Source organism: Capra hircus, chromosome 15 (assembly GCF_001704415.2).
Source record: "Capra hircus breed San Clemente chromosome 15, ASM170441v1, whole genome shotgun sequence".
NCBI classification, from domain to species: domain Eukaryota; kingdom Metazoa; phylum Chordata; class Mammalia; order Artiodactyla; family Bovidae; genus Capra; species Capra hircus.
The window spans coordinates 1594379-1738557 of NC_030822.1; the positions used below are offsets into that span (position 1 = coordinate 1594379).

The 144179-nt window shown below is 40.6% G+C and overlaps 3 protein-coding genes and 6 pseudogenes across 3 annotated transcripts; 7 read left to right on the top strand and 2 right to left on the bottom strand.

Annotated features, from left to right (window-relative positions):
- On the top strand, positions 6292-7236 carry LOC102189331 (olfactory receptor 5B12-like). Its single transcript, XM_005690324.2, has one exon. The coding sequence runs from the start codon at positions 6292-6294 to the stop codon at positions 7234-7236; it is 945 nt and encodes a 314-aa protein (XP_005690381.2).
- On the top strand, positions 29516-30460 carry LOC102174679 (annotated as a pseudogene).
- Positions 39262-46517, bottom strand: LOC102189056 (annotated as a pseudogene).
- LOC102188787 (olfactory receptor 5B12-like) lies at positions 56337-57290 on the top strand. The gene has a single exon (XM_013969946.2). The coding sequence runs from the start codon at positions 56337-56339 to the stop codon at positions 57288-57290; it is 954 nt and encodes a 317-aa protein (XP_013825400.2).
- Positions 80698-81660, top strand: LOC106501746 (annotated as a pseudogene).
- On the top strand, positions 93242-94197 carry LOC108637594 (annotated as a pseudogene).
- LOC106501736 lies at positions 106405-107354 on the top strand (annotated as a pseudogene).
- On the bottom strand, positions 112889-113834 carry LOC102188520 (annotated as a pseudogene).
- LOC102188241 (olfactory receptor 5B2-like) lies at positions 130391-131374 on the top strand. The gene has a single exon (XM_018058865.1). The coding sequence runs from the start codon at positions 130391-130393 to the stop codon at positions 131372-131374; it is 984 nt and encodes a 327-aa protein (XP_017914354.1).

Genomic DNA, 144179 nt, shown 5'->3' on the forward strand with positions numbered 1-144179 from the left:
TACTGGGGCTTTTAAAACTCACAGGCTGTTGGGAGTAACTTTAAATATGATGGGTTCTCCTTGAGAAATAGGATATGACTTGGTACACAATGATACAGATTCCTAATTAGTGAGAATAAAATGTACTCCAATCTGAAACTAATTGCCAATCCCAATGGCTTTTCCTTTATCTAGGACAAAGGTTGAATTATTCTTACCAGTTGTCCATGCTTTTCCTACAACCCATACCAGTCATTCCACCTGATCATTTTGTTTTGTTTTTACATTCATTAATCTATTTTAGTTGTCCTCCTGATAATTTTGACATTTGAGATGAGCATTTTTGTTTGTTTGCATTTGTTTTTGAATTTTATTCTGTGACAGACACTGAAAACAGACTTCCAAGGAACATGTCTTGCTTACTATGGGCAATCCCTCTGGCTTATTTAGATTCTGACAACTTCTTTGACAACTTGAATCTTTACCATAGCTTTTCACTTTGTGTAGTTTTTCCTATGTACATTTATTCATCCTTTATGTATTAGCTGAGATATTGATTCTCCTGAGAGAACATTCTGGCCTGTCAATTTAAGGTAGATTTTTATCTATTTATAATTTCATATCCTTCTTTGTGAGTTTGTTTCATGTTCATCTTCTCCAGTAAACCATATGGGACTAAGCACATGTTTCTTTTGCTTGGATATGAACACCCAAGTCTAGGACTATGGTTAAACTCATTTGGGACCAATACACAGTTGAATGAATGCTAATTCTAACCAATAGTTCAAATGTTTCAGATGAAATAAGGCATGAAATTCTTTCTGGGATTCATTTGGCTTAATGGCAACCTCTCTCCCTAGCCTCCCATGTTTATGTCAATACTGGGCCCTAGAAATAAAGATGTAACTTGATGTTAGCATGGTCATAGAGAATTAATACACATTATGTTAATACACTTATGACCTCCCTCAATAAGCAGAGCTGGATTCCTACAGACACATCCATTACCTGTTCTCCAGTAGTGAGATTAGGGCCTATTGTTGTCCTCATGGGGGCTTTGTCCCCTGAGAAGTCCATGAGTTTATAACTTTCTCTCTCTCTTCCAGTTTCCAATAACTCCATTTGGCCTTATATTATAGGTAACAGACCAAGTGCTAGAGCCCCTTGACCATCCATTCATTTAAATGATTGTCAATACTTGTCTAACAGACATGATGGCCTTACCCAAACCAAGACGTACCGGGAGCCTGCAATACTGACCAGGGCAAATGATCCTGACTTTGTGATGATCCCCATTTTCAGGACACTACAAGGATTCTCTTTTCTCATAAAGCAGTAGTCGTTCAGGGAGGGTGTTGTTTGGGGCTGCCTTTCTAATATCTCCATTTTCTAGGTGAATATATAGTGGCTTAAAGAAATTAAGTGATTTATTTATTAAGAAGAAGAAGAAAGATCAGCAGCTCTTACTGTGCAAGTCATGTTAACTACTTTTCTGCCATTCAGTAGTTTTTTGTTTTTGTTTTTTTTTTCAAAATCTCTGTTTACTGTGAAGAACTTTTTCCTTTGGTCAAAGACTCAGAACATTTCAGTAGAATGTTTCTTTTCTTTTATGGACTGAATTTCTGATTTGAGACTCATATGTGAAAGTGTTGAATTTGCCTGTTCATTGTCCAGGGAGCCAGGTAAGCATCCAATTAAATCTGCAATCTGTATAAATTTTTCAGGGCAGAGGGAACCAGGAAAATACATCAAGGCACCTGTTTCCATCTCTATGTATTCATAACTGAATACTGAACATTTTGAATGGAATGTTACTATGTGTCTGTAATTTTTAAATAAGAGACTGTGTCACCAACACCATAGAAATTCTTAAGGAGGATATGCATTTATCTTGTTAAAACAAATAAAAGAAACAAGAGGGTCCTGAGTCTCTGCCTCCCCATGCTTGACTTTGTAGAATTTAAACAAGTTGTTAAACCTTTCTCATTTTTAAAATGTCCTCTTTTGGGGTATGGTAATTGGTAATTTTAGCTCCATTGGCTAATTCCAATGTCTTTGCATCTCAACTGGAAAATTGATTAAAATCTGGAGAGCACGTGACAGTATTTATGAAAAGAGCAGGGATAGAGAGTGATAAATGCGGGGCGTTCAGGCTAACAAACCCGTAGTAAAAATGCACTGAAAGAAAAGGAGTAAAAATCACATCAGAAAGAAGAATGTACAGGAATGAGGAAACCTGGATTGCAGTTTCATTCTTTTTTAAAAAATGTTTGTTTGTTTATTTCACGGCACCAGGTCTTAGTTGTAGCACAAGGATCTTTAACCTTCCTTGCTGCATGTGAACTTTTGTTTGCAGCATGTGGGATCTAATTCCCCAACCAGGAATCAAACCTGGGCCCCCTGCATTGAAAGTGCAGAATCTTAGCCAGTAGATCACTAGGGAAGTCCCCCAGTTATCGTCTGAAGCTTTGCTGGCATTAGGCACCCAGACTTATTAACTATTGGATATATTGCCTGGTGAACTAGACTGTAAATTAGATCATGGCACCATCCCACTGACCTGAGGGACAGAAATGATGCTCTCTCCTTGGGAATAAAGAATAAGAATATATCATAATAATGATCATTATATATAACTGTCTTCATCTTATACACTTTCTGATGGAATATATATATATATATATATATTTATGTCATTGTAAACCTTGGAATTAGGACACAACTGGATATACTGAAAGCACTTACTTAGTACTTGGAGAGAGAATAAATGTTGGCTGAATAACTGAACAAACTTCAGCACTCTGTGTGGCGTATTAATTGAGGTTACTCAAAACTTATGTAACTTTTAGGTGTAGAAGTATTTATTTTTTTAATCTTTCTTTCTGGAGAGAGAGGAGAGGAATTTGTGTGGATATAGTCCATATCACTTGGCTGGGATTCTGAAAGATAGTGTATTAAGCAAATTGCCACTAGCTAATTGTATGTTTGATTCCCAAAGCTAAGCTTTTACCTCCTGCATTGCCTGTGAATGATGAACTCAGTAAATCATCTCACTCATGAATAAGCCAATATAATAAGCAATTTTTTGTGCCAAGTGCTGGGATAGAGAGTTTAGATTACATACAAAATATTAGGAGAATATGTTTTAGTGATCAAGATCTCAGGCTTTGACATGACTTCAAATACCAGCTCTGCTACTTGCTAGTTTTATGGACTTCAGTGTGTAATTCCTTGTCAGCAAGCTTCAGTTTCCCCATATGTGAAATGGGAATAATATCTCCCAAGATTGGGAGATGATTCAATGTAGATATGCACAATGTAATATGGTGTCCAGAAAATAGAAAGCAGTCAGTAGTTTTAACTCTCATAGTTTAATTCACTAAGTTTCTTTACTTATACAGTATAGATGATCTGTATTGTGGATGCAACTTAAATTAGGATAAAGCAAATATGAGTAACAAAGTGATCAAAGGCGCTCCATAGGTTATAACGGAAAGGCACTGTCTAGAGAGGAGGAGTTGCTGAAGACTTCATGGGAGTTTTGAAACCCCTGTTATTCTTTGAAGAATAAATTTGAATTGTAATTGAGGGCACATAGCTTCTTGTGCACTTTTTAATTACGTCCTGAATACCCAATATATGCTGATCCAATCCATAAAAATCCTTAAAGAAAGACTGCTAAAAGGTCAATACATGAGTCAAAGATTTTTATAATTCTTATCTTAACGTTATTACAAGAATGTGCCTGAAACTATTTTGTCTCCCTTGTAAGAAAATACCTAATTAAGACACACTCCTTCACATTATTGAGAAGAGAAATGGTAAAAAAATAAAATGAAATGTTTCCAGTATATTCTTCCTCCTCTGATTTATGGACATCTAACATATGGGCTTCCTTTGTAGCTCAGTTGGTACAGTAGCTCAGTACAGGGGACCTGGGTTCGATCCCTGGGTTGGGAAGATCCCTTGGAGAAGGAAATGGCAACCCACTCCAGTATTCTTACCTGGAAAATCCCATGGACAGTTGGGCATGACTGAGTGACTAACATTACTTAACTACTTAATATATGAGTATTGACTTAGGTAAACAATAAACAAGAGGGTATCTTCTCTAGATAATAATGCCTTCCCGTGACCTCCCTAACACCCACAGCAGCGTCAGGAGGCTTCCGTCAAGACCTTCACCCTCCCTTTTCACCCCACAGGCTCATAGGCTGGTCATCATCGCCTACTTTGAGACGATTCCCTTTATCAGTGTGTCACTCACCAAGAAACTAGCCCAACAGCCATTCTTGCCCAACTCCTGAAATCACTCTACTGTTCCTTCTGGAATTTATAGTTATCAGCATAACCAGTATACACCTAACTTCTCCCCTGGAAGTTCCCTCAACCTACTTGCCCAACTGAAAACTGTGTCCAGGGACAGGACTTCCCTAGCACTCATCTCAGTGGTGACAATTTTTCCTTCTTCCTCTGAGAGCTGTATTGCTCCATGATCTTAACTTTGTAACATTAGCATAGCCTGATTTTTTGTCCTCCAATCTCTTTCCTTAAGTGATGTCATTTAGTTTTGTGGATTTCATGTAATATGAGAAGGTTAAACCATAGCATTTGCCAATATACTTTGATTTAATAAAATCTGATGCAACAAGTCCAATTGTTTATGCAACCCTTCTAAGTTAGATGGGTTAAATCTCAAACTCACCATGACTAATCTGAAATCATCTTTCTTGTTCTTTCTCAAACATCTGCTTCTTCTACACCATTCCCTCTAGGACTGTTCAAAAAACAGGAATCAACACTGTTCCCTCTAATGTCCTCCACTGAATATACCAGGAAATCCAGCAAGCTCTGTTTTTGAAATCACACTGATAACTAGATTATTTTCACTACTTCGTTCATTATCACCTTGCTCCAAGCTGTCATTAACTTCTGCATAGATTAATGAGGTTAATGCACAGAAAAATGAAATGGGAGAAAACATAGTACCCCACACTTCATGCTTGAATGGAAGTTTTCCTTAACCTCACTGACGTTTTGGGTCCCTAGACAGATTCTGTCACTATCTTCTAACAGTAAGAATATCTATATTGATTGAATCTGGTTAAGTGCCAGATGGTATTCTTTATTCCATTTTACAGGAGAAACCTAGGCTCAGACACCCCAGTTAATACACAAGATGACTCAGAAAATAAATCGATTCTTACTTGGCATAGCTGCACTGTTCACGACTTGAGTGAAAGAGGGTTATTATTTGAAAGAGTGGAGGAAAGTATGGACAGAATATAAAAGTGAAAGGATTTGGAGAAAGAAGACAGATGAATGAGTGAGCATATAGGATGTTTGATTTCAGAGTTATCTGGAATTTCTCGATTACCACATTCACTCCTGTAATCAATGCATAGACCAATAACTCTGTCCTAGTCATAATGTGTATGGCAACCCATTCCAGTATTTTTGCCTGGAGAATCCCCATGGATAGAGGAGCCTGGTGGGCTACAGTCCATGGGGTTGCAAAATGTCAGACTTGACTGCGTGACTAAGCACAGTCATAACGTGTAAAAGCTTACAACGCCAGTTTGCATGATCACTTGTCTGTTGATGAGTTCAAGGGGAAAATGATGGCCAAGTGATATTAAGCAATACCCGGTCATCTCATGCAAGGTGAAGATAGAATTTGCACTCAGATATTCTTAGTCTGGACTTACACTTTAAACTTTTGCTCTCTGATGTCTTTATTCTTTATAGAGGAGTTTCTACAGTATCCCACTCTGTGGGAATTACTCATTCTATGTACCCTATTACCTGTGAGACTACTGAAGTCTTGAACATGATATATTAAAATTTGTATTACTAGAATAAAATACTGCTCTTGATACACCAGTGGTAACTGCAATGAAATGAATTGAATTAATTACAGTGATCTATTTTATTGCATGAATATTCTGTTTGAAAATCTGAATGGAAGGATAGCAAATCTAATTTTAATTAATTTATTTACTTTTCTTTTTTGGCCATGCCATGTGGAATATGAGCTCTTCATTCCCAACCAGGGATCAAATCCACACCATCTCACTGGAAGCATGGAGTCTTAACCACTGAACCACCAGGGAACTCCCCTAACAAATTTCATTTTTAACAGATCTCTGCAGTGATTTTGCATAAGTCTCTCTGTTCTTATGCCCATGTTAAATTCAGAAAATTTGGATATAAAGCATAACTTGAATGCAATTATGGTTCTGAGCTCAGTTACTACCTGAAGCCTCTTTTCTCATTGATATAGTGCATTTTCATACTGCATAAATAACGCCCATGGAGAACAGTACAGTCGTGACTGAGTTCATTCTTGCTGGGATAACTGATGACCCACAACTACAGATTCCACTCTTTCTAGTGTTCACGCTCATCTACCTCCTCACTCTGGTTGGGAACCTGGGGGTGATCACGCTGATCCTGCTGGACTCTCGTCTCCACACTCCCATGTACGTCTTCCTCAGCCACCTCTCCCTGATGGACTTTGGTTACTCCACAGCCATCACTCCCAAAGTGATGGCTGGCTTCCTCGTGGGAGACAAGGCCATTTCCTACAATGCTTGTGCCACTCAGCTTTTCTGTTTTGTTGGCTTTCTTGTTGTGGAAACTTTTCTCTTGGCTTCAATGGCCTATGACCGTCATGCAGCAGTGTGCAAGCCACTCCATTACAGCAACATCATGACAGCAAGGGTGTGTGCCTGGATGGTCATGGGATGCTATGCCTTTGGCTTTCTCGAGGCCTCCATGCACACGTGGAACACATTCAGTCTCCCTTTCTGCAGATCCAATGTGGTTGATCACTTTTTCTGTGATGTTACTCCAGTCCTGGCTCTCTCATGCTCAGACAGCAGCAGAAGTGAGATGGTGTTTTTTATTCTGGCAGGATTCAATATCATCTTTACCATTATGGTCATCCTGGTCTCCTATCTGTTTATCTTTGTCACCATTCTGAGGGTGCGCTCATCTGAAGGACATCAGAAGGGCTTTTCCACCTGTGCTTCCCACCTCACTTCCATCTCCATCTTCTATGGGGCAGGCGCCTTCATGTACCTACAGCCCGGCTCCCGCCATTCCATGAGCACAGACAAAATGGCGTCTGTGTTCTATGCCATAGTCATTCCCATGGTGAATCCGCTGATCTATAGCCTGAGGAACAAAGAGGTCAAGAGAGCCTTAAAAAAGGCTGTGGGGACCTTGAGAATGAGCTTATGGTTGCTGGGGTGAGGGGAATGAGGGGGAAGAAATAATTAGGGAGTTTGGAATGAAGATGCACACACACTGCTGTATTTAAAATGGATAAAGGGCCTACTGTAGGGCACATGGAACTCTGCTCAATGTTATGCAGCAGTCTGGATGGAAGGGGAGCTTGAGGGAGAGTGGATATATGTTTATGTATGGCTGAGTCCCTTCGCTGTTTATCTGAAACTATCACAACATTGTTAATCAGCTATCCCAATACAAAATAAAAAGGTAACAAATAAAATAGGACCTAAAAATGGCTGTGGGGAAAGCAAAATCTTCAATAAAACATATATTTTAATTATGTATGTACAACAGTATGGTTTCATACAGGTCATATCAAGCTAGGGAAAATATTGACTTGTTATGTCAACAATAATAAAAATGTTTTTACATCCTTTCTCAAGTTCTTTTTAAGTCTAGGAAGCAAATGTGTTGACAAAATGAGATTTCAGGAATAATAACATTGGGAGAATCAATCATGAACCTATAATTCATATTTTTAAATTTCCATTTTAATTACTTTTATTGTATATTTGTTTCCATGATCATCCACACTTTCATAAGCACATTTATGCTCACCTGCATATTTAAGTACATGCTCACATGTACCTTATTCATGCAAATCACATGTAACTCACACACCTATGTGTGGACAGAAAAATGAATTCAAGAGACAAATGGGATTCACCTTTTTTTAATATTATAATTCAAAGCCATGATTTTGGTGTCTGATAACACATTCTTAAATATAAACATATATACTTTTAAATAGAAATAGTCATTTTCCATGTCATTTTATTTTATTTTATGTTTTAAAATAAATTTATTTATTTTAATTGGAGGTTAATTACTTTCCAATATTGTGTTGGTTTTGCCACACATCAACATGAATCTGCCATGGGTGTACACATTTTCCCCATCCTGAACCCCCCTCCCTCCTCCCTCCCCATACCATCCCTCTGGGTTGTCTCAATGCACCAGCCCCAAGCATTCAGTATCATGCATCGAACCTGGACTGGCTATTCATTTCATATATGATATTATACATGTTTCAATGCCATTCTCTTAAATCATCCCACCCTTGCCCTCTCCCACAGAGTCCAAAAGACTGCTCTATACATCTGTGTCTCTTTTGCTGTCTGGCATACAGGGTTATCACTACCATTTTCTAAATTCCATATATATGCATTAGTATACTGTATTGGTGTTTTTCTTTCTGGCTTACTTCACTCTGTATAATAGGCTCCAGCTTCATCCACCTCATTAGAACTGATTCAAATGTATTCTTTTTAATGGCTGAGTAATACTCCATAGTGTATATGTACCACAGCTTTCTTATCCATTCATCTGCTGATGGACATCTAGGTTGCTTCTGTGTCCTGACTATTATAAACAGTGCTGCAATGAACATTGGGGTACACGTGTCTCTTTCAATTATTATTTCCTCGGTGTGTGTGCCCAGAAGTGGGATTTCTGGGTCATAAGGCAGTCCTATTTCCAGTTTTTTAAGAAATCACACTGTTTTCCATAGTGGGTAACTAGTTTGCATTCCCACCAACAGTGTAAGAGGGTTCCCTTTTCTCCACACCCTCTCCAGCATTTATTGCTTGTAGAGTTTTGGATCACAGCCATTCTGACTAGCATGAAATGGTACCTCACTGTGGTTTTGATTTGCATTTCTCTGATAATGAGTGATGTTGAGCATCTTTTCATGTGTTTGTTAGCCATCTGTATGTCTTCTTTGGAGAAATGTCTATTTAGTTCTTTGGCCCATTTTTTGATTGGGTCGTTTATTTTTCTGGAATTGAGCTGCAGAAGTTGCTTGTATATTTTTGAGATTAGTTGTTTGTCAGTTGCTTCATTTGCTATTATTTTCTCCCATTCTGAACGCTGTCTTTTCACCTTGCTTATAGTTTCCTTTCTTGTGCAGAAGCTTTTAAGTTTAATTAGGTCCCATTTGTTTATTTTTGCTTTTATTTCCAATATTCTGGGAGGTGGGTCATAGAAGATCCTGCTGTGATGTACATTGGAGAGGGTTTTGCCTATGTTCTCCTCTAGGAGTTTTATAGTTTCTAGTCTTACGTTTAGATCTTTAATCCAATCTGGGTTTATTTTTGTGTGTGGTGTTAAAAAGTGTTCTAGTTTCATTCTTTTACAAGTGGTTGACCAGTTTTCCCAGCACCACTTGTTGAAGAGATTGTCTTTAATCCATTGTATATTCTTGCCTCCTTTGTCAAACATAAGGTGTCCATAGGTGCGTGGATTTATCTCTGGGCTTTCTATTTGTTCCATTGATCTATATTTCTGTCTTTGTGCCAGTACCATAGTGTCTTGATGACTGTGGCATTGTAGTAGAGCCTGAAGTCAGGCAGGTTGATTCCTTCAGTTCCATTCTTCTTTCTCAAGATTGCTTTGGCAATTCGAGGTTTTTTGTATTTCCATACAAATAGTGAAATTATTTGTTCTAGCTCTGTGAAAAATACCGTTGGTAGCTTGATAGGGATTACATTGAACCTATAAATTGCTTTGGGTAGTATACTCATTTTCACTATATTGATTCTTCCGATCCATGAACATGGTATATTTCTCCATCTATTAGTGTCCTCTTTGATTTCTTTCACCAGTGTTTTATAGTTTTCTATATACAGGTCTTTAGTTTCTTTCAGTTCAGTTCAGTTCAGTCGCTCAATCGTGTTCGACTCCTTGCGACCCCATGAATCACAGCACGCCAGGCCTCCCTGTCCATCACCAATCCCCGGAATTCACTCAGATCCATGTCCATTGAGTCAGTGATGCCATCCAGCCATCTCTTCCTCTGTCGTCCCCTTCTCCTCCTGCCCCCAATCCCTCCCAGCATCACAGTCTTTTCCAATGAGTCAGTTCTTCGCATGAGGTGGCCAAAGTACTGGAGCTTCAGCTTTAGCATCATCCCTTCCAAAGAAATCCCAGGGTTGATCTCCTTTAGGGTGGACTGGTTGAATCTCCTTGCAGTCCAAGGGACTCTCAAGAGTCTTCTCCAACCCCACAGTTCAAAAGCATCAATTCTTCAGTGCTCAGCCTTCTTCACAGTCCAACTCTCACATCCATACATGACCACTGGAAAAACCATAGCCTTAACTAGACGGACCTTTGTTGGCAAAGTAATGTCTCTGCTTTTGAATATGTTATATAGGTTGGTCATAACTTTACTTCCAAGGAGTAAGCATCTTTTAATTTAAGTAGATATATTCCTAAGTATTTTATTCTTTTCGTTGCAATGGTGAATGGAATTGTTTCCTAAATTTCTCTTTCTACTTTCTCATTATTCGTGTATAGGAATGCAAGGGATTTCTGTGTGTTGATTTTATATCCTGCAACTTTATTATGTTCATTGATTAGCTCTAGTAATTTTCTGGTGGAGTCTTTAGGGTTTTCTATGTAGAGGATCATGTCATCTGCAAACAGTGAGAGTTTTACATCTTCTTTTTCAATTTGGATTCCTTTTATTTCTTTTTCTGCTCTGATTGCTGTGGCCAAAACTTCCAAAACTATTTGAATGGTAGTGGTGAAAATGGGCACCCTTGTCTTGTTCCTGACTTTAGGGAAAATGCTTTCAAATTTTCACCATTGAGGATAATGTTTGCTGTGGGTTTGTCTAGATAGCTTTTATTATTTTGAGGTATGTTCCTTCTATTCCTGCTTTCTGGAGAGTTTTTATCATAAATGGATGTTGGATTTTGTCAAAGGCTTTCTCTGTGTCTATTGAGATAATCATATGGCTTTTATTTTTCAGTTTGTTAATGTGGTGAATTATCTGGGTCGTGAAGATCTTTTTTGTACAGTTCTTCCATGTATTCTTGCCACCTCTTCTTAATATCTTCTGCTTCTGTTAGGTCCATACCATTTCTGTCCTTTATCGAGCCCATCTTTGCATGAAATGTTTCCTTGGTATCTCTAATTTTCTTGAAGAGATCTCTAGTCTTTCCCATTCTGCTGTTTTCCTCTATTTCTTTGCATTGATCGCTGAAGAAGGCTTTCTTATCTCTTCTTGCTATTCTCTGGAACTCTGCATTCAGATGCTTATATCTTTCCTTTTCTCCTTTGCTTTTCACCTCTCTTCTTTTCACAGCTATTTGTAAGGCCTCCCCAGACAGCCATTTTGCTTTTTTGCATTTCTTTTCCATTGGGATGGTCTTGATCCCTGTCTCCTGTACAATGTCACGAACCTGATTCCATAGTTCATCAGGCACTCTATCTTTCAGATCTAGGCCCTTAAATCTATTTCTCACTTCCACTGTATAATCAGAAGGGATTTGATTTAGGTCATACCTGAATGGTCTAGCGGTTTTCCCTACTTTCTTCAATCTGAGTCTGAATTTGACAATGAGGAGTTCATGATCTGAGCCACAGTCAGCTCTGGTCTTGTTTTTGTTGACTGTATAGAGCTTCTCCATCTTTGGCTGCAAAGAATATAATCAATCTGATTTTGGTGTTGACCATCTGGTGATGTCCATGTGTATAGTCTTCTCTTGTGTTGTTGGAAGAGGGTGTTTGCTATGACCAGTACATTTTCTTGGCAAAACTCGATTAGTCTTTGCCCTGCTTCATTCCGCACTCCAAGGCCAAGTTTGCCTGTTACTCCAGGTGTTTCTTGACTTCCTACTTTTGCATTCCAATTGTGGAAAATTCTGAAAGAGATGAGAATACCAGACCACCTAACCTGCCTCTTGAGAAATCTGTATGCAGGTCAGGAAGCAACAGTTAGAACTGGACATGGAACAACAGACTGATTCCAAATAGGAAAAGGAGTACGTCAAGGCTGTATATTGTCACCCTGCTTATTTAATTTCTATGCAGAGTATATCATGAGAAATGCTGGACTGGAAGAAACACAAGGTCGAATCAAGATTGCAGGGAGAAATATCAATAACCTCAGATATGCAGATGACACCACCCTTATGGCTGAAAGTGTAGAGGAGCTAAAAAGCCTCTTGATTAAAGTGAAAAAGGAGAGTGAAAAAGTTGGCTTAAAGCTCAACATTCAGAAAATGAAGATCATGGCATCTGGTCCCATCACTCCATGGGAAATAGATGGGGAAACAGTGGAAACAGTGTCAGACTTTAATTTTGGGGGCTCCAAAATCACTGCAGATGGTGACTGCAGCCATGAAATTAAAAGACGCTTACTCCTTGGAAGAAAAGTTATGACCAACCTAGATAGCATATTGAAAAGCAGAGACATTACTTTGCTGACTAAGGTCCGCCTAGTCAAGGCTATGGTTTTTCCTGTGGTCATGTATGGATGTGAGAGTTGGACTGTGAAGAAGGCTGAGCGCCAAAGAATTGATGCTTTTGAACTGTGGGGTTGGAGAAGACTCTTGAGAGTCCCTTGGACTGCAAGGAGATCCAACCAGGCCATTCTGAAGGAGATCAACCCTGGGATTTCTTTGGAAGGAATGATGCTAAAGCTGAAGCTCCAGTACTTTGGCCACCTCATGCGAAGAGTTGACTCATTGGAAAAGACTGTGATGCTGGGAGGGATTGGGGGCAGGAGGAGAAGGGGATGACAGAGGATGAGATGGCTGGATGGCATCGTGGACTCGATGGACGTGAGTCTGAGTGAACTCCGGGAGATGGTGATGGACAGGGAGGCCTGGCGTGCTGAGATTCATGGGGTCGCAAGGAGTCGGACACGACTGAGTGGCTGAACTGAACTGAACTAAATGTGGTGAATTACATTGATTGATTTGTGGATACTGAAAAATCCTTGCATTCCTGGGATAAAGCCCACTTGGTCATGGTGTATGATCTTTTTAATGTGTTGTTGGATTTTGATTGCTAGAATTTTGTTGAGGATTTTTGCATCTGTGTTCATCAGTGGTATTGGCCTGTAGTTTTCTTTTTTTGTGACATCTTTGTCAGGTTTTGGTATTAGGGTGATGGTGGCCTCATAGAATGAGTTTGGAAGTTTACCTTCCTCTGCAATTTTCTGGAAGAGTTTGAGTAGGATAGGTGTTAGCTCTTCTCTAAATTTTTGGTAGAATTCAGCTGTGAAGCCATCTGGACCTGGGCTTTTGTTTACTAGAAGATTTCTGATTACAGTTTCAATTTCTGTGCTTGTGATGGGTCTGTTAATATTTTCTATTTCTTCCAGGTTCAGCTTCGGAAAGTTGTACTTTTCTAACAGTTTGTCCATTTCTTCCACGTTGTCCATTTTGTTGGCATATAATTGCTGATAGTAGTCTCTTATGACCCTTTGTATTTTGATACTATTTCATTTAAATAATTAATGTTCATGCCAATCATCCTTGCTATAGGTTATTACTGAGTGCTTTTATTTTATTCTTTGTTCAACAATAGTAAACGTCATCAAATGGGCATCTTTATCTCAATTTTCATCTTTATCAACTCATTACCCAGAGTAATATCTTCATGTGATAATTTTAATGAAAAAAAGCATTGCAGAGTATAAGACAAGGGAGATAGTAATGCAAGCATATTTTAATTTACTGAAGTAAAAATAACATTTAGTTTTACAATCAGACTTGACCCGTTGTCTTCAGATGCTCGTCTCAGGACACATTTTATGCTTCTTCCTGCCCATATACAGTCAGGGCACCAACTGACAGATCACCATTCAGGCTCAAAGTAGAAGCTGCTGTGATTGTCCTTATGAACCTCTAAGAATAACATAGGCTAGCTTTAAAAATTTTATTTTTTATTTTTTTTCTTATTTCTTGGTGTGCTGGGTCTCCGCTGCTCTATAAGTCTCTCTACTTGTGTTGCATGGGCAGATCGTGGGCTCTGGGCACGTGGGCTTCAGTAGTGACAGCCTGTGGGCTCGGTCGTTGCCATTTCCGAGCTCTGGGGCACATGGGCTTACTTGTCCTGGGGCTGGAATCGTCAGACCAGGAATCAAATTCATGTCTCCCGAATTAGCAGGCAGATTCTTTACCACTGAGCCAAGAGGGAAACCTTAGCCTAGCTTTTAAATTGGGAATATTAGACCACAGATATGATAATAGTTACAAAGATAGCTCTTAAAATGAAAATAGTACCCATTCAAATGATTCTAAAAAGGATTTCTTTGACTTATCAATTCTCTATGTATTGTTTTCTACTGTGAATATTTCTTTCCATGCTAAATGATTTAGAATACATATCAGTTCAGTTCAGTTCAGTTGCTCAGTCATGTCCGACTCTTTGCGACCCCATGAATTACAGCACGCCAGGCCTCCCTGTCCATCACCATCTCCCAGAGTTCACTCAGACTCATATCCATCGAGTCCGTGATGCCATCCAGCCATCTCATCCTCTGTCATCCCCTTCTCCTCCTGCCACCAATCCCTCCCAGCATCAGAGTCTTTTCCAATGAGTCAACTCTTCGCATGAGGTGGCCAAAGTACCGGAGCTTCAGCTTTAGCATCATTCCTTCCAAAGAAATCCCAGGGTTGATCTCCTTCAGAATGGCCTGGTTGGATCTCCTTGCAGTCCAAGGGACTCTCAACAGTCTTCTCCAACACCACAGTTCAAAAGCATCAATTCTTTGGTGCTCAGCTTTCTTCACAGTCCAACTCTCACATCCATACATGACCACAGGAAAAACCATAGCCTTGACTAGACTGACCTTAGTCAGCAAAGTAATGTCTCTGCTTTTGAATATACTATCTAGGTTGGTCATAACTTTACTTCCAAGGAGTAAGTGTCTTTTAATTTCATGGCTGTAGTCACCATCTGCAGTGATTTTGGAGCCCCTAAAATTAAAGTCTGACACTGTTTTCACTGTTTCCCCATCTATTTCCCATGAAGTGATGGGACCAGATGCCACGGTCTTCGTTTTCTGAATGTTGAGCTTTAAGCCAACTTTTTCGCTCTCCTCTTTCACTTTCATCAAGAGGATTTTTAGTTCCTCTTCACTTTCTGCCATAAGGGCGGTATCATCTGCATATCTGAAGTTATTGATATTTCTCCCGGCAATCTTGATTCCAGCTTCTGTTTCTTCCAGTCCAGCATTTCTCATGATGTACTCTGCATAGAAGTTAAATAAGCAGGGTGACAATATACAGCCTTGACGTACTCCTTTTCCTATTTGGAATCAGTCTGTTGTTCCATGTCCAGTTCTAACTGTTGCTTCCTGACCTGCATACAGATTTCTCAAGAGGCAGCTCAGGTGGTCTGGTAGTCCCATCTCTTTCAGAATTTTCCACAGTTTATTGTGATCTACACAGTCAAAGGCTTCGGCATAGTCAATAAAGCAGAAGTAGATGTTTTTCTGGAACTCTCTTGCTTTTTCCATGATCCTGCAGATGTTGGCAATTTGATCTCTGGTTCCTCTGCCTTTTCTAAAACCAGCTTGAACATGAGGGAGTTCATGGTTCACGTATTGTTGAAGCCTGGCTTGGAGAATTTTGAGCATTACTTTACTAGCATGTGAGATGAGTGCAATTGTGTGGTAGTTTGAGCATTCTTTGGCATTCCCTTTCTTTGGGATTGGAATGAAAACTGACCTTTTCCAGTCCTGTGGCCACTGCTGAGTTTTCCAAACTTGCTGGCATATTGAGTGCAGCACTTTCACAGCATCATCTTTCAGGATTTGAAATATCTCAACTGGAATTCCATCACCTCCACCAGCTTTGTTCATAGTGATGAAAATATATATTTATTTTAAAACAGTGGACCCATACATGGGAAGAATGAAATATGTATGCTTTCATGTTATGTCTCGAATCTAGTATTGAGGGCTCCTGTGGTTTGACTTGACATGCCAGCATGTCCTGTCAAGGAATGACAGAGATAGTCAAGTGTATATCCCTCAGAACCAAATAGACATCAGTTCAGTCCCTGGGTCAGGAAAATCCCCTGTAGAAGGGAATGGCTACCCACTCCAGTATAATTACCTGTATAATTCCATGGACAGAGGAGCCTGGCAAGTCACAGTCCAAAGGGTCACAAAGAGTCAGAATTGACTGAATGACTAATACACACACACACACACACACACACAGAGACAGACAGACACACGCACACACACACACACAGAGACAGACAGACACACGCACACACACACACACACACACAGACAGACACACACATGCACACACACACACAGACACACACACAGAGACAGACACACACACACATGCACACATGTGCACACACACACAGACACACACAGAGACAGACACACGCACACACACACATGCACACACGCACGCGCACACACGCACACACACATACAGACACACACAGAGAAGACACACACATGCACACACACATGCACACATGCACACACGTGCATGCACACACACAGACACACACACACACAGAGACAGACAGACACAGACACAGACACACAGACACACAGAGAGAGAGAGAGAGAGAGAGAGAGAGAGAGAGAGAGAGACTCAAATGAGAGACCACAGCAATAGATTGTCCCTAATGATAGGGATAGTTTTTCCTTTGGAGAAAAGAATCCAGAATCTTCATTTTCTAGGCATTTTCCTTGTGAAGTACTAAGCCCCTCTGGAGTATTTCAAGTGTGAAGAATCATTTTGATTACCCACTTTGCAGATCCCAGTGTAAAAACTAAAATGTTGAGCTCCTTGTTCAAAATGTATAACAATTTTAAGTTAGCAAGAGCAGAGCTTTAAACTCAGAGCAGGACCTTCTAAATACAAGGTCTGTGTGGAGGCCCCAGATTCATGATCAGGAAGCCCCCTGGAGCCCTCCTCATCTTAGGTATAATCTTTTTAAAATTCCCAAACCATTAATTTTTAAAATTAAATCATTCTCCACATTTTAGGTCATCATGAAATTGCAAATTAAAGCAACAGTGGAAGAATACTGCACATCTTTTAGAATGGCCAATGTCCAGAACACAGAAGCAGCAAGTGCTACTAAGGTTGTGGAGCAACAGAACTCTCATTCATTGCCAGTAGGAAGGCAGACTAGCACAGCCTCTTCAGAAAACAGTTTGTCAGTTTCTTACAAAAAGAAACACACTCTTACTATATAATCTAGCACTTGTTCTACTTGGTATTTACCCAAAGGAATTGAAAACTTATGCTAAGGCAAAAGCTAGCTAAAGGATATTTATAGCCTCTTTATTAATTACTGCTAGAATGGAGAAGGCAATGGCAACCCACTCCAGTACTCTCGCCTGGAAAATCCCATGGACGAAGGAGCCTGGTGGGCTGCAGTCCATGGGGTCGCTAAGAGTTGGGTACGACTGAGCGACTTCACTTTGACTTTTCACTTTCATGCATTGGAGAAGGAAATGGCAACCCACTCCAGTGTTCTTGCCTGGAGAATCCCAGGGACGACGGAGCCTGGTGGGCTGCCATCTATGTGGTCGCACAGAGTCGGGCACGACTGAAGCGACTTAGCAGCAGCAGCAGTAGAATTTGGAAACAATTAATATGTCCTTCAGTAAATGAATGAATAATTAGCTGTCTAATCCAAACAATGGAATGTTATTCAATGTTAAGAAAGAAATGAGTTATCAAGCTATGAAAAGACATGGAGAAAACTTAAACTCACATTTCTAAATGAAAGCTATCAGTTTGAAAAGATTATGAGCTGTGTGATTGTGTTATTTGACTTTCTGGAAAATATAAAACTATGGAGACTGTGAAACAGATCAATGTTTGTTTGAAATTAGGGTGTTGGACTGGATGAAGATCAAGCTGGAATCAAGATTGCCGGGAGAAATATCAATCACCTCAGATATGCAGATGACACCACCCTTATGGCAGAAAGTGAAGAACTAAAGAGCCTCTTGATGAAAGTGAAAGAGGAGAGTGAAAAAGTTGGCTTATAGCTCAACATTCAGAAAACGAAGATCATGGCATCTGGTCCCATTACTTCATGGCAAATAGATGGAAAAACAATGGAAACAGTGATAGGCTTTCTTTTTTTGGGCTCCAAAGTCACTGCAGATGGTGACTGCAGCCATGAAATTAAAAGACGCTTGCTCCTTGGAAGAAAAGTTATGACCAACTTAGACAGCATATTAAAAAGCAGAGACATTACTTTGCCAACAAGGGCTGTCTAGTCAAAGCTATGGTTTTTCTAGTAGTCGTGTATAGATATGAAAGTTGGGCTATAAAGAAAGTTGAGCACCAAAGAATTGATGCTTTTGAACTATGGTGTTGGAGAAGACTCTTGAGAGTCCCTTGGACTGCATGGAGATCCAACCAGTCCACCCTAAAGGAAATCAGTCCTGAATATTCACTGGAAGGACTGATGTTGAAGCTGAAACTCCAATACTTTGGCCACCTGATGTGAAGAACTGGCTCATTGGAAAAGACCCTGATGCTGGGAAAGACAGAAGGTGGGGGAAGAAGGGGATGACAGAGGATGAGATGGTTGGATGGTGTTACCGACTCAATGAACATGAGTTTGAGTAAACTCCAGAAGTTAGTGATGGAAGGGAAAGCCTGGAATCCTGCAGTCCATGGGGTCACAAAGAGTCAGACATGACTGAGCAACTAAACTGAACTGAACTGAACTGAAAGGATGAGTAGATGCATCTAAGATTTTTAGTGCAATAAAAGCACTTGGTATGATACTTTAATGATGGATAATATCATTATATATTTGTCAAAATCCATAGAATATACAACACTAAGAGTGAGCTATAACATAAACTAATAACTTTATGTAGCTGTATTAATGTATGTTGATCCTTGGGAAGAAAATATTCTCACACTTTTTTGGTTGCTACATATTTTAGGCTCTCACAATCAGATTGATAAAATTCTAATTGATGCTAACTTTTTGGATTGTGATAGAAGTCAAGTACATGCTTGCTTTGAAGGCTTTCTTCTTACACACAAAGAACTTTTCTTGCAAATGTGATAGGAGTGTCTTTCTCCACCATGCATTGTTTCTAAATCACACTCTCTCCTTCCACCTTCAGAAACCTTTGGAGTCACTTGTGGAGGATATCAGTATTATTAAGCGTAAAGATGGGAAGGCATGGTCTCTGTTTATCTCTTAGAAATAAATTACTTGGAAAACTACTCAGCTTATGTATGATTGTAAGAAAACCAAGAAATAAAATTTCATCTGAAGGTATACAATATGCATAAAAGGGAAGTAAGATTAGTGTTGGGTGAGAATGAAATTGGGGTGCTTGCCTTTTGCTAGACTTTATTTCTAGCCAGGTTATGACTTCCAAATTCAAGGGCACGACAGACACAGGAGGGTATTTACTCCCAAAGAGAAAGTGAAGTGAAGGTGAAAGTCACTCAGTCGTGTCTGACTCTTTGCGACCACATGGACTGTATCCATGGAATTCTCCAGGCCAGAATACTGGAGTGGGTAGCCTATCCCTTCTCCAGCAGATCTTCCCGACCCGGGAATTGAACTGGGGTCTCCTGGGTTGCAGGGGGGTTCTTTACCAATTGAGCTGTGAGGGAAGCCCCTCCAAAAAGAAAGGAAGAAAACAAACGCCATGAGTTCTGTGGGCTTTTATTTTTTCATCCAAAGAGGGAAGAAAAAAAAATCCCACAGAACTTATGGAAGTCATGTTGTCCAAGGTCTTTGTGACTGGTTCGATGCCACAGCCTGTTTCTTTGCCTGCTCTAATGTCCTTGTCAGCAGCTTCCAAGAATGTTAAAATAATTGTTTCTTTATTTGGGGGAACAGATGGGTTTACTTGAGAAAAAATAGCAACTTTTACACCTATGACTTTCCTTAGTAGTTTCCCTAAGTACTTGGTCCCCACGGGCAAGATTTTAATTGAAATATTCAATACATGAGGCATGGAGCCATGGATGTATTACAAGAGGGCTTGTTCCCTAAGAGTTTCTCGCCAGTATAACCCCCTTCAAGACATCAGTCAGCGGACCCTTAAATCCCAATCTGGCTTCATTCAAACTCACTAGAGTGAGAAACCCTGGTGCCCAGGGCAGCTTTGTTCACTTGATTTTCACACAAGGTGGTCTTCAGGGTCTCAGAGCTGGAGGCCTTTTCCTTCACAGGGATGTTGCTGTGGTGCGTCAGTCAGGATGACCTTGCATAACACCACCTGATAACAAGAGAAATCTTTTCTTAGACTGAGTGATTTACCAAAGGTCTCACATGCTCAATCTTATTTCATAATCAAACAACTCTGTAAAACATCAGGGGTGGGTATCACTAATTCCATTAAAAAGATTTAGAAAGTGAGGCTAAGTAAAGGAATTCACTTTAGTTTCCATCTGAAACAAGAAATCTAGAATTGGGGACTTCTGAGGTTTGTCAAGTAGAGCCAAGGTGTCCATTTATGAACCAAAAGTAGTCAAAAGAATTAGATAATTCAGAAGGCAAAACTTGTGGTTATAAAGTAAATTAACATATAGCATAGTGACTATAGTTAATGAACTTCTGCATATTTGAAAGCTGCTAAGTGAGCAGATCTTAAAAATCCTCGTCACAGGGAAAAAATGCAATTAAATGTGGGAATGGATGTTAGCTAGTTTATGATGATCAATTTTCAGTCTATACCAGTGACCAGTCATTGCGTTCTACACCTGATATGATGCTATATGTCAATTATACGTCAACTATGAAAAGGTAAATTAAGACTGCGTACAAAGAGGAAGCCACAACCTGCTTCCCCTATGAAGTTACCATGCAGTCTCATCTTGTAAAGCTGGCTTCTTTAGTGCTGTGACTTTGAAATGTAACAGAACCCTGTGGTCCTTCCCCACCACGTCTTCTGTCTGCCTCTTGTCTGTAAAAAGACTGTAGCCAAAGAATAAGTTTAATCAGAGAAGTGAGAAAATGCAGAAACAAAGGAAAACAGTCAAGACCAAATAATACTAGTTTAGTCATTAAAAGAAGTCAGGTACCGTTAGTTCCTCCTTAAGCGCTGTGGGTAACATTCTGCTTGTAGATACTGAAACCCCATTAGGTGGAGGAAGTTAATTGCGTGCTGGCCAGGTTGTAGCCATGGCAGAAGCTGCCACAATTTTGAGAACTGGCCTCAAATAAATGGGAACAAGCTGACCTGGAACTAAAGATTCAGTTTCAGTTCAGTCGCTCAGTCATGTCCGACTCTTTGCGACTCCACAAATCGCAGCACGCCAGGCCTCCCTGTCCATCAGCAACTCCCAGAGTTCACTCAAACTCATGTCCATTGAGTCAGTGATGCCATCCAGCCATCTCATCCTCTGTCATCCCCTTCTCCTCCTGCCCCTAATCCCTCCCAGTAACAGAGTCTCTTCCAATGAGTCAACTCTTTGCATGAGATAGCCAAAGTATTGGAGTTTCAGCTTCAGCATCAGTCCTTCCAATGAATCTTCAGGACTGATTTCCTTTGGGATGGATCTCCTTGCAGTCCAAGGGACTCTCAAGAGTCTTCTCCAACACCACAGTTCAAAAGCATCAATTCTTCGGCACTCAGCTTTCTCTGTAGTCCAACTCTAATTGAAGCAGGCTCTCCTGCACTGCAGGCGGATTCTTTACCAGCTGAGCCATCAGGGAAGCCGTGCCAATACTACTCCCCCAGTTCATCCACCTCCTCCTTCGTCCCTCTGGATCCACAGGCCCATTCTCTATGTCTGCATCTCTACTGCTACCCTGCAAATAGGCTCAGCTGTACCATTTCCCTAGACTCCATCTATACACATTAATATATATTTACCATGGGAGTATTTAAAAGATGCTACTCCATTTTATCCTCAAACTCATTTGATAAAAAGTTAATAGGAATTCCTTAAAAAGTAGATTTAGGATCAAAGTCAAGGAACATTGGATTTGTCAAATATAAAGTTAACTTTAAAGTCATGTGTAAGTTAGTGTCCATGAAAGGATTATACAGCATATTACATACATTTGAATAAGTAATACCACCTTGAAGAAATACAATTCTGTGGAGCATTTTTTGAGACAACCAGACTTATTGTGATTCACTTTCTACCATAAACAAGCTGTGATATACCGAAAGTGTAACATGCTTTCCAGCAGCATAGCATACAGTTTAAACACAATGTTTACGATTTTTGCGGCCTGATTTCTCACGTACACCTGTTGTGCATCCTTTGTGAGTTACATAACTTCTCCAAACGTGCTTCCCCCTCATTTTAAAAAAGAATAGTAATGACATCTATGTAGGAGCTCTTGTGAGTATTGTATTAGGCAGTGCCTAACTTCCCAGTGGTGAAGAATTCAGTGCAGGAGATGCAAGAGATGTGGGTTCTATCCCTGGGTTGGAAAGATCCCCTGGAATAGGAGTGGCAACCCTCACTCCAATATTCTTGCCTGGAAAATTCCAAGGACAGAGGAGCCTGCCAGGCTATAGTCTATTGGGTTGCAAGGAGCTGGACATAACTGAGCACACAGAGCATATAACATATGTTCAGTAGCTGTGTATATTATACATTATCGTTATAATATATGTAATACTATAATACATCTGCAGAGCACATCACGAGAAACGCTGGGCTGGAGGAAGCACAAGCTGGAATCAAGACTGCCGGGAGAAATATCAACAACCTCAGATATACAGAAGATACCACCCTCACGGCAGAAAGTGAAGAGGAACTAAAGAGCCTCTTGATGAAAGTGAAAGAGGAGAGTGAAAAAGTTGGCTTAAAGCTCAGTATTCAGAAAACGAAGATCATGGCATCTGGTCCCATCACTTCATGGGAAATAGATGGGGGAAGAGTGGAAACAGTGGCTGACTTTATTTGGGGGGGGGCTCCAAAATCACTGCAGATGGTGACTGCAGCCATGAAATTAAAACAAGCTTGCTCCTTGGAAGAAAAGTTATGACCAACCTAGACAGCATAGATATTACTTTGCTAAGAAAGGTCTGTATAGTCAAAGCTATGGTTTTTCTGGTGGTCATGTATGGATGTGAGACTTGGGCTATAAAGAAAGCTGAGCACTGAAGAATTGATGCTTTTGAACTGTGGTGCTGGAGAAGACTCTTGAGAGTCCCTTGGACTGTAAGGAGATCCAACCAGTCCATCCTAAAGGAGATCAGTCCTGAGTGTTCATTGCAAGCACTTATGCTGAACCTAAAACTCCAATATTTTGGCCACCTGATGTGAAGAACTGACTCATTTGAAAGACCCGGATGCTGGGAAAGATTGAAGGCAGGAGGAGAAGGGGACTATAGAGGATGAGGTGGTTGGATGGCATCACCAATTCAATGGACATGAGTTTGAGTAAACTCTGGGAGTTGGTGATGGACAGGGAGGCCTGGTGTACTGAGGTCCATGGGTCACAGAGAGTCAGAGATGACTGAGGGACTGAACTGAACTGAACTGATACATACATACATACATATATACATATATGTATACACACGCATATATGTGTGTTCTCAGTTACTCAGTCGTGTCCGACTCTTTGCAGCACTTTGGACTATAGCCCACCAGGCTCCTCTGTCCATTGAATTTTCCAGGCAAGAAGACTTGAGTAGGTTGCCATTTCCTCCTCCAGGGAATCTTCCCAACCCAGGGACTGAACCCACCTTTCTTGTGTCTTCCACATTGCCAGGCAGATTCTTTACCACTGTGCCACTGGGAAGCCGTATACATATACATTATACTATTAATGAAGACAACGTCAGAGTCATTCTAAGTGCCAATAACTGACATGTACTTCTCGGACCATAATCACCACGTTTTATTTGTAGCATAATAATTTGTGTACATGCTTTATATTCCAGTATTAAGTATAAACTTCTGTGTTCCTTGGGGGGAAAATTTTCAACACGTTGTATCCTCAAAGAATTCTTTTATTATGAGTCAATGAAAAAATAAGAATGATCTCGTTTGTTCTCAAGGATTATTTTGTTGTGAGTCAATAAATGAATAGCAAGAATCATAATAAAATTTTTGAGTGATTATCTCTTTTTTGGCACGGTGATGAGATTATAGAAAAATTGCCTTACAAGTATATTATAATGCAATGATGTATATAGCACTATTAAAGTCAATCTTATGGCAAATATTTTCTTAAGGCAAAATGAAGAATCCTGTATTTAAATCTAAATATGTCTGTCTGCACTTTATATGCTCATGTATCTCACGCTTTTTAGATACTGTCCTCAACATGAACATAGAAGAAAAGATTCTAACACATTTCTGGTAATAAGAGTAGCAGCTGTTTCTACTAGGGCAAGAACAATAAAAACCAAACACTGGTAGCCTAAGATGGTGATGAATGATACGTACAGAGTCTGAAAATTCTTGTGTATGAGAATACCATTCAGTCATGCCTTGATAGAGTAGACATTAATTACTCAAATATCACAAGGTAAATTCTAGGAATTCCTCCACTGGAGCTTTTAAAACTACAGGCTGTTCAGAATAATTTTAAATATGACATATTTAAATATGAAATGGGATATGGCTTGGCACACAATGATACAAGTTCCCAAATAAGTGGGAACAAAATGTACTCCAATCTGAAATGAATTGCCAGTCCCAGGGGATTTTGCTTCAGGTAGAGCAAAGTTGAATTATTCTTGCCGTTTGTTCACGCTGGCACCCCAGCCATTCCTCCTCATAGTTTTAATGTTTGGGATGAGCATTTTTGTTTGGTTGCTTTTGTTTGTGAATTTTATTCTGGAAAGGACACTGAAAACAAACTTCCAAGGAAGAAATCTTGCTAACAATGCTGTAGCCCTTCTGGTTTCTTTAGATTCTGCCAACTTCTTTGACAACTTGAGTCCTTACCGTAACTCTTCATTTTGTTTGGGCAATCTTTCCTACGCTACCTCTATTCATCCTCTAGGTATCGACTGAGGTGTTCATTCTCCTGAGAAAAACATTCTGGCCTGACAATTTAAGGTAGATTTTTACTGTTCACTCTCCTAAGGGTAACTTGTTCTAATTAAAATTTTATATCATTGTGAGTTCCTTTCATGTTTGTTTCCCCAATAGACTTAAGCACATGAGACTGAGAACATGTTTGTTTTGCATGGATATGTACACCCAGGGTCAGGACTATGACTAAACTCATTTGGGACCAATACACAGTTGAATGAATTAATATTTCTTACCAAGAGTTCAAATGTTTCTGGTGAATTAAGTCATGCACTTCTTTCTGGGATCCATTTGGCTTAATGACAGACATCTGTCCGTATACCCTGTGTTTATGTCAATATTGGAATCTAGAGGTAAAGATGTAACTTGATTTTAGCATTATCATAGAAAATTAATGTACGTTGCATTAATACACTCAGGGTTATCCTCAACAAGAGGAGCTGGATCCCTGTAGACACCTTCATCAGTTGCTCTCCAGCAGTGAGATTAAGACCTGCTGTTGTTCTCATGGGGGCTTTGTCCCCTGAGAAGTCCAGGAGTGTATAACTCTCTCTCTCTCCCAGTTTCTAGTAGCTCCATCTGGCCTTATATTACAGGTAACAGACCAAGTGCTAGAGCACCTTGACCGCTCATTCATTCAAATGATTGTCAATAGTTATCTAACAGCTATGATGGTATTTCTGCAACCAGATTTACAGGAAGCTTGGAATAATGACCAAGGCAAATACCTGCAAATAATCATGACTTTGATTATCATGACCACCATTTTCAGGACACTGCAGGGATTCTCTTATTTTCTCATGACAGCAGTAGTCTTTTAGGGAGGATATTGTTTGGGGCTGCCTTTCTAGTATCTCCATTTTACAGAGGAATATATAGTGGCTTAAAGCAATTAAGTGACTTATTTAAGAAGATAGATCAGCAGCTCTTACCATACAAGACATGTTAGCTACTTCTCTGCCATTAAGTATCTTTTCCTCAATCTTTCCATGCACTCAAGAACTTTTCCCTTTTGACCAAAGGCTGAGAAGACCATCTCAGCAGAATATATCTTTTCTTTTATAGACTGAATTTCAGATTTGAAACTCATATGTGGAAGTGTTGAATTTGCCTGTTCATTCTCTAGGAAGCTAGGTAAGCCTCCAATCAAGTCTGCAATCTGTATAAACTTTTAGGGACAGAGGTAACCAGGAAAATATATCAGTGCACCTGTTTTCATCTTGATTCATCCATAACTGAATGTTGAACATTTTGAGTGTTATTATGTGTCTGTGATTTTTAAAAAGAGACTGTGTCACAAACACTATGGAAATTCTTAAGGAGGATGTGCGCTTATCTTGTAAAAAAGTAAAAGGAATGTAAGGGACTTGAGTCCCTGCTTGGCCATGCAGGGGTTTGTAGAAATTGAAAAGTTATTCAACTTTTCTCACTTTTTGTTTCTTCCTTTGAAGTATGGAAATATTAGCTCCATTGTCTAATCCCAAGGTATTTGAGAGTATCAAATTGAATCTTGATTTGAAATTTATTAAAATCTGGAGGGCATGTAACACCGTTAATGAAAAACAGAAGAAATAGAGATAAATTAAGGGGACCAAGTCTAACAGAACAATCATATAAATGCACCGAGAAAACGGGTGTAGAAATCACACCAGAAGGAACAATTTTCACGAGTGAGGGGACCTAGACTCCAGCGATCATCCTTGTGGTTTGCTGGCATTAGGCACCCAGACTGATTAACTATTAGTTATATTGACCAAAGGGTATATCAACATTCATCATTTTATATATCTCACTTGATCCTCTGCACTTCCTGATCAGGGATATGTTTTTTTTATGTCATCGTGGCCTTTAGAATTAGCACACAACCTGATAGACTGCAAGCACTCAGTTAGTACTTGGAGGAGAGTGAATGTTGGAGGATTTACTGACAAAAATTCAGTAAACAACAATGGTAGCACAATCCATAAAAATCTTTTTAAAAGACTGCTGAAAAAGTCAATACATGATTCAAAGGCATTTTATCATTCTTATCTTAACATTATTGTTATCTCAAGAACATGCCTGAAATTATTTTTTCTCCTTAGGAAAATGCTGGATCAAGACTTACTCCTTCACTTTGCTGAGAAAAGGGATGGTGAAAAGTAAAATGAAATGCTTCCAGTGTACTTCCCCTATCCATCAGCTTACGGATATCTGTGTATGGATTAAGGTGAGGTAGAAACCAAAAGGGTGTCTTCTCTGGATGATGATGCCCTCAGTGGCCTCCCCACCACCAAGCAGGAGTAAAGAGGGGGTGAGGAGCTGCAGGCTTCTGTCTAGACCGTCACCCCCACTTTCCACCCCACAGCCTCATAGCCTGGTTTCCCCCTCTGTGTTAAGACCTAAGGACTAATCTCATGATTCTCTTTATCAGCGTGTCACTCACCACAAAGCTGAGGAATCTCAGGTCAGCCCTCAACCCCTGTTTAACCCCTGTTAAATAATGGTCACATCTCTTCCTATCCTTTTCTAAGCCAAGCAGCCACTCCTGCCCAACTCCTGATCATTCTGCTTTTCCTTCCGGGATTGACATTCAGTCATCAGCATAACCAGCACACACTTAGTTTCTCCTCTGGAAGTTCCCTACTTGTCCAACTGAAATCTGTGCCTTGAGACAGCCATCTCTGGGACAGCAATTTTCTCTTCCACTTTCCTCTTAATGCCGTATGCTCCAGGTTTTTGACTTTATAACATGATCATACTCTCTGATTTTTGCTCTCCAACGTCTTTCTTTTAGTGGTCTTATTTAATTTTGTGGATTTAATATGATATGAGAAGATTAAATCGCTAGCAAGCTGCCAATATAGTTTGAATTGATAAAATCCGATGCAACAAGTCCAGCTGTTTACACAACCCTTCTAAGTTAGATGGCCAGAAGGAATCCCAGACTCACCACGACCATTCGGAAATTGCCGCTCTTGCTATTTCTTGAGCATCTGCTTCTTCACACCATTCTTTTGTTATTATACAAAAAATGAAGTCATTATTGCTTCTTCTTTCCTAATGCCTACATTCAACATATCATGAAATCCAATCAGTTCTGTTTTTGAAGTATATCCATAATTGCATAACTTCTCACTGCCTCCCTCAGTACCATCCTGTTCTAAGCCATCATTAACTGTTGTATAGATTAATAAGCTTAATGCAAAGAAATGGAAGTGGGTGACATCATAATAAACCAGACTTACATAAAGCTTTCTTTAACTTCACCTACATTTTGGGTCCCTAGATAGAATCTGTCACTATCTTCTAACAGGAAGAATATCTACATTAATTGAGTTCTGTTAAGTGTCAGGCAATAATGTTAGACCCATTTTACAGATGGAGAACCTGAACCTCAGACACTCTAGTTAATACACAAGATGACTCGGAAAATACTTGGCATAGCTGGACTGTACAAAACTTGAGTAAAACAGGATTATCATTTGACAAATTAGAAGAAGGTAAGGACAGAATATGAGAGTCAAAAGGTTTTGGCAAAGAAGCAGACGCGCGAGGGAGCACATAGGATGCTTCACTGTAGAGTTATCCGGAATTCCTCTATCACAACATCCACCCTGCTGATCAGCGCGTAGACCAATAACTCTGTCCTAGTCTAACGCGTAAGCCCTCAGTGCCAGTTCGCACCATCACTCCTGTGTGATACTGAGTTCAAGGGAGGGCTCATGCCCAAGTCACAGTGAGCAATGCCCGAAGTCAGTCATCTAGCACAAGGCGGGGCTACAATTTGCATTTAGGTGTCCTTAGTCTGGACTCACGCTTGTTAACTTCTATTCTCTGGATTTTTTGTTCCTTGTACGGGAATTTCTTCAGTATTGAACTTTGTGGAAATTACTCATTCTATGTATCCTATTATCTTGTGAGACTATTAAAGCTAGAACTTGATATATTAAAATCTGTATTACTAGAATATGGCACTGCTCATGATACACCAGTGGTAATCACAATGAAGTGAATTAAATTATAGTAACCTATTTTATTGCATGGATATTCTTTGTGTCAGAAAAATCTGAATTGGAAGGCTAACAAATTTCATTTTCAAATTTATTTATTGTTCTTTTATTAGTTTTTGCCCACGCTGTGCAGCATGTGACGTCTTAGTTCGCAACCAGGCATCGGACCCATGCCCCCTATGTTGGAAGCACAGAGGCTTAACCACTGAACCACTAGGGATCTCATTTTTAACAAATCTCTGCAATGATCTTGGATAAGTCTCCTTCCATTTCTGTACTTCAGTTTCAATCATTTATGAGGATAGATGTACTGGATAATATTATCATCCAAATCCTTTAAGCTAGAACATTTTATATTTCTAACATTATTTTAAAGTTACTTTCGTTGTTATGCCTATATTTAATTTAGAAAATTCAGATATAAGGTATAACTTGAACATAATTATGGCTCTAAGCTCAGGTACCACCCAGATCCTTTTTTTTATTCATACATTGCGTTTTCATAATGCATAAATAGCCCCCATGGAGAACAGCACAGTCGTGACTGAGTTCGCTCTTGCAGGGATAACTGGTGACCCACAGCTGCAGATCCCGCTCTTTCTGGTGTTCGTGCTCATCTACCTCCTCACTCTGGTTGGGAACCTGGGGGTGATCACGCTGATCCTGCTGGAGTCTCGTCTCCACACTCCCATGTACTTCTTCCTTAGCAGCCTCGCTCTGGTGGACTTTGGTTACTCCACGGCTGTCACTTCCAAAGTGATGGCTGGATTCCTCGTGGGAGACAAGGCCATTTCCTACAAAGCTAGTGCTGCTCAGCTGTATGTTTTTGGTGGCTTTCTCTCTGTGGAAACTTTTCTCTTGGCCTTAATGGCCTATGACCGTCATGCAGCAGTGTGTAAACCACTCCATTACACCAACATCATGACACCAAGGATGTGTGCCTGGACGGTCATAGGGTCCTACGTCCTTGGTTTTCTAGTGGCCTCTGTGCACACTTGGAATGCGTTTAGTCTCCCTTTCTGCAGATCCAGGGTGATTGATCACTTTTTCTGTGATGTTACTCCTCTCCTGGCTCTCTCATGCTCAGACAGCAGCAGAAGTGAGATGGTTTCATTTCTTCTGGTTGGCTTCAATGTCCTCTTTTCTAACCTGGTCATCCTGGTCTCCTAACTGTTTATCTTTGTCACCATTCTGAGGGTGCACTCATCTGAAGGACATCAGAAGGCCTTTTCCACCTGCGCTTCCCACCTCACTGCTGTCTCCATCTTCTATGGGACAGGCGCCTTCATGTACTTTCAGCCCCGCTTCCGCCATTCCATGAGCACAGACAAACTGGCCTCTGAGTTCTACGCCATGGTCATCCCCATGGTGAATCCGCTGATCTGTAGCCTGAGGAACAAAGAGGTCAAGACGGCATTAAAACAGGCTGTGGGGAAGGCAAAGTCTTCTCTAAGAGTCATATCTTAATCATATAGAAACAACAACAGTACGGTTACATACACGTCAAATCAAGCTAGGGAAAATATTTACTTGCTCTGTCAATAATTATGTAATTCTTTTTTTACATCATTCCTCAAGTTTTAAGTCTAGGAAATAAATGTGTTGACAAAATGCGATCTCAGGAATAATGACTTTGCAGGAATCAAGCATGAAACTCTAATTCATATTTTTAAAATTTTTTAAAATTACATTTTATTGTATATTTGTTCTGTGATCAACCATATTTTCATATGGACATTTATGCTCACCTGCATATTTAAGTACATGCCCCCTGCACCTCATTTTCATGCAACTTACGTTTAAGTCACCCACCCATGGATGGAGAGAAAAATGAGTTCAAGAGTCCAATGGGATTGGTCTGTTTTTATACTGCCATTTGAACCAATGATTTTGGTGTCTGTTGATACACTTTAAAATATAATTTTACATATTTTAAAATAGAAATAGTCATTTTGTATGCAATTTTATTAAAAAAGAACTCTATATTTGAAATTATTTCATTTAAATACTCAATACTCTGTCCAAACATCATCACTATAGGTTTATTATGAGTGCTTTTGTTTTAATTCTTTTCAGTGACAATAAGCATCATTAAATGGGCTTCTTTATTTATCTCAATTTTCATCTTTATGGACTCATTACCCAGAGTAACAGTTTCATGAGACAATTTTAACAGAAAAAAGCATAGCAGAATATAAAGGGGAATTAATGAAAGTATAATTTAAAGCATGATATAAAAATAACAACATTAGTTTTACAGCCAGGCTTAACTCTTTGTCTATAGATGATCAGCTTAGGACACATTTTATGGTCTTTCCTTTCCCATTACAGCCAGGTCACCAACTGATAGATCAGCACTCAGGCTCAAATTAGAGGCTGAGCTGACTGGTCCTTACCAGTCTCTAAGAATAATCTAGTTTAGCTTTTAAATTTGGGTATATTAGAACACTAAGACTCATCCAGAGATACAGTAATTATTGCTTATAAACATATCTCTTAAAACTAAAATAGTACCAACTTAGTCTAATGAGAATGTCTTTGAATTATCAATTCTCTATGTATTTGTTTTTCTGCAATTATTTCATTCTAGGTTAAATAATTTAGAACACACATAGAAAATATATAAGAATGTAAATTTTTATTTCAAAACCACAGACCCATATGTGGGAAGCAATGTTTTGAATGGAATGTTTTGAATCTAGCATTGACAGCTCCTGTGGTTTGGCTTGAAGAGCCAGCATATCCTTTTATGGGATAATGGAGAGTGGCTCAGTGGTAAAGAACCTGCCTGCCAATGCATGAGCTTCAGGAGCCATGGGTCTGATCCCTGGGTTGGGAAGATCCCCTGGAGGAGGAAATGGCAGCCCATTCCAGTATTAATCCTGGGATAATCCAATGGACAGAGGCTCCTGGTGGGTTAAAATCCATGGATCACAGAGTCAGACATAATTGAGCGATTGCACACAACAATGAAATGGAGATAGTTAAAATGTTTATCCTTCAGAACCAAGTGAAAGATCACAGCAACAGATTATCTCTCCTGATAGGAAAGATTTTTCCTTTTGGAGAAAAGGAACCAGGTTCTTTGTTTTCTATGAATTATTCTTATAAAATGCTAAAGCCTCCCTCGAATATTTCAAGTGTGAAGAATCATTTTGGCTACATATTTTGCAGATCCCAGTGTAAAAACAAGAGTGCTGAGCCCCTTGTTAAAGATGTATAGTAATTTTAAGTTAGCAAGAGCAGAGTGTTAAACCCGGTGCAGAACCTTCTAAGCACAAGGTCTTCATGGCTACACGGGATTCATGCTCATGAAGCCATCCCTGAACACTCTGCTTCCTCTTATATATAATCTTACAAATTATTGGTCATAAAGTTTGTTCAAGTTTTTCCATGACATCTTATGGAAATGAACTTTTTGGCCAACCCAAATACAAAACCTTAATAGCTAAAGTATTGTCCACATTTTATGTCGGAATGAAAATGCAAATTAAAGCGTCAGTGGAAGAACACTGCACGTCTTTCAGAAAGGCCGAAGGCCACGACACTGACGACGTCGAGTGCTACTAAGGATGTAGGGCAATGGGACTCTCACTCATTGCCAGTAGGAATGCAAAATAGTACCATCTCTTTGGAAGACAGTTTAGCAGTTTCTTACAAAACTAAACACACTCTTACTATATAATTTAGCACTTGTTTTACTTGGTATTTACCCAAATATGTTGAAAACTTAAAAAGTAGCACACAAAAAGTAGCTCAAGAGTATTTATAGCAACTTTATTCATTATTAAGAAAACATGGAAGTAATCAATATGTCCTTCAATAAATGAATGGATTCATATTGTGCAATTCAAACAGTAGAACCTTTTCAGTGTTAAAAAAATGAGCTATCAAGCCATGAAAAGACATGAAAAATATTTATATTCATATTTCTAAGTAAAGATACCAATGTGAATCAACTACCAACTGTCTGGTTTTGCTATTAACATTCCAGAAAAGGCAAAACTATGGTGATAGTAAAAAATAGTCAGTGCTTTTTAAGAGCTTGGGCTTTGAAAAGGATGAGTAGATGGATCACAGAGGATTTTTAGTGTAGTGAAAATACTTAGTATGTTACTATAATGAAAGATAATACCATCATATACTTGTCCAAATCCATAGAATATCCAGCATTAAAAGTGAACCCTAACGTAAGCTGTTACCTTTATATGGTTAAGAGGTGTCAGTGTATGTTCATTCTTGGGGAAGAAAAATAGCATTCTAGTGAGTGATATTGCTAATTGGGAGGCTACAAATGTGTGGCGACATGGGGCATATCTTAGAAATGATCATAAAATTTACGAAACTTAATTGAGATTGATCAAGAAAAAAGAGAGAACACTCAAATTACTTAACAGAAATAAGACAGTTTAAAAGAATTCTAAGAGCAATTATATGGGAACAATTAGTTGACAGACACAATTTCTATAAAAGACACAAACAAACACTATAGATTCAAGGACAAATAAAGAGATAAGTGAACTTATACTAAGAAAAAATTAGATTAATATAATTAAAACACTACCCAGAGCAAAAATTTTATGTTCAAGTGGCTTCACTGGTGAATTGCCCTAAACCTTTAGAGAATTAATAACACAATATTGCACAGAATATACAATAGGGAGAAACACATTTTTGTTTTGTGTATCCCATACCTGCTTATTGTGGATGTAGATAATTTTATTACTTTTGTCGTTAACCTTCCTACTAACTTTATAAGTGGTTGATTTGCTACCTTTTTAGTATAATTGCCTTTGCCAGTGAGATTTCTCCTTTCAGAACATTCTGTTAGTGGTTGTAGCCTATTCCTTTCCACTTAGAAAAGTCTCATTTACATTTCATATAAAGCTAGTTTGGTGGTCCTGGACTCTTTTAGATCTTGCTAAGCTGTAAAAGTTTTTATTTTCCCTTCCAACCTTAATGATAGCCCTTCCAGGTAGAGTATTCTTGGGTTCCCCTTCCATCTCCTTGAGTGTACCATGCTGCCTTCTTCTGGCCTGCAGAGTTTCTGCTGAAAGTTAGATGATATCCGTCTGGCAGCTCCTTTGTACGTGATTTGTTGCCTTCCCCTTGTTTCTTTTAATATTCTTTCTTTAATTTTTGCCTTTTTAATTACAAGGTGTCTTGGTGTGGACTTTTTGGAGTAGATCCTGTTTGGGATTCTCTATTTCCTGGAGATGGATATCTGTTTCCTTTCCCAGAAGAGAAGAAGTTTTCAGCTTTATGTCTTAAAATATGTTCTCTTCCCTTTTCTCTCTCTCTTTTCTTCCTGGAACCCCTATCACAAGAATTAGTTTCCTTGATGTTGTCTTAGAGGTCTCTTGAACTATTCTCATTTCTTGATGTTTGTTTTTCTTTTTTTCTGTTCTGCTTGTGTGATTTCCACTAGCCTGTCTTCCAGTCCACTGATTCATTCCTCCATATCATCTATTTATTTATTTTTTTTTTATTTTTTTATTTTTTTTTAAATTTTAAAATCTTTAATTCTTACATTCCTCCATATCATCTAATCTTCTGCTTACTTTTTTTCTAGTGTGTTTTTAAATTTCAATTATTCTTCAGCTTTGTTTGGATCTTCTTTATGTTCTCTACTTCCTTATAACTTTCACTGGGTCCATCTTTTCTTCTCCTGAGTTCTTTGAGCATCTTTTAGAGCAAATCCTTGAACTCCTTATTGGATAGATTGCATATATCCATTTAGTTCTTCTGCACTTTATCTTGTTATTTCATTTGGATCATATTACTTTGTTGCCTTATTTTGACTAATTTATTAATTAGTCAAATTCACTACTTTCTATTGTATTTGATAGGTTGGTTATGTTCCCCGGCCTTGGAAAGTGGCTTTATGTAGGAGACACCCTCCATGTCCCAGCAGGGCACTCGCTTCTGCTCTGTGCTCCAGGGGAGGCCCCTGTACGGGTGGTGGAGTCACTTTGCTGTGGCAGGATGACTTCTCTGGGTGTGCAGATAGGTGTGACCGGCCTCTGGTCTGGCTGGTCACTGGGCCTGGCCTTGTGCAGAGGCTGTCAGCTGCTGGTTGGAAAGAATGGATCCTAGCCAGGCTGACTGCATGTCTAGGAGAGTCCTCTGTAGTGCTGGCCCAATGATGAGTCAGGCTGGGTCAAGGTGGCTGGCTATAAGCCGCCAGGGTGCCAGGATCAAGTGCTGGCCTGCTGGTGAGTGGAAGTGGGTCCCAGGCTGACCCCCTAAGGGACCCAAGGAGTGCTCAGGTACAGACACCTAGGTATAAGAGAAACAAGTTTTGAGAATGTGTGTACAGCATAATCACTACAGTTAATTATACTCTACTGTATATTTAAAAGTTGCTCAGAGGGTAGACCTAAAGATTTCTTAACCAAAGAGAATAAATTGTAATTACGTTAGGTGATGAATATGTTAATTAAACTTACCAAGGTAATCATTTAATTATATATATTATATACATAAAATCAACACATACACACACGTGTGTGTGTGTGTGTGTGGTGTGTGTGCTTCAGTCATGTCTGACTTTCTGTGACCCTGGGAGTCCCTTGGACTGCAAGGAGATCCAACCAGTCCATCCTAAAGGAAATCAGTCCTGAATATTCATGGGATGGACTGATGTTGAAACTGAAACTCTAATACTTTGACCACCTGATGCGAAGAGCTGACTCATTTGAAAAGACTCTGATGCTGGGAAGGACTGAAGGTAGGAGAAGGGGACGAGAGAAGATGAGATGGTTGGATGGCATCGCTGACTTGATGGACATGAGTTTGAGTAAGCTCCAGGAGTTGGTGATGGACAGGGAGGCCTGGCGTGCTGTGGTCCATGGGGTCGGAAAGAGTCGGACACGAAAGAGCAACTGGACTGAACTGAACTGAACTGATGGATTGTAACCTGCCAAACTCCTCTGTCGATGGGATTATCCAGGCAAGAATACCGGAGTGGGTTGCCATGCCCTCTGCCAGGGTTTCTTCCCAACTCAGGGATTGAAATCGCATCTCTTGCGTCTCCTGCACTGACAGGCAGGTTTTCTTACCACTGGTGCCCCTGGGAAGGCGTGCGTATGTGTGTACTCAGCTTGGGGGATGTCAGCTTTCTGTAATGCCGTATAACAATGATATTTCAAAGAGGTGGAAATAATAAAAGTAAACATTATTTAGAGAAACTTAACAAACTCACCAGAGATCAGAATAAGATATGGTTTTCTATTATACTTCGCATTTGAATGGGAATGTATAGAACTATTTCTCACTACTTGTTTGTTCGCTATATATTTCAGGTTCCCTGAAAATCACTTTGATAAAATTCTAATTGAACTAACTTTTTGGATGGTGGCAGAGATCATATACACGCTCGCTACAAAAGTTTTCTTCCTACACACAAAGAAATTTCCTTGCAGATGTGATGGGAGTGCATGGCTATTATTCACCATGCGTTTTTTTATCACATTCTCGTGTTTCACTTACAGAAACCTTTAGAGTCACTTGTAGAAGATGTCAGTATTACTAAGTGTAAGAATGAGAAGGCGTGGTCTCTCTTTACCACTTAGAAATGAATTACTAGAAAACCACTCGAACCTTATATGACTGTAAGAAATCTGAGAAATATAGTTTCATCTAAAGGTATGAAATAAGCATAAAAGGGAAGCAAGATTAGTATTGGGTTGGAATAAAGCTGGAATGCTTGCCATTTGCTAGATTTTACCCCAATCAGGCTTAGATTCCCAAATTCAAAGGGCACGATAGACACAGAAAGATATTTTATTTCCAATGGGAAAGAAAGAAAATCCCACAGGATTTATGGAAGTAATGTCTGAGGCTTTGTGCTTCAATGCCCCAGCCTGTGTTTTCCTTCCTGCTCTGATGTCCGCATCAGCAGCTTCCAAGAGTGTTAACAGCCTCTTTTTCCTTATTTTTGAGAACAGATGGGTATACTGTAGAAGAAATACCTACTCATACACCCATGACTTTGCTTAGTTAGTTCCCTAAGTACTTGATCCCCAAAGGCAAGATTTTAATTAAAATATTGAGTGCATGAGGCCTGGACCTGTGGATGGATCACAGGAGAGCTTGTTCCTGAGAGGTTCACGTCAGAGTAATACCCTTCAAGACATTTGTCATCAGACCCTTCAGTCCCAACCTGACTTTATTGAAACTCACCAGAGTGAGAATAACCTGGTGCCCCAGGCACCTTGTTCACTTGATTTTATCTTATTACAAGGGGGTCTCAGTGCTGGAGGCCTTTTCCTTCACAGTGACATTGCTGCAATATGTTAGTCAGAATGACCTTGGATAGCACTCTCTGATAACAAGTGGAATCTTTTATGTAGACTGAGTGATTTACTAAGCATTTCACATCCTCCATCTTATTTCATCTCCAAAACCACTCTATGAAACATCAGGGGTGGGAATCACTAATTCCATTAAAAAAATACAGAAAGTGAGGCTAAGGGTAGTGAAGGATTTCACTTTTGTTCTCATCTGAAATGAGAAATCTAGAAGTGAGGACTTTTGAGGTTTGAAGTGTAGTGCCAAGGAATCCACTTATGGTCCAAAAGGTGTATTTAAATTAATGAGATAAGATAATTCACAAGGTACAGACTTGTGGTTCTAACGTACATGGGAGCTACAATGCACAGCGTAGTGAGTACAGTTCATGTTCCTATATTGCATACTTGAAAGTTATTAAGTGAGCGGATCTTAAAAATCCTCATCACAGGGGAGAAAAATTGTAATTATATCAGAATGGATGCTACCTAGACTTACTGTGATGATCATTGTACAATACATTCAAGTATCAAATCATTATGCTGTACATCTGAAACATATGTCAATTTTCCCTCTATTTAAAAGAGGTAAGTTAGGATCATAAGAGAGGGAAGCCATAACCTGCTTTCATCCAACCTCATCTTGTAGGGTTGTTGGCAGTTATGTTTCTGTGACTTGAGTAGAAAAGTTAGTAGAAAAGGAATTGGGATTGCATCTTGGAGCAGCTTTAGGAAATATTAACCATTGCTTTGCATATATAAGCCTTCCAGTCATTTTTCTTAAGAGTTAGAAAATAAGTGTTTTATATGATCACTGTTTGATTCCTTAATATATATATCCACTTCAATATATTTCAGTTTAAAAAGGAAGTTATTGGACTTTGACACTGAAATTAATAACTGATATGGTGGGTTGAAATCTGCCTCTTGTCTTCTATTCAGCACGCTAGTTTTTTATTTCTTTTTCCTTTCTTTTGGACTAGAGTCATCTCAGACTAAGTACTTAATTTTCCTCTTTTTCTCTCCTATTATTGCAACTTTCATCCTTCACTTATTGTTGTGCCTTGATATTTTAATTTGTCTTCATTATGAAAGAACTGTATAACATTTTTATTCTGATTGATTCCCACGCCTTTTGCTCTTATTGTCCAATATTTTAGGATCTTCCCAACCCAGGAATCGAACCCGGATCTCCTGCATTGCAGGCAGACGCTTTACCATCCGAGCCACCAGGGAAGATGGCATTTTAGCTTTCAGTTCAGTTTAGTTCAGTCGCTCAGTCGTGTCCAACTCTTTGCGACCCCATGAGTCGCAGCACGCCAGGCCTCCCTGTCCATCACCAACTCCTGGAGTTCACTCAGATTCACGTCCATCGAGTCAGTGATGCCATTCAGCCATCTCATCCTCTGTCATTTAGCTTTACATACAACTAAAACTTTAGAAGATTTTTTCAATAGTATTTAAAACACTTAATATATTTATTTGTGTTATCAACATGTTAGTTTTTCCAGTATTTTTTCTAATTTTCTCTATTTTTCATTTTGGAAGCTTTTTCCAGAAGAACCTTCTTTAATAATTCTCTCAGCATAGATCTGTAGGCAGCTGGATTATTCCACCCCACCCTGAATCAGTTGCTCATGTTGAAAAGCTGCAACCAGTCTCACTGAAGCTCTTACAAAAATAATGTTTAGTTTTCTTCTCTGGCTGCTTTTCATATTTATATTTTGATTTTCATTAAATGAAACTATCATGATCAGTCTGAGGAACTCTGGAGTATTTTGAATGATACTACATTTATTCTCAAACTTATGCTATATAAAGTTTATAGGAGTTCCTTTAAAAGCAGGTCCAGAATTAAATAAAGTTGGGAAAATACTGCATTTGTCAAATCTAAACTTTAGGATCGCTGATAAGTAAATTCCCATGAAAGTGCTACACAGCATACTACAAATATTTGAAAATATAGATTCCCGTGGGTCACTTTTTGAGACAAGCTGTCTCACTGTGATCCACTTCTACCAAATACCAGTTGTTCTGTACTGTGTATGAACACTCTTCCTAGGAGAATAGCATAAAGTTAAAACATCATACTTAGGCTTTCTATAGCCTGATTCCTCACATATAATTGCTGTGTGTATTTTGCAAGCTACTTAACTTCTCAAATGTGTTTTTTTCTTCTGAATTTAAAAGTTGATAGTAATAATGTCTATGTGGGAATTTTTATGAATACTGTATTAGATTGGGCCTGGCATATAATATATGCTCAGCAGTCATGTATATGTTATGCAAATAACATATAATCTACATTTCATATATATATACACACACACATATATACATTATACTATTAATGAAGACAGCATTATAGTCATTCTAAATGCTAATAGCAACTGACTTGTAATTTTCTGACCATAATCATCACTTTTTTTTTTGTAGCATAATAATTTGTAAGCATGTTTTATATTAATTTACAGAGTAAGCTTCTCTGTTTTCTGGGAAAAAAGGATTTAATATGATGTATGTTCTTAAGGGTGAGTTAGTAAAAGAATAGCAGTAAGCATAAACACATTTCTGAGAGGTTATCACTTTCGACACGGCAATGAGAGCGTGTGTAGAAGCTGTCTTCCAGGTACATTGTGAGCCAGCGATGCATAGAGGAGCGTCATGTCAGTGTTGGTCAAGCGTTTAGAGTCGCAGTAGAGAATGGAGAATCTGGCATTTAAGTCTAGGTAAGTCTGTCTGGACTTTACATGCTCATCTCTCTCACACTATACAGACACTGTCCAACCGTGGACTTAGAGGAAAGATTCTAATACGTTTCCAGTTATAACAGTAGCAGCTGTTTCTACCAGGATGAGAGCAATAAACAGCAGACACTGGTAGTCTAAGATTATAAGGTGGTCTCAATACCCTGGTGTATGAGAATTCCATTCAATCATCCCTTCATAGAGTGGACATTAATTGCTCAAATTTTTACTGAGTTAAAGCTTGCTCTCCTCCATGCATGAGAGGCCATTGGGGCGGAGAGAGATGAGTGACCGAGCAGATAGCAGACTAAAGTCTCAAAATATCCATCTTCTGGGGCCTGGATGCCAGGTTCTTTTATGGATCAGGAAACAAAGTAAAAAGTCCATTAATCTTGCAGATATATCCTAAGATGGCAACCTCAGGCAGAGGATGTGTTGATACTTCCTTCCTGACATCTCCAGATGGACAAGGCGCTGAACAAAGGCTCGTTAACAGTCAGGTGGAGGGGCAGGATTCTCTGAGGCAGGCCATTATGTACAATTATAATTTTTAAAAAGTAAGTCAATTTTCTAAAAGCAAGTCAAAGAAACAGTTGTAATATGGAATCAAGGTTGGTTTTTTCCTGCAACAAAATATCACAAGGAAAATTCTAGGAATTACTGCACTGAGGCTTTTAAAACTGATAGACAATAAGAAATAGATTTTAGGTATGATGGATTCTCCTTGAGAAATAGGTTATGGCTTGGCACACAGTGATGCATGTTTCCAAATCAGTGGGAATAAAATGTACACCAGCCTGAACCTAATCGTCAGTCCCAGTAGTTTTTGCTTTATGCAGGACAGGATTTCAGTTATTCTTGCCAGTTGTCCATGCTGGTCCTCTGGTCCACACCAATCATTCCCCCTGATAATTTTCGTCTTTGGGATGGGCATCTTTGTTTGCTTGAGTTTGTTTATGAATTGTGTTCTGGAAAGGACACTGAAAACAAACTTTCCAGGAACAAGTCTTGCTAACTGTACCGCAGTCCCTCTGGCTTCTTTAGATTCTGCCAACTTCTTTGACAACTTGAAGACACCGTAGCTTTTCACTTTGTTTGGGCAATCCTTCCCATGCCGTGGAGAAGGAAATGGCAACCCGCTCCAGAATTCTTGCCTGGAGAACTGCATGGACAGAGGAGCCTGGCGGGCTACAGTCCACGGGGTTGTAAAGAGTCAGACACGACTGAGTGACTATCACTCACGCTTATTACGTTACCTCTATCCATCCTTCATGTATTGGCTGAGGTGCTGATTCTCTGAGAAAACCTCTGCCTGTCATTGAAAGTGTGTTTTTGTAGGACTTCCCTATAGTAGTCAGTGGTTAAAAATCTAACTTGCAATTGCCTTGCTATTTAGGCAACAGATTCAATCCCTGGTCGGGGAAGTAAGATCCCACATGCAGAGGAGCAACTGAGCCGTCTTGACACAACAAAAGATGCTGCCTCATGCAACGAAGATCCCACCGGCCAACTAAGATCCGACACAGCCAAATAAATGAAGATTTTCCAAAGCAGATTCTCACTATGCACTCTCATGTGGGCACCTTGTTCTAATTATAGTTGTATATCCTGATTTGTGAGTTTGCTTAATGTTTGTCTTCTCCTGTTAACCTGAGCATGTGAGACTGAACATGTTTGTTTTCTATAGATATGTACACCCATGGCCAGGACTATGGCTAAACTCATCTGGGACCTGTACAGTGTTGAATGAATGAGTAATTCTTGTCAATGGTGCAAATGTTTCCATCGAATTAAGGCATGCAATTCTGTCTGAAATCCATTTGGCTTAATAAGAGACTTCTGTCCCTGTGTTTCCCATGCTTATGCCAATGTGCAGCCCCAGAGGTAATGATGTGACTTGATTTTAGCATCATCAGAGAGAACTAACACAAGCTATGTTAATTCACTCACAGTCTCCCTCAGCAAGCAAAACTGGATTCCTGGGCACACACTCATCACTGTTTGTCCAGTAGTCTGAGATAAGGCCCTATTGTGGCTCTCACAGGGGCTTTGTCCCCCGAGTGTTCCATGGATGTATAACTCTCTCTTTCAGTTCCCAATAACTCCATTTGGCTTTATAGGTAAAAGACCATGTAAATGGACCATAAAATGTTACTTGAGCATTGATACATTCAACTGATTGTCCACAGTGCCTGTTACCTTCCATGGCCTTGCCCCAGAGTGAGAGCTCTCCTAACTGGGAGCCGTAGTCATGACCAGGAAAAATAATCATGACTTTGATTATGATGATTGCCATTTCCTGGATACTGCAGGGATTCTCTTCTTTTCTCATGACAGCAGTAGCCTTTTAGGGAGGATGTTGTTTGGGGCTGCCAATCTAATATCTCCACTTTATAGATGAATATAAGGTGACTTAAAGGAATTGGGTGACTTATCTGAGGAGACACGTCAGCAGCTCTTACCGTACAATCATGTTAGCTATTTCTGTGGCATTGCTTTTTTTTCTCAATCTCTCTTTGCTCCAAAATTCTTTTCCCTTTTGATCAAAGACTAAGAAGAAAATCTCAGTAGAATGTTTCTTATCTTTTATGGATTGAATTTCTGATTCAACACTCATATGTGAAATCAATGAATTAGCCTGTTCATTGTTCAGCATACCAGGTAAGCCTCCAATCAAATCTACAGTCTGTATATATTTTTAGGGACAGAGGTAGGCAGGAAAATATATCAAGGTACCCATTTCCCTCTTGATTTATTCATAACTGAATACTGAATATTTTATGCAACAAACTGGATGTTATTAGGTGTCTGTGATTTTTAGTGACAGACTGTGTTACAAATACCATGGAAATTCTTAAGAAGACTATTTATTTATGTTGTATAAAAATAAAAGGAACAAGAGGGTCTTTAGTCCCTGTTTTGCCTTATAGAAGCTTTTAGAACTTGGGCAAATTGTTAAACATTTCTCATTTTTAGCTTCCTCTTTGGGAGTATGGTAATATTAGTTAACAACTGGCTAATCCCAAGGTTTTTGGGAGTATCAATTTAGATCTCAATGTGAAAATTTATGATAACTCAGAGAGCACATATCATTAATGAAAAAATTAAAAAAGAGGGGGGCCCAGGCTAAGTGACCAACTATGAATTTGCACTGAAATAAGAGGCATAAAAAATCATAGCAGAATGAAGAATTTATGGGAATGAAGTAATCTGGACTCTAGTTTCTATTCTGAAGCTTTGCTGGCATTAGGCACTCAGTTAATAGTTAATAGATTGATTAACTGTTAGATATATTGACTGGTGAACTATCGTGTAAATGAGACCATGGTACCATTCCACTGGCCCAAGACAAAAATAATGCTCTCTGCTTTGGAATAAAGAATAGGAATTTCCCAAATAATCAGCATTTTGTATATTACTCTTGTACTTCTGTACTCTCTGATCAGGGATATGCTTCTTACATCCTTCTAGACCTTAGAAAGGCACACAGCCTGATACACTGTAAGGACTTAGGTTGGAGAGAGAATGAATGGTGATGAATTACTGATCCAATTCCAGCGCTTTATGTGGCTTGTTCGTTGGTCTTATTGAAAATTTATATAACTTTTAAATGTAGAAGTAGTCTTTCCTTTTCTTTCCTGATAGAGAGGGGAGAGGAAACTTATTATAAATATGTGTTCATATAGTTTTTGTCATTTAACTTGGATTCAGAAAGATAGTATATTAGTTAAGTTCCCAGTAGCTAATTGTATATTTAATTTCAATACCCATGCTTTTTATTTCTCCACATTACTTGTGAATAACTCTCTAAATAAATTGGTCATTCACGAATAGGCCAATATAACGAATAACATATTTTGTGCCCCAGCTGGAGTAAAGCGACTTTATATCAAATATTAGGAGAATATTTCTCAGTGATCCAAATGACATGACTTTAAATTCAAAATGACATGACTTCAAATACCAGCTCTGCTACTTGCTAGATTTATGGACTTCTCTCTGTAACTCCTTGTGAGCAAGCTTCAGCTTCCCCATATGTGAAATGGGGATAGATCATACGTCACAGGGTCGGGTGATAAATCACCACAGGTATAATGTGTGTGTACATTTCCGGTGCCTTGAAAATTGAAAGTGCTCAGTAGTTTCTAACTATCATCGTTTAATTCATTATTTAAGTTTGTGCATCTGCTTATATAGTATTGATGATACATATGAGAGATGCATCTTAAATTAAGATGAAGCAAATTATTACAAGTAACACAGTGATCAGTGGTGCTCCATAACTTATAACAAAAAGGCAGTGTCTACAGAGGAGTTTTTGAAGACTTCATGGAAACTTTGACACTCATGTTATTCTTTAAAGAGCAAATTTGAATTGTACTAAGGGCACCTGGGCTACCCTGGTGGCTCAGAGGTTAAAGTGTCTGCCTGCAATGTGGGAGACCTGGGTTCGATCCCTGGTTTGGGAAGATCCCCTGGAGAAGGAAATGGCAACCCACTCCAGTATTCTTGCCTGGAGAGTCCCATGGACAGAGGAGCCTGGTAGGCTACAGTCCATGGGGTCGCAAAGTCGGACACAACTTCACTTTCACTTTCACAAGGGCACAGAGTATCTTGTTCAATTTTTAATTGTGTCCTGAACACCCAATATGTGGTGATCAATCCCCAAAAAAATCTTTCAAAGAGATTGCTAAAAAGCCAATACATGATTTAAAGACCTTTTATAATTCTATCTTATCAGAGGTGGTGTAGTTGCTTAGTCATGTCAAACTCGTGCGACCTCGTGGACAGAAGAGCCTAACAGGCTACAGCCATGGGACTCTCCAGGCAAGAATACTGGGGTGGGTTGCCATTTCCTTCTCCAGGGGATCTTCCCGACCCAGGGATTGAACTTGTGGCTCCTGCATCGTAGGCAGATTGTTTACCATCTGAGCTACAGGGAAGCTTTGCATATAATAATAAGCAAATTGGCAGCTACGTTTCAGGGTCTGCAGAGGTGAAAAAACCCCGATACAAGTGTCTCCCTGCAAAGGTCACGGTCCCTGGTGCTCGCCCACCTCCACATGCTGACTAGACTCAGCTCTCAGGCAGCGTTCTCCTTCAGCGCCAAGAGGATCTGGCCTGCAGGGGTAACTTCGGAGGAGCCGTCTCTAACGCCCATGTCAACCGCGTCCCTCTAGTCCCGAGGTCAGCTCTGGGGTCTTGCTGCTTCGACAGGAAGCCACCGTCCTTCTCCAAAGCCCGGCGGGAACGTTCCAGGAGCCGCCTGGACTGCCGGGCTTCCTCTCTCCGGTCGCGTTTTGGAGCCGCTGGACGGCCACACGGCCCTGGCCGAGGTCCTGAACCAGCTGGGAACACCGGACATCAAGGAGCATCTACAGCTCTTCCTCGGGCGGCAGGGTGAAGCTGGATACAGGCCTTCCATCAGCGGCCTGGCCACGTTCTTCCACTCCAACCCTGCCCCCACGGTCTGTTTCATCTCTGTCCAAGGACTCCTGGGTGATCCAAGCTGTCCCTCCATCTGAACTGTGTGTCCCCCACTGGTTCCAAGCTGATGCCACAAACTTGGCATTGGCGGGAAGACACAGGAAGTAATCACCGCCATGCGCTCGGGCGCCATCCTCCGCCAGGACCAGGGTGACGGGGTCCCGGGAACACATCAATGGCCAGAACGTCAGGAGCCTTGCTCCTCTCCTTGAGGCACGAGGCCGCCGAGCCCCGCTGTTCCCGGCGGTTGTTGCTGCGCAGCAGACGCTGCTTTAGAGCCCGGATCTCGCCGGGTTCCGGAGCTGCAGGGCCGCGTCTTATGAACACGAGACTGCGTTTGCAGCTGCTTTTTTCTCCCCTGTACCAAAGTGCCGACTTAAGAAACTCCTTCAGTTTGTTGAGAAGAAAGATGGTAAAAAAATAAAATGAAATGCTCTCAGCACGTTTCAGCCCCCCTCGCTAGATTTAGGGGCAAATGATACGAGTGTTGATTAGTGTAAGTGAGAACCAGGAAGGTGCCTCCCCTGGATAACGCTGCTTCCCACGGCCCTCCTACCGCCCCAGCAGGAGTAAACAGGGAGTGGGGACCTGCGTTTTCCTTCAAGACCTCCACCCTTCCCTCCACCCTCTAACCTCATGGCCCGGCTGTCACCCTCTACCTCGAGACCTGAGGACTGATCTCATTTTCTCTCTTTTGGCGTGTCACTCACCATGAAGGCAAGGAATCTCAGGTCAGCCCTCAAGGGCTGTTGAATAAAGTCCCCATCCCTTCATACCCCTGTTTCTAAGCCCCACAGCCACTCCTGCCCAACTCCTGAAATCATTCTGCTCTTCCTTCTGGGACTGACAGCCGGTCATCAGCATAGCCGGAAACTCTCCTCTGGAAGTTCCCTTAACCTACTGTCCAGCTGACATCTGCGTCCTGGGAGAGGGCTTCCCTAGAGACCACTCAGTGGTGACATTCTCTCTCCCCTTTCTTCTTAGTGCTGTATGCGCCATGGTCTGACTTTACAACATTGTCATACTCTGATTTTTCCCCCCAAACTTCTTCATTTAGTTTTTAGTGGCCTTTTCTAGTTTTGTGGGCTTAATATGATAGTTTTAGGAACAGTTCAACAGTTAGTCGCTTGGTTGTGCCCGACTCTTTGTGACCCCATGGCCTACAGAGTCCATGGATTTCTCCAGGCCGGAATACTGGAGTGGGTAGCCTTTCCCTTCTCCAGGGGATCTTCCCAATCCAGGGATCGAACCCAGGTCTCCCAAATTGCAGGTGGATTCTTTACCCGCTGAGCCACAAGGGAAGATCGGAGTGGGTAGCCTATCCCTTCTCCAGTGAATCTTCCCAGTGCAGGAATCAAACCAGGGTCTCCTGCACTGCAGGCAGATTCCTTACCAGCTATTAGGGAGGCACTTGATATAACATGTGAAGTTTAAACCCTGGCCAATTGCTACAATATTTCAAATTAGTAAAATCTGATTCAGCGGGTCCAATTGTTTACGCAACCCTTCTAAACCAAAAGGAATCTCAAATTCACCACGACAGATCTGAAATCATCTTTCTTATTCTTTCTAGAACATTGGCTTCTTCCTCACCATTCCCTCTGTTGCTATACAAAAAATGGAGTCGTCATTGCTTCCCCTTTCTCTAATGTCTTACATTCAATGCATCATGAAATCCAGCCAGCTCTATTTTGAATACACCTAGAACTGGGTACTTTTTCATTTTCTCTTTCATTACCTGCCTGCTCCAAGCCATCAGCTTCTGTTACATAGATTGTGAGATTAATGCAAAGAAACATGAAATTGGTGAAATCATAGTGTACTAGTCCTCATTCTCACATGTACGTTTTCCTTAACCTAGCCTACATTTTGAGTCCTTAGAAAGATTCTGTCACTACCTTCTAACAGTAAGAATGTCTTCATTGATTGTATTCTGTTAAGTGCCAGGCAATATTGTTATATCCATTTTACAAATGGATAAAATGAGGCTAAGACACCCTAGTTAATACATAATGTCATTCAGAAAAAAAATGAATTCTTACTTGGTATAGCTGTAATGTCCTATATCTAAGTAGACAAGGAGTATTGTATGAAAAATTGGAAGAAGACATAAATGGAATATGACAGTGGAAGAAATTTGGGGCAGAAGCAAATGGAATGCATGAGGATGCAGGACATTGGGTTTTCTAGTTATCTGGAATTCCTCTAATCCACTTCTCAAATCAATGCAGAGACCAATAACTCTTAATATATAGAATTCTGCAGTGCCAGTTGGTATTATCTCTCCAGTCTGACGATGAGTTCAAGGGACAGTGGATGGACAAACGATATCGAGCAACACCCAAAGCCAGTCGTCTAGTACCGGGTGGAGCAGGACTGTGCATCCAAATATCTCTATTCTGAACTCACACTTTTAACTTTACTCTCTACATGTCTTTATTCCTTGTACAGGATTTACTACAGTATCCCACTGCATGAAATGACATAATCTATGTATCCCATTATCTTTTGAGAAAATGAAAGCCTAGAATACAATATTCTAAACTATGATTTAGGAGAGTATAATACTGCTTGATACAATAGCAGTAATTGAAATGACATGAAGTAATTTACAGGGACCTATATTATTTCATGAATAGCCTGTCAGTGTTTAAAAATCTGAATTGTGGAGACAGAGGGAAAGATGGCGGAGGAATAGGACGGGAAGACCACTTTCTCCCTCACAAATTCCTCAAAAGAACATTTCAACGCTGAGCAAACTTCACAAAACAACTTCTGTAGGCTGGCAGAGGACATCAGGCAACCAGAAAAGCAGATCACTGTCTTCAAAAACAGGTAGGAAAAAATATAAAAGACGAAAAAGGAGACAAAGGAGGTGGGGAGGGAGCTCCGTCCCGGGAAGGGAAGCCCGTCCCAGGAAGGGAATTTTAAGGAGAGGTTTCCAAACACCAGGAAACACTCTCCCTGCCGAGTCTGTGGCGAGCCTTGGAAACACAGAGGGCAACATAACAGGAAGGAAAAATAGATAAATAATTAAAACCAACAGATTACAAGCCCAACAGTAACTCCCCCACTGGAAAAGCAGCACAGACGCCTGCATCCGCCACTGGGAAGTGGGGGCAGGGCAGGGACGCGCGGGAGGCGCGGGCTGCAGAGCTTTGTAAGAATCGGGCAGGAACGCCCCACGCGCAAGCCAGAACGATCTAACTTGGGCTAGCAAACCAGACTGTGGGATAGCTACCACGCGAAAAACTCAAACATAAGACACCGCCAGGACCGCGCACAGAACAAAGGACGGAACGGAAAAGCCGGCTGCAGACCATCCCCCGCCAGAGGACAGGCAGCCAGAGTCCGTAAGGACTGGAAAGGGGCAACTTGCAGACCCCAGGAGAGACTTTACTTACCTAACTGCAAGCAGGCTCCTTTGCTAAGACTTCTGGGGGTGCTGGACAGTCACAATCTAGCCGCACAGGGGTGCGCCAGCGGTCCACCCAGAAAGCTGAGCAGCAGCGGCAGAAAACGCGACAAGCCGCAGCGATCGCGCTCGCCAAACTCCTGAGCTACTAGGACCTGGGAAGGGCACAAAGCGCAGTCCCAGCCAAATCTGTGCCTCTGAGGGCTGCCTGAGCGCCGAACCTGAGCGGCTTGGACCGGGGAAGCGCACGCAGCCTAGGGCCGGCCCCAGACCGTTCCCAGCTGAGCATCCTAGAGCCGGAGCGGTTTGTGCGCCACGAGAAGGGACAGGCCAAGCGGGGCAGAGATACTGTGTGCACACGACAGCGCTATTTGTTAGCAGCAGCCCCCCTCCCCACAGCGCGACTGAACTAGTGAGCCTAAAAAACCAGCAAACAGAAGAAGTTAAACAGAGGGAACCACCTTGGAAGTGATCCCACATGGCCCATTACACCAGAAAGGGCCAGATATTTTTAATATTTTTAAAATCATTCCTTTTTTTTTTTTTGCTTTTTTTTTCTAACTTTTTTTTAATTGTTAAGTCTTCTATTTCTCCTCTAATTTTTATTTCTATAACCTATTATTACTATATTTTTTTGTTTGTTTTTTAAAAAGAGTTGTTTTTTTTTTTTTTTTTTTTTTTTAAGGCAAACACCACATACAGTCTTTGGATGGTTGTTGATGGCTTTTTTTTTTTGATTGTTTGTTTGTTTGTTTTTTAATAATTCTTTTTCTTTCTTTTTTTTTTTCTTTCTTTCTTCCTTTTTCCTTCTGCTTCTCTCTAATATTGTATCTTTGAAAATCCAACCTCTACTCTAGATTTTTAATCTTTGCTCTTAGGTTTATGTGGTCAATTTTGTACATTTAAAAACCCAAACTTCACTATCCCAGTTTACCTGAGAGCGAGATTACTGGCTTGACCACTCTATCCTCCTCTGGACTCTCCTTTTTCTCCACCAGGTGGCCTCTGTCTCTTTTCTCCCCCATCTCTCCTCTATCCAACTCTGTGAATCTCTGTGGGTTCCAGACGGTGGAGAACACCTAAGGAACAGGTTACTGGCAGGATTTGTCTCTCTCCTACTCATTCCTCTCTCTGATCCTCCTGGTCACCTCTGTCTACTTCCTCCCTCTCCTCTTCCCCATATAACTCTGTAAATACCTCTGAGCGGTCCAGACTATAGAGCGCACATAAGGAAGTGACTACTGGCTAGCTTGCTCTCTTCTCTTTTGATCTCACCACATCTCATTCCAGTTACCTCTAACTACCCCCTCCATCTTCTCTTCTCCTTATAACTCAGTGAACCTCTCTGAGTGTCCCTCAATGTGGAGAAACTTTTCACCTTTAACCTAGATGTTTTATCATCGGTGCTGTATAGATGGAGAAGTCTAGAGGCTACTGTAAAAATAAAACTGAAAACCAGAAGCAGGAGGCTTAAATCCAAAGCCTGAAAACATTAGAGAACTCTTGAATTCAGGGAACATTAAGCAATAGGAGCCCATCTAATGCCTTCATACCTACACCGAAACCAAGCTCCACCCAAGGGCCAACAAATTCCAAAACAAGACATACCAGGCAAATTCTCCAGCAACACAGGAACACTCCCCTGAGCTTCAATATACAGGCAGCTCAAAATTATCCCAAAACCTTTGATGTCTCGTAACCCATTACAGGGTCACTCCATTGCACTCCAGAGAGAAGAAACCCAGCTCCACCCACCAAAACTCCAACACAAGCCTCCCTAACCAGGAAAACTTGACAAGCCACTGATAGAACCCCACCCAAAGTGAGGAAGCTCCATAATAAAGAGAACTCCACAAATTCCCGGAATATAAAAAGGCCACCCCAAACGCAGCAATATAACCAAGATGAAGAGACAGAGGAATACACAGCAGGTAAAGGAACAGGAGAGTTGCCTCACCAAACCAAACAAAAGTGGAAGAAGTAGGGAATCTACCTGGAGAAGGAATTCCGAATATTGATAGTGAAAATGATCCAAAATCTTGAAATCAAAATGGAATCACAGATAAATAGGCTAGAGACAAGGATTGAGAAGATGCAAGAAAGGTTTAACAAGGACCTAGAAGAAATAAAAAAGAGTCAAAATATAATGAATAATGCAATAAATGAGATCAGAAACACTCTGGAGGCAACAATTAGTAGAATAACGGAGGCAGAAGATAGGATTAGTGAAATAGAAGATAGAATGGTAGAAATAAATGAATCAGAGAGGAAACAAGAAAAACGAATTAAAAGAAATGAGGACAATCTCAGAGACCTCCACGACAATATGAAACGCTCCAACATTCGAATTATAGGAGTCCCAGAAGAAGAAGACAGAAAGAAAGATCATGAGAAAATCCTTGAGGAGATAATAGTTGAAAACTTCCCTGAAATGGGGAAGGAAATAATCACCCAAGTCCAAGAAACACAGAGAGTTCCAAATAGGATAAACCCAAGGTGAAACACCCCAAGACACATATTAATCAAATTAACAAAGATCAAACACAAAGAACAAATATTAAAAGCAGCAAGGGAAAAACAACAAATAACACACAAGGGGATTCCCATTAGGATAACAGCTGATCTTTCAATAGAAACTCTTCAGGCCAGGAGGGAATGGCAAGACATACTTCAAAGTGATGAAAGACAATAACCTACAGCCCAGAATACTGTACCCAGCAAGGATCTCATTCAAATACGAAGGAGAAATCAAAAGCTTTACAGACAAGCAAAAGCTGAGAGAATTCAGCACCACCAAACCAGCTCTCCAACAAATTCTAAAGGATATTCTCTAGACAGGAAACACGAAAAGGGTGTATAAACCCGAACCCAAAACAATAAAGTAAATGGTAACGGGATCACACTTATCAATAATTACCTTAAACGTAAATGGGTTGAACGCCCCAATCAAAAGACAAAGACTGGCCGAATGGATACAAAAACAAGACCCCTCTATATGCTGCTTACAAGAGACCCACCTCAAAACAAGGGACACATACAGACTGAAAGTGAAGGGCTGGAAAAAGATATACCACGCAAATAGAGACCAAAAGAAAGCAGGAGTGGCAATACTCATATCCGATAAAATAGACTTTAAAACAAAGACTGTGAAAAGAGACAAAGAAGGCCACTACATAATGATCAAAGGAACAATCCAAGAAGAAGATATAACAATTATAAATATATATGCCCCCAATATAGGAGCACCGCAGTATGTAAGACAAATGCTAACAAGTATGAAAGGGGAAATCAACAATAACACAATAATAGTGGGAGACTTTAATACCCCACTCACACCTATGGACAGATCAACTAAACAGAAAATTAACAAAGAAACGCAAACTTTAAATGATACATTAGATCAATTAGACCTAATTGATATCTATAGGACATTTCACCCCAAAACAATGAATTTCACTTTTTTTTCAAGTGCTCATGGAACCTTCTCCAGGATAGATCACATCCTGGGCCATAAATCTACACTTGATCTTAGCCAAAAGGCCGAGAAGCGATAGGGCCATAAATCTAAACTTGATAAATTCAAAAAAATTGAAATCATTCCAAGCATCTTTTCTGACCATAATGCATTAAGATTAGATCTCAATTACAGGAGAAAAACTATTAAAAATTCCAACATATGGAAGTTGAACAACACACTTCTGAATAACCAACAAATCACAGAAGAAATCAAAAAAGAAATCAAAATATGCATAGAAACTAATGAAAATGAAAACACAACAACCCAAAACCTGTGGGACACTATAAAAGCAGTGCTAAGAGGAAAGTTCATAGCAATACAGGCATACCTCAAGAAACAAGAAAAAAGTCAAATAAATAACCTAACTCTGCAACTAAAGCAACTAGAAAAGGAAGAGTTGGAGAACCCCAGAGTTAGTAGAAGGAAAGAAATCTTAAAAATTAGGGCAGAAATAAATGCAAAAGAAACAAAAGAGACCATAGCAAAAATCAACAAAGCCAAAAGCTGGTTCTTTGAAAGGATAAATAAAATTGACAAACCACTAGCCAGACTCATCAAGAAGCAAAGAGAGAAAAATCAAATCAATAAAATTAGAAATGAAAATGGAGAGATCACAACAGACAACACAGAAATACAAAGGATCATAAGAGACTACTATCAGCAGTTGTATGCCAATAAAATGGACAACGTGGAAGAAATGGGACAAATTCTTAGAAAATTACAATTTTCCAAAACAGAACCAGGAAGAAATAGAAAATCTTAACAGACCCATCACAAGCACGGAAATTGAAACTGGTAATCAGAAATCTTCCAGCAAACAAAAGCCCAGGTCCAGATGGCTTCACAGCTGAATTCTACCAAAAATTTCGAGAAGAGCTAACACCTATCCTCCTCAAACTCTTCCAGAAAATTGCAGAGGAAGGTAAACTTCCAAACTCATTCTATGAGGCCACCATCACCCTAATACCAAAACCTGACAAAGATGTCACAAAAAAGGAAAACTACAGGCCAATATCACTGATGAACATAGATGCAAAAATCCTCAACAAAATTCTAGCAATCAGAATCCAACAACACATTAAAAAGATCATACACCATGACCAAGTGGGCTTTATCCCAGGGATGCAAGGATTCTTCAATATCTGCAAATCAATCAATGTAATTCACCACATTAACAAATTGAAAAATAAAAACCATATGATTATCTCAATAAATGCAGAGAAGGCCTTTGACAAAATTCAACATCCATTTATGATAAAAACTCTCCAGAAAGCAGGAATAGAAGGAACATACCTCAACATAATAAAAGCTATATATGACAAGCCCACAGCAAACATTATCCTCAATGGTCAAAAATTGAAAGCATTTCCCCTAAAGTCAGGAACAAGACAAGGGGTGTCCACTTTCACCGCTACTATTCAACATAGTTCTGGAAGTTTTGGCCACAGAAATCACAGCAGAAAAAGAAATAAAAGGAATCCAAATTGGAAAAGAAGAAGTAAAACTCTCACTGTTTGCAGATGACATGATCCTCTACATGGAAAACCCTAAAGACTCCACCAGAAAATTACTAGAGCTCATCAATGAATATAGTAAAGTTGCAGGATATAAAATCAACACACAGAAATCCCTTGCATTCCTATACACGAATAATGAGAAAGTAGAAAAAGAAATTGAGGAAACAATTCCATTCACCATTGCAACGAAAAGAATAAAATACTTAGGAATATATCTACCTAAAGAAACTAAAGACCTATATATAGAAAACTATAAAACACTGATGAAAGAAATCAAAGAGGACACTAATAGATGGAGAAATATACCATGTTCATGGATCGGAAGAATCAATATAGTGAAAATGAGTATACTACCCAAAGCAATTTACAAATTCAATGCAATCCCTGTCAAGCTACCAGCCACATTTTTCACAGAACTAGAACAAATAATTTCAAGATTTGTATGGAAATACAAAAAACCTCGAATAGCCAAAGCAATCTTGAGAAAGAAGAATGGAACTGGAGGAATCAACTTGCCTGACTTCAGGCTCTACTACAAAGCCACAGTCATCAAGACAGTATGGTACTGGCACAAAGACAGACATATAGATCAATGGAACAAAATAGAAAGCCCAGAGATAAACCCACACACATATGGACACCTTATCTTTGACAAAGGAGGCAAGAATATACAATGGAGTAAAGATAATCTCTTTAACAAGTGGTGCTGGGAAAACTGGTCAACCACTTGTAAAAGAATGAAACTAGATCACTTTCTAACACCGTACACAAAAATAAACTCAAAATGGATTAAAGATCTAAATGTAAGGTCAGAAACTATAAAACTCCTAGAGGAGAACATAGGCAAAACACTCTCAGACATAAATCACAGCAGGATCCTCTATGATCCACCTCCCAGAATTCTGGAAATAAAAGCAAAAATAAACAAATGGGATCTAATTAAAATTAAAAGCTTCTGCACAACAAAGGAAAATATAAGCAAGGTGAAAAAGCCTTCTGAATGGGAGAAAATAATAGCAAATGAAGCAACTGACAAACAACTAATCTCAAAAATATACAAGCAACTTCTGCAGCTCAATTCCAGAAAAATAAACGACCCAATCAAAAAATGGGCCAAAGAACTAAATAGACATTTCTCCAAAGAAGACATACAGATGGCTAACAAACACATGAAAAGATGCTCAACATCACTCATTATTAGAGAAATGCAAATCAAAACCACAATGAGGTACCACTTCACACCAGTCAGAATGGCTGCGATCCAAAAATCTGCAAGCAATAAATGCTGGAGAGGGTGTGGAGAAAAGGGAACCCTCCTACACTGTTGGTGGGAATGCAAACTAGTACAGCCACTATGGAGAACAGTGTGGAGATTCCTTAAAAAATTGCAAATAGAACTACCTTATGACCCAGCAATCCCACTTGCTGGGCATACACACCAAGGAAACCAGAATTGAAAGAGACACATGTACCCCAATGTTCATCGCAGCACTGTTTATAATAGCCAGGACATGGAAACAACCTAGATGTGCATCAGCAGATGAATGGATACGAAAGCAGTGGTACATATACACAATGGAGTATTACTCAGCCGTTAAAAAGAATTCATTTGAATCAGTTCTGATGAGATGGATGAAACTGGAGCCAATTATACAGAGTGAAGTAAGCCAGAAAGAAAAACACCAATACAGTATACTAACACATATATATGGAATTTAGGAAGATGGCAATGACGACCCTGTATGCAAGACAGGAAAAAAGACACAGATGTGTATAACGGACTTTGGACTCAGAGGGAGAGGGAGAGGGTGGGATGATTTGGGAGAATGGGAATTCTAACATGTATACTGTCATGTAAGAATTGAATCGCCAGTCCATGTCTGACGTAGGGTTCAGCTTGCTTGGGGCTGGTGCATGGGGATGACCCAGAAAGATGTTGTGGGGAGGGAGGTGGGAGGGGGGTTCATGTTTGGGAACGCTTGTAAGAATTAAAGATTTTAAAATTTAAAAAATAAAAATAAATAAAAAATAAAAATAAAAATCTGAATTGTGATGCTAACACATCTAATTTAATAACAAATCCTGTGATTTTCCATAAGTTGCCTTTTGTCTATGAACTTTAATTTTGGTAATTTAAATAGAAGAATAGATAATTAAGATAGAAGATAGGGTTGTATTATCTCCAAAATCCTTTAAGCCAGAACACTCTATTTTCCACCAATATTTAAAAATTGCAGTTTATTGTTACACCCATGTGAAATTCAAATAATTCTGATACAAGGTATTTACTGGACATAATGATAGCTCTAACTATGCTGCTAACAAGCTCCTCTTTTCTCACTGCTATAGGCCATTCACATACTGCACAAATGATCCCCGCGGAGAACAGCACAGTCGTGACTGAGTTCGCTCTTGCCGGGATAACTGATGACCCACAGCTGCAGATCCCGCTCTTTCTGGTGTTCACGCTCATCTACCTCCTCACTCTGGTTGGGAACCTGGGGGTGATCACGCTGATCCTGCTGGACTCTCGTCTCCACACTCCCATGTACGTCTTCCTCAGCCACCTCTCCCTGGTGGACTTTGCTTACTCCACGGCCGTCACTCCCAAAGTGATGGCTGGCTTCCTCGTGGGAGACGAGGCCATTTCCTACAAAGCTTGTGCTGCTCAGCTTTTCTTCTTTGCAGTCTTTCTCATTATGGAAAGTTTTCTCTTGGCCTCAATGGCCTATGACCGTCATGCCGCAGTGTGCAAGCCACTCCATTACACCAACATCATGACACCAAGGATGTGTTCCTGGATGGTTGTAGGCGCCTATGTTCTTAGGTTTCTGGAGGCCTCTGTGCACACTTGGAACATATTCAGTCTCTCTTTCTGCAGATCCAGGGTGATTGATCACTTTTTCTGTGATGCTACTCCTGTCCTGGCTCTCTCATGCTCAGACAGCAACAGAAGTGAGATGGTGTTTTTCATCTTGGCAGGATTCAATATCATCTCTTCTGTCCTAATCATCTTGATCTCTTACCTGTTTATCTTTGTCACCATTCTGAGGGTGCGCTCATCTGAAGGACATCAGAAGGCCTTTTCCACCTGCGCTTCCCACCTCACTGCTGTCTCCATCTTCTATGGGACAGGGGCCTTCATGTACTTTCAGCCTGGTTCCCGCCATTCCATGAGCACAGACAAACTGGCCTCTGTGTTCTGCGCCATGGTCATCCCCATGCTGAATCCACTGATCTGTAGTCTGAGGAACAAAGAGGTCAAGAGGGCGTTAAAAAAGGCTGTGGGGAAGGCAAAGTCCTCTCTAAAATTCAAATTTTAATGAAATAGAAATGAATTTCGTATGTACCAAGCTAGGGAAAATATTGACTTGCTAGACCATCAGTTTTATAAGATTATTGATGTACTTTCTCAATTCCTTTATTAAGTGTATGATGCAAATGGCTTACAAATATGATGTCTCAGGAAAAATAGTTTAGGCAGTATCAACCTTGAACTCAGACATCTTATATAAAATTTCTCTTTATTTTTATTAGATAATTTCATTATTTCACACGATCAGCTCCACTGTCATTTCATTCAATGTCTATCAAGTAAATGCCCAAAGAAACGTCATTTATGGAAACCTCATGTGAATCACACGTTCATGAATGGACAAAAAATGAGTTCAGTATAAATGAGATTAGGCTATTAGAATATATTTGTAATATATATTATATAATTTAATAAAGGGCTTCCCTGGTGGCTCAGACAATGATTATGGTGTCTCATAATGCATTATTAAATATAAACTTGGTGCCAAATATCCTGGCTATAGTTTTATTGCTTAATGTTTTGTTTTCTTCTTTTTTCTTGTTTCAATGATAATAAGCATAATTATATGGTCACCTTTAATTTTCTCAATTTTTGTATTTATCAGCTCATTATCCAAAATGCACATTTTCATATAACAATTTGAGGGCTTCCTTGGTGGCTCAGATGGAAAAGAATCTGCCTGCAATGCAGGAGACCTGGGTTTGACCCCTGGGTTAGGAAAATCCCCTGGAGAAGGAAATGGCTACCCAGTCCAGTTTCTTGCTGGAGAATCCCATGCACAGAGGAGGCTGATGAGGTACAGTCTATGGAGTTGCAAAGGGTCAGACATGACTGAGGGGCTAACACTTTCACTTTCATGAAAATTTTAATTAAAAAATTAGACCAGAGTATAAGACAAGAGAAATAATAATATAGGCATATTTTATTTATGGAAATAAAAATGATGTTTGATTTTAAAATAAGACAGCTCTGTCTCAGGTATTCAGCCTAGGACACATTTTATGTCCCTTCCTTCCTGTTACAGCCTACTTAGAGACTGGCATTTAAGCTCAAAGTAGAAGTTGGCCTGATTGGTCCTTGTCAATCTCTATGAATAACCTAGTCTATGTCTCAGTTTTTAGATGTCAGAACACTACAAATCATTCTGTGCTATGACAACAATTATGAAGATACCTTTTAAAGAAATCTAAAGATTTAACATCATGATCAGATAAGATTTGTTTATTTCACATGAATTGTTCACCATCCAGAAATCAATGTGGTAAGCCACATTAGCAAAAGAAAAGATAAAAATCACATGATAATCTCATGGATGCAAATGTCATGGGTATTTTGAAAGAAATTGCATTAAATATGTGGATTTCTTTGGGTAGTATAGCAATGTCAAAAAAACATTTCACAAAATTCATTGTCCATTCATGATATAAAATAATCATTAAAGTGGGTATAGAGGGAACATATCTCAATGTGCAAAGGCCATTTTATGGCAAACTCACACCAACATAATACTCAACAGCAAAAATCTGAAAGCCTTCCAGGTTAATTTAAAATTTTAATATGTGGCCTTACAGGCCTCCTATTAGTCCAGTTTTTCTAAAGAGCGGACAGGACTCATCTTCCTGGTGTCAGACCCCCAAGGCTGGGGTACCTAACATGCAGCTCCAACCACTTACTCTCCAGGGAGGATCTTTGCCCTGAAATCCCCACTTCTGTGGCCCTTTCCAGGGGCACAGGTCCCAACCTGTTTGTGTCTCTTCCCTTCCAACCTGATTCCATATGGAACTTTCTTACAAAAAGACTTTGGTTCTTCAAAGTCTTTCTGCCAGTCCCCATTTGGTTTTTGGTGAGTGTTGTTCCACGTGAAGATTTCTCTTTAAATTGGAGAATACTTGCTTTGGGCTTCTCCAGTGGCTCAGCTGGCAAAGAACACACTTGCCAATGCAGGAGACACAGAGACTCAGGTTCAATCCCTGGATCCGAGGATCCCCTGGAGAAGGAAATGGCAACCCACTCCAGTCCTCTTGCCTGGAGAATCCCATGACAGAGGAGCCAGGAGGGCTACAACCCGCAGGGTCACAGAGAGCCACACACGACTGAGCTTGCCCGCTGCCACACTTGCTTTGCACTGTGGTCTGAGCTTCTGCTGTACAGTGAGGTGAATCAGCTACACATACACTTACATCCCCTCCTTTTTGGATTTTGTTCCCATTTACAGATGTATTTTTGTTTGTGATGGCAGGTGAATTCCACACTCTCTTACCCTGACATCTTGATTTCTTCTCTCAAATTAGTGGGAAAAAATGTTTCCAGTCTGCCAGAGTCCAGCTCCAGCAGCCAGGGAGTCAACCTGAAGAGATGGACGGTGTCAGCGATGATGATGTATCCTCTGACTCATAGTACGTGACTACATATTTATTTCAAGCTTCAAGTTCTCTTTTATACTTTGACAAAAGCATTAGGTCAGAGGTTTATGTTTTTAGTTTCCCCCACCCAGTTTCCCCCACTGTATTTAACTTGTGATTACATTGTAACTCATGCTATATTCCTCAGTTTATTTCTTATCTTTCTAAATCCTGTTTTCCCCTAGCATCTTAACATCATTATCTCCTAAAAAGGCTTCTCAGTTCAGTTCAGTTCAGTGGCTCAGTCATGTCCGACTCTTTGCGACCCCATGAATCGCAGCACGCCAGGCCTCCCTGTCCATCACCAACTCCCAGAGTTCACTCAGACTCACATCTATTAAGTCAGTGATGCCATCCAGCCATCTCATCCTCTGTGTCCCCTTCTCCTCCTGCCCCTAATCCCTCCCATCATCAGAGTATTTTCCAACGAGTCAATTCTTTACATGAGGTGGCCAAAGTACTGGAGTTTCAGCTTTAGCATTATTCCTTCCAGAGAAATCTCCTTCAGAATGCACTGGTTGGCTTCCAGCTATTCTTAATTAACCCTAAACCCTAAACTCAGCAAACTTCTTTTGCCATAAACATTCCCCTCAAAAACAGGTCTCAGATAATAATCCTTTCCACAGTCTCAAGCTGCAGCCTATGTGCTCATCTTGGGACATTCTTTGTAAAGATCCTTGAACAAATGTCAATGGTTATTTTATAGATTATTTTCTGGGCACAACTGCAGAAGGCTTTGCGCTTTCTCACGCTTCTCTCAAGCACCTGAACATTCTTTCCAGCCAACTCAACTGAAGAAAGGAAAGAATAAGCCAAAATCACAAGGCCTAACTCCTTCATCCTGGGGCTGTGCCTGCAAGATGAGGAGATGAGGCCGTGCCTCCATTTCATCAGTAACGCCTAACAAGGCTCCCAACACCACTCTGAAACTAATTGTGATTCCTTCTGGCAGAACAATGTTTGAGCTATGTTTGCGTGTGTGCTAAGTTGCTGCAGTTGTGTCCGAATTTGTGACCTTATGGACTGTAGCCTACCAGGCTCCTCTGTCCATGGGATTTCCCAGGCAAGAGTACTGGAGAGGGTTGCCATGCCCTTATCCAGGGGATCTTCCCAACAGGGATCGAACTAATGTTTCTTTCATCTCCTGCATTGGCAGGCAGATTTTCTACCACTAATGCCACCTGGGAAAGGCTATATATATATATATATATCAGTTTGGTGTATAACAAATGTATACAATGTTATATAATAATATTTCAATGAAGGTGAAAATAATAAAAGCAAGCATCATTATTTAGAAGAAACTTGACAAGCTCATCAGAGATCAGAATAGGATATAACTTTCCCATTATACTTTGCATTTGAATGGGAATATGTGGAATTACTTCTCACTGCTCGTTTGGTTGCTGTATATCTTCAGTTTAGTTCAGCCCAGTCAGCCGTGCCCAGCTCTGTGACTCCGTGGCTTGCAGCAAGCCAGTCCTCCCTGCCCATCTGTTTATTTTAGTTATATATTTTAGTCTCCATTAAAAACAGATTGATAAAATTCTAATTGTACTAACTTTTTGGACTGTGGCAGAGATCATATGCATGCTTGCTATAAAAGCTTTCTTCCTACTCATAAAGAAATTTCCTTGGAAATGTGATAGGAGTGTATGGTTATTACCCACCATGCATTTTTATGACACTGTCTCGTTTCACTTCCAGAAACCTTTTGAGTCACTTGTAGAAGATGTCAGTATTACTAAGTGTAAGAATGAGAAGGTGTGGTCTCTCTTTACTACTTAGAAATGAATTCCTTGGAAAACCGCTTGACCTTTATATGACTGTAAGGAAACTGAGAAATACAGTTTCATCTAAAGGTATGAAATACGCATAAAAGGGAAGCAGATTCTTATGGGGTTGGAATAAAGCTGGAATGCTTGCCATTTGCTAGATTTTACTCCAATCAGACTTAGATTTCCAAATTCAAGGTGCGCAATAGATGCAGAAAGATATTTACTTTCCAATGGGAAAGAAAAAGAATCCCACAGGATTTATGGAAGTAATGTCTGAGGCTTTGTGGTTCGATGCCCCAGCTGTGTTTTCCTTCCTGCTCTGATGTCCACATCAGCAGCTTCCAAGAGTGTTGTTCAGTTGTGTCTAACTCTGCAACCCCCTGGACTGTACAGTCCATTAATTCTCCAGGCCAGAATACTGGAATGGGTAGACTTTCCCTTCTCCAGAGGGTCTTCCCAAACCAGGGATCAAACCCAGGTCTCCTGCACTACAGGTGGATTCTTTTCCAGTTGACCCACCCACCAGGGACACCCTCCAAGATTGTTAACAGCCTCTTTTTCTTTATTTTTGAGAACAGATGGGTATGCTGGAGTAGAAATAGCAACTCAAACACCCATGACTTTCCTTAGTTAGTTCCCTAAGGACTCGGTCTCCACAGGCAAGGTTGTAATTTAAATATTCAGCACGTGAGGCCTGGACCTGTGGATGGATCACAGGAGAACTTGTTCCTGAGAGCTTCATGTCAGAGTAATCCCCTTCAAGATATTTGTCGTCAGACCCTTAAGTTCCCACTGTGTGTGTGTGTTATGACTGAGTGTAAGTTGCTCAGTCATATCCAACTCTTTGGCACCCCAGGGACTATAGCCTGCCAAGATCCCCCATCCATGGAATTCTCCAGGCAAGAATATTGGAGTGGACTCCCATCTCCTTCTCCAGGGGAACTTCCCGACCCAGAGGTCGAACCCAGGTCTCCTGCATTGCAGGTGGACGCTTTACCTTCTGAGCTACTATGGAAACCCCTTCAGTCCCAATTGGAATTTATTCAGTCTCACTAGAGTGAGATTACCCTTCATCCAAGGTAAGGGGCAGCGGCGGCGCTTTGCTGAAGCAGCCGTGAAGAGATACCCCACGCCCAAGTTAAGAGAAACCCAAGTAAGATGGTAGTGTTGCAAGAGGGCATCAGAGGGCAGACACACTGAAACCACACTCACAGAAAACTAGTCAATCTAATCACACTAGGACCACAGCCTTGTCTAACTCAATGAAACCAAGCCATGCCCGTGGAGCAACCCAAGATGGGCGGGTCATGGTGGAGAGGTCTGACAGAATGTGGTCCACTGGAGAAGGGAATGGCAAACCACTTCTGTATTGTTGCCCTAAGAACCCCATGAACAGTATGAAAAGGCAAAATGATAGGATACTGAAAGAGGAACTCCCCAGGTCAGTAGGTGTCCAACACGCTACTGGAGATCAGTGGAAAAATAACTCTAGAAAGAATGAAGGGATGGAGCCAAAGCAAAAACAATACCCAGCTGTGGATGTGACTGGTGATAGAAGCAAGGTCTGATGCTGTAAAGAGCAATATTGCATAGGAACCTGGAATGTCAGGTCCACGAATCAAAGCAAATTGGAAGTGGTCAAACAAGACATGGCAACAGTGAATGTCGACATTCTAGGAATCAGCAAACTAAAATTGCCTGGAATGGGTGAATTTAACTCAGATGACCATTATATCTACTACTGCGGGCAGGGATCCCTCAGAAGAAATGGAGTAGCCATCATGGTCAACAAAAGAGCCCAAAATGCAGTACTTGGATGCAATCTCAAAAATGACAGAATGATCTTTGTTCATTTCCGAGGCAAGCCATTCAATATCACAGTAATCCAAGTCTATGCCCCAACCAGTAACACTGAAGAAGCTGAAGCTGAACGGTTCTATGAAGACCTACAAGACCTTGTAGAACTAACACCCCAAAAAGATGTCATTTTCATTATAGAGGACTGGAATGCAAAAGTAGGAAGTCAAGAAACACCTGGAGTAACAGGCAAATTTGGCTTTGGAATGCAGAATGAAGCAGGGCAAAGACTAATACAGTTTTGCCAAGAAAATGTACTGGTCATAGCAAACACCCTCTTCCAACAACACAAGAGAAGACTCTACACATGGACATCACCAGATGGTCAACACTGAAATCAGATTGATTATATTCTTTGCAGCCAAAGATGGAGAAGCTCTATACAGTCAACAAAAACAAGGCCAGGAGCTGGCTGTGGCTCAGATCATGAACTCCTTATTACCAAATTCAGACTGAAATTGAAGAAAGTAGGGAAAACCGCTAGACCATTCAGGTATGACCTAAATCAAATCCCTTATGATTATACAGTGGAAGTGAGAAATAGATTTAAGGGCCTAGATCTGATAGATAGAGTGCCTGATGAACTATGGAATGAGGTTCATGACATTGTACAGGAGATAGGGATCAAGACCATCCCCATGGAAAAGAAACACGAAAAAACAAAATGGCTGTCTGGGGAGGCCTTACAAATAGCTGAGAAAAGAAGAGAGGTGAAAAACAAAGGAGGAAAGGAAAGATATAAGCATCTGAATAGCAAGAAGAGATAAGGAAGGCTTCTTCAGGTATCAGTGCAAAGAAATAGAGGAAAACAACAGAATGGGAGAGACTAGAGATCTCTTCAAGAAAATTAGAGATACCAAGGGAATATTTCATGCCAAGATGGGCCCGATAAAGGACAGAAGTGGTCTGGACCTAACAGAAGCAGAAGATATTAAGAAGAGGTGGCAAGAATACACAGAAGAACTGTACAAAAAAGATCTTCATGACCCAGATAATCATGATGATGTGATCACTCAGCTAGAGCTAGACATCCTGGAATGTGAAGTCAAGTGGGCCTTAGAAAGCATCACTACGAGCAAAGCTAGTGGAGGTGATGGAATTCCAGTTGAGCTATTTCAAATCCTAAAAGATAATGCTGTGAAAGTGCTGCACTCAATATGCCAGCAAATTTGGAAAACTCAGCAGTGGCCACAGGACTGGAAAAGGTCAGTTTTCATTCCAATCCCAAAGAAAGGCAATGCCAAACAATACTCAAACTACCGCACAGTTGCACTCATCTCACATGCTAGTAAAGTAATGCTCAAAATTCTCCAAGCCAGGCTTCAGCAATACATGAACTGTGAACTCCCTGATGTTCAAGCTGGTTTTAGAAAAGGCAGAGGAACCAGAGATCAAATTGCCAACATCTGCTGGATCATGGAAAAAGCAAGAGAGTTCCAGAAAAACATCTATTTATGCTTTATTGACTATGCCAAAGCCTTTGACTGTGTGGATCACAATAAACTGTGGAAAATTCTGAAAGACATGGGAATACCAGACCACCTGACCTGCCTCTTGAGAAACCTATATGTAGGTCAGGAAGCAACAGTTAGAACTGGACATGGAACAACAGACTGGTTCCAAATAGGAAAAGGAGTATGTTAAGGCTGTGTATTGTCACCCTGCTTATTTAACTTCTATGCAGAGTACATCATGAGAAATGCTGGACTGAGAGAAACACAAGTTGGAATCAAGATTGCCGGGAGAAATATCAATAACCTCAGATATGCAGATGACACCACCCTTTTGGCAGAAAGTGAAGAGGAACTAAAAATCCTCTTGATGAAATTGAAAGTGGAGAGTGAAAAAGTTGGCTTAAAGCTCAACATTCAGAAAATGAAGATCATGGCATCTGGTCCCATCACTTCATGGGAAATAGATGGAGAAACAGTGGAAACAGTGTCAGACTTTATATTTTTGGGCTCCAAAATCACTGCAGATGGTGACTGCAGCCATGAAATTAAAAGACACTTACTCCTTAGAAGAAAAGTTATGAGCAATCTAGACAGCATATTCAAAAGCAGAGATATTACTTTGCCGACTAAGGTCCATCTAGTCAAGGCTATGGTTTTTCCTGTGGTCATGTATGGATGTGAGAGTTGGACTGTGAAGAAGGCTGAGTGCCGAAGAATTGATGCTTTTGAACTGTGGTGTTGGAGAAGACTCTTGAGAGTCCCTTGGACTGCAAGGAGATCCAACCAGTCCATTCTGAAGGAGATCAGCCCTGCGATTTCTTTGGAAGGAATGATGCTAAAGCTGAAGCTTCAGTACTTTGGCCACCTCATGCGAAGAGTTGATTCATTGGGAAAGAGTCTGATGCTGGGAGGGATTGGGGGCAGGAGGAGAAGGGGACGACCAAGGATGAGATGGCTGGATGGCATCACGGGCTCGATGGATGTGAGTCTGAGTGAACCCCGGGAGATGGTGATGGACAAGGAGGACTCGCGTGCTGCGATTCATGGGGTCACAAAGAGTCGGACACGACTGAGCCACTGAACTGAACTGAACTGAGAGTGAGATTAACTTGGTGCTCCGGGGACCTTGTTCACTTGATTTTATTTTATCACAAGCGGGTTTCAGTGCAGGAGGCCTTTTCCTTCACTTGACATTGCTGCAATCCGTTAGTCAGAATGACCTTGAATAGCACTCTCTGATAACAAGAGGAATTTTTTATGTGGACTGAGTGATTTACTAAGCATTTCACACCCTCCATTCTATTTCATCTGCAAAGTACTGTATGATACATCAGGAGTGGGAATCACTAATTTCATTTAAAAATACAGAAGTTGAGGCTAAGGGTAGTGAAGGATCTCACTTTTGTTCCCCTCTGAAATGAGAAATCTAGAAGTGAGGACTTTTGAGGTTTAATGTGTAGGGCCAAGGAATCCACTTATGTCCAAGTGGTGTATTCAAATTAATTAGATAATTCAGAAGGTATAAACTTGTGGTTATAAAGTAAACAAATCATGGGCCATATAACGTACAGCATACAGACTATAGTTCATATTCCTTTATTGCATATTTGCAAGTTTTTAAGTGAGCAGATCTTAAAAATCCTCATCACAAGGGGAAAAAATTGTAACTATGTATCGGAATGGATGTTACCTAGACTTATTATTATGATGATCATTTTGCCATACATACAAATATCAAATCATTACACTACACATCTACACTGATATAGTATGTGATTATTCCCTCTGTTTAAAAGAGGTAGTTTAGGACCATGCAGAGGGGAAGCCATAACCTGCCTCTCCTATTAAGCTTTCATCCGACCTCATCTTGTAGGGTTGTTGGTTGCTATGTTGCTGTGACGTGAGTAGAAAAACATTAGTAGAAAAGGAATTGGGATTGCATCTTGGAGTAGCTCTAGAAAATATTGACCGTTGTTTTCCATATTTAAGCCATCATGTAGTTTTTTTTAACAGTTATAAAAGAAGTGTTTTATATTATCACATGTTTGATGCCTAAATATAAGATATTCATTTCAATATATTTCAGTTTAAAAGGGAAATTGTTGGACTTTGACAAGAGGGTTGAAACCTTCCTCTTGTTTTCTATTCGACACACCAGTTTTTTATTTCATTTTTTTCCTTTCCTTTGGATTAGAGTTATCTCAAACTAAGTACTTAATTTTTCTTTTTTTGGTCACCTATTATTGCAACTTTCATCCTTCACTTATTAAGTTGAACCTTAATATTTATTTTTTGTCATTATGAAAGAACTATATAGCAGTTTAATTCTGATTGATTCCCACCCCTTTTTGCTCTTATTGTCAAATATTTTAACTTTACATACAATTCAAACTTTAGGAGAGTTTTAAACAATATTTAAAACACAATATACTTATTTGTGTTATTGACATAGTTTTTCCAGTAATATTTCTAATTTTCTCTATTTTTCATTTTGTAACTTTTTCCTAGAAGAACCTCCTTTAGTTTTTCTGTCAGGATAGATCTACAGGCAATTGGATCATTCCACTCAACCCTGAATTGGTTGCTTATGTTGAGAAATCTGCATTCAGTCTCACTGAAGCTCTTACCAAAATAACGGTTAGTTTTCTTCTCTGGCTGCTTTTCATATTTACTTTTTGACTTTCATTAGATGAAATATCATGATGAATCTGAGGAACATGGGAGAATTTTGAATGACATTGCTACATATATTCTCAAACTTGTGCTATATAACTTTACAGGAGTTCCTTTAAAAGTAGGTCCAGAATTAAATAAAGTTGGGAAAACATTGGATTTGTTAAATCTAAACTTAATTTCAAAATCATCTGTAAGTAAATTCCTATGAAAGTGTTACACAGTATATTACAAATATTTGAAAAAATATTGCTATATTGAAGAAACAGATTTCCCACGGGTCACTTTTTGAGACAAGCAGTCTCATTGTGATCCCCTTCTACCGTATATCAGTTGTTCTGTAGTGTCTATGAACACCCTTCCTTGGAAAAGATAGAAAGTTTGAATGTCATACGTAGGATTTCTATAGCCTGATTTCTCACATGTGCCTGCTGTGTGTTCTTTGGAAGTTACTTAACTTCTCAAATGTGTCTTTTTTTCTTATTTTTAAAAGATGATAGTAATAATGTCTATATGGGGATTTTTGTGAGTACTGTATTAGATTTAGCCTGACATATAATATATGCTCAGCAGCCATATATATGTCAGGCAAATAACATATAATCTACATTATATATATATATATATACACACATACACACATGCACACATATATATATACACACACGGAAGTTAAAGTTAAAGTTAAAGTGGCAGTCACTCAGTTGTGTCTGACTCTGTGACCCCATGGACTATACAGTCCATTAATTCTCCAGGCCAAAATACTGGAGTGGGTAGCCTTTCCCTTCTTCAGGGGATCTTCCCAACCCAGGGATCGAATCCATGTCTCCTGTATTGCAGGCGGATTCTTTACCAGCTGAGCCACAAGGGAGCCCACATAATATATATATGCACACACATACTGTTGTAGCCACGCGTTCCGGGTAACAAACTCACTCAGGAGGACAACGCAGATAGTGGACTGCAGTTCACTACACCAGCAGGCCCAAGGCAGAGTCTCCTCTTAGCCAAGGACCCCAACCACTTTTTGTGAAAATCTTATATACCCTAAGTGTATAAGCTTCCCCGAAACTAGTCTGAGCAAAGGGAAAAGAAAGATGCAATCAAAGTTAACCCGTGATATATATGTCTTAAGCCTAGATAGTTAACACTGGACAGTTATCAATAGGCCTGTGGTCATACCCAAATAAGCGTAATAGAATGTATGATTCTATTCGGTTATACAGATAATTAGTGTATTCTTTTAGGCAATGGATAGCCCTGGGGCTCTTCCTTCTGGGAGCCTGGTTTTCCAGTTGGCTTGTCGTTTCCATAGAGCATATACTCTAAGTCCACAGTCTGGCCCAAGATGGAGTCCTGCTTTCAGGATGCAGCCTGTTCTGTTTCCTCCTTCAACATATATACATTATACTATTGTTAGGTAGGTAGAGCAGGGAAAAAGAGTCCAAAATGGTGGTGGCCACAGACAAGGAAGGGAAAAGCCCGCAAAAATGAAACAAAAGAAGGTCCAAGGACCGGAGTGAGGACCTCAGGTAAAACAAACAACACTCCTGGCTGGCCCAATTTACATAGGACAGGCCCAGGGAGAGAAAAACATATAAGTAGAGGAGCCAAAGCCAGCTCTCTCTCTGTCCTACGTGCTGGGGCACTCTTCTCCTCGTCTCTTTAGATCGACGTGCCCTCATGCCTCAAAGATGGATTTTCCTGCTATCTTCTAAATAAAATAGAACTGTAACACTGAGCTGTAACACTGATTTGTCTAAGAGCTATAACACGGTCCATTTGAGACCTGAGAGCTATAACACGGTCTATCCAAGACTTGAGAGCTGTGACTCGCCGAGGGGGCTTTAATGTCCGTCACTCCAAATCTTTGTTGTAACGAGACAAAGAATCGAGGAAGATACACTCGTGTGACACTATTAATGAAGACAACACTGCAATCATTCTAAATGCTAATAACAACTGACATGTAATTTTCTGACCATAATCATCACTTTTTATTTGTAGCATAATAATTTGTATACATGTTTTATATTCCAATTTAAAGCATAAGCTCCTAAGTTTTCTGGGGAAAAGGGGGTTTAATAAGTTGTGTGTTCTTAAGCTGCTGCTGCTGCTGCTGCTGCTAACTTGCTTCAGTCGTGTCCGACTCTGTGCGACTCCAGAGACGGCAGCCCACCAGGTTCCCCTGTCCCTGGGATTCTCCAGGCAAGAACAGTGGACTGGGTTGCCATTTCCTTCTCCAATGCATGAAAGAGAAAAGTGAAAGTGAAGTCGCTCAGTAGTATCTGACTCTTCGCGACCCCCTGTAGCCCACCAGGCTCCTCCATCCATGGGATTTTCCAGGCAAGAGTACTGGAGCGGGTTGCTGTTGCCTCCTCTGTGTTCTTAAGGGCAAGTTAATAAAAGGATAACAATAAGCAATAATAATGTTTTTGAGTGACTATCACTTTAGGCACTGTAATAAGATTATATATAAAGTTGCCTCCCAAGGATATCACGACACAGTGATGCAGGCAGTGGCGCTATGCCTATGTCGCACAGATGTTTAGGGTTTCATAGCACAAAGTGGGGAGCCTGGTATTTAGATCTAGATACGTCTGCCTGCACTTCGTATGCTCACATCTCTCACACTATATAGATGTTGCCCAACCAGGGACTTAGAAGAAAGATTCTAATACATTTCTAGCAGCTGTTTCTTCCAGGATGAGAACAATAAACAACAGACAGTCTAACAGTCTAACAATAAACAACAGTAGTCTAAGATGGTTTCAATACTCTGGTGTATGAGAGTTCCATTTAGTCATGCCTCCGTAGTGTAGACATGAATTACTCAAGTTGTTACCTAGTCTAAGCTTGCTCTGCTAGATGCATGAATTGGAGAGAATGAATTACAGGCCAATGAATCAGAGGCAGTTGGGTGACTGAGAAGATACAGACTAATGTCTCAAAATATCCATTTTGTGGGGTCTGGATGCCAGGTTCTTTTGTGGATCAGGAAACAAAGTAAAAAGTCCATTAATCTTGCAAGTATACCCAAGGGTAGCAAGCCTCAGGCAAGGGGATGTGTTAATTTTTTCCTTCCTGACATCTCCAGATGGACAAAAAGGGGCAGGATTCTCTGAGGCGGGCCATTAAGTATGATTTTAAAGACAAAAGCAACTAAAAGCAAGTCAAAGAAACAGAATCAGAGCTGTTGCAATGCAATATCTCAAGGAAAATTCTAGGAATTACTGCACTGAGGCTTTTAAAACTGATAGGCTGTAAGAAACAGATTTTAGGTATGATGGATTCTCCTTGAGAAGTAGATTATGTCTTGGCACACAATGATGCATGTTTCCAAATTAGTGGGAATAAAATGTACACCAGCTTGAACCTAATCGTCAGTCCCAGTGGTTTTTGCTTTATGCAGGATAAGATTTGAGTTATACTAACCAGTACTTTGGCCACCTCATGCGAAGAGTTGACTTATTGGAAAAGACTCTGATGCTGGGAGGGATTGGGGGCAGGAGGAGAAGGGGACGACAGAGGATGAGATGGCTGGATGGCATCACTGACTCGATGGACGTGAGTCTGAGTGAACTCCGGGAGTTGGTGATGGACAGGGAGGCCTGGTGTGCTGCAATTCATGGGGTTTCGAAGAGTCAGATATGACTGAGCGACTGAACTGAACTGAACCACTTGTCCACACTGGTCCTGTGGTCCATACCAATCATTCCTCCTGATAATTTTCATCTTTGGGATGGGCATCTTTGTTTGCTTGAGTTTGTTTATGAATTTTGTTCTGGAAAGGACACTGAAAACAAACTTTCCAGGAACAAGTCTTGCTAACTGTGTTGTAGTCCCTCTGGCTTCTTTAGATTCTGCCAACTTCTCTGACAACTTGAAGACACCGTAGCTTTTCACTTTGTTTGGGCAATCCTTCCCATGCTGTGGAGAAGGAAATGGCAACCCGCTCCAGAATTCTTGCCTGGAGAACTGCATGGACAGAGGAGCCTGGCGGGCTACAGTCCACGGGGTTGTAAAGAGTCAGACACGACTGAGCGACTATCACTCACGCTTATTACGTTACCCCTATCCATCCTTCATGTATTGGCTGAGGTGTTGATTCTCTGAGAAAACCTTCTGCCTGTCATTGAAAGTATGTTTTTATGGGGCTTCCCTATAGTAGTCAGTGGTTAAAAATCTAACTTGCAATTGCCTTGCAATTTAGGCAACAGATTCGATCCCTGGTCCAGGAAGTAAGATCCCACATGCAGAGGAGCAACTGAGCCGTCTTGACACAATGAAAGATCCCTCCTCGTACAACGAAGATCCCACCAGCCAACTAAGATCCGACACAGTCAAATAAATGAAGATTTTCAAAAGCAGATTTTCATTATTCATTCTCATGTAGGCACCTTGTTCTAATTATAATTGTATATCCTTATTTGTGAGTTTGCTTAATGCTTGTCTTCTCCTATAAACCTGAGCATGTGAGACTGTGAACATGGTTGTTTTGCATGGATATACTTCCATGATCAGGACTATGCCTAAACTCATCTGGGACCAATACACAATTGAATGAATGAATGAATAATTTTTGTCAATGGTGCAAATGTTTGAGAATTAAGGCATGCAATTCTGTCTGAAATCCATTTGGCTTAATAACAGACTTCTGTCCCTGTTACTCCATGTTTATGCCAATATTCGGCCCTAGAAGTAATGGTATGACTTGATTTTAGCATCACCAAAGAGAATTAATAAAAGCTATGTTAATACACTCACCGTCTCCCTCGGCGAGCAGAACTAGGTTCCCATGCACACGTCCGTCACATTTTGCCCAGTAGTCTGAGATAAGGACCTATGTTGCTCTCATGGGAGATTTGTCCCCTGAGAGTTCCATGGGTGTATGACCCTCTTTCAGTTCCCAAGCACATTTGGCTTTATGTGTGAAAGACCAAGTGCCAGAGTTCCTTGACCATTCATTCACTCAACTGGTTGTCAGTGGTGTCTATTACCTTCTATGGTATCTCCCCGGAGTGAGATCTCCCCAAACTGGGGGCCTGCAGTAATGTCCAGAGCAAATACCTGCAAGTACTCATGACTGACTATGATGATCACCATTCTTAGGACACTACACGGATCCTCTCCTGTTCTCATGCCAGCAGTAGTCTTTCAGCGAAGGTGTTGTTTGGGGCCGCCTTTCTAATATCTCCCTTTTATAGATGAACATATAGTGACTTAAAGCAATTAAGTGACTTATCTGAAGGGACAGATCAGCAACTCTTACCATACAGTCATGTTACCTACTTCTGTGGCATTGCTTTTTTTTTTTTCTCATTCTCTCTTGGCTCTGAAGAACTTTTCCTCTTTGATCAAAGGCTAAGAAGAACATCTCAACTGAATGCTTCTCATCGTTTATGAATTGAATTTCTGATTGGAGTCTCATATATATAATCAATGAATTTGCTTATTCATTGCTCAAGGAGCCAGGTAAGTCTCTGATCAAATCTACAATCTGTTTAAATTCTCAGGGCCAGAGGTAACCAGGAAAATATATCAAGGTACCCATTTCCCTCTTGATTTATTCATAACTGAATACTGAATGTTTTGAATGTCACTATATGTTTGTGGTATTTAATGACAGACTGAGTCACAAATACCATGGAAATTCTTAAGGAAGATATATATTTATCTTGTAAAAAATAAATAAATAAAAGGAACAAGAGGTTCCTGAGTCCCTGCTTTGCCATACATGAGCTTGTAGACCTTGGGCAAGTTGTTAACCCTTTCTCAATTTTAGCTTCCTCTTTTGGAATATGGTAATGTTAGCTATGCTGGCTAATCCAAAATTCTTTGAGAATATAAAATTGGATCTCAATTTGAAATTTTATTATAATTTGGAGAATACATTAATGAAAAAGAGAAGGAATAGAGAGAATAAGATAAGGGGTACCCAGGCTAAGTGACCAACTATAACAATGCACTGAAAGGAGAGACGTAAACATCACATCAGAATGAAGAATTTATGGGAATGAGGGAGCCGTGACTTTAGTTTTTATTCTGAATATTTGCTGGTATTAGGCACCTAGATTGATGAACTATTAGATCCATTGGCTAGTGAGCTATAGCATAAATAAATGAGACCATGGTACCATCCCACTGGCTTGAAGGACAAAAGCAATGCTCTCTGCTTGGGAATAAAGAATAGGAATATCTGAAATAATCAACATTTTATGTTTCTCTTGGTCTTCTATACTTTCTGACCAGGGAATATGTTTTTTATATCATTCTCAGTTCAGTTCAGTTCAGTTCAGTTGCTCAGTCGTGTCCAACTCTTTGCGACCCCATGAATCACAGCATGTCAAGCCTCCCTGTCCATCACCAACTCCCGGAGTTCACTCAAACTTACGTCCATCGAGTTGGTGATGCCATCCAGCCATCTCTTCCTCTGTCGTCCCCTTCTCCTCCTGCCCCCAATCCCTCCCAGCATCACAGTCTTTTCCAATGAGTCAGCTCTTCGCATGAGGTGGCCAAAGTACTGGAGCTTCAGCTTTAGCATCATTCCTTCCAAAGAAATCCCAGGGCTGATCTCCTTCAGAATGGACTGGTTGGATCTCCTTGCAGTCCAAGGGACTCTCAAGAGTCTTCTCCAACACCACAGTTCAAAAGCATCAATTCTTTGGTGCTCAGCTTTCTTCACAGTCCAACTCTCACATCCATACATGACCACAGGAAAAACCATAGCCTTGACTAGACAGACCTTTGTTGGCAAAATAATGCCTCTGCTTTTGAATATGCTATTTGGTTGGTCATAACTTTCCTTCCAAGGAGCAAGTGTCTTTGAATTTCATGGCTGCAGTCATCATCTGCAGTGATTTTGGAGCCCCTCAAAATAAAGTCTGACACTGTTTCCACTGTTTCCCCATCTATTTCCCATGAAGTGATGGGACCAGATGCCACGATCTTCGTTTTCTGAATGCTGGACCTCATGTATTGCATGGACTTGGTAGCTGGAGAAAGAATGAATGTTGGATGAATTACTGAACAAATTCTAGCATTTTATGTGGCTTATTAACTAGTGTTACTCAAAACTTATGTAACTTTCAAATGTATGTAGAAGTATTCTTTCCTTTCCTTTTCTTTCTTGATAGAGGGAAAAGGAATTTGATTGTAAATGTGTGGATATAGTCCTTGTCACTCAACTGGGATTCAGAAAAATAGTATATTAGCTAAATTCCCAACAGCTACTTATATATTTGATTCCAAAAGTCCATGCTCTTTATTTCTCCACATTACTTGTGAATAACACACTCAATAAGCTAGTCATTCATGAATCAGCTCAGTTTAGTGCAGTCGCTCAGTCACGTCTGACTCTTTACAACCCCATGGACTGCAGCTCACCAGGCTTCCCTGTCCATCATCAACTCCTGGAGCCTACACAAACTCATGTCCATCGAGTCGGTGATGCCATCCAACCATCTCGTCCTTTGTCATCCCCTTCTCCTCCTGCCCTCAATCTTTCCCAGCATCAGGGTCTTTTTTAACATCAGCTCTTCCCATCAATTTGCCAAAGTATTGGAGTTTCAGCTTCAGCATCAGTCCTTCCAATGGACACCCAGGACTGATTTCCTTTCGGATGGGCTGGTTGGATCTCCTTGCAGTCCAAGGGACTCTCAAGAGTCTTCTTCAGCACCACAGTTCAAAAGCATCAGTTCTTCGGGGCTCAGCTTTCTTTATTCATTCACAAAGAGGCCAATGTAATAAACAACATTTCTGTGTCCAGGGCTGGGGTAAGAGATTACATATAAAATATGAGGAAAATATTTCTTAGTGTTCAAAATCTCAAGCTTTGATTCAAAATGACATTACTTCAAATAACAGCTCTGCTATTAGATAATTTAATGGACTTCATTGTGTAACTCCTTGTCAGCAAGCTTCAGTTTCCCCATATGTTAAATGGGAATAATATCTCACAGGGTTGGGTGATAAATCAATGGAGGTATAGCATGCATGAGGTTCCCTGAAAATAGAAAGGGCTCAGTAGTTTCTAGCTACCATAGATTAGTTCATTATTTAAGTTTGTACATCTGCTTATATAGTATTGAAGTCCTAGATGGGAGATACAGCTTAAATTAAGACAAAACAAATTATTATAAGTAACAAAGTGACCAGTGGTGCTCCATAGGTTATGACAGAATGGCAGTGGCTAGAGAGGAGGAGTTGTTGAAGACTTCATGGAAATATTGAAACTCATGTTATTCTTTGAAGAACAAATTGGAATTGTACTAAGGGCACAGAACACCTTGTACCCTTTTAAATTATGTTCTGAATATCCAACATGTGGTGGCCCAAACAAAAAAATGTAAAAAAGATTGCTGAAAGGTCAATACATGATTTAAAGACATTTTATAACTCTACCCTTTTACTAGATTGATGTTAACACAGGAATGTGCTTGCAACTCTTTTTTCTCCCCTGCAGCAAAGTGCAGGATTAAGACTCACTCCTTCATTTTGTTGAGAAGAAAGATGGTAAAAAAAAAAAAAAAAAAAAAAGAAACGTTTTCAGTGCATTCTACCCCCACCCCACATTTGGGGGACATCTAATATGAGTATTGATCAAAGTAAGTAGGAACCAAGAGGGTGTCTTCTCTGAATGATAATGCCTCCCAGTGGCCCCCCTACCACCACCGGCAGGAGTAGAGAGGGAATGGACAGCTCCAGGCTCCTGCCAAGACCTGCCCCCTCCCCTTCCACCCCGCAACCTCCTAGCCTGGTTGCCACCCTCTAGACCATCTAATCTAGAGATTAGACCTGAGGACTAATCTCCTGATTCTCTATTGGTGTGTCATTCACCAAGCTGAGGAATTCAAGTCAGCCCTAAACTCCTGTTAGTTAATGTCCACATCTCTTCATATCCCTCTTTCTAAACCCAGCAGCCACTCCTGCCCAAATCCTAAAATCACTCTACTGTTCCTTCTGGAATTTACAGGAGGATTTACATTTATCAGCATAACCAGGATATCTGGATGCTCCCTTTACCAACTAGTCCACCTGAAATCTGTGTCCTGGGACAGGGCTTCCCTCGCAGCCATCTCCGTGATGACAGTTTTCATTCCCACTTTGCTCTTAATGCTTTATTGTCCCATGTTCTTAAATTTGTAACATTATCATACTCTGATTTTTTTTCTCTAAACTCTTTCCTTTAATGGTCTGAGTAAGTTGTGTGGATTTAATATGATATATGAAGGTTAAATCAGTATCAAATTGCCAATATAATTAGAATTAATAAATTCTGATGCAACCAGTCCAATGGTTTATGCAGCACTTCTAAGTTAGATGGCCAAGAAGAATTTCTAACTCACAATGACTAATCTGAAATCGTCAGTCTTGTTCTTCCTCAAACATCTGCTTCTTCTACTCAATTCCCTTCACGATTTATATGAACAAATGGAATCATCATTTTTCCCTCTTTCTTTAATATCCTACGTTTACTACATCAGGAAATCCAGCAAGCTCTACTTTATAGAAATATATCTAGAGTTTGGTAATGTCTCCTTGCCTTTCTCGCTACCACCCTGCTTCACATCATCATTATCTATTGCATAGATTAATGAGATTAACGCAGAGAAAATGAACTGGGTGAAATTATAGCATCCCAGACTTCATTCTTGACATGGGAGCTTTCCTTAACCTCAGGACCTTACATATTAGGTCCCTTGATAGATTCCATCACTATCTTCTAACTGTAAGATTATCTGCATTGATTGAATCCTACTAGGTGCCAGGAAATATTGTTGTATCCACTTTAGATATGGAGAAACTGAGGCTCAGAAACCTTGGCTAATACACAGGGTGGCTCAGGAAATAAATTAATTCATACTGGGTATAGCTGTGCTGACCACTATCTGAGCAGAGGAGAAATATTGTGTGAGACTTAGAGGAAGGCATAAATGGAATATGACAGGGGAAGCAATCTGGAGCAGAAGCAAATGGAGTGAGTGAGGATATAGGGTGTTTGATTTACAGTTCTCTGGAATTCCTCGATTACAACATCCACTCCTCTAGTCAATACGGAAACAGATAACTCTGTCCTGGTCACAGTGTGTAACAGCCTGCCGTGCCAGTTTGATGATGAGCTCAAGAAAAAAACTGACGGACAAATGATATTGAGCAACGCCCAAAGTCAGCCATCTAGTACAGGATGGAGCAGCGTTGTGCATCCAGATGTCTCTAGCTTGGGATCACACTTTTAATGTTTATTCTCTGCATGTCTTTATTCTTTCTGCAGGATTTTCTGCAGTAGCCCATTGTGTCGCAATTATACATTCTATGTATCCTACTGACCCAGGGATCTGGCTCAGATGGTAAACAATTTGCCCAAAACACAGGAGACCCAGGTTTGATTCCTGGGTTTGGAAGATCTCCTGGAGAGGGAAATGGCTACCCACTTCAGTATTCTTGCCTGGGATACCATAGACAGAGGAGCCTGGCAGGCTAAGGCCATGGGGTCAAAAGAGTCAGAAATGACTGAACAACTGAGCATGTTTCCTATTATCCTCTGAGGCTATTGAAGACTCAGTTCAGTTCAGTCACTCAGTCATGTCTGACTCTGCAACCCAATGGACTACAGCACACCAGGCCTCCCTGTCCATCACCAATTCCTGGACTTTCTCAAACTCAAGTCCATTGAGTTGGTGATGCCATCCAACCTCTCATCCTCTGTTGTCCCCTTCTCCTCCCACCTTCAATCTTTCCCAGCATCAGGGTCTTTTCCAATGAGTCAGTTCTGCACATCAGGTGGCCAAAGTATTGGAGTTTCAGCTTCAGCATCAGTCTTTCCAAACGGTATTTAGGGTTGATTTCCTTTTGGATTGACTGGTTTGATCTCCTTGCAGTCCAACGGACGCTCAAGAGTCATCTCCAATGCCACAGTTCAAAAGCATCAATTCTTCAGTGCTCACCTTTCTTTATAGTCCAAATATCGCATCTATACATGGCTAATGGAAAAACCATAGCTTTGACTAGATGGAACTTTGTTGGCAAAGTAATGTCTCTACTTTTCAATATGCTATCTAAGTTGGTCATAGCTTTTCTTCCAAGGAGCAAGCATCTTTTAATTTCATAACTGCAGTCACCATCTGCAGTGATTTTGGAGCCCCTCAAAATAAAATCTGTCAGTTTCCACTATTTCCCCATCTATTTGCCATGAAGTGATGGGACTGGATGTCATGATCTTAGTTTTCTGAATGTTGAGTTTTAAGCTAGCTTTTTCACTCTCCTCTTTGATTTTCATCAGGAGGCTCTTTAGTTCCTCTTCACTTTGTGCCATAAGGGTGGTGTCATCTGCATATCCGAGGTTATTGATAATTTCTCCCAGCAATCTTGATTCTAGTTTGTGCTTCATCCAGCCCAGCGTTTCTCATGATGTACTCTGCACTTAAGTTAAGTAAACAGGGTGACAATATACAGCCTGATATACTCCTTTCCCAAGTTGGAACCAGTCTGTTGTTCCTTGTTTGGTTCTTACTGTTGCTTCTTGACCTGTATACAGAATTCTCAGGAGGCAGGTCAGGTGGTCTGGTGGTCCCATCTCTTTAAGAATGCTCCACAGTTTGCTGTGATCACACAGTCAGCGGCTTTGGCACAGTCAGTAAGGCAGAGGTAGATGCTTTTCTGGAACTCTCTTGCTTTTTCGATGATCCAGTGGATGTCGGCAATTTGATCTCTGGTTTAAAAAAGGCAATTTCTCTACCTTTTTAAATACAGCTTGAACATTTGGAAATTCATGGTTCACATATTGTTGAAGCCTGGCTTGGAGGATTTTGAGCATTACTTTGCTAGCATGTGAGATGAGTGCAATTGTGTGGTAGTTTGATCATTCTTTGGCATTGCCTTTCTTTGAGATTGGAATGAAAACTGACTTTTTCCAGTCCTATGGCCACTGTTGAGTTTTCCAAATTTGCTGGCATATTGAGTGCAGCACTGTCACAGAACCATCTTTTAGGATTTGAAATAGCTCAGCAGGAATTTCTACACCTCCACTAGCTTTGTTCATAGTGATCCTTCCTAAGGCCCACAACCATTTTGCCTTTTTGCATTTGTTTTTCTTGGGGATGATCTTGATCACTGCCTCCTGAATGGTCTAGTGGTTTTCATACTTTCTTCAATATAAGTCTGAATTTTGCAATAAGGAGCGTAGAATGTGATATACTAAAACTTCTGTTGTCAGAAGATCAATTATATTCCCCTTGATACAATAGTTGTGAAGTGAAGTAAATTGCAGTAACCTATTTTATTACATGAACATTCTGTATCAGTTTGCAAAGTCTGACTTGTGATGCCAACATATCTCATTTAGTAAAGATCCTGTAATTTTTCATAAGTTACCTCTATTTCTGAATTTAAATTTTATCATTTACTAGGATAGAAGATCGGGTTGCATTATCTACAAAATCTTTTAAGCTGGAATAGTCTACTTTCCTGTTGTTGTTGCTCTTTAGTCTCTGAGTCGTAACTGATTCTTGGCAACTCCATGGATTGTAGTCCTCCAGGTTCCTCTGTCCATGAGATTTCCCAGCAAGAATACTGGAGTGGGTTGCAATTTCCTTCTTCAGGGAATCTTCTCAGCCTGGGGACTGAGCCCGCATCTCCTGTGTGGCAGGTGGATTCTTTACCACTGAGCCACTTGGGAAGCCTATCACTTTAAAAATGCAGTTTTGTTATGAGGCCCAGTGAGAGTCGCAGACTTCTGATGTAAAATATTCAGCTCAGTTCAATTCAGTTCCTCGGTCGTCTGACTCTTTGCGACTGCCTGGACTGCAGCTTGCCAGGCTTCCCTGTCTATCACCAGTTCCCAGAGTTTGCTCAACCTCATGTCCATCGAGTCAGTGATGCCATCCAACAATCTCATCTTCTGTTGTCCCCTTCTCCTCCTGCCTTCAGTCCTTCCCAGCATCAGGATCTTTTCTAGTGAGTCAGTTCTTCACATCAGGTGGCCAAAGTATTGGACCTTCAGTTTCAGCATCAGTCCCTCCAGTGAATATTCAGGACTTATTTCCTGTAGGATGGACTGGTTGGATTTCCTTACAGACCAAGGGACTCTCAAGAGTCCTCTCCAACACTACAGTTCAAAAGCATCAATTCTTTGGCACTTGGCTTTCTTTATGGTCCAAGTCCATATCCATACACTGGACACTGTGATAGTTCTAACTCAGTTACTTAACACTTTTTTTTAAATTGCTATAGGACACTCATATAACGGACAAATGATCCCTGCGGAGAACAGCACAGTCGTGACTGAGTTCGCTCTTGCCGGGATAACTGATGACCCACAGCTGCAGATCCCGCTCTTTCTGGTGTTCACGCTCATCTACCTCCTCACTCTGGTTGGGAACCTGGGGATGATCACGCTGATCCTGCTGGACTCTCGTCTCCACACTCCCATGTACGTCTTCCTCAGCCACCTCTCCCTGGTGGACTTTGCTTACTCCACGGCCGTCACTCCCAAAGTGACGGCTGGCTTCCTCACAGGAGACGAGGCCATTTCCTACAATGCTTGTGCCACTCAGCTTTTCTTCTTTGCAGTCTTTCTCATTATGGAAAGTTTTCTCTTGGCCTCAATGGCCTATGACCGTCATGCCGCAGTGTGCAAGCCACTCCATTACACCAACATCATGACAGCAAGAGTATGTTCCTGGATGGTTGTAGGCGCCTATGTTCTTAGGTTTCTGGAGGCCTCTGTGCACACTTGGAACATATTCAGTCTCTCTTTCTGCAGATCCAGGGTGATTGATCACTTTTTCTGTGATGCTACTCCTCTCCTGGCTCTCTCATGCTCAGACAGCAACAGAAGTGAGATGGTGTTTTTCATTTTGGCAGGCTTTAATATCATCTCTTCTGTCCTTTCATCTTGATCTCTTACCTGTCTATCTTTGTCACCATTCTGAGGATGCGCTCATCTGAAGGACATCAGAAGGCCTTTTCCACCTGTGCTTCCCACCTCACCACCATCTCCGTCTTCTATGTAACAGGCTCCTTCATGTACCTACAGCCCAGCTTCCGCCACTCCATGAACACAGAGAAAACTGTGTCTGTGTTCTACGCCATAGTCATCCCCATGCTGAATCCCTTTAGACAATAGAACAAAGAGTCTAAGGAACAAAGAGGTCAAGAGGGCCTTAAAATAGGCTGTGGGGAAAGCAACGTCTTCTATAACATTCATATCTTAATTATATAGATACAACAATAAGGTGGTTTCATACAGGTCAGATCTAATTATGGGAAGTATAGGCCAATATTATGCAAATTTTTGATGTACTTTCTCGAGTTTTTTACTAAGTCTATGACACAAATGGCTTAAAAATGTGATATCTCAGGAATAATAGCTTAGGAACATCAACCTTGAACCTAGAAGTCTTAGTGCTTGGTTTCTTCTTAGTTGCATTTCGTTATTTCTCATGATCATCCCCAGTCTCACTTTATTCAATGCATATTTAAATACATGCCCAAAGAAACATCATTTGTGCAATCCAATGTAACTCACACATCCATGAGTGACAGAAAAATGAGTTCAAAGATGAATGGGATTAGTTTATTTTCTTAGTATAATTTAAAGCAGTGATTATGATATCTGATAATTCATTCTTATATGTAAACTTGGTTTCAAATAGTCTGGGTATAGGTTTCTTGCTTAATTTTTGTTTGTTTCTGTTCTTGTTTCAGTGATAATGAACATCATTATATGGTCATCTTTAATTAGCTCAATTTTTGTCTTTATCAACTCATTATGCAGAAGTTGCATCTTCATGAGACAATTTTAAAATATCAGACCAGAGTAAGAGAAATAAGAATAATGGCATATTTTAATTCACTGAAAAAAATATCACTTAATTTTAAAGTAAGGCTTCAGTCTATCTTCAGATGATCAACCTTGTACTCTATTAATGCTCCCTCCTTCATGTAGGCATCCAGGCCACCAAATTATAATCGGCATTTGGGCTCAAATTAGAGGTTGACCTTATTGGTCCTTGCCAATCTCCAAGAATAACCTATCTTGGCTTTTAAATTTTGGCATATTGACACTATGAATCATTCAGAGTTATGATAACAATTATAAAGATAGCTTTTAAGGCAATTTGAAGACTTAACATCATGCATGACAAGTTTGATTTATTCCATGGTCACATGGATGGCTCATCATACAGAAATCCATGTGGGACAGCACATTAATAAAAGAAAAGTGTAAAAATCACATAGTAGCCTATATGGGAAAAGAATCTAAAAAAGAGTGGGTATTTGTATAATTGATTCACTTTGCTGTATACCTGAAACTCACACAACATTGTAAATCAACTACACTCCAATAAAAATTTTTTTAATGAAAAAAATTTTTTAAATTGCATCACATGATAATCTCAGCAGATGCAAGCCAAGAATTTGACAAAATCTATTGTCCATTCATGATAAAAAAAAAATCTTATCCAAGTGGGTAGAGAGGGAACAAATCTCAACATGATAAAGCCATTTGATAGCAAAACCACAGCCAACACGATACACAAGGGTGAAAATCTGAAAGCTTTCCAGTTTGATTTGACAAGAATGCCCCCTCACCACTTCCAGTTAATATAGTTTTGGGAGTCCTAGCAACAGAAATCAGACAAGAAACAAAATTACAAGTTATTCAAATTGGAGGGAAGAGTAAAACTGTCACTTTTGAAGATATATATGATATTTTATATTGTGTAAAAGTCCTTCTTCCAAAAAAAACCAAAAAACTATTACAACTATTAAGTGGATACAAGATTAATATACAGAAATCTGCTAGATATATGTACACTAGTAATGAAATATCAGAAAGAGAAAATAAATAGTCCAATTTAAAGTCACATGAAAACCCCTCAAATATCTAGAAATAAATTCTATCAAGGACGTGAAAGACTTGTACTCTGAAAACTATTAAACACCAATGAAGGAAACTGAAAATGATGTAAAGAAATGGAAAGAGTGTAGCCCATGCTCTTGAGTTGGAAGAATTAATGCTATTAAAATTGCCATGGTATCCAAAGAGATATACATAGTTAATGCAATCTCTATCAAAATGCCCATGACCTTTTTACAGAACTAGGACAGATAACCCTAAAGTTTATATGGATCCACAAAAGACCCATAATTGGCAAAGCAATTTTTGAGAAAAAGAATAAAGCTGCAGGTATCATGCTCCCAGACTTCAGACTGTACTGTAAAGGTACAGTAATCAAAGTAGCAGATATTGGCACAAAAATGGATACACAAATCAATGGCATAGAACAGAGAACTCAAAACAAACCCACACAGTTATGGTCAGTTAATCAATTACAAAGAGAGTAAGAATATACAGTGAAAAAAGGACAATCTTTTCAGAAAGTGGTGGTAGAAAAATTGGACATTTATAAAACAATAAGATTAAGACATTCTCTCATACCACATACAAAAATAAACTCAAAGAAAGTTAAACATAAGACCTGAAATTATAAATTTCTAGAAGAGAACATAAGTGAAAAAGTCTTTAACATAAGTTGTAGCAATATTTTCTAGGTTCAGTCTTCCAAGGGAAAATAAATAAAAGCAAAAATAAACAAATGAGGTGTAATTAAACTTACAAGGTTTTGGAGGTGGGAGGGAAGTTCAGGATGGGGAACATGTGTATACCCGCGGTGGATTTATGTTGATGTATGGCAAAACCAATACAATATTGTAAAGTGACTAGCCTCCAATTAAAATAAATAAATTAAAAAAAAAATAACCCACAGACTGGGAGAAAAATTTTGCAAGCAGTGTGACCAACAAGGGATTAATTCTCAAAATATAGAAAAAGCTTATGTAACTCAACAACAACAACAACAAACTCATAAACAAACAAATTTGAAAAATGGTCAGAAGACCTAAACAGACATTTCTCCAAAGAAGACGTACAGGTGGTCAGCAGGCACATGAAAAGATGGTCAACATCATTAACTAACAGAAAAATGCAAATCAAAGCTACAATGAGATATCATCTCACACTCACCCAAATGGCTATCATCAAAAAGTCTACAAATAAAAAAGGTAGAGGATGTGGAGAAAAGGGAAGCCTCCTACACCATTGCTAAAAATGTGAATTGTTGCAGTGGTTATGCAAAACAGAATGGAAGTTACTTAGGGAACAGAAAATAGATCTAGCATATGATTCAGCAATTGCATTCCTGGGCACTTATCCAGTAAAGACGAAAGCTCTAGATCAGAAAGATACATCCGCTCCAATGTTCCTGGTAGCACTGTTTACAATAACCAAGACCTGGAAGCCATCTAAGTGCTCATTGACATATGAATGGATAAAGAAGATATATATCTACATGGAATATTAATCAGCAACAAAAGAATGAAATAATCCTATCTGCAGTGACAAGGATGGCTCTAGAGATTATCACACTAAGTGAAGTAAGTCAGAGAAAGACAGATACTGTAGGAGATCACTTATACGTGGAATCTGAAGAATAGTAAAAGTGAACCTATTTACAAAGTAGAAACAGACTCACAGACATAGAGACAAGATTACAATTACCGAAGAAGAAGAGGGGGAGGGAGAAATGAGAGTATGAGACTGATAGATACACACTACCACTTATAAAACAGATAAATAACAAGGATTTATTGTATAGAGTAGGCAACAGTATTCAGTATCTTGTAATAAACTATAATGGAAAAGAATTGCAAAAAAAGAATATAAAGTGTATTCATATATATGTGTATATATACAACCACCAAATCATTTGATTATATATACCTGAAACTAACACAATTTTGTCAATCGAACATACTAATTAGAAAGAACATTTTTCTTTTGATCCATAAAAAAGAAATTGTGTATCTTTTAATTTATCAATAAAGCTCTAGGCCACAACTTCTTTGTACATACAAATTAAAATTTTTGTTAAAACATTGCTTTGATTCCCAAATATCACTTAAAAATTGTAAATATAAAACAGATTGTATCAAAAGCACACTTTTATTATGTTTAAATAAGAGTATATTGGTGTTTTTAATTAATATCTATTCAAAATATTGAGAGTCTAGCAATTCAAAATAAATAGCTTTCAAGTTAAAAAATGTTTCCACAACAAAGGAAACCATCGAAAAAACGCAAAGACAGTGCGTGGAGCTGGAGAAAATGCGAGCCAGTGAGGCGGCCAACAAGGGACTAACATGCAGAATACGCCAGGAGCCAGTACCACCTGCTATCAGAGCAGCAAGCAACCGGATCAAAGGGGCAGAAGACCTGAGCAGACATTTTCCGGAAGCAGACAGACAGACGGCTAGCAGGCGCGTAGGGAGACGCTCAGCATCGCGACCCGTTGTTGTTGCTCATTCAGTCGTGTCTGACTCTTTGTGACCCCATGGACTGCAGCGCGCCAGGCTTCCCTGCCCATCACTGTCTCTTGGAGTTCACTCAGACTCATGTCCGTTGAGTCGGCAATGCCATCCAACCATTTCATCTCTGTTGCCCTCTTCTCCTCCTGCCCTCAATCGTTCCCAGTATCTCAGTCTTTGCCAGTGAATCGGCTCTTCATATAAGGTGACCAAAGTACATCTGGGAGCTTTTTGAATGTTGATTTTTTTCATTTAAAAAATAATAGTAATAGTATTTAATATTAATATTATTTTAATATTAATATTAAATATCAATAAATATTTCTATTTAAAAAATAAAACATTTTTCAGACTTTTTTCTTCCTAATTTATAAAATTATAGTGTGTAATTTGTTGAAAGAAATACATATACCCTTTAGCAACACAGCTAAAACTGAACTCTTGTTTAGCAAGCGGCTTACTCAGCATTTTTTTGTTAGCTGGTGAGCATTAGTCCATATTTTAAAAATTATATTTATTTATTTTTAATTGATGATTGTTATACAATATTGGTTTGATTTCTGCCATCCATTAACATGAATTAGCCATCTGCGTACATAATGGCCTTTCCCTGTTAAACCTCCCTCCCACCTCCCACCCTTTCCACCCCTCTAGATTATTACAGAGCCCTGGTTTGAGTTCTCTGAGTCATACAGCAAGTTTCCATTGGCTGTCTGTTTTACATAGGTTAGTAAATGTTAGTAAATGTTAGTGAATCCAAGGGGTCGCAAAGATTCTGACATGACTGAGCAACTTTGCACAGAATATCACTGTATAAATAGCTTCCACTCTGGGCTTCCCTGGTGGCTCACACAGTAAAGAATCCACCTGCAATGCAGGAGACGTGGGTTTGATCCCTGGGTCGGGACGGTCCCCTGGAGGAGGGCATGGCAACCCACTCTAGTATTCTGGCCTGGAAAATCCCAAGGACAGAGGAGCCTGGCAGGCTACAGTCCATGGGGTCGCAAGGAGTCAGACACGACTGAGCCACTAAGCACAGCACAGTGAGCAGAGTTTTAAGCCAGCATTTTCACTCTCCTCTTTCACCCTCAAGGGGCTCTTTAGGTCCTCTTCACTCTATGCCGCTAGAATATCGTCTGCATACCCAAGGTTGCTGAAATTTCTCCTGACTCTAGTTTATGATTCATCCAGCCCAATATTTTGCATGATGTCCTCTGAATACAAGTTAAATACACAAGGAAGCAATATACAGCCTTGTTCTTTTCAGTCACTAAGTCGTGTCCAACTCTTTGTGACCCATGGACTGCAATACACCACGCTTCCCTGCCCTTCACCATTTCCCAAAGTTTGCTCAAACTCATTTCCATTGAGTCAATGATGGCATCACACCCTCACATCCTCGGTCACCCTCTTCTCCTGCCATCAATCTTTCCCAGCATTAACGTCTTTTCCAGTGAGTCAGCTTTTTGCATCAGGTGACCAAAGTATTGGAGCTTCAGACTTGATGTACTCCTTTCCCAATTTTGAACCAGTCCATTGTTCCATGTCTGGTTCTAACTTTTGCTTCTTGACCTGCATAACAGGTTTCTCAGGAGGCAAGTAAGGCTGTCTGGTATTCTCATCTCTTTAAAAATTTTCCAGTTTGTTGTGATCCACTTCCCTGGTGGCTCAGATGGTCAAGAATTCTCCTGGCAATTCAGGAGAACTGGGTTTGATCCCTGAGCTGGGAAGATTCCCTAGAGCAGGGAATGGCTACCCACTCCAGTATTGTTGCCTAGGGAATTCCATGGACAGAGGAGCCTGGCAGGTTAAAGTGAGCTTGGCAGACTACAGTCCATGGGGTCACACCGAGTCAGACATGACTGAGTGATTATCACTTTCACACAGTGAAAGGCTTTAGCATAGTCAATGAGAAGAAGTAGATGTTTTTCTGAAATTCTCTTGCTTTTTCTATAACTCAGCAAATGTTGGCAACTTGATCTCTGGTCCCTCTGCCTTTTCTAAATCTAGTTTGTAAATCTGGAAGTTCTTGGTTCATGTACTGTTGAAGCTTAACTTGAAAGATTTTGAGCATTACCTTGTTAGCATATGAAATGAGTGCAATAGCAGGGTAGTCTGAACATTTTTGGGCATGGCCCATCTTTTGTATTAGCATGAAAACTGACCTTTTCCAGTCCTGTGGCCATTGTTGAGTTTCCCAAATTTGCTGGCATATTGAGTGCAGCACTTTCACAGCATCATCTTTTAGGACTTGAAATAGCTCAGCTAGAATCTATCACCTCCACTAACTTTGTTCATAGTAATGCTTCCTAAGGCCCATTTGACTTCCCATTCTAGGATGTCTTTCTCTAGGTGAGAGATCACACCATCATGGTTACACAGGTCTTTAATACCTTTTTTTTATAATAGTTCACCTGTGTATTCTTGCCACTTCTTAATCTCTTCTGCTTCTATTAGGTCCTTACTATTTTTATCTTCTATCTTGCCCATCCTTGCCTGAAATATTCCCTTGATATCTCCAATTTTCTTGAAGAGATCTCTAGCCTTTCCTATTCTATTGTTTTCCTCCATTTTTTTGCATTGTTCACTTAGGAAAACTTTCTTATCTCTCCTTGCAGTTCCCTGGAACTCTGCATTCAGATGACTATCTCTTCCCCTTTCTCTCTTGCCTTTCACTTTCTTCTCAGCTATTTGTAAAGCCTTCTCAGACAACCACTTTGCCTTCTTGCATTTTTCTTTGGGATGGTTTTGATCATCACCTCTGTCCATAGTTTTTCAGGCCTTCTAAAGGTCAGTTTTCATTCCAATTCCAAAGAAAGGTAATGCAAAGAATGCTCAAACTACCGCACAATTGCACTCATCTCACATGCTAGTAAAGTAATGCTCAAAATTCTCCAAGCCAGGCTTCAACAATACGTGAACCATGAACTCACTGATGTTCAAGCTGGTTTTAGAAAAGGCAGAGGAACCAGAGATCAAATTGCCAACATCCGCTAGATCATGGAAAAAGCAAGAGAGTTCCAGAAAAACATCTATTTCTGCTTTATTGACGATGCCAAAGCCTTTGACTGTGTGGATCACAATAAACTGTGGAAAATTCTGAAAGAGATGGGAATACCAGACCACCTGACCTGCCTCTTGAGAAACCTATCTGCTGGTCAGGAAGCAACAGTTAGAACTGGACATGGAACAACAGACTGGTTCCAAATAGGAAAAGGAGTACGTCAAGGCTGTATATTGTCACCCTGCTTATTTAACTTATATGCAGAGTACATCATGAGAAACACTGGACTGGAAGAAACACAAGCTGGAATCATGATTGCCGGGAGAAATATCAATAACCTCAGATATGCAGATGACACCACCCTTATGGCAGAAAGTGAAGAGGAACTAAAAAGCCTCTTGATGAAAGTCAAAGAGCAGAGTGAAAAAGCTGGCTTAAAACTCAACATTCAGAAAATGAAGATCATGGCATCTGGTCCCATCACTTCATGGGAAGTAGATGGAGAAACAGTGGAAATAGTGTCAGACTTTATTTTTTTGGGCTCCAAAATCACTGCAGATGGTGACTGCAGCCATGAAATTAAAAGACGCTTACTCCTTGGAAGAAAAGTTATGACCAACCTAGATAGTATATTCAAAAGCAGAGACATTACTTTGCCGACTAAGGTCCATCTAGTCAAGGCTATGGTTTTTCCTGTGGTCATGTATGGATGTGAGAGTTGGACTGTGAAGAAGGCTGAGTGCTGAAGAATTGATGCTTTTGAACTGTGGTGTTGGAGAAGACTCTTGAGAGTCCCTTGGACTGCAAGGAGATCCAACCAGTCCATTCTGAAGGAGATCAACCCTGGGATTTCTTTGGAAGGACTGATGCTAAAGCTGAAACTCCAGTACTTTGGCCACCTCATGCGAAGAGTTGACTCATTGGAAAAGACTGTGATGCTGGGAGGGATTGGGGGCAGGAGGAGAAGGGGACGACAGAGAATGAGATGGCTGGATGGCATCACAGACTCAATGGACGTGGATCTGAGTGAACTCCAGGAGATGGTGATGGACAGGGAGGCCTGGCGTGCTGCGATTCATGGGGTCGCAAGGAGTTGGAAACGACTGAGTGACTGAAATGAACTGAACTGAACTGAACTGATCTACCGGGTATAAACCCTTGAATCTATTTGTCACCTTCACTGTATAATCATAAGGGATCTGATTTGTCTGACCTGGATGGCCTTGTGGTTTTTAGTACTTTCTTCAATGTAAGTCTGAATGTTGGAGGAGCTCATGATCTGCCACAGTCGATGCCAGGTCTTGCTTTCGCTGACTGCGTAGAGTTTCTCCATCTTCTGCTGCACAGGACATAATCAGTCTGAGTTTGGTATTGACCATCTGGTGATGTCCATGTGTAGAGTAGTCTCTTGTGTTGTTGGAAGAGGTATCTGCTATGACCAGTGTATTCTTTTGACAAAACTCATTAGCCTTTACCCTGCTTCATTTTGTACTCCAAGACCAAACTTACCTGTTACTTCAGGTGTCTCTTGACTTCCTACTTTTGCTTTTCAATCCCTCATGATGAAAAGGACACATATATAGGTGTTTTTAATAGTTCTAGAAGGTCTTGTAAGTGTTCATAGAACTGTTCACCTTCAGCTTCTTTAGCATAGTGGTTGGGGCATAGACTTGGATTGTTGTGATAGTCAATGGTTTGCCTTGGAAACAAAGTGTGATAATTCTGTCATTTTTGAGGTTTCCCCCAAGTACTGCATTTCAGACTGGTTTTGTTTTGTTACTATGAGGGCTGCTCCATTTCTTAAGGCATTCTTACCTACAGTAGTAGATATAATGGTCATCTGAATTAATACTTTGGCCACCTGATGTGAAGAACTGACACATTGGAAAAGACCCTGATGCTGGGAAAGAGTGAGGGCAAGAGAAGAAGGGGGCGACAGAGGAAGAGATGGTTGGATGGCATCACTGACTCATTGGATATGAGTTTGAGTAAACTCAGGGAGACATGGAAGGACAGGGAAGCCTGGGCTGCTGTAGTCCATGGGATCGCAAAGAGTTGGACACGACTGAGCAACTGAACAACAACAAAGTGAAGAACTAATTTCACTTTGCTTTTTTAATTACAGAGGTCTTACCCCATTCCCCAATATTTATGTCAAATTGCAGCCCCAGAGATCATGCCGTGGGTGATTTTGTGCATCATCAAGAATTCCTGCAAATCGTATAAATACACTCATGGTCTCCCTCAGCAAGCAGAGCTGGATCCCCGCAGACACTTCAATCACGTGTCCCCTGGTTAGGGGAGATAATAAGGTTTATAGCCGTCATGGGGGTTTGTTCCCTGAGAGTTCCGTGACTACATAACTCCCTTCTGGTTTCCGCATGACCGCAATTGTCATCATAGCAGAGAGTGCAGTCGAAGAGTCAGAGTTACTTTGACCATTTATTTTTCTTTTCATCTCGTAACCATCTAGTAGCAACAATGACCTTCCCCCAAAGTGTGATATTGCTAAGAACATTCAACAATGTCCAGGGAAAACAGCCCGAAATAACTGTAATGACGACTGTGATTGTGATGGTCACCCTTTACCAAGTATGAGGTACTTTTGGACTTTATTTTCTTATCATAGCAAGAGTCTTAAGTGAGGGTGTAACTTTCTATTATTTCCATCGTATAGATGAAGATATCAAAGTTCAAAGAGTTCTTACCTAAGAAGAATGATCAGCAGATCAAAGAATAGAATTTCAGTAAGCTGATTCCAATAGCATTTTTTCCCTTCAGTTTCTTCCTATTTCTAGGGAATTTTATGCATTGTGGCCAAACACTGAAGAACAACATCACAGTAGGGTGTTTACTTTTTTTTTCATTGATTGAATCTCTGATTTAAGATCCACTCACATATGAAGGTGCTGGACTTGCATGTTGAATTGTTCCAGGAATAAGATAAACCTATAAATCTACTAGATGAAATCTAGTGTCTGCATAAATTTGCATGGATAGAGGTAATCAGAAAAATCTCTTTAGAGAAAGGAACAGGTCTCATTTATTCAGTTTGATGGGCCTGATGTTTTGAAGATTTCTTCTGTTTCATGTAATTGGGAATTGTACATCTAAACAATATATAGATCCTATTAGAACATGGATGCTTATTGTGTGAGTAAGAGGAAAAACACAAACATATCTTGAGTGTCTGTTAAGTATAAACTTGCTCAACTTTGAAAAAATTAAGCTTTTTTAATCCATTCTGTCTTTCAAGTCATGTAATAATATTAGTCATTCCAACTAATCCCATACTTGTAGTTTACATCTCTTAACCCATACTCCTCTCTCCTCTGCTTCCCCTTTGGTAAGCACTAGTTTTTCAGTCTATGAGTCTGTTGCTGTTTTTAGTTGTATACATTCATTTGTGTTATTTTTTTAGAGTCCACATATAAGCGATATCACATAGTATTCGTCTTTCTCTGTATTATTTCACTAAGCACATTATCCAGGTCCATCTGTGTTGCTGGATGGCAGAATTTCACTCTTCTTTACTGCTGAGTAATATTCCATCGTACTGAGGTATATGCACCATATCTTTTAACTATTCATCTCTTGACGGGCACTTGGGCTGCTTCATGTCTTGACTATTGTAAACAGTGCTTCTGAATATTGGCTGCATGTTTCTTTTCTAATTATTTTGTTTCTTCAGATATATTCTCAGAAGTGGGATTGTTGGATCATATGGCATTTGTGTTTTTAGTTTTTTGAGGAACCTCTCTACTGTTGTCCATAATGGCTGCCACCATATATTCCCACCAATAGAGTATGAAGATTCACTTTTTCCCAAATCCTAGCCAATATTTGTTTTTTGTAGAATTTTTGATGATAGCAGTTTTGACAGGTGTGATGTGGTAACTCATTGTGGTTTTAGGACATGTCTTATTTACTGTCTTTCATGACCATATTCAGATGCTCTGATGCAACGAAAAAGACGATGTCAGTTGAAGTAAAGTTAATTCAATTTCACATTAATTTTATTAAACTATTGTAGTTTAATACAAAAATAATTGGTGATTATTTTGTAAACTTTGACTCGGCTGTCTGAGCTGCTCTGGTTAGCAACTAATCTGATAATTTTGCTTAAATCCTTTCTTTTATTTTTATCTGAATTCACTTTTCTATGAACTTAGGAGACTGGACGTGTTATCTCCAAGTCCTTTTACCTGGACTATTCTATGGCTTATTAATAATTCAAAATTGCATTTGGTTGTCATGGCCATGCTTTAAGTCAAACCACTCCTGGGAACAAGTTACTGAAATACTGAAATAAGGCACAGAGCAAACACGTTGACCGATTTCAGTAGTCTTTCCTCTACTTACCATCCTGATTCTATTTTCCCATTGCTACAGCGCAGCCACACAGTTCCCAGCTGATCTCCATGGAAAACACTACGGAAGTGACTGAGCTCGTCCTGGCGGGGTTATCCGATGACCCGGAAGTGCAGATCCTGCTCCTCACCACTTTCTCTCTCATCTACCTCCTCACCCTGGTTGGGAACCTGGGGATGACCGAGCCGATCCTGCTGGACTCTCGTCTCCACATGCCCATGTGCTTCTTTCTCAGCCAGCTCTCGCTGGTGGACTTTGGTTACTCCTCAGCTGTCACTCCCAAAGTGACGGCTGGACTCCTCACAGGAGACAAAACCATTTCCTACGAGGCGTGTGTCGCCCAGTTCTTCGTAGCCTTTATCACCGCAGAAAGTTTCCTCTCGGCCGCCATGGCTTATGACCGCCGTGCAGCCGTGTGCAAAGCCCTGCACTGCGCCGCCGCCGAGCCGACCAGGGCGTGCGCGCGTGTGCTCACAGGCTGCCGCCCCTGCGGCCTCCTGACCGCCTCCGTGCACACCCGGGACGCTCTCAGGCTCTCCTTCTGTGGGGCCAGCGTGGCCAACGCTTCATTTGAGACGCTCCTGCCCTGCGGGCTCGCTCGTGCTCAGACAGCTACGCCAGTGAGAGGGTTATTTTCTTTGCGGTGGGTTTCAGCGCTCTTTTTTCTGTCCTCGTCATCTCCATCTCCTACCTGTTTATATTTATCGCCATCCTGAGGCTGCGCTCTTCTCAGGGACGCCAGGAGGCCTTCTCCACCTGCGCTGCCCACCTCCCCGCTGTCGCCGGCTTCTACGGGACCGGCATCTTCGCGTACTTACAGCCCAGCTCCAGCCACTCCCTGGGCTCAGACAGAGTGGCGTCCGTGTTCCGCGCCACGGTCATCCCCATGCTGAACCCACTGGTCCACAGCCTGAGGAGCAAGGAGGTCAAGAGTGCCTTTAAGACGGCTGTGGGGAAGGCAGTCTTCTATGGGATCTGTATTTTAATTACATTAGACCTACAATAACTCAACTTTATCCACCTCCAACTATCTGGGGAAGAAATTTTCCTGTCTACGCACACATTTCTAAAGTCTTATGGCAATTTCTACAGTTGTTGATTAAGTATGCAAATTAAAATCTCCAAAAATATGATAACAAGGAAGAATAGGTTGCCAGGAACATGGGGTTTTTATTTTAAAAATTCTTCCTAGTAAGCCTACTCACTCACACTCTCACACGAACATATATATTTACATGTATGTATTAGCATATGCATGCCTATACATCATTCGTGAGAAACTCATGAAACCCACACGTCTACAGAAGAGAAATTAATTAAGACATGAAATACTGCTCAAAATTCTCCAAGCCAGGCTTCAGCAGTACATAAACTGTGAACTTCCAGATGTTCAAGCTGGTTTTAGAAAAGGCAGAGGAACCAGAGATCAAATTGCCAACATCTGCTGGATCATGGGAAAAGCAAGAGAGTTCCAGAAAAACATCTATTTATGCTTTATTGACGATGTCAAAGCCTTTGACTGTGTGGATCACAATAAACTGGAAAATTCTGAAAGAGATGGGAATACCAGACCTCCTGACCTGCCTCTTGAGAAATCTGTATGCAGGTCAGGAAGCAACAGTTAGAACTGGACATGGAACAACAGACTGGTTCCAAATAGGAAAAGGAGTACGTCAAGGCTGTATATTGTCACCCTGCTTATGTAACTTCTATGCGGAGTACATCATGAGAAACGGTGGACTGGAAAAAACACAAGCTGGAATCAAGATTGCCAGGAGAAATATCAATAACCTCAGATATGCAGATGACACTACCCTTATGGCAGAAAGTGAAGAGGAACTAAAGAGCCTCTTGATGAAAGTGAAGGAGGAGAGTGAAAAAGTTGTCTTAAAGCTTAAGATTCACAAAACGAAGATCATGGCATCTGGTTCCATCATTTCATGGGAAATAGATGGGGAAACAGTGTCAGACTTTATTTTTGGGGGCTCCAAAATCACTGCAGATGGTGATTGCAGCCATGAAATTAAAAGATGCTTACTCCTTGGAAGAAAAGTTATGACCATCCTAGATAGTATATTCAAAAGCAGAGACATTGCTTTGCCAACATCTGGTCAAGGCTATGGTTTTTCCTGTGGCCATGTATGGATGTGAGAGTTGAACTGTGAAGAAAGCTGAGCACCAAAGAATTGATGCTTTTGAACTGTGGTGTTGGAGAAGACTCCTGAGAGTCCCTTGGGCTGCAAGGAGATCCAACCAGTCCATTCTGAAGGAGATCAGCCCTGAATTTCTTTGGAAGGACTGATGCTAAAGCTGAAACTGCAGTACTTCGGCCACCTCATGTGAAAAGTTGACTCATTGGAAAAGACTGTGATGCTGGGAGGGATTGGGGGCAGGAGGAGAAGGGGACGACTGAGGATGAGATGGCTGGATGGCATCACTGACTCGATGGACGTGAGTTTGAGTGAACTCCGGGAGTTGGTGATGGACAGGGAGGTCTGGCGTGCTGAAATTCATGGGGTCGCAAAGAGTTGGACACGACTGAGCGATTGACTGAACTGAACTGAGATGGTTCTATTATTTAATGAATTTAAAACAATTATTTTGGTGTCTGGGAACACATTCTTAGTATAAATACTTGACTTAATGTAAATAAGATATGTATGTTTGGCTTTTTAAAAATTTATTTCAGTTGAATCTTTTTACATTGAAAAAGCAATAGGTTCCTATTAAAAAAAAAAAACTTTATGAAAGTGCTTCCAAAGCGTTTTGAGTATAAATTATTGAGTCTTTGTTTATCCCTATTTTTAATAAAACTGCATGTCTTTACACTGGCATTTATTTTCCTAAATAAATTTTCATATGAGTCATACCTAAAAATAATGTTTATATGACATTTTAAATAGAGAAAATGTACAGAAATATAAGAGAAAGAAAAGGATCATAAAGGCAAGTTTAATTTACTTAAATAAAAGTATAATATTTAATTTTAAAATTTTGAGCACCAAGAATTACAATAGTATTAATAACTTCTTTGCATATAAATGCTATGAATTGTTACTGTCCAAAGGCATTAATATTTTGAGTCTTAAATTATTAACAATTTTGATTTATATATGTGTCCATTCTTTTTCTCAGATTTGGCATGCTTTTGCTATTATTTCTTCAAAGATTTCCTGTCCTTTCTCTCTCTCCTTTTGGGAATTACATTATGAATATGTTGGATCTTTTGGAGTATCCCACTGTTCTCTGAGACTTTATTTTTTATTCTTTTTTATCTCTGTTCCTAGGACTGTATATTCTCAACTGACATGTCTTAAGTTTCACTGTTTTTTTTTTTTCTTCTGCCAGCTTAAATCTGCTATTCATACACTTTAGTGAATTTTATACTTTATATATTTGGTTTATTTATTTGATTTATTTATTTATGTCCTGGGATAAAACTGCTAGAGGTCTACTCTACCCAGCGTAATTCAGGATCACTGAGAAGGGCCCCACCTATGAGACCAAGGAGAAGATTTCTGCGTAAGATGAAAGCCATATCACAACAGTGAAAGGACTCTGCTTTTGACAAGTGGGCTAAGCAACTTTGGGCAGTAAGGAAATACAGTTACTGCTAGGAGCAGGGCAAGATCATGGAGATCCTGTCTAAGGTTCAAGTGCAAAGGAAAGGTTTAAAACTGAGAAGGTAACAGATATTGAGAAATATCTTATAAACCAGCCTCCATCCTAAAACGTGGCCAGGCTATATGAAGTCTCTTCATATGTGATTCACTGACAGTAACTATAGAAACAAGATCCAAATTCAGTTTGACCTGTCTGTAACTAGATTGACTCAGCTGTCTACACTAATATTCTAGCCAAACAACAAGAACAAAAAGTGGACCTATCTTCAGGCATAAAATCTACCACAAGCTTTATTGCTTCGTACACAATGTTTGGCTTCCAAAACAAAATTGCAAGAAACACAAAGAGGCAATACATTCCTGAGTGACAAAGCAATCACCGAATCAAATGCTGATATGACAGAGATACTGAAACTGTCAGAGGCCATACAAAATATTGGGTTGGCCGAAAAGTTCATTTGAGTTTTTCTGTAGCATCATAAAGAAACCCTAACAAATATGTTGGCCAACCAATAAATATGATTAATATGTTAAAGATTCTGGTGGAAAAGTTGGAAAAACATAACAATCAGGCTGATGATTTTGATAAAGGAATGAAAACTTATAAGAAATGATCAAATGGAAACGCTAAGGTCCAGAGCATCCACAACTGCATGGGCCACGTAAAAAGTCTGGCTGGACTTCTGTTACTATACTGAAGTGGTTAGAGAGGGAACCCTTGTCTCTTACCACTTCTGTCCATCATGATAGACATTGATACAGCAAAGCAAGAAAAAAAAAGAAAAAATAACACATTGGTTGGAAAGGAATAAATAAAATTCCCACAATTCAGAGAATATATGACTTTCTGCTTATAAAATCACAAAGAAAATAACAAAACTATAGAAATAATGATTTTAGCAAGTTATCAAGAAGATAGGTCAATAGTCAAAACTCCATCATAATTCTATATAATGTCAATAAATGATCGGAAATTGTAATTTTATTTATTTTTTGTTTGTTTTTTCCTTGTATTTTAGTTTACTTTTAATTTACTTATTTTAATTGGAAGCTAATTACTTTACAATATTGTAGTGGTTTTGGCCATACACTGACATGAATCAGCCATGGGTGTACCTGCGTTCCGCTTCCTGAACCCCCCTGGCACCCCCCTCCCCATCCCATCCTTCAGGGTTATCCCAGTGCACCGGCCCTGAGCACCCTGTCTCGTGCATCAAACCTGGACTGGTGATCTGTTTCACATATGATGCACAAATTGTGATTTTAAAGCAGTGCCGTTTGCAATAGTACCAATGACACCAAGTACTTAAGTATAAAGCTTACAAGATACGTGTAAGATGTACTGAAAAATATAAAATTTTGAGGTTTCCCTGGTGGCTCAATGGTAAAGAACCTGCCTGCCCATGCAGGAGACGCAGATTCGATCCCTGGATCAAGAGGATCCCCTGGAAAAGAAAATGGCAACCCACTCCAGTATTCTTTCCTGGAGAATTCCATGGACAGAGGAGAGCGGTGGGCCACAGTCCCTAGGGTTGCAAAAGAGTTAGACATGACTTAGTGATTAAACAACAACAACAAAAATAAATCAGATACGATAAATGGAGAAATTCAGTGCATTCATGGATTGGAAGAGTAAATAATTTTAAGATATCTGTGTTCCCAAATGCAAGAAAGAATTTTTGTAAAATTTGGGAAGCACATTGGAATATTTATGTGGAAAACCAAATAGATTAGAATAACCAAGATAATTTCAAAGAGCAGCAAAGTTGAAGCACTCACATTCCTCCTTTCCAGATTCACCCTTAAACTACGATAGTCAAGTAGTGCAGTATTGGACAAAGGATAGCTGCATTCGATTAAACGTTACTGGAGCTCGACAGAGATTTGAGAAATATAGCAATATTAATAGCTGACATTTGACAATTTTTGCAAGGCAGTTTTAAATAGAAAGTGCATGTATTTTCAACTTATATAGTTGGAATATTTGTTAAAAACTCTAAAAGTCATGTTACAAACCAGGGGAAAGTGTTTACAAATCACACATGAGTCCTTATCAGTAAAGGACTTGCATTTTGGAATACATAAAGTATTCTAACATTGCTATCATAATAAAACAAACACAGTTAAATGAGCAAAAGATTTTAACAGAGACTTCACAAAAAATGATAATAGGGATGGCAAGTAAGCACATGAAAAGATGTTCAACATAATCAGTCATCAGAGAAATGCAAACTAAAAAAGAGAGAGAGATACACTACAAACCTACTAGAGTAACTGAAAACCTTGTAAATATCAAATACTGCCAAAGATATGAAGCAATCAGAACTCTCATACATTGTTGGCAGGAAAGCAGAATAGTATACCATCTTGGAAGACAGGTTGACTATATCATATAACCCAGAAATCTCATTCCTAAGAATCTATCCAAGTGAAATATAAGCATATGCTCACATAAAAGGCTGTATGTGAATGTTTATCGATGCTTTATTTGTAATAGCTAAAAACTGGAAACAACCCAGTTTTCTTTCAACTGTGGAATGGATAAACACTCTGCTGAATACACAGATTGCCTCTCAGCAATAAACAGGAACCGACTGCTGAAGAACTACACAAATCCATAAATCGCAAGTTCATTACGCTAAGAGAAAGAAGCCACCCTCAAAAGCCAGCCTATGGTTTGATTCATTTTTTTAATGACATTCTTACAAAGTCAGAACTGTAAGGGCTGCACACAGGTCCGCGGTTGCTAGGCAGAAGAGGGTTAAGCATCAAGAAGCATGGGAAATTAGGTGAGCTGGAAGAACTGTTCTGTATCACGATGGGTGGTGGCTGTATGGCCACACTCATTTGCACAAGCTGTTAGAGCTATACATTAAAAAGTGTGTCTATAACTTTATGTAAATTATGCATCCTCAATCAGACAATGATTTTTCTAAGGCCAAGTAGTGCAAATGAATCGGCACACTTACTCAACAGGGGCTCACACTCCCCACAGACCGTTTAATTGCTTTTCTGCTAAACAGGTGAGATGAAGAGCTGTGGGTGTTCTCATAAGGGGCCTATTCCCCTGACTGTTCTGTGTCTCTATGACTTCTCTAGGTTCCCGTTCAGTAGCCTTTGGAATCTCCAAGGTTACTACTTTAAACATCATAGAGGACCAGTCTGTGCACACAGCCCTTTTGTTCCTTTTCTTATTCACCTGAATGTTAGCAGTTTCAAGCATACATGTCAGTTTTCCTCCAAACAGGATTTGCTTAGAACCTGCAGCCACAGTCAAAGAAAACACTCTAAGATCAAAATTATACTTATTGAGGCTAAAATGATAACCCATTTGCCCAGTTGTTTTGTACATCATTTTTCATTTGCTACTCACAGACAGATTTCTGTGAGATGTGTGGGACAGGTAATTTTATTATTTAGCTTCATAAACAGGAAAACAGAGCTTGAAAGAGGTAAATGACTCTTCCAAGGTATCATGAATAATACATTCCAGATATAGGGCTTGAACCCAGGTTTCCTAGTTCCATGTAAATGATTTTTCTTCCACTTATTCGTGCTTCAGAGACCTGAACATCTTTTTGCCAGTACCCGAGAGAGCTTTTCCTGTAGGGCTTATACATTCCACCCTGGCTGAGTTTCTGTTGGTTGCCTCTCCTTTTCTGTCAAGGAGCAAGGTAAGCTTCTATGTTTTCCTGTATAATTTCAGTGAGAAGTGAAATCCGTGCAAAAACAATAAGGAGGCTGGGTCTACTATGAGATATTGTCATAGAAATTGGATGTTTTCAATATTTTCCTCAAACTGTCAGGAGGCACCGGTTATGAAATATCAAAATCTGCATCAGTGGGGAGTTTGTGATGCTCAGGAAACGCCCAGCAGGCAGTGTTCCTAAAGAGGATAAGAGCAAGCAGACAGCACGCATGAAACCGACCGTGCTCTGACTTGGTGGCTTCGTCTTGTTTGCTAGCTCTAGGCTTATCATTGAAGTTAACTAGGACGGGGTGAAACGATACTTCTTTAGACCAGCAGAGGGTCACCCTGATTATAAAGCCCTTGTTTTCAGCCCGCTTTCCCCCTTGATGTCACTCACATCATCACTAGCACATCGTGTCGTTGTTTCGATGCTCAGTCGTGTCCAGCTCTTTCGTGACCCCATGGACAGGGGTCCACGGAACCCCCACAGGGTTCCTCTGTTCATGGGGATTTCTCAGGCAAGATTATTAGAATGCATTGCCATTTCCTTCTCCAGGGGATTGTCCCAACCCAGGGACTGAATCCGTGTCTCCTGCATTACAGGCAGATTCTTTACCACTGAGCTGCTTGGGAAGCCCCTAGCACATCCAGAAAAGTTAAAAGAGTGATGGCTAAGGGCATACGCTTTAAAATCTCTCTCACCTGGGTGTGACTCTTGAATTTATTTTTTATTAGGTGTGGAATTTTATGAAGTAATCTAGCCTCTCAAATCCTCAGTTTCCTTAACACCAAAATGTGGATAATAATAATCCATACCTTATAACACTGTAGGATAAAGTTGTAGAAAAATGTAACTTTCCTGTCAACTCATAATTACCTTAATAAATATCATAAGCATTGTGTAAATATTATGCTACCTAAGTCATGAGGATAAAATGAAATATATACACAGTTGCATATATAAAAAGCTCTTACTAGAGATTATAGAACAAAGTATATGCTAAAAAGTTCTTTATATTAGTTTGGGGTGAACAAATACAATTGTCTTTATGCTCTGGGTGTGAAAGTTGTGAAGGAGAAGATGGTAAAGGAGAGTGGTTACTAGTAAACGGAAGCTGTGATATAGGCTTCAAGTCCAAATGAAAAAATTTAGAATGTGAAAGCAGATCTGAACGCTAATCAAATGCAATTTCAACCCTAGATTTTTGTGATGCAGATTATAGGTGACGGCCATGGGAGTAAGTTGAAGCAGAAGAAGGCTGTTTCACCCCGAGGTAAAATATGGATCTCAAAGAATAAATTCAGCAAATGACCCCTACAGCCAATGACGGGTAGGGAAGACACAGTGAGGCCTGCTGCAGGGCTCAGAAGATCAGTGTGTGTGTGCTCAATAGCTCAGTCGTGTCCAGCTTTTTGAGATTTCATGGACTGTAGCCCACCAGGCTCCTGTGTCCATGGAATTTTCCAGGCAGGAAAGAGCAGCCTGGTGGGCTACAGTCCATTTCCTATTCCAGGAAATCTTCCCGACCCAGGGATTGAACGTATGTCTCTTGAGCCTCCTGCATTGGCTGGTAGATTCTTTACCACTGTGTCACCTGTACGAGGAAAGACTAGTTAAGAAGAGAGGCTATCACACTTCAAAAATAATCCACAACCTGAAGACTTGAATATTGCATCCTACTTTTTTCAAACCAAGATAGAAACCATGCTTTCATCCTAATATATTATTAGAGCTAACACTCATCAGGCTTATGCTTATTGCTTCTCATGCATTATTGTATTAACTTTAACTGTGGCCCCATTCACAGTACATCTTTGTTTTTAATGATGAAAAATGTGAGGTTCAGAAAACTTAAGTTAGGAAAGTGTCTCCCGAGAGTAAATGGTAGGGTACTCTTAGAATGCTCTCCACTCTTCCCAGATCTTGAGGTCTTACACTCAGCGCATTTTCTTCTGCGCTCTTCTTGCTGGTTGGATGTATTTGCTGTTGCAGTCATTCTGCTGCGTATGCATGTCTCTGTTACCCCACTGAAGTCCCAAATCCAGAGACAGTATATTAGCTCTTTCAGTTTTCCTAACAGCTAATACTGAGTGTGGTCCAGTGGATTCAATGAAAGACATAAGTTGAATTAATTCACTTCAATTCAAATTTCAGTTAATATCATGAGAACTAGGAACTAGTCTATCCAACCACAAAGCTTGCCTCTGCCAGTTACTTTTCATGTAAATCAAATTAAACAATCTTTTGGAGCCTAAGTTATCCCATAAAATCAGTGATGGTAATCACTAATGACTATGAACCTCATAGCATTGTGGAAAGGATGAAATGAATATACGTGCATGCAGTCAGTCTTCAGATTCACAGATTTCCTATTTACAGATTTTCCTATAGTTAAAATTTATTTTAATGCTAAAATAAATATTTGCAGAACTTTTGTGGTCATTTAGGGACATGTTCAGAGTGGTGAAAAATCTGCGTTGCTTGACATTCACATTTCCAGCAGAGGCTGAACGAGGCAATCGCTCTGCCTTCTTAGTTCCATTTCCATATTGTAATTGTTTTTTATTTTTAAATATTTAATTAAAGGGTAATTGCTTTACAATGTTGCATTGGTTTCTTCCATACAACACAACGAATCAGTCATGGTGTAGTGAAGTCACTCAGTTGTGTCCGACTCTTTGTGATCCCATGGACTGTAGCCTACCAGGTTCCTCCATCCATGGGATTTTCCAGGCAAGAGTAATGGAGTGGGTTGCCATTTCCTTCTCCAGGGGATCTTCCCAATCCAGGGATTGAACCCAGGTCTCCAGCATTGTAGGCAGATGCTTTTATCGTCTGAGCCACCAGGGAAGTCTATCAGCCATAAATATATACATATGTCCCCTCCTTCTTGAGCCTCCCTCCCTCCCACCGCCAACTGCATCCCACCCCTTTAGGTGGGATTGATCGCCTTGTGTTATACAGCATCTTCCCCTGGCTGTCTCTCTTACACACGGCGATGTCTCTGCTTCAGTGCCCCTCTCTCAGCTCATCCCACCCTCTTCTTTCCCCCGTGTCCACAAGTCTGCTCTCCGTGTCTGGGACTGTATTCCTGCCCAGTAATGGTACAGCTCATTTGCACCATTTTTCTAGATTTCATGTATACGTGCTGTTGCTTTTCAGTCGCTAAGTTGCGTCTGACTCTTTGCAACCCCACAGACGGCAACATGCCAGGCCTCCCGTCCCTCGCCACTTCCCGGAGTGTGCCCAAGTCTGTTGTCCATTGAATCGGTGGTGCTATCCAACCGTCTGATCCTTTGCTGCCCTCTTTTTCTTTTCCCTTCAATTGTCCCAAACCTCAGAGTCTTTTCCAATGAACTGGCTCTTTGCATCAGGTGGCCAAAGTATTGGAGCTTCAGCTTCAGCATCAATTCTTCCTGTGAGTATTCAGAGTTGATTTCCTTTAGGGTTGCTAGTTTGATTTCCTCGCAGTCCAAGGGACTCTCAAGAATATATATATATATATATATATATATATATATATATATATATATATGTGTGTGTGTGTGTGTGTGTACTACAATTTCTTTTTTGTTTGTTTGCCACTTTATTTTTTTACTGAAGTATAGCTGATTTACAATGTTGTGTTAGTTTCTGGTGTATAAGAGTGATTCAGTCATACATTCTTTTTCATATTATTTTCCACTGTGGTTGATTACAGGACTGAATATAGTTCCCTGTGCTATACAGGACCATGTTGCTTATTCATTCCGTGTCTAATAGCGTGCATCTGCTAACCCCGAGCTCCCAGCCCAGCTCTCCCCACTCCTGTGCCCCCAGGCAACCGCAGGCCTGCGTCAGTGCGTCTGTCTCTGGCTCACGGATAGATCCATTTCTGTCGTATTTTAGATCTCACATGTAGCTGATACCGTACAACATGTCTTTCTCTGTTTTACTTCACATCGTATGATGGGCTCTAGTTCCATCCTTTCAGTTGCAAATGGCATTATTTCATTCTTTTTGTGGCTGAGTACTATTCTTTCTCTCTCTCGTGTGTGTGTGTGTGTGTGTGTGTGTGTGTGTTTGTGTCTCACATCTTCTTTATCCACTCAGCTGTCAGTGGATAAGTAGGTTGTCTCCGTGTTTGGGCCATTGTCAATGGCACTGCTGTGAACGTAATGAAAGTGCCTCAGTCATGACTCTGTGACCCACTTTGTGACTCCATGGACTGCAACCTGCCAGGCTCCTCTGTCCATGGATCTCTCTAGGCCAGAACACTGGAGTGGGTAGCCAGTATTCTTCCCCTTCTCCAGGTTATCTCCCCAAGCCAGGGACCGAACCTAGGTCTCCTGCATTGCAGACGGACTCTTCACCATCTGAGCTGCCAGGGAAGCCCATGTACTTCACAACACTGTATTGGTTTTGCCATACATTGACATAAATCCACCACAGGTGCGTGTATCTGTTTGAACTATACTTTTGCCCTGATATATGCCAAGAGTGGGATTTATGGATCACATGGCAACTCTATTTTTAGCTTTTTAAGGCACCACCATGCTTTTCTCCATAGTGGCTGCACCAATGTACATTCCCACCAACAGTGTAAGAAGGTTCCGTTTCCTCCACATCTTCTCCAGCGTTTGTTATTTGTAGACTTTTTAATGATAGCCACTCTGACCAGTGTGAGGTGGTACCTCATTGTGACCTTGATTTTGTGCGCCACTTTGAATAATCCTCAAACAGGCCAGGAGCAACATAAAAGTATCTCCCAGCGAATTCCCTGGCGGTCCAGGGGTTAGGACTTTAATTTCTTTAACCATTCATCTCCTGATGGACACCTAGATTCTTCCATGCCATGGTTATATATAAGTGTTTTCATGCAGTCTTTCTAGAGTCAGTTTTTCACATTTTAATCCTTCCTGTTGTGTGACTTTTTTAATTTAAAAATTAAATTTTCCTGAGTGTAGTGCTAAAAGAAGACTGTGATTAGCCTTAAGGAGAATATAAGTATATGACGCATAGAGCTGTTGGCTGTGAGACCAGTGTTAATGAATCAACAGTATATATTAAATAAGATGTCTTTAAAGAGAAACACACCTAAGCAATATTTTGTGTCGATTGATGAAAATGTGACCAAAGTCTTGCAGGAAACTATCTGTGTATTTTTGCTAGGAGCAAAGAAGCACTCATGAATTCATTGCTCACTGTTACTTCATAGAACCTAACTACTACAGATGGTGGGGATCAGCTGTGACATATATATGTATGTGTGTGTGTGTGTGTGTGTGTGTGTGTATTCCTGAAAGTGAGCACTGCAGAAGGGTAAGCTGCTTCTCTTCTCAGTGGATATAATTTGGAAGATGGAGTCATTCCAGATATATGATGACCTTCAATTAAGTTCAGTTCAGTCACTCAGTCATGTCTCACTCCTCGCTACCCCACGGACTGCAACAGGCCAGGCCTCCCTGTCCATCACCAACACCAGGAGTTTACTCAAACTCATGTCCATTGAGTCAGTGATGCCATCCAACCATCTCATCCTCTGTCGTTCCCTTCTTCTCCCGCCTTCAATGTTTCCCAGCTTCAGAGTCTTTTCAAGTGAGTCAGTCCTTTGCCTCTGGTAGCCAAAGTATGAATAGTATGACGACCTTAGACAAGGTGGTCATAACCCTTTCTTTACCTCAGTTTCTCATATACAAAATTAGTAAATGGGGTGACTGATCCATGAAACCCTTCAATTTCAACTATTAATTTTTTTACTAATTTTCTTATGTGTATGCTTTAGAGCTGGAGGACAAATTATCGCTGTGATTGGAATAGTTCACAGGGCATTTATGCATCCCAGCTCCACTGGTCCCTGTCCTTTTCATTCCTCTGCTCCTTTACTTCTCACTGTTGCAGAGCATCCTTGATTCCTAAATGACACCCGTGGAGAACAAATCGGAAGTGACTGAATTCATCCTCCTAGGACTTATTGATGCCCCAAGACTTCAGGTCCCACTCTTGATGATGTTTACCCTCACTTACCTTATCACTCTGGTTGGAAATCTGGGGATGATCACGTTGATTCTGCTGGACCCTCACCTTCACACTCCTATGTGCTTTTTCCTGAATAATCTCTGTGGTGGACTTTGGTTACTCCTCAGCACTCACACCCAGTGTGACAGCAGGATTCCTCAGAGGAAATAAGGTCATTTCTTACAATGCACGTGCTGCTCAGATGTCCTTTTTTATAGCCTTTGCCACTGTGGAAAATTACCTCTCGGCTTCAACGGCTTTTGACCGCTACGCAGCAGTGTGCAAGCCCCTGCATTATGCCACCTCCACGACGACAAATAGATGTGCTTGTCTTGTCATCGGCTCTTATGCGTGTGGTATTCTGAATGCCTCTGTAAATGTTGGAGATAACTTCAGCCTCTCTTTCTGCAGGTCCAGTGTGGTCCATCACTTCTTCTGTGATGTTCCAGCAGTCATGATTCTTTCTTGCTCTGATAAGCACATCAGTGAGTTGGTTCTTGTTTATATTAATACCTTCCACGTGGTTTTCACTCTCATGATTATCTTTATTGCCTACTTGCTCATATTTATCACCATTCTCAAGATGCACTCCGCTGAGGGATACCAGAAGGCTTTGTCCACCTGCACTTCTCACCTCACTGCTCTCTCCATTTTTTAAGGGACAGTCATCTTCATGTACTTACAGCCCACCTCCAGTCATGCCACGGATACAGATAAAATGGCTTGTTTTCTATGCTATGATCATCCCTATGCTAAACCTTGTGGTCTATAGCCTGAGGAACAGGGAGATCAAAAGTGCATTCAAAAAGGTTGTTGAGAAATCAAAATTGTCTCTAGGATTAGCTCTTTAATAATGTAGGATCCAGAAAAGTTAGAGTCATCTCTAAGGTATCCTTTACTCAGTGACTCACATGTTAAGGCCCACACTGCACTTATCTTCCTAAGGAGATATCCCCCCATCATATGATGTCAGATTCTTAGTAGAAACAAACATCAGTTCAGTTCAGTTCAGTCACTCAGTCGTGTCCAACTCTTTGCGACGCCATGAATCGCAGCACACCAGGCCTCCCTGTCCATCACCAACTCCCGGAGTTCACTCAGACTCACGTCCATCGAGTCGATGATGCCATCCAGCCATCTCATCCTCGGTCGTCCCCTTCTCCTCCTGCCCACAATCCCTCCCAGCATCACAGTCTTTTCCAATGAGTGAACTCTTCGCGTGAGGTGACCAAAGTACTGGAGTTTCAGCTTTAGCATCATTCCTTCCAAAGAAATCCCAGGGCTGATCTCCTTCAGAATGGACTGGTTGGATCTCCTTGCAGTCCAAGGGACTCTCAAGAGTCTTCTCCAACACCACAGTTCAAAAGCATCAATTCTTCGGCTCTCTGCCTTCTTCACAGTCCAACTCTCACATCCATACATGACCACAGGAAAAACCATAGCCTTGACTAGATGGACCTTAGTCGGCAAAGTAATGTCTCTGCTTTTGAATATACTATCAAGGTTGGTCATAACTTTTCTTCCAAGGAGTAAGCGTCTTTTAATTTCATGGCTGCAGTCACCATCTGCAGTGATTTTGGAGCCCAAAAAAATTAAGTCTGACACTGTTTCCACTGTTTCCCCTTCTATTTCCCATGAAGTGATGGGACCGGATGCCATGATCTTTGTTTTCTGAATGTTGAGCTTTAAGCCAACTTTTTCACTCTCCTCTTTCACTTTCATCAGGAGTCTTTTTAGCTCCTCTTCACTTTCTGCCATAAGGGTGGTGTCATCTGCATATCTGAGGTTATTGATATTTCTCCTGGCAATCTTGATTTCAGCTTGTGTTTCTTCCAGTCCAGCGTTTCTCATGATGTACTCTGCATAGAAGTTAAATAAGCAGGGTGACAATATACAGCCTTGACGTACTCCTTTTCCTATTTGGAACCAGTCTGTTGCTCCATGTCCAGTTCTAACTGCTGCTTCCTGACCTGCATACAGATTTCTCAAGAGGCAGGTCAGGTGGTCTGGTATTCCCATCTCTTTCAGAATTTTCCACAGTTTATTGTGATCCACACAGTCAAAGGCTTTGGCATCATCAATAAAGCAGAAATAGATGTTTTTCTGGAACTCTCTTGCTTTTTCCATGATCCAGCAGATGTTGGCAATTTGATCTCTGGTTCCTCTGCCTTTTCTAAAACCGGCTTGAACATCAGGAAGTTCATGGTTCACGTATTGCTGAAGCCTGGCTTGGAGAATTTTGAGCATTACTTTACTAGCATGTGAGATGAGTGCAATTGTGAGGTAGTTTGAGCATTCTTTGGCCTTGCCTTTCTTTGGGGTTGGAATGAAAACAGACCTTTTCCAGTCCTATGGCCACTGCTGAGTTTTCCAAACTTGCTGGTATATTGAGTGCAGCACTTTCACAGCATCATCTTTCAGGATTTGAAACAGCTCCACTGGAACGCCATCACCTCCACTAGACATAATGATATTAATTATTATCATTTGATGACAATGCACATGAAAACACAGGAGAATACACCAGCCTAGGACTGGAACGCATTCCTTTGTCCCACGTAGGCAGGTGCAAACCGGAGCAGGAAATACGTTAAATAAATAAATCGCATGTGCCTAGTTCTTCTAAAAGGAAAGAGTTTTAAATGACCAATGGGGTGCCATATGATCCAATAATTCCATGCCTGAGAATATATCAGGGCAAAACTATAATTCAAAAACATACCTGCACCCTTATGTTCTTATCAGCACTATTTGCAATAGCTAAGACGTGGAAATAACCTCGATGTCCACTGACAGATGAGTGGGTAAAGTAGACATGGTACATGTATACGATGGAATACTACTCAGCTCTAAAAACAAGAATGGTGTTTGTACAACAGGGAGGGACCTGGAGATTATCATACCAGATAAAGTAAGTCAGAAAGACAAACACCTGTGATATCCTTTACATGTGGAATCTAAACTACTATACAAATGAACTTATCTACAAAACAGAAACTGTCTTGCAAGACACAAAGAACAGACTGGTGGTTGCCAAGGGGAAGGGAGATGAAGGAGAGCTGAATCAGGAGTTTGGGATGAACAGAGGCAAACTATCACATATGAAATGGATAAACAGCAAGGCCCCACTGTATAACACGCTGTTTCCAGTTCCCCCATCTATTTACCATGGAGTGATGGGACCAGATGCCATGATCTTAGTGTTTTGAGTGCTAAGTTTTAAGCCAGCTTTTTCACTGTCTCATCTGCATATCTGAGGTTTTTGATATTTCTCTCGACAATCTTGATTCCAACTTGTGCTTCATTTAGCCCAGCATTTTGCCCAGCATTTAACTGCATAGAAGTTAAATAAGCAAGGTGACAATATACAGCCTTGACATACTCCTTTCCCAATTTGGAATAAGTCCATTGTTCCATGTCCGGTTCTAGCTGTTGCTTCTTTACCTGCATACAGATTTCTCAGGAGGTATTCTCATCTCTCTAAGAATGTCCCACAGTTTGTTGTGATCTACACAGTGAAAATGGACATGGATTTGGGTAAACTCCAGGAGTCAGTGGTGGACAGGGAGGCCTGGCGTTCTGTGGTTCATGGGGTCGCAAAGAGTTGGACACGACTGAGCAACTGAACTGAACTGAAGACAATCAAAGGCTTTAGCGTAGTCAATGAAGTAGAAGTAGATGTTTTTCTGGAATTCTCTTGCTTTTTCTATGATGCAACAAATGTTGGCAATTTGATCTTTGGCTCCTCTGCCTTTTCTAAATCCATCTTGTACTTATGTATATATTCAAACTAAAACATAAATTCCATATAAGAAATAGCTTCATCTGCTTTGTTCATAACTCCTCGGTAAAAGTGAGTGAAAGCATTAGTTGCTCAGTCATGTCCAACTCTTTGTAGCCCTCCAGACTTCTCTGTCCATGGAATTTTCCAGGCAAGAATATTGAAGTGGATAGCCATTCCCTTCTCCAAAGGATCTTCCTGACCCAGGAATCGAATCTGGGTCTCTTGCATTGCAGGCAGATTCTTTCTTGTCTGAGTCACCGGGGAAGCCCCCAGTCCTTGGTACCTAAACCAATTTCTGGATCAAAGGAGAGTTAAATAAATATTTTTAAATGACTGAATGTATGAATGGATGGATGGATGAAGCTTTTATTTCAGCTTCACGCATCAGGATGAATATATTACATATTTGAATCAGGATATTTATAATTCATTCATAAAATAAACCTTCTATGTAAAATTAGCATTTCAAGAGGCATGACTGGTGTTTTGTTTGACTGAAATATTTTCTACATTGTCACTCAATGTTTTTAATTCCCACTGACAGACACAATGATTATCTGTAAACTTTGTCATCATTCCTTAGAAATGATATCTCATTGACCACACATCAGATCAATTGTATTTAGTAAGTCATAAAAGACAAAGAGCTGACTTATTTGAAAAGATCCTGATGCTGGGAAAGATTGAGGGTGGGAGGAGAAGGGGACGACAGAGGATGAGATAGCTGGATGGCATCACTGACTCAATGGACATGAGTTTGAGTAAACTCTGGGAGTTGGTGATGGATAGGGAGGCCTGGTGTGCTGCAGCCCATGGGTGGCAAAGAGTCAGAGATGACTAAGCAACTGAACTAACTGAACTGAAAAGACAAAATGTACCAAACTATTTTAATGCTTAATATCTGAGTTGGTTATGGTAATGCAGTTCATTCCAGTGATTCTAAGCTTCCGTATCATGTAAACATAATAGTACTTATCAATAGTAAACATAATCTACATTAAATATCCGAGTAGAATAATATTTGTGTGTTTTGTTTTGATCCTTGGGGAGTTCAATTCTGTAATAAAGATGCCATAGGAACTTGCACTGATATTCCTTTCTCTGTGTCTACATACTTAGAGGCTTCTGTACTCCCAGTATTTGCAAGACTGCGTTTGGATGTACTGAGATGGACACCAGTGTGGACAGATGTTGTAATCCAAATATATTCTCTTCTGGCTCCAAGTTTATGATGATAGTGACGTGTCTTCTACTGGGGCCATTTAAAAGCTGCTTTTTAAACTTTTAATATTTTATTTTTAATCGTGGGGTAATTATAATATTGTGTACAGCACCGTGAAATGGCCATAGGTGTACATATGCCCCCTCCCCCTTATACTCCTCTCCCACCCCTCCCCCTCCCAGCCCTCTAGGTTGTCGCAGGTCACCAGGAAAGCCCCACTGGCTGTCTGTTTTACATGTGGCTTGTGTGTGTTCCAGCGCTACCGTCTCAGATCGCCCCACCCTCTCCTTCCCCCACTGTGTCTCTATGTCTGTGTCTTGTTTGCTGCCCTGCACATGGGGTCACTGGTGCCATCTTTCTAGATGCCACATATGTGTGTTAATCTATAGTACTTGTCTTTCTGACTCTCTTCATTCTGTACATTAGGCTCTAAGTTCATCCATCTCATTAGAACTGACTCAAATGTGTGCCTTTTTATAGCTTAGTAATATTCCATTGTGTATATGTACCACAACGTTCTTATCCATTTATCTGTCAATGGATATCTAGGTTGCTTCCATGTGCTAGTTACGGTAAATAATAAATGCCTTTAGAATATGTTTTAGATTTACAGAATAGGAGCAAAGACAAGGTGAGCCACAAAACAGAAAGAACTTGGATTACTGTCCTACTGAGTTTCCATAGAACGACTAACTGAACAATATATGAGCAAGGAAAATCTCTGTGGTTAAGCCACTGTCATTTTGGACTTTGCTTGTATAACAGCAAATATTATAGTATTATTTATACCAACTAACATAAAAAGATTCCCCAAAGACAATCTGGATGCTGCTTGCAAGAAGTGGAAGGACATTGTGGCAAGAAATACCATGAAGTGTCTACAGCACAATTTAATTTCACTAATATTTGTCAATTGTCAATCAGCTTCTAAAACATAACCAGGAGAAAAAAAAAAAACCCACAAGTTTTGGGGAAAAAAAGAGACCATTCCAACCAAATTTTCTTATCTAAGGAAACTTACTAAAGTCTTCTGAGCTTCTTGGATGTGCTTATATTCATGGTTTTGTGTGTCCAGTGTTTTACTTATATGCTCGTGTTGTTACATGGTAGAGAAAATATGAACATATGAATGAATCAAATATAATTATAAAGTTTATTACAAGCAGGGCACCCAAAACTCAAAGACCCCTGTGGACATCCTCATTCAGGTATCACAGAATTGGACATAACGTTTTCTTTCTTCTTGATGATAGACTTTTGAAGGAGAAATGGTAATATTATTTCAGTAATTTAGAAGTAGTGTGGGCCCGAAAATGTGGATAATTTCATGGTTAAAGACAGGAGAGGAATGAAACTAGGTTATTTGAAGTATTACCGCTTTAAAAGGTGAAGCCTAGAGACAAGCTTGCTTTTTCAACTGACTTCTTGTAAGCACTTTTAACCTCCTTGTTTCTTAAACTATAGACCAGGGGGTTCCGCATGGGGATGACCATCGTATAGAACACAGATGTGATTTTGTCTGTGTCCATGGAATGACTGGAGCTGGGCTGGGAGTACATAAAGATGGCGGTCCCATAGAAGATGGAGACTGTGGTGAGGTGAGAAGTGCAGGTGGACAAAGCCTTCTGATATCCCTCAGCCGAGTGCATCCTCAGAATGGTGACCAATATGAACAGGTAGGAAATCAAGATAACCAAGAGGGCAAAAAAGATATTGAAGCTTGCCACAAAGGCAAGAACTAGCTCACTAACATGTCTATCAGAGCAAGAGAGAGCCATGACTGCTGGAACATCACAGAAAAAGTGATGGACTAGATTGGACCTACAGAAAGAGAGACTGAATGTGTCCCTGATGTGAACAGAGGCATTCAGAAAGCTGTAGATGTAGGAGCCTGCAGCCAGACCTGCACACACACTGGGTGTCATGGTGGCTGTGTAGTGTAGGGGTTTGCACACGGCTGCATAGCGATCATAAGCCATTGAGGCCAAGAGGAAATTGTCCACGGTGGCCAGGGCTACGAAAAAGAACATCTGAGCAGCACACGCATTGTAGGAGATGACCTGGTCTCCCATAAGCAGCTCGGCCATAACCTTGGGAGTGGCAGCTGTGGGACAGCAAAAGTCCACGAAAGACAAGTTACTAAGGAAAAAGTACATGGGAATGTGAAGACGAGGGTCCATGAGAACCAGAGCACTCATCCCCAGGTTTCCAGCCACGCTGAAGAGGTAGATGAGGGTACACACGATGAACAAGGGCACCTTGCAGTCCGGGGGCACTGGTTAGTCGCAGCAGGATGAATTCAGTCACTTCTGTATTATTCTCCATGGATGCGGTTTGGGAATCACAAGAGGCCCTGGAGCAATGAGAAACAAAGGAACTGAGAAATTGAATGGAGAGAAATTGAAACAGGTAACTAGATGATTGGTGGGTAGGTAGATGTGCATTGCAGCATTACGGAAGTAATTATAGCTTCAATATTATTCATATAAATATGGCTTTGACAACAAGTTTTGATGCATATTAATAAATTATAGAGTTATGCATTGTTGAAACTGAAGGGTCTTTACGGTTCATCTCCTACTGTCTAAATTTTATAAATTTATAAACTGAAATGTTAAAATATAAAGTCTTGATGAAGATGGCGTGTCTAGAGTGAATGTACGTGCCATTTCAGTTCCCTGAGCCTCGTAAATGCTTACACTTCTGTGCTGCTGTTGTGCCTGGAGCTGCCCTGTACACTTCACCTGTGTATCAATTTGCTTTTCTCAATAAGCTTATAAGACTGACTAGTTGTTACCCTCTTTTAACTTTTGAGGTATAGGGATTGAATAATGTATTTGAATTCACAAAATTATTACTGTCGAAGTCAAGTTTTATAGCCAGGAAGAGTCGTTCTTTGGCTCGCTGGTCTGGGACTTTGGGATTAACAGATGCAAATTACGGTATACAGGACAGATAAACAATAAAGTCCTACTGTAAAACACAGAGAAGTATATTCAATAGATTGTGGTAAACCATGGTGGAAAAGAGCATGAAAAAGAATGTATATATATAACTGAGTCACTTTACTGTACAACAGAAATGAAACACAGCAGTGTAAATCAACTGTACTTCAATAAATTTTTTTTAAAAGAAATAAACTCGCCTCCAATAAATAAATAAATAAAATTGAGTTTTACTCAATTTACAATTACTTATTGTCTCCATTGGCCCAAACTCAGTGTTTGGGTTTCCCCGTTAAGTCGCTGAGACACGTACGTGTAATGGGTCTAGTGGAAAAACTGGAGCACTTGCCAGCAGAGGCCGTTCTCAGGGGAAGACATAGCGCTGGGTATGAAGCTCGGGTTCTGGGAAGAGATGCATGTAAGTCTTACCATTGGCCACCCAAGAGTCATTGGTTGTAACCAAACTACTTGATTCTGGTTTTCTCCATGTACAGAAGAATAATACCTCAAGGTAGTATTGTGAGAATTAGATGAAATAATGTATCAAAAAAAAATAAGTCAAATGCTGACTGCCTAGCATCTGCTGATAATCATTAGTTGTGATATTATTATTAGGATGGAATGATAGGCTACATGTTTGAGAAAGGCAGGTGAAATCGGGGAATCAGATGTGGGTGAGTTTTGAAGTCCTGCAGCCTCTCCCTTCAGCTTCCTTTATCTCACACTCTGTCCACCGAAACTTTTGTGTCCTCCAATGTCTCTCAATGGCTCTTCCAGCCACTCCACGTGAACCATTCATTTGTCTATTTTCTTTCTTAAAGTCTTTATGTTAGCATGAGTTGAGTCTTTCTTTAAGCTCGTTCTTTCTCTCATCACCCGCATCTGGTCTCATAGGCTCATTACACAGAGCATGTATGTGCTGTGTGTGTGCGCTGAGTCATGTCCAGCGCTTTCTGACCCCATGGAGTCTCCACCACGCTCCTCTGTCCTTGGGATTTTTCAGGCGAGAATCCTGGAGAGGGTTGCCATTTCCTTCTCCAGGGGACCTTCCCCACCCAGGGGTCACACCCACTTCTCTTACATCCCTGCATTGGCAGGTGGGTTCTCTACCAGCTGAGCCACTGGGGAAGCCCCCGTTAAGAGCATATGCATCTATGTTTATGCACATGTATAACATATACTTACTCATGTATTTATATGTATATACACATGTATTTCGGAGAAGGCAATGGCACCCCACTCCGGTACTCTTGCCTGGCAAATCCCACGGACAGAGGAGCCTGGTAGGGTGCAGTCCATGGGGTCGCTGAGGGTCGGACATGACTGAGCGACTTCACTTTCACTTTTCACTTTCATGCACTGGAGAAGGAAATGGCAACCCACTCCAGTATTCTTACCTGGAGAATCCCAGGGACGGGGGAGCCTGGTGGGCTGCCATCTATGGGGTCGCACAGAGGTGGACACAACTGAAGCGACTTAGCAGCAGCAGCAGCAGCAGCACACACGTATATAAGTAATACACACACTCATTGCTCTGAGTGAGTGCGTGAAAGTTGCTCAGTTGTGTCGAACTGTTTGCAGCCCCATGGACTGTAGCTTGTCAAGCTCTTCTGTCCATGGAATTCTCCAGACAAGAGTACTGGAGTGGGTAGCCTTTCCCTTCTCCAGGGAATCTTCCCAACCCAGGGAAATTCTTTACTGTCTGAGCCACCAGGGAAGCCCACCTTTTTTTTTAATCCTCAGTGATGCTGTAAGGTGGATCATGTTATTATACCCATTTTACCAGTAAGAACACTGAGGACTTGAGCAGCTATGTAAAGCTGCACAATTACATAGGTAGTATGAAAAAGATTCAGAATTCAAGATTCAAACCTGGCCGTGACCAAATCAGAAGCCTGTACTTTCCGCCACCTCACTAGCTGCATTTGCAAATGTACGAGTAATCACAAGGATGAGATTATGGGGGAAAGATTACAATAGAGTTGCTGCTGCTGCTAAGTCTCTTCAGTCGTGTCCGACTCTGTGCGACCCCATAGACGGCAGCCCACCAGGCTCCCCCGTCCCTGGGATTCTCCAGGAAAGAACACTGGAGTGGGTTGCCATTTCCTTCTCCAATGCATGAAAGTGAAAAGTGAAAGTGAAGTCACTCACTGTGTCTGACTCTTCGCTTAGGATCTCACTAACTTGATTAGAACACTTCTGTGGCTTAAAGAAGGGTTATTTCACTCTCTTGTGGTTTTCTTTCTTGCCTCCAATAAGAGGACATAGCATAGTAACTAAGATGAGATTAAGACTTAGTAACAGGATCATTTATTCTTTTTTTGCTATTCTTTTATAGGAGAACAATATGACTTTATTCCGTACGTATCTCTAAACTCCTGTTGATGGAAATATTGACATTCAAACTTCAGCCTCAACTCACTGTTTTAGAAAAAAAAGTTGAAGTCATCTCTTCTGTGCTCAGATAATTCATAGTAGATATAGCTGCCCCATAGATTTTACATGAATTATACTTCTCACTAAAAATGTACATGAAACATAGAAGCTTACCTTGCTGCTGGAAAAGAAGAGACAGTCAATCCTAAAGAGTGATAATGAAATCAGACATTTAGTCATGGGAATAAAGCACATATCCCTTGTGGCTCAGTCAGTAAAGATTCTGCCTGTGATGCAGGAAACCCGGGTTTGATTTCTGGGTCCGGAAGGTTCCCTGGAGAAGGAAATAGCAACCCACTCCAGTATTCTCACCTGGAAAAAATCCCATGGACAGAAGAGCCTGGCAAGCTACAGTCCATGGGGTTGCAAGAGCTGGACACGACTTAGTGAGTGACTAAACCACCACTGTTAGAGACGTTCTTTATCAGATACTGGTCCAAAGATTCGGAGACCAGTAAAGATGGAGGAAGGAACCCAACATGGAGTTAGAAACCTCGATAAAAGTTCCGAGTTCACCACTAATTCTGACTATGCTCTTGGAGAAGTCACTTTTCTTCTCCTTGTTTGAAAAACAGTTAATAATATTACCTCTTTTCGTATATTTCACACAGACTTGTGCCTGTAACTAGCCGATGAGGGAAGCTCTGTAACACACTCGCTGACGCGTTATCACTTTAGAGCCGATCGATATAATTTTACTCTGAGACGTCTTCTCTGGCCACTATAGCAAATCATCAGGTTCGAGGTCAGAGAGGGATGCCTGTGTTTGGTAAATGATTGCCAAGGGGGCTCAGCACACAGTCAGTGATGTCACATGGAATTAGGTTGGGATTTCAGAGGCTGGCTCGTGGGAGTCAGAAAGGAGCCACAGAAACACAGAATGCTCTGGGGCTTTCCCCCATGAGAGCATCTGTAGTTCTCATCCCATGTTCTTAGGGAAGACAGAATTAAATAGCTTGTGGGATTGTGCTGGATATATTGAGAGTGTACACATGTTTTCATATTCACTTCAATTTTTTCCATTTTGTACTCAAAGTATAATTTACAAAGCATCAACATCCATAGCTTGTAGTGTGTTATTATAAGAGCTTGGGTGAATTTTATCCAGTCAGGTACCACTGCCACAACTATAATACAGAAGAGTTCTGTCACCTTAATGCCTGGGTCCAGCCCTGGTAGATCCAGGGTGATTCGAAGGGGAGATGGATAGGTGAGGAAAAACTTATTTATTTAGAAATATAAGATTAGGAAATAATAGTATAGCAGGAAAATTTAGTGGAGAAAAGAGGCTGAACAACTTGGTTTACGTGAACTAATAAAACTTCAGGACAAGAAGTTTGCACCATCTATGTTAGGCCACCAGTGTCCTCTTGAATATCGGAGGGTGTCCCGCCTTGGACTCCCTCTCGCGTGGAGCTTAAAAGCCGGGGCAAGTAAGCAGACATGGCGAGCCTCCACGCCCCAGATGGGAATTCAGCCAGAAAACAGAGTAAAGAGACACGGGGGAAACCAGATTTCCAAGAAATTAGTTTGAGAGACTAGCCCGAGAAACTGGTCCCTCCTCTATTGTTCAGAAGGCTTCTTATACTTTTGATAGTACATGGAGATCAATGGGTAACACAGAGTTATGCAGCGTTAGCAGCCCAGACTCGTATCAAAACCAGGCTTTTCTCTCTGCATACTTGTCTTAGGTAATTTACATCATCTTCCAGCCAAAAGGGCCAATTAACATTTTACGGCCCTTTTCTGATAAGGGTTTGTCAACCAGAAGACTTATTTATGTTGTTCTTCTCAAAGTCTGGTGCCACTCTCAGAAAGCGCTAAATAAAGTTACATTCTTACACAGCAAAGATACAGCAATTTATAACAAGTAAAAGGAGTACAGTGATTTATAACAAAAGAAAAGTAATTAACTCAAAAGTCTAGTGTTGCTAACATCAAAACTACTATATACCTTTTTCCATATCCCGATTACATTGATTAATATCCTCCCAGGTGCCTAAAAGATAAAGAATATGGAGGCCTGGCAGCAATCATTGCGTCAACAGTGAAATCCATCACCAATATGATTTTTAGCTCTTTAGAAAAGGCTCTGTATCTTTAGATGCTTTAAGCTTTGTGCTTCTCATGGCTGGGGGGCTATAAACAATTCACAAGCTGTAAAAAGTCCAGGGGAACCTGTCAGGCAAGTTAGAGAGTTATCAGAGGGGGCTTGAACTGAAACATTCCTTTCAAATGCAGAAGACTGGAGCCCTGAGTTAGCTTTTTCCAGAGAGTGTCAGACAAGCGGAAAAGCACAGCACAACAAGGCAGGCAGATTCTGGTGTTTTGGGGGGTAGATGCTCACGGAAACTCAGGGGGAACCCCTGAGGCCTGACTCACCTTGCCCATCAGACCTTTCTGCATGACCTTGTCATGGGTGGGATCTCCCATGCTGGCTCCCGGCACCTTAACCAAAACCCTGAGCTTTTTAATGCCAAGAGCAGATTATCAATATATTAAACTCAAGCAGTCAAGTAGAAAGTGAATTCAACTTGCTGCCATTTTGTTTTATTCAGGTCCACAATGAATTGGATAGTCATCACTCACATTGGAGAGGGTCATCTGCTTCACTCATTTCACTGATTTAAATGCTGATCTCTTCTACAAATACTTTCTGCCGCTGCTGCTAGGTCGCTTCAGTCGTGTCCGACTCTGTGCGACCCCATAGACGGCAGCCCACCAGGCTCCCCCGTCCCTGGGATTCTCCAGGCAAGAACACTGGAGTGGGTTGCCATTTCCTTCTCCAATGCATGAAAGTGAAAAGGGAAAGTGAAGTTGCTCAGTCGTGTCTGACTCCTAGCGACCCCATGGACTGCAGCCTACCAGGTTCCTCCATCCATGGGATTTTCCAGGCAAGAGTACTGGAGTGGGGTGCCATCGCCTTCTCTGACAAATACCTTCAGTCACACCCTAAAACAGTGTTTAATAACATATCTGGGCATTCCCTGATCTACTCAAATTGATAGATGTAATTAACCACCACAGAGGGACTAGTTATTTTCATTTTGCCGTCTTTCGCTCTCTTGAGGCTATTTCCCCCCTCTTTTATTCCCTTGATGCCTTGCTTTGTGCGTCGCTGACTTTTTGTGGTGATAGACTTTGATTCCTTTCTCATTTTCTGTTGGGCATCTTCTGCTGGTACTGTCTTTTGGATTACCATGGGGCTTACCCAAAATATGTGATAGTTACAGCAATCTCTTCTTGACTGGTAGCAACTTAACTTCCATCACTTACAAAAGTCCGCTCCTATATACTTCTCTTTCTCTTTTCATTACTCATATCACAAATTGTATCTTTTCATATTTGGTATCTGGTAATACGAAATTACAGTTATTTTTACCTGTTTACCTTTTATATTCTATGCTAGACTTCAAAGTGATTTACATACTTCAATTACCATATTGCAAAAGTCTGTATTTGTCTATATATTTACCTTTATCGGTGAGTTTTCTATTTTCATATGCTTTTGTATTGCTGTCTAATGTCTTCTCATTTCAACTTGAAGGACTGCCTTTAGCATTTCCTATCAGGCAGCTCTACCCGTGATGGACTCCTCCCGCCTTTCTAAAAGTTGGGAGTATAACTGACACACAATGTTACGTTAGTTTCCAGTGTATAACACCATGACTTATACCCATTAAAGATGATCGCCACCATCAGTTTAGTTACCGTCTCTCTCAATTTAAAGTTTTTATTGTACTATTAGCTATAGTATCTACTGTGTATACTACATCCCCAAGACGTATTTTATAATTGGAGGTGGTGCCTTTTAACCCCTTTCACCTACTTCACCCATCCCCACCCTCTGCTTTCTAGCATGCAGCTACACAGCAGTGCCCCGCCGGCCGCCTGTTGTGTTCATGGCGATGTGCAAGTGACGCCTGGCTCTCACCCTGCCCCGCCCTCTCCTTCCCCCGCTGCGCCCCCAAGTCTGCTCTCTGTGTCTGCGTCTCTATTCCCGCCCTGCAAACAGGCTCATCAGCACCATTGTTCCAGGTTTCCCTATATGTGCGCTAGCACACAGTATTTCCTTTTCTCTTTCTGACTTACTTTGTCAGGAATTTTGACTGGAACTCTACTGAGTTTGCCTCCTCGAAATTCAGAGTTGTCCAGTCTAGCCCTCCAGTGTTCCACCCTATTACCGTTAACACATGACTGTCTTGTGAGTGAGAGTGTCTTGAAACAGAGTTCCCTCCTCTAGCCGTTCTTGTCTCTTCTTGTAAAGGTGCTTCAGGGGAACTCACTCTACCTTCAACAGAAGTGAAAGAAAGTGGAAGTGAAGGTCTCTCAGTCGTGTCCAACTCTGTGACGCCATGGACTCTACAGTCCATGGGACTCTCCAGGCCAGAACGCTGGAGTGGGGAGCCTTTCCCTTCTGCAGGGGATCTTCCCAACCAAGGGATCCAAGCCAGGTCTCCTGCATTGCAGGCGGATTCTTTACCAGCTGCCCCACCAGGGAAGCCCCAAAATACTGGCATGGGTAGCCTATCCCTTCTCCAGCAGATCTTCCTGACCCAGGAATTGCACTGGGGTCTCCTGCATTGCAGGCGGATTCTTTACCAACTGAGCTATTAGTAATAGAAGAGCTTGGACCAGTTCTTCAGCACCCACTTATCCAAAACTTAAAGACTACTAGTAATGTATGGAGATTTTCTTTTCACCGCATCTCCAAAAATATCTGCTATAATCTGTTTATTCAGTTATAGCCATCCCAGTGTATCTGATATGGTATCTCATTGTCATTTTAATTTTTATGATTTATGATCATTTTTATCTCTTCATGTGGGTTTTAGGCACTAATACATGTTTTTCTATAAAATGTATTTTCAAATTTTCCCCATCTTCAAGTGAGACATTTGTCTTCTCATTACTGAGTTGTAAGATTTCTATATTCTCAAAATCATCTTTTTAATTAGATATTTGATTTGCAAACATTCTCTCCAAATTTGTGGTTTAATCTTTTTATTTTATAAATGATGTTTCTTAATATAGAAACATTTTGAACTTTAATAAAGTTAAAATTATAACTCCAGAATTTCTAATTTCTTCTTTATTATAACTTTAATATCTTTGCTGATATTCTCTATTAGATGTTGTTGTTGTTTAGTTTCTAAGTCAAGTCCAGGTCTTTGCGACCCCCATGGACTATAGCCCTCAGGCTCCTCTGTCCATGGGACTTTCCTGGCACGAATACTGGAGTGGGGTGCCATCTTCTTCCCCAGGGCATCTTCCTGACCCCGGGATGGAATCCACACCTCCTCCACCTCCTTCACTGGCAGCAGATTCTCTGCCGCTGAGCCACCAGGGGCGCTCAGTCTCTATTCCATGAGTCACTGTAACTGCGTGTTTGTGTGAACTGTTGCTTCATTCCTGTCTGACTCTTGGCGACCCTATGAACTGTAGCCTGACTGGCTCCTCCGTCCACGGGCTCTCCAGGCAGGAATACTGGAGTGGGCTGCCGTTTCCTCTTCCAGGGGATCTTCCCGTCTCAGGGATCGAGCCTGCCTCCTTACGCCTCCTGCAGCAGCAGGCGGGTTCTTTACCACCCCGCCACTGGTGTTTTCCTTCAGTTCTTTACCTGTTGCTTCCCTCGGTTCTTTGAAAGTGTATGGACATCCTCAGAGAGTTTCTCTTGACTACTTTTTCATATTCCCCTCCAAATTTTCATGATTCACATCTGTGTGTGTGTGTGTGTTAAATAAATGGACGCTTTAGACAATATAGTGTAGAAACTGAATTCTGATTAGCTTGTAATTGTTTGATATTTGCTTTTGTTTGTTTAGTGACCTGCCTGTACTAATTTTAGGGTCTGTTTCCCTGTGCTGTAGAGCCGCTGAAGTCTCTGCCCAGTCTTTTAAAATCCCATTTTTATTTATAAGCCTGTCTTCTCTGGGGTTGCAACTGTAGTACTGGCCAACCAACAGTCAGAGTTTTCCTTATGCACATTTTGATGAGAGGGTCTGAATGTGTGGATTGGGGACCATCGAAATTTAGAGAGACAGTTGGCAAATCTTGCTTTGGCTTTTGTTTTCTGTTTGTGCAGGTCCTCGAGGTCAGCTGGAATAAGTAACTGGCATCTGCTCTGTTCTTTCCATAACCTTGAACATGACCATAACCTTCTCAATACCCAGGAAAATGTCAGAACTTCTTAAAGCCCACGTATCATTTTCTAGATATCATTAAAAACTTTAATTTTTCCCTTACTTCTCCTGAACAATATCACAGCTTTAGGCACCTGTGGTTTGGCCTTCTCCAGCGGTCCTACCAGTTGCTGCTGTGGAGCCGACAGACCTCCCTCAGTTCTGTAGACAACACAGCTTCCTCACAGCCTTAGTAACTTCACTCAGTTGCCTCATTCTGTCAGGAACACTCAACCCTGGTGTAGACAGTACCAAGGACTGGCAATGGCATGAAGGAATTGAGACACTTTACCGGTGGGAATGCAAGTGGTATGTTACTTGTTTATAAAGTTGGCAGTCTTATAAAGTGAGACATAAACTTACCCCATCAGCCAACAATTCCACTTAAAGATATTTACTCAAGTGAAATGCAAACCAGTGTTCAAACACAAAACTATATGCAAATGTTTATAGCAGATTTAACTGTAATCAACAAAACTAAAAATAAGCAACCTGGCTATATTCCATATAATAGAATAGTACTTGATAAATAAAAAACAGCAATCTACTGATATAAGCCACAAAAGGATGAATGTATTACGTGCTATCCCAGATGCGATTAGCCAGACCCCAAAAGCTACCTGCTGTATGATTTCACTTGTATGATATTTCTTACAAAGGAACAGTCATGCGACAAATTCAGGTTCCAGTATCTGGGAGTGGCAGGAGAGTTTCACTGAGAAAGAGCAGGGAAATTTGAGGGCAGACAAGCCTGTTCTTTATTATGACTGTGTTGGTGGTTACATGATCACACACATCTTCCCAAACTCTCAGAACTGTACACTAAAATGTGAAGTTGCAAATAAATTACACTTTAACTGAAAAAAGAGAAAGAAATGACAAGAAAATAATGTAAATATATCTGCGTGCTCAGGAAGCCAAGCTCATCCTCGAGGCAGTTTAATTGCTTCTTTCTAAAGTAAGCAAAATGAGTGCCTTTGGCTATCTCATGGGGGCTTGTCCTGATACAAGTTCCAGGTCCCTAACATTCCCTCCTGACTCCCATTCATTAGCTTCTAAAATCCCAAAGTAGTTCTCCTTGACATCATTTTAGAAGGAACAGCCTACCTACAGAACCTCTGGTCATTTATTTACTCATCTGAATGTAAATAGTTGTTAGCACACATAAAGGCCTTCCTCAAAACAGGATTTTCTGTGAGTCTGCAGCCACTGACAAGGAAAACCCACAAGATAAACATTATATGGAATGTAGTCAAAATGACAACAATTTACTGAGCTATATTATAGACCTTCTTTCCTTAGCTCTTCGTGGCCACAAGTCGCTGAATTATGCTTATGTGTCAATCATATTATACCTATGTCACAAAAGTTTGGTCTAAGGTAAGTGACAATTATAAGGACACCTTTTGATTAGCATCACAGAGAGAGTTTCTTCAACAGAATTTTTAAATTGTACCCTGGAAGAGCTTCAGATCAGACTGAAAATTCAGGATTTGCAGCCTCTTTTTTCAAAAGACAGGTAAGCTTCTATATTCCATACACATTTTGAACAAGAAGTGTAATACATGTAAAAAGCAGTGATGAAGCTGATACTATGAGCTGTTTGAGCTCAAATTGGAATGTCATAAACATTTTCCTGAAAAAACTGGGATAAAGTCAAATTACAAAATAATTCCTCTAGTTGGAAGTTCAGTTATGCTCATGAAGCTCTACGTTATGTTCCTAAAGAGGATGGACCAAAACAGTAGGTGATGCTCTGACTGAGTAGGTGGTAAGTCTCTCTTCTCATGTCACTGTGGTGGAAGCTTGCACTGTTTGAATTAACAGTTGTTTAGATTCCAGAAGAGTCCTCATGAGGTTTTTTTAGATCTCTGTGCCATTTACTATTCTTGCCTCACAATCTCACCCTTTTCAGGACATTTAGAAAAGTTGATGGAGCAGTCATTCAGTAGCATAGGCTGCAAAATCAATCATATATTCATTTAAATATTAAACTTATGTTGTATTATATAGGTAGTTTAGGAAATAACTTCTCAAATTCTCATTTTTAGTATCTCTAAAACATTCATGATAGAGTTAACATTTACTGTGAAGATTGAGACATGTCTATATCTAAATATATATTTTTCTTATTCGAGATTTTAGGACCCAGCGTATACTATAAATTGTTATAGGTTATTTTACCACGTTTGTCAGAAATTGGTAAGCACAAATCCTTTAGAGACTAGGAACGGAAACTTAAATAGCAGCATGGACAGAGAAAGATTTTAGAGACAAGCGCTGCCAGAGAATGAACATGCTTCCAATGCTTCAAATCTTAATTAAAAAGTAAAAACATGGAACTTGCTCTAGAACAGAGGTGCAGACTAGAATTAAACTCCTGGACCATCATTTACCAATCCTATATTTCTGTGACCCAGCTAATGAATGAGAGTGAAGTGAGTAAAAATGAGTTTGAGAGAAGAAAACTCTTTCAAATATGGATCAGAAGGAGAACTAAGCAAGATAGGCTGAACATCCTTGAATTCTCATATAAAATGTCTGGTTGTTAAGTCACTAACTCGTGTTGAAATCTTTTGCAACCCCGTGGACTCCTCTATCCATGGGATTTTCCAGCCAAGAATGCTGGAGTGGGTTGCCACTGCTTACTCCAAGGGATCTTCCCCATCCAGGGATCGAACCAGCACTTTCTGCATTGACAGGTGGACTCTTTACCAACGCACCACCAGGGAAGCCCTAAAATGTCTGGGATAGAGTAAGAAATCCTGGCGGGCACAAGAAAGGCTAAATGAACTCATGTGTGAGGAAAGGCATGTTGAGAAATAAGTCTCCCAGACTTCTAACTCGCCCACAGTGTGAGACCCTGAAAATCACCATCCACCTTTCCTAAACCAAGATAGAGATCATCACTTCATGGTAACGATAACATAACAATTTATCAGGATTTGCTATGTTATCATCTTCCTGCCTGTGGAAGACCTGTGTTCGAGCCCTGGGTTGGGAAGATCCCCTGGAGAAGGGAACAGCTCAGTTCAGTTCAGTCCAGTTGCTCAGTACTGTCCGATTCTTTGCAACCCCATGGACTGCAGCACAAAAAGCCTCCTTGTCCATCACCAACTCCCAGAGCTTACTCAAACTCGTGTCCATCAAGTCAGTGATGCCATCCAATCATCACATCCTCTGTCGTCCCCTTCTCCTCCTGTCTTCAATCTTTCCCAGCATCAGGGTCTTTTCCCATGAATGAGATTTTCATATCAGGTGGCCAAAGTATTGGAGTTTCAGCTTCAGCATCAGTCCTTGTAATGAAAATTCAGGACTGATTTTCTTCACGATTGACTCACGGGATCTCCTTGTAGTCCAAGGGACTATCGAGGGTCTTCTCCAAAACCATAGTTCAAAAGCATCAGTTCTTTGGTGCTCAGCTTTCTTTATAGTCCAACTCTCACATCCATACATGACTACTGGAGAAATCATAGCTTTGACTAGACGGACCTTTGTTGGCAAAGTAATGCTTCTGCTTTTTAATATGCTATCTAGGTTGGTGATAGCTTTTCTTCCAAGGAGAAAGCATCTTTTAATTTCATGGCTGCAGTCACCATCTGCAGTGATTTTGGAGCCCCCCCTCCCCCCAAAAAAAAAAACTCTCACTGTTTCAATTATTTCTGCATTTATTTGCCATGAGTGATGGGACCAGATGCTTTAAGCCAAATTTTTCACTCTTTTCTTTCACTTTCATCAAGAGGCTCTTTAGTTCTTCTTCACTTTCTGCCATGAGTGTGGTGTCATCTGCATATGTGAGGTTATTGATATTTCTCCCGGCAATCTTCATCTAGCTTCTGCTTCATCCAGCCAGGCATTTTGCCTGACATATAAGTTAAATAAGCAGGGTGATAATCCACAGTCTTGATGTACCCCTCTAACAGTTTGGAACCAGTCTGTTGTTCCATCTCCAGTTCTGTTTCTTCCTGATCTGCATACACATATATCAAGAGGTGGGTCAGGTGGCCTGGTATTCCCATCTCTTTCAGAATTTTCTACACTTTATTGTGATCCACATAGTCAAAGGCTTTGGCATAGTCAATAAAGCAGAGGTAAATGTTTTTCTGGAACTCTCTTGCTTTTTCCATGATCCAACAAATGTTGGCAATTTGATCTCTGGTTCCTCTGTCTTTTCTAATACAGCTTGAACATCTGGAAGTTCACGGTTCATGTACTGTTGAAACCTGGGTTGGAGAATTTTGCGCATTACTTTGCTAGCATGTGAGATAAGTGCAATTGTGCAGTAGTTTGAGCATTCTTTGGCATTGCCTTTCTTTGGGATTGGATTGAAAACTGACCTTTTCCAGTCCTGTGGCCACTGCTAAGTTTTTCAAATTTGCTGACATATTGAGTGCTGCACTTTCACAGCATCATCCTTTAGGATTTGAAATAGCTCAACTGGAATTCCATCACCTCCACTAGCTTTGTTCATAGTGATGCTTTCTAAGGCCCACTTGACTTCACATTCCAGGGTGTCTGGCTCTAGGTGAGTGATCACACCATCGTGGATATCTGGGTCATGAAGGTCATTTTTGTACAGTTCTTCTGTGTATTCTTGCCACCTCTTCTTAATATCTTCTACTTCTTTTAGGTCCGTACCGTTTCTGTCCTTTATTGTGCCCATCTTTGCATGAAATATTCCCTTGGTATCTCTAATTTTCTTGAAGAGATCTCTAGTCTTTCCCATTCTATTGCTTTCCTCTATTTCTGTACATTGATCACTTAAAAAGGCTTTCTTATCTCTCCTTGGTATTCTTTGAAACTCTGCATTAAAATGGATATATCTTTCCTCTGCCTTTAGCTTCTTTTCTTTTCTCAGCTATTTGTGAGGCCTCCTCAGACAATCATTTTGCCTTTTTGCACTTCTTCTTGGGGATGGTCTTGATAATTGCCTCCTGTACAACGTCATGAACCTCCATCCATAGTTCTTCAGGCACTCTGTCTATGAGATCTAATCCCTTGAATCTATTTCTCAATTCCACTGTATAATCGTAAGGGATTTGATTTAGGGCATACCTGAATGGTCTAGGGGTTTTCCCTACTTTCTTCAATTTAAGTCTGAATTTGGTAATAAGGAGTTCATGATCTGAGCCACAGTAAGTGCCTGGTCTTGTTTTTGCTGACTTTATAGAGTTTCTCCATCTTTGGCTGCAAAGAATATAATCAATCTGATTTAAGTATTGGCCATCTGGTGATGTCCATGTGTAGAGTCGGCTCTTGTGTTGTTGGAAGAGGGCGTTTGCTGTGACCAGTGAGTCCTCTTGGCAAAACTCTGTTAGCCTTTGCCCTGCTTCATTCTGTATTCTAAGGTCAAATTTGCCTGTTACCCAGGTATCTCTTGACTCCCTACTTTTGCATTCCAGTCCCATATAATGAAAAGGACATCTTTTTTGAGTGTTAGTTTTAGAAGATCTTGTAGGTCTTCATAGAACCATTCAGCTTCAGCTTCTTCAGCATTACTGGTTGGAGCATAGACTTGGATTACTGTGACATTGAATGGTTTGCCTTGGAAACCAACAGAGATCATTCTGTCATTTTTGAGCATGCATCCAAGTACTGCATTTCGGACTCTTTTGTTGACTGCCCACTGCACTATTCTGGCCTGGAGAATTCCGTGGACCATGGGGTTGCAAAGAATCGGACAGAACTGAGTGACTTTCATTTCCACTTTCTTTCACTTTCATGGCAGCACCTTAGTTGTGCTGATATGGGGTGGGAGGTGGGAGGGGGATTCAGGACTGGGAGCTTGTATACACCCGTGGTGGATTCATGTCAATGTATGGCAAAACCAATACAGTATTGTAAAGTAAAATAAAGTAAAAAATAATACATATATATATTACCTCATTTAACTGTTATAATAATTGTTTTTCAAGGATCTAATTACCATCTCATTTTATAGAGACAATGAGCCTCAAAGATGTTATTTCACGAACAATGTCTCCTAGGTTTTAAATTATAGGGCTTTTGAATACATATGCACCTCTTTTCAGAACCCAAGCTCAACATTCCATGGCACATTTTCTTTTCATAATTGCCCCTTTGGCTATGTACGCCTCTACGATATGCAATCAATAAATATACGCTTTAGTGGGAAATGGCAACCCACTCCAGTATTCTTGCCTGGAGAATCCCATGGGTGGAGGAGCTTGGTGGGCTACAGTCCATCGGTCGCAAAGAGTCAGACATGACTGAGTGACTTCACTTTTCACTTTAGTTAAAAATAAATTCAATTAAATTTCAGTTAGGTGCATGCGTCCTGGAAATCACTCTGCCTGGGTCCAAAGCTTGACTCTGTCAGTTGATACTTAGATAAACTTACTCAAAACACTTAACCTTTTGTAGGTTAGTTGAGAGGATTAAGCATATTTAAGCATATTAAACTTAAATGTGTACTTGGAGAGAGCACTGTATAAACATAACCTGTTGACAGATTGTAGTGATTTGATTTGGAAGATGTGTTTATGGTAAATGTGTGATCAGTCAGTTCAGTTCAGTTCAGTCACTCAGTTGTGTCCAACTCTTTGTGACCCCATGGACCACAGCATGCCAGGCTTCCCTGTCCATTACCAACTCCTGGAGCTTACTCAAACTCATGTCCATTGAGTCTGAGATGCCATCCAATCACCCCATCCTCTGTCATCCCCTTCTCCTCCCACCTTCAATCTTTCCCAGCATCAGGGTCTTTTCAAATGACCTTCTTCGCATCAGGTGGTCAATGTATTGTGTGATATAAAACAAATAAAAATCTTTTTCTGCACCTCAGCTTGTTCATTTGCACAAGTGGGAAATTGACAATGTAATCTGCATGGATCTTTCAGCTTCAACAGCATATAACTGTTAGAGAATTCATTTGCTAAGTTTTTTATTCCTCTCTATGCTTTATTTTTTCCCCAGTTTCCTGACTGTTTTGAGTCTTTGTCTCTGCTCATGGGCTTTCTATAGTTGTGGTGAGCGGGGCCTCTTCCTGGCTGTGGTGCACGGGCTTTTCACTGCTATGAGTTCTCTTGTTGTGGAGCTTGGGCTCTAGAGTGTGTGCGTTTCAACAGCTGTGGGGCCTGGGCTTGGTTGCTCCACAGCATGTGGGACTCTCCTAGATGAGGAATCCAACCCATGCCCCCTGCGTCGTCAGGCAGCCTCTTAGCCACTAGCTCACCAGTGAAGACCAAACCTATGCTTTAGATTGGAGAATCAAGAAGAACAATTTATTGCCATCATAAAGTGACAAAATAACCGGGTGTTTCTATAATCCCAGTGCAAACTCTTTGCTGTCTACCAGATGTTCCTTGCTTCCTCATCACGACAGAGAATTTGGAAAATTCCCACGGAGAATGGTACAGAGGGGACAGATTTCATCTTGGTGGGTCTCACCAATGCTCCAGAACTTCAGGTCCCCCTCTTTATTGTTTTCACCCTCATTTACCTCATCAGTGTTTTTGGAAACCTAGGGATGATCACACTGATCCTGTTGGACTCCCGTCTCCACACCCCAATGTACTTTTTCATCATTAACCTCTCTTTGGTGGACTTTGGGTACTCCTCAGCTATCACACCAAAAGTGATGGCTGGGTTTCTTAGAGCAGACAAGGTCATCTCATACAATGCCTGTGCTACTCAGATATTCTTTTTCGCAGCCTTTGCCAGTGTGGAAAATTTCCTCTTAGCTGCAATGGCCTATGATCGCCACGCTGCAGTGTGTGAACCCCTACGTTACACCATCACCATGAAGACGAGTGTGTGTGCCCGTCTGGCCGTAGGCTCCTACATCTGTGGATTCGTGAATGCCTCCATCCATGTTGGGGGCACATTCAGTCTTTCTCTGTGTAAGTCCAAGGTGGTCCATCACTTTTTCTGTGATATTCCAGCTGTCACGGCTCTCTCTTGCTCTGATAAACATATTAGAGAGGTGGTTCTCATTTTAATTTCAAGCTTTAATGTCTCTTTTGCTCTTCTGGTAATATTTATTTCCTACCTTCTCATATTTATCACTGTCTTGAAGATGCAGTCAGCTAAGGGATACCAAAAAGCCTTGTCCACCTGCACTAGTCACCTGTCAGCAGTCAGCATCTTCTATGGGACCATCATCTTCATGTACTTACAACCCAGCGCCAACCATTCCATGGACACAGACAAAGTGGCCTCTGTGTTCTATGCTATGGTCATCCCCATGCTGAACCCTATAGTCTACAGCCTGAGGAACAAAGAGGTGAAAAGTGCATTCAAGAAGGTTTGGGGGAAGGTGAAATCCTCTCTAGGCTTTTAATGCTGCCTGATGTACAGTAATCTAGTTTTGTTCCTCTAAGTCTTTCCATTCACATTTTTAGCCTTGAAGTACATTTAATTGCTGAAGTTATATTCTTACCACTCAGAAATCTGTTGTATACTAAAAATGAAATATATGTGATACTTGAACTAAATATGGCTCAAGTAAAGCATAAGGCATTTTGAGTCCTGCTTCTTAAAGATATTTCTAATGGTTTTTGACTTATTCACTTGCTACACAGGCATTTTCTCTATCACATGGCAGTGCAAACATACATGTAAATCAGTGGGACCAGCAAGTTCATGAACAGAAACACATATGTATGCTCTGTGTGGGCATATGATGACATACACATGACCCTCGTAAATTTGTGGCGCCGGTGGTTTATAACACAATAATTTAAGATTGATTTAAAGCTATTAGGATACAAATTTATGTCTAATCTTATTTCTTTAATGGAATATCTGTTTTAAGACCCTTAATTGGTAAAAAAAAAAAAGTTATGTAATCCTAAATGAAAGGATGGGCTTCATTGGCACATTTTATTGAAAGACACATAAATATCACATTTAAATGAAGTTATATGTCTGTCTTGGCTGAGTCATTTTGTAAAACCAAATGTTCACATTACAATTTTCAAAAGGATGAATGAACTTGAATATAAGAAAAATAAAGAAAATAAAAGCATTTTCCATTATTTATATATGACCACAAAGTTTAATTATGTTTAAAAAAATGCAGAGTATTAATAACATTATGCATTTTCCTGTCTGAAAATGCTTTGAAATGGTTGATGCTTCTCATTTGTTCGTACTTTAGTTGAGTTAGGTCACCTTTTTGCTCTCCAAGTCTTCTCCCGGCTCCACTCACACCGATTCACTTGCTATTTCTTGACAACTTCACATGTTTCTGCATCAGAGCCTTTGAATTTGCTGCTCCGAGTGGAATCTTCTCTTACTTAATTCAGAATGTCCTTAAATGTTATCCTAACCCAGAGACTTCCCTGACTATCTTTATAAAACACTCTCTCATCCCCTTACACACCAACACTTAACCCCGTATTTTTCTTTATAATCCTTATCAACAATCACTGTTGTATATTTATTTGCCCACTGGTTTGTTAACTATTTCCCCCAGCTAGAATGTAAGTTCCTTAAGAACAGTGACTTTATCTCTTTTTCTCATCATGTGATTCTCCGTACCTAACTGGTTCTGTGTTTCACAGTAGATTCTCACTAAACAATTATCAAAAGTACAAACAAATTGAGTCTTTTCTGCATTATATGTTAAATCCTTGAACTGCTGTTGATTACATTACAGTGTATTCCCCTTAGTAAAATCAAAATAAATTAGGGTATTGGAATATAAAATTATGTTGAACCTTTATTTATTTAATTGAAAAATTGTCCAATGTAGAGGAAGAGTTTTGTCATTTTTCAAATGAAGGTGTCATTTTATTGACACATTTTATGGGAAGCTACATAAGCATGGCATTTAATGGATTATAATAATATTTCCACCTTGACTCAGTCATTTTGGAGAAATAGCATGTTCACATGATAACTTTCAAAGAGATAAAATGACTAGAGTGGAAGAAAGCTGGTGGGGGCAGAGAAGTGAGAAGGCGCAGAAACAAAGGGACATAGTCAAGGGGACCAAATAATACTAGTTTAGTAAGCAAGCAAAGTCTAGGCCCTTGAGTTCCTTCTCAAGGGCTGTGGATAGTATTCTGGGCCATAGGTACTGAAACCCCCGCCAGGTGGAGACATGACGATACATGATGACCAGCCTGTAGTCATGACATAAGCTGCCAAAATTCCAAGAATTGGCCTAAAAAAACATGGGAACAAAGTAACCCTGGAACTGCAGACTCATTGTCATTAAAACAATCAAAAGGACACTGGTCAGACCACAAAAGACCAGTTTCAAGATGACTGTCAGAGCTGACTGCGTCGTGTCTCCGTCTAGCTCCCTCCCTCAGCCTACGAAAGCTCTTGCCCTCTGACTGCTGGGGTTGGGGACAGAGCTGGCCTTTGGACAGGAGTCTGCTCTTCCTGGCAGTTGCCATCATCCAAAATGAAGCAAATTTCCCTTTCCACCCACCTTGCCTTTAATGACTTTTGAGTGGTGAGCAGTCAGAACCTACTCTCAGTTACACAATGAACTTTTGGAACCCACAGCATCCAATAGATAATCTGAAACCATCTTAAACATTTTTCCCTTTGGAATTATGTCTCATTAAGTGGCGAGTAACATCGGATAGATTCTATATAGTAAGTCACAAAAGACACAAACATAAGAAACTATTAAAAGTTTTTAACATTTGATTCAATTTCGAAAATTACTTCATATGCTAAATGTATAATTAACTCTTCAGTTCAGTTCAGTTCAGTCGCTCAGTCGTGTCCAACTCTTTGCGACCCCATGAATTGCAGCACTCCAGTCCTCCCTGTCCATCACCAACTCCCAGAGTTCACTCAGACTCACGTCCATCGAGTCCGTGATGCCATCCATCCATCTCATCCTCGGTCGTCCCCTTCTCCTCCTGCCCCCAATCCCTCCCAGCATCAGAGTCTTTCCCAATGAATCAACTCTTCGCATGAGGTGGCCAAAGTACTGGAGTTTCAGCTTTAGCATCAGTCCTTCCAAAGAAATCCCAGGGTTGATCTCCTTCAGAATGGACTGGTTGGATTTCCTTGCAGTCCAAGGGACTCTCAAGAGTCTTCTCCAACACCACAGTTCAAAAGCATCAATTCTTCGGCACTCAGCCTTCTTCACAGTCCAACTCTCACATCCATACATGACCACAGGAAAAACCATAGCCTTGACTAGTTGGCAAAGTAATGTCTCTGCTTTTGAATATGCTATCTAGGTTGGTCATAACTTTTCTTCCAAGGAGTAAGCGTCTTTTAATTTCATGGCTGCAGTCATCATCTGCAGTGACTTTGGAGCCCAAAAAAATAAAGTCTGACACTGTTTCCATTGTTTCCTCATCTATTTCCCATGAAGTGATGGGACTGGATGCCATGATCTTCATTTTCTGAATGTTGAGCTTTAAGCCAACTTTTTCGCTCTCCTCTTTCACTTTCATTAAGAGGATTTTTAGCTCCTCTTCGCTTTCTGCCATAAGGGTGGTGTCATCTGCGTATCTGAGGTTATTGATATTTCTCCTGGCAATCTTGATTCCAGCTTGTGTTTCTTCCAGTCCAGCGTTTCTTATGATGTACTCTGCATAGAAGTTACATAAGCAGGGGGGCAATATACAGCCTTGACATACTCCTTTTCCTATTTGGAAGCAGTCTGTTGTTCCATGTCCAGTTCTAACTGTTGCTTCCTGACCTGCATACAGATTTCTCAAGAGGCAGGTCAGGTGGTCTGATATTTTCATCTCTTTCAGAATTTCCTACAGTTTATTGTGATCCACACAGTCAAAGGATTTGGCATAGTCAATAAAGCAGAAATAGATGTTTTTCTGGAACTCTCTTGCTTTTTCCATGATCCAGCAGATGTTGGCAATTTGATCTCTGGTTCCTCTGCCTTTTCTAAAACCAGATTGAACATTAGAAAGTTCACAGTTCACGTATTGCTGAAGCCTGGCTTGGAGAATTTCTAGCATTACTTTACTAGCATGTGAGATGAGTACAATTGTGCAGTAGTTTGAGCATTCTTTGGCATTGCCTTTCTTTGGGATTGGAATGAAAACTGACCTTTTCCAGTCCTGTGGCCACTGTTGAGTTTTCCAAACTTGCTGGCATATTGAGTGCAGCACTTTCACAGCATCATCTTTCAGGATTTGAAATAGCTCAACTGGAATTCCATCACCTCCACTAGCTTTGTTCATAGTGATGCTTTCTAAGGCCCACTTGACTTCACATTCCAGGATGTCTGGCTCTAGGTGAGTGATCACACCATCATGATTATCTGGGTCATGAAGATCTTTGTACAGTTCTTCTGTGTATTCTTGCCACCTCTTCTTAATATCTTCTGCTTCTGTTAGGTCCAGACCATTTCTGTCCTTTATCGAGCCCATCTTTGCATGAGATGTTCCCTTGGTATCTCTAATTTTCTTGAAGAGATCTCTAGTCTTTCCCATTCTGTTGTTTTCCTCTATTTCTTTGCATTGATCACTGAAGAAGGCTTTCTTATCTCTTCTTGCTATTCTCTGGAACTCTGCATTCAGATGCTTATATCTTTCCTTTTCTCCTTTGCTTTTCACCTCTCTTCTTTCACAGCTATTTGTAAGGCTTCCCCAGACAGCCATTTTGCTTTTTGCATTTCTTTTCCATGGGGATGGTCTTGATCCCTATCTCCTGTACAATGTCACGAACCTCATTCCATAGTTCATCAGGCACTCTATCTATCAGATCTAGGCCCTTAAAGCTATTTCTCACTTCCACTGTATAATCATAAGGGATTTGATTTAGGTCATACCTGAATGGTCTAGCAGTTTTCCCTGCTTTCTTCAATGTGAGTCTGAATTTGGTAATAAGGAGTTCATAATCTGAGCCACAGTCAGCTCCTGGTCTTGTTTTTGTTGACTGTATAGAGCTTCTCCGTCTTTTGCTGCAGAGAATATAATCAATCTGATTTTGGTGTTGACCATCTGGTGATGTTCATGTGTAGAGTCTTCTCTTGTGTTGTTGGAAGAGGGTGTTTGCTATGACCAGTGCATTTTCTTGGCAAAACTCTATTAGTCTTTGCCCTGCTTTATTCCGCATTCCAAGGCCAAATTTGCCTGTTACTCCAGGTGTTTCTTGATTTCCTACTTTTGCATTCCAGTCCCCTATAGTATAAAGGACATCTTTTTTGGGTGTTAGTTCCAAAAGGTCTTGTAGGTCTTCATAAAACCGTTCAACTTCAGCTTCTTCAGCGTTACTGGTTGGAGCATAGACTTGGATTACTGTGATATTGAATGGTTTGCCTTGGAGACGAACAGAGATCATTTTGGACTCTTTTGTTGACCATGATGGCTACTCCATTTCTTCTGAGGGATTCCTGCCCACAGTAGTAGATATAATGGTCATCTGAGTTAAATTCACACATTCCAGTCCATTTTAGTTTGCTGATTCCTAGAATGTCGACATTCACTCTTGCCATCCCCTGTTTGACCACTTCCAATTTGCCTTGATTCATGGACCTGACATTCCAGGTTCCTATGCATAATTGCTCTTACAGCATCGGACCTTGCTTCTATCACCAGTCGCACCCACAGCTGGGTATTGTTTTTGCCTGGGCTCCATCCCTTCCTTCTTTCTGGAGTTAGTTCTCCACTGACCTCCAGTAGCATATTAATAACTCTAAATACCCCTATTGAATGTAAATATAACCTATATTCAGTAAGCTAGTATGAGACATAATTATCACTTGATATTTACCTTCCAGTGATCTGTAATAAAGCTACACAATGGTATTTGTTCGTTTGTCTTCTCTATCCTTATGCAATTAGAAGCCTTCAGCATCTCAAGGTTTATAAGACTGTGCTTTAATGCCCTGGAGAAGGAAATGGCAACCGACTCCAGTATTCTTGCCTGGAGAATCCCATGGATGGAGGAGCTTGGTGGGCTACAGTCCACGGGTCACAAAGAGTCGGACACAACTGAGTGACTTCACTTTAATGCCTTAAGGCAGTCATGCTGATTCTAGTGGGACAAGCCTAAATTTATCTCACTAGTGTATGTTGATGGGATACTAGTGACATTCCCTCTAGCTCTAAAGTCTACGCGATGAGGACTGTTTCTCCTGCTAGAATCATTTTATTATTATTTTAAATATTTTTAAAATTTTAGAGTATGCTAAAATTTTAAAAAGTTTACAGAGGTATTGCTGACAATTCCCATATACCCATTCCCTGACCCTACCGTGATTGTCTTTACCATGTGTGAAAGGGAAAGTCTCTCCGTCATGTCCGACTCTCTGTGTGCAGTCCATGGGATTCTCCAGGTCAGAATGCTGGAGTGGGTAGCTGTTCCCTTCTCCAGGGGATCTTCCCAACCCAGGAATCAAACCCAGGTCTCCCGCATTGCAGGCAGTTTCTTTACCAGCTGAGCCACCAGGTACCTTTGTCAAACTTGGACATCAAATTGGTGTTACTATTATCTAAACTTTAGCTTTTATTTGGATTTTGCAATTTTTTCCAACCAATTTTTTTTCTCTTCTAGGAGACAACTCAGGAACAACATTGAGTCAACAGCTCATGGTTCCTTCATTTCTTCTTGTCTATGACAGTTTCTCAGTCTTTCCTCATTTTTCATAATCCTAACGTTTTGGGGAATATTGTGTAAAGTCTCCTAACTTGCATTTGTCTGAAATTTTTTATCATTGTTAGATGAAGGTTGGGGGTTTATGTGAAGAATAAAACCCCTTTTCATCATCTTATATAAGGGGATACATGTAAACAACATGACTTGATGCTGTGATATTAACTTCAGTCACTGGCCCAAGATAGCTTTTCTATGTTGTCCAGTGTAAAGAAAATTTCTCCCTTTTCTTTTTTTTGTAAGCAACTCACTAAGTCTAGTTGATCCTCCAGGCTATGGAGGACTAAGGTTGACCTCCTGCAGTGGAGGAGAATATACCAATAAATTATTTAGAATGCTTATGAAGGGAAAAAATTATCTCTTCTCCACCACTTATTTACTTATTCAATTATTTGTTTATGTAACCATAGGAACACATACTTACTGTGCACTCTGTATTGTAATCCATTATTATATTTATTTATTTATTTTGCTTAAATTTTTTCCAAGTTTGATCAGTGGAAACTCTTTAATATTTTTTTTCCTGTTTCCTTTTGACATGTCCCTTATCCTTTTATATTTGAACACTTATTTATGTTTGAGAGTTACAGGACACTCAGGGTCATCTTGTATTTAACCTGCTCAGTCCCAGAATTAATAAATTATTTCTTCAAAGAGCTCTGCTTTAATCTATTAGAGGAAGATATTTACGAAATAGGATCCAGGAGCCAGGAAGGCTTATTGTTACTGCGGTCCCACTTCTAGGTGCTCTTAGAAGATAAAACTAGGAAATATGTATGTACACTAACAAACATATCTGGACTCCCCAGGTGGCTCAGTGGTAAAGAATCCACCTACAGTGCAGGAGTGCATGTTTAATACCTGGGTCAGGATCCCCTGAAGAAGAAATGGCAACCCTCTCCAGTATTCTTGCCTGGGACATTCCATGAACAGAAGGAGCCTGGTGGACTCCAGTCCATGGAGTCACAAAAGAGTCAGACTTGACATAGAGACTTAATAACAATAACAAACATATACGTCCAAAGGTGTGCTTCTTTCTATATCAACCCATCTATATCTACATTAAGCTAAATAATACATTCATCCTGCTGGTCCTTTCAGCCTTCCCTACTTATGTGTGACTTCTTCTCTCTATTCCTGGCTTTCTAAGGGTTTTTATCATGAAATTGGATTTTATCAAATAATTTTTTGCAGCAGCAGTTGATATGATCATGTTATTTTATTTATTAGCATGTTAATATGCCAGATTACAGTGACTGATATTTAAATGTTGCATCAGCCTGGCATACATGGAATAAATCCCATTTAGTTGTGGGGTATAATTCTTTATATACTTTGCTGGATTTGGTTTGGTAATATTTTGTTGAGGACTTCTGCATTTATGTTCATGAGAAATATTGGTCTGTAACTTTCTTCGAATCGATTTCTTCGATTTTTCTGGTGTTAGCATTAGGGTACTTTCTATACTTTTTTTTCTTTTGGTCACTTGCAATTAAAAGACTTACTATGCATTTATATTAAAATACTGTTGAATTAGGAAACCTGAGAACAGACTGCAGTGTGTTTCTCTTTCATGGCTTTTATTTTATTTTCTTCCCAGCTGAGTTGGAATGCTTTTGAATTATTTGGTCCAACATCAAGGGTAATGTGTAAATAGGCTGGGATAATGCAAGTAAGTAGAGACAAAGGAGCATGTCTTTTCCTCCTATATTTAAGACACAAAATCCACAAAATTCTCCATGGTTGGCGTTGTGTCGAGAAGCCTAGTCACGACCCCTGTGGGAGCTGAAGTGTGAGACAGGACCGCTGGGGAAGCCGAGCGACTGCGGCGGCAGCACTCCGCCTCTACCAATGGGGTCTCCTCCGGCATCACCGGCCCCACCCATCGCATAGATGTGGTTGCTGAGACAGGGTTGTGGATGGACAGAGCAGAAATCCACTCTCGTCAACTTAACAGGAAGGAGTTTATTGGAAGAATAATGAAGTTCTCACAAAACCAAGAAGAATGATGGCTAATTGAGCTCAGGAAATCAGTGTTAAACAAAGGAAACCAGAAGGCAGGAAACACAGGCGAGATAAACCCCTGAGACAATTCCTCTGACACATCCATCACTTCTACCTTAGGCCGTCATAATCACAGCTGCAGGCCCTTTGCTAATGTCACGTGCCACAGCACCCGATATCAACAAGTTCTGACTGTCCCAACTTCGGTATGTTATCTGCGGCATCCCCTTGACTGAGATAAGTACTGCTGCTGCTGGCTGAGCAGTGAGCGTGGTAAGTATAATGAGAATCATAAGTGTAGGTGAAGTCACTCGGCCGTGTCCAACTCTTTGCAGTCCCATGGACTGTAGCCTGTCAGGCTCCTCTGTCCATGGGATTCTCTGAGCAAGAATACTGGAGTGGGTTGCCATTTCCTTCTCCAGGGGATCTTCCCGACCCAGGGATCGAACCTGGGTCTTCCGCATCACAGGCAGATGCTTCACCCTCTGAGCCACCAGGGAAGCCCAATGACAATAGTAATAGCTCTCATTTATAAAGTTTCTTAGAACATTGATGCTGTTTTCTGTGCTTTACGTGTCTTAACTTATTTAATCCTCACAACAACTCCATGAATAGGTACTATTATTCCCATTTTACTTAGGAAATGGAGGCTTGCAGACACTGAATACCTTGCCTGAGGTCCAGGGCAGTTTGGACAGAACCAGGGCTTGAAACCATGCCTCTCTAGAGGTTCTCCAGTAGACCCTTGAACATGCTGTTATATAGATTTCTACTGAGTTTCACATACTGGGGAATTATCAAAAATAGGAAAAGTTAGGGTAAAGAACGTCCATTTCTGGAAGCACAGAAATGGTATGGACCTAACAGAAGCAGAAGATATTAAGAAGAGGTGGAAAGAAGACACAGAAGAACTATACAAAAAAGATCTTCATGACCCAGATAACCATGATGGTGTCATCACTCACTTAGAGCCAGACATCCTGGAATGCAAAGTCAAGTGGGCCTTAGGAAGCATCACTATGAACAAAGCTAGTGGAGGTGATGGAATTCTAGTTGAGCTGTTTCAAATCCTAAAAGATGATGCTGTGAAAGTGCTGCACTCAAGATGCCAGCAAACTTGGAAAACTCAGCAGTGGCCGCAGGATGGAAAAGGTCAGTTTTCATTTCAATCCCAAAGAAAGGCAATGCCAAAGAATGCTCAAACTACCACACAATTGCACTCATCTCACACGCTAGCAAAGTAATGCTCAAAATTTTCCAAGCCAGGCTTTAACAGTACGTGAACCATGAATTTCCAGATATTCAAGCTCGTTTTAGAAAAGGCACAGGTACCAGAGATCAAATTGTTAACATCTGTTGGATCATTGTAAAAGCAAGAGAGTTCCAGAAAAACATCTATTTTTGCTTTATTGACTATGCCAAGCCTTTAGCTGTGTGGACCACAACAAACTCAAAAATTCTTCAAGAGATGGGAATACCAGCCCACTTGACCTGTGTCCAGAGGAATCTGTATGCAGGTCAGGAAGCAACAGTTGGAACTGGACACTGAACAATGGATTGGTTCCAAATAGGAAAAGGAGTACATCAAGGCTGTATATTGTCACCCTGCTTATTTAACATATATGCAAAGTACATCATGAGAAACGCTGGGCTGGAGGAAGCACAAGCTGGAATCAAAATTGCCGGGAGAAATATAAATAACCTCAGATATGCAGATGATACCACCCTTATGGCAGAAAGCAAAGAAGCACTAAAGAGTCTTTCTCAGTGAAAGTGAAAGAAGAGAGTGAAAAAGTTGGCTTAAAACTCAACATTCAGAAAACTAAGATCATGGCCTCTGGCCCCACCACTTCATGGCAAATAGATGGGGAAACAGTGAAAACAGTGACAGACTTTATTTCTTTTGGGCTCCAAAATCACTGCAGATACTGACTGCAGCCATGAAATTAACCTAGACTGCTGTTATTAAAAAGCAGAGACAATACTTTACCAAAAAAGGTGTATCTAGTCAAAGCTATGGTTTTTCCAGTGGTCGTGTATGGAAATGAGAGTTGGACTATAAAGAAAGCTGAGCACCCGAAGAATTGATGCTTTTGAACTGTGGTGTTGGAGAAGACTCTTGAGAGTCCCTTGGACTACAGGAAGATCCAACCAGTCCATCCTAAAGGATATCAGTCCTGGGTGTTCATTGGAAGGACTGATGCTGAAGCTGAAACTCTAATAATTTGGCCACCTGATGCGAAGAGCACACTCATTGGGAAAGACCCTGATGCTGGGAAAGATTGAAGGCAGGAGGAGAAGGGGATGACAGAGGATGAGATGGTTGGATGGCATCACCAACTCAATGGATGTGAGTTTGGGTAAACTCCAGGAGTTGATGATGGACAGGGAGGCCTGGCATGCTGCAGTCCATGGAGTCGCAATGAGTCAGACTCAACTGAGCAACGGACCTGAACTGAGGGTAAAGAACTTCCAGAAAAATGGAAGCTCCTAGTGGTCATGTTACAGTTTCCACATAGAAATATATCTGAATTTTTGTTTTGGTGGAGTCCCAGAATTGTTCAGCTTTCTCCATAAATGGAGGGGAAAAAGCAAACATGCTACTGACGAATCCTTGCTTTGCAATTTTTGACACCTTAAGAAAGTTCGTGTTTTCACCCTCCCCTGTCTTATTTCTCGGTTTGTTAATTATTCACATGCACCCCCAATCCCACAGCTATATGTTAGGGTCTTTGAAATTAACTCATGGTGACTTTTAAGTCCCCTTGGACTGCAAGGAGATCAAACCAGTCAGTCCGGAAGGAAATCAACCCTGAATATTTATTGAAAGGACTGATGCCAAAGCTGAAGCTCCAGTACTTTGGCCACCTGATGTGAAGAGCCATCTCATTGGAAAAGACCCTGATGCTGTGAAAAATTGAGGGCAGGAGAAGAGGATGACAGAGGATGAGATGGTTGGATGGCATCACCGACTCAATGGACATGAACTTGAGCAAACACTGAGGCACAGTGAACGGCAGAGAAGACTGTCGTGCTGCAGTCCATGGGATCCCAGAGTCGGACATGACCTAGTGGCTGTACACCACCACCACAAGGCAGAAATGATTTATTTTAGAGAAAATCACCCTTTCAGAAATGGAGGCTCTTTTACAAAGAAAATTAAGACTTTGTTTTGTGTAGTATTTGATGAGCTTACCATGTATCAGGCTGTTTGAGGAATTTTATCAGCATTAACTAATACGTTCCTCAGAACATCCATAAGAAGTAGGCACTATCATCACCTCCTTTTAATGAAGGAGGGGACTGATGTGCAGAAGGGTTATGCAGCCTGCAACAGCTTTGTTGTGAATTTAGGAAGTCACGTTGCTGTGAGATGATGGAATTTATGTCCTAGCACACTTGCCATTACTCCTCTCATGATTCTGTCTGATCCTATCAGGAAAGTTAGTGACAATCTCTTCTAAAGACGTCTGCACTATCAAAAGAAATAACCCCAAGTGATGTAGATATATCGTGTTGTGCCTTCACAAACTAAGGTAGGTCTCTACGGACAGTTTAATTGCTTCTTCTCCAGGTGGAATGAGAGCTGATAACTTCCCTCCTGGGTACCTGACCCCCTGATAACTTCATATACGCATCACTCCATCTGATTTCCTTTCACTGGCCTGTAACATCCCAAAGGACTCTGACATCACTTTGGATGGACCAGTCTGTTTGTCACCTTGAGGTAGTGGTGTGTCCGTTTTACTAAGTGGGTTTATTTCCCAGGCATATCACTCTGAGCCTGTGACAACGATCAGGGACAAAACCCCAAGCTGAAATGTCCATGGGGAGTATGATAATCCTTTCTTGCAGTTGCTCAGCCCTTTATAGAGTGCATGCAAGGATGTTCTCCTATTTGTCCTCACAGCATCATCCCTGTGTGACACATTTGAAAGTATTTTACCATCCTCAGTTAAAAGTTAACATTTTTCTTATATCTCCCTGCCTCTGGAGAACTTCAGTCTTTATGATGAGACATGAAGAAAAAGCTTCAATAGGATCCTTTCTCTTTGAGTGGGACTACCAATTTGAAGGTCACCAGGGAAGTTGTGCCACTTTCCTTGAAAAGTGAGGTAAATTTCTAGATCAGTTCTATGGCCTAGTTTAGTCTGTGGTCTTACAAGATGTGCTGTGTAAAGTTACAAAGGCAGTGTGTCCCCGTGAATGTCTTTGGAGTTTAAAATCTTGAGTTTTAATGCTCTCATGTTCCCAAGCCAGAGTCCAGATGTTCCAACAACCTTCACTAACTAAGAAATGATTTTTCTCAAGGAATAGAAGATGATATTTTTCTGAGCACAATCCCTGTGTTTAGGGTGGCACTCAGAAAATGGTGGGTACTCAGTAAATGTTTACCAGGGCACTGAGTGGACAAATGAAGACATGGATAAATCACTAAATGAACTCCATGGGACACGTCATGAAGTACATGGTCCTGTGTTACTAGAGCGGTCTCAGGTGTAACTTCACAAGCCCAAGATCAAAAGCTTTAGGCTTTATGAATG

Coding starts and splice junctions, on each gene's coding strand:
- LOC102188787 (XM_013969946.2), top strand. CDS start 56,337: ATGATCCCCGCGGAGAACAGCACAGTCGTGACTGAGTTCGCTCTTGCC.
- LOC102189331 (XM_005690324.2), top strand. CDS start 6,292: ATGGAGAACAGTACAGTCGTGACTGAGTTCATTCTTGCTGGGATAACT.
- LOC102188241 (XM_018058865.1), top strand. CDS start 130,391: ATGTTCCTTGCTTCCTCATCACGACAGAGAATTTGGAAAATTCCCACG.